Below are 144,179 nucleotides of genomic sequence, written 5' to 3'. Positions count from 1 at the left end.
TGGAGGTGAAAGCGAATACTGATTAGCTCCTGCCTTAGTGTAAATCATCTTCTAAGTTTAAATAAACTCTGGAAGGCACTCAGATACTATAGCGGGGGTTAAGAACTTATGCAGAATAGAACAGAATTTAAATTAGATATAATCCAAACCAAGAGATGGCAATGAACAATGGGTGACAGAGTGAGTAAAGAGAACAGTGACTGCACAGGAAAAACTCAGGAGATATGCTTAGTTAAATCCATCTCTCGTCAATTTCTCATTTTAAAATAAATGTATATTAATAGTGAAGATGGAAGCAGATCCTCCTTTAGTTCCAGTGGGAAGGGCCTATAATTTTGGAGCACAAACTCCTGAATTCTCTCTCTCTCTCTGCTTATGACCCTAAAGTCTACACATTATCTTGTGATGATGCCAGTGGAATGAGGCAGTATCTTTAAAAAAAATAAAACCATGTTTGTTTTCAAACAACCCAGTTACAGTTGGCAAAGTTCTGGGAATTCTAGAAGCAATGTCAGATGGCTGAGTGTGGTTTAACTGCACACCAATGCTCTTGTATTTCCAAGAAGCTGCCAATTTGGAGCTTCAGAGCCTGGGATCCACTCAGTCAGCATGTATTTATTGTTCAGGTCACGCACCTGCAAGGCAGTGCAGAACCTAACTACTTTAAGCTACCTGCCTGGCCCTTCACCCACACACATCCAGCCAAATCCTGCTCAACTCATCCATGCAAGTAGTTCCATTGTTGTCATCCGAAGATGCATCCGAAGAAGTGGGTTGTAGTCCACGAAAGCTTATGCTCTAATAAATTTGTTAGTCTCTAAGGTGCCACAAGTACTCCTGTTCTTTCATTTGTACAATATGTATGCTATAGCCCCCTCTAGTGGCTGACGTTTATGAGTCTGCTACAACATCGATCGGAAGGGGTTAGTTCCTTTGCTCAAGTGATAGAGGCTCAGGCTTTTAATGCTGAAAGTTCTGGGCTCAAAACCCTGGTGTTGGCCAAGTTGGGGCCAGCTACATAAACACAGAGTAAAAGATTGGCATTGTATTTCCCCCAAATCTTTTTGGTCTGCAAATATTTTCCCCTTATAGCCCTGAACCAACGCACTGCCACTCCCATGTAACTCTTGCTCTTACTCTTTAGATTGAGCCACTACCTTCTGGCAAATCTAACAGCAATGTGTTGTTCAATAAATTAGTCAAAAGATAGTGCTCATCCCCCAAAACTTTCCATAATGCACCTCATCTTCCCTGGGTAAGAGTAAGTGTCAAGTGTCTGTGTTTCCTGGGTGGGGTACAGTTGCAAGATTGAACCCAGCCCTCATGATGCATATTCACAGCAAGCGCTGGCAGTTTTAGGCAACAGAACAATGTTGTGCCTTGATGTCTAAGTTACTGCCCTTCCAGCAATCCCACTCAGTGCATTAGTGGAGCTAAGGTACAGAGTGTTGCATGTAACTCCATGGAGCCAAAGTTTGTCAGGTGATAGTGAGATCCCTGGCATGTAACTCTAAAGTGTAAAACAGAATTCATTTCATGGCCCAAATCATATAGCTATGCATATATTTGTTGAAGCTATACTGGGTAAAATAGTGCATAGTATGTATGCACTGTGCACAATGTACAGACAGTAAATATTTATTTCTTAGCTCATCATACCATGGATGTCTCTATAAAATGCTATACTTCTGTAAAAATACATTTCACTAATAAAGCCCAGTGCAAAAATTAACTAATTCATCAGTGCAACACTCCAAGTAAATATTATCTCCATTTCACTGATAGCAAAACAGAAGTGGAGTTTAAGAAATGTTCACAATGCCACATAAGAAGTCGGTGACAGAACTTGGGAGCTCCTGGCTTCCGACTCCAAGATGAAATCCACGAGACACTGCTCTCTCTATGCACAATCCCTATATGTATCCACCTTGGAAATACAAAACAGCCATTACAAAAAATACTAGTTAGGTAGTCAGTTTCCCACCCCAAAAAAACATCAATAAGGTTCTGTTAAATTGAGCATTAATAAATATATATTGTAGTGGATCCTAAAGATGACCAAACTTTGATTTTAGGAAACAGAAGACAGGGACTAGCTCCAGAGATCAGGAGACTTGAGCAAAGTATGACTTGTCCAATTCTGCAGACAGACAGCTGATCATAACTGTCACTCTGGGACATGGGAGGATGATGGTCTCCAAGGCTCCTAGGTTGCAGGCCATTTTGGGGCTATAGAGATAACAAATGTTGCTTGACTTGGGACATCATCAACCTCTTGAGTTGTCTTTAAAAATAGCCCCAAGTAAAGAATATTGTATCTAATCCAATCTATCTAGTATCAATATCATGCGCACCATGTTATTAGATCAGTCTACTCTTTAGGTGACAGTTACAGATGACTGGGATGAGCATATCTTGGCCTGTCTTTAAATTGTGTGTTTGTATTACAGATGGGCTTGAGCTGCAACCTTCAGTTTCAAACTTTCCCAAGGTTCAGGGGTGTTTGGATCCAGCCTTGCTTCAAATGTTCAGGTGGAACTTGATGTGCTTTACTGGGAAGCACATACATCACTTTTATATATTGTCGTAATGGTGGTAGAATGAGAAAGTATAGGTTCTGACACTGGGGCCATTTGGCAGTTACCTCCTGCTCTTTAACCTCCTTTAAAACGCTAGTGGCTATATTTGGTCCTAGCAGCATAAAACTTCCCATGCTTCTATCCCTAGGTAACTGGTGCAAATACAGTATACTACACTGGCATATACTCGTACTACTAGGGCTGACCTTAAGAGCTCTCAAAATATTCAACTAGGTGGATGACATGCTCAAAGAAGTGAATGTCCCTGGGTTTAACTCCATATAGGACCCTAGTAGCCTTTCTTGACTTGGGCACCAGAAGCTTTGAATGTCAGCCCTGAAGACATTTTCGGTGAGTTCAGTGCCATTGACAGGAACTGGATTGACAGCCTGGGAGACTCAAGTCTCCTTATCCAGGTACAGAACTGGAAGCAGTAAGTAAATTTCTTCCACATTGCCCTGCTGATGTGTCTCAACCCCATTCAGGGGTCCCTCTCTAGTGGTGAGAGGGGGGAGTTCAGACTCCGTGATTTATTCAGTCTCTGACAGGTTTCAGAGTAACAGCCGTGTTAGTCTGTATCCGCAAAAAGAAGAACAGGAGTACTTGTGGCACCTTAGAGACTAAAAAATTTATTAGAGCATAAGCTTTCGTGGACTACAGCCCACTTCTTCGGATGCATATGTTCCATTCTATATGCATCCGAAGAAGTGGGCTGTAGTCCATGAAAGCTTATGCTCTAATACATTTGTTAGTCTCTAAGGTGCCACAAGTACTCCTGTTCTTCTTTTTTCAGTCTCTGACGTGTCTGGTAATCACCATTAATTACATGCATTCTCTCCAAGCCCTGCCATGTCCTGTCCGTAGCCTAACCCTTCCCTACACACAGATCCCTGGGCCTGCGAAGAGATGGGGAGAGTGCCTACGGAGCAGGCAGACCCTTTGCCTCTCCAGAGTGAAATCTAGGTCCCATCTGACATATATCCTTTTAAAGTACCTGTATACCAAAGCCAGCTAAGCCTGTCCCTGTCTGGGGAGTTCTGCTTCTTAGCTGAAGAGCTTTTCTTCCCATCTCATCAGCATATGGAGGTTCAGCCCTATGCCAAAGTCTCTCAGGGCTTCTCTACACTACTGCTTAAGTTAATATAAGTTACGTTGCTCAGGGGTGTGAAAAAGCCCTCACAGTCTGAAAGCCTTTCAAATCCCAACCCAGTCCCTAGCTTGGAGTGCACGGTTATTATGCGAATCACTCGCTGTCACAGCCAGTGATAATTTACTTAATGGTGCCAAAATCTGTGAACTTGCCTAAAGGCTTTTGACATCATTTGCCATGAACATTAGTCAATAAATTCTGGGATGGAGGCAATTTGCATGTCACCCAAATGACTAGATATCAAATTAGTCTTCTGACAGGCTCCAGAATGGCGCTCTCCTTTCATCATTAATCTTGACAAAGGGGGGGCCCAAGTCCCTGGATAGGGACCTGAGCTGTTTCCTTACATGTGATTGATTGATGTGGCAATCTAAGGTTGGCCAGTTATCATCCATTTTGAAGAAGGCACCAACTTTCTATTTCCACCTTCAGCTCCAAAGCTACAGTGTGATTTGAGGGGACTGGGGGGCTGATCACGCATAACAGCAAATGTAATTTGTTTTCCTGTGAAATGTTAATGCTAAAAATCCCATGTGCCCTATTCCCCTCCTACAGGACTGGCAACTTCCACAGAAGTCAATGAGGGTTACTGGCACCCTTGTGTGGCAGTTTAGGACTTTTATACTGCTCTGTCTTACTGTCTTTCATATTAGAGAGACAAGGTGGGTGAGATAATAGCTTTTATTGGACCAGCTCCTGTTGGTGAGAGAGACAAGCTTTCAAGCATACAGAGAGCTTTTCCTCAGGACTGGAAAACTTACTCAGAGTGCCAATAAAAGATATTACCTCACCCACCTTGTCTCTCTAATATCCCAGGATCAACACAGCTACAAAAACCCTTTCTTATTCAGTGTCTTTGGGGAAACTCTCTGTTCTGCCCCGGCCTTGTTACACCACTCTGATAGCATGAAGGGAGCAGAAATTATCATTTTTATTACCATAGCACCTAGGAGCCCTAATCATGGAGCAGGACCCCATTGTGCGAGGTGCTATACAAACTCAGAACAAAATGTTGTCTTCAGGAATATCCCTGGCTGTCAGGAGCTGTGGGCCTGAGTTCCCTCAGCTGAACCTGGGGCTAGCTAGCCTCAGGGCAATTAATGAGCCCAGGCCCAGCTGAGCTGTGGCAGAATCACCTAATCGGCCAGCCTGCCCAATTGGCTGCAAGGTGCCTACAAGTCTGCATTTAAGCTCAACAGCAGAGGGCTGCTGGTTACTCAGTACTTATAGCCTGTATCTGCCTTGTTCCAGACTGCTCCAGCCCTGTACCCTTGTTTGGTCTAAGGCTCCAGCTCTGACCCTTGGCTTGTCTCCTCACTCCAGCTCTGACCCCTGGCTTGAACTCCCTATTCCCATCTGCTGGGCCAGGCAATCTAGTAACAATCTCTGCTAGTAAAATCAGGTTACATTAGTCTCTTTTAGAGGGAGCGGGGAGGAAAAAAACTTAGAGAGGAACCAAACAGGCAATTCTGGATAGCTGTGAAGAAGGGTATGGTGGATAGTTTTAGTACCTGCACCTTGTACCAAAAACCCACAGCTTTCAGGGACTCTATCTGTCTGTGTTCATAGCTAACTTGAAATGGAGGCTCCATGAGAGTCAGCAAAACTTAAACCAAGGGATATTTTTTTCTTTGTGATGTGGCTAGAAACATTCTCAATCTAGGACTCTTCCATTATTAAGACTAAAATAAAAGTAATAGTAGACAAATCCCATTTTTCAAGGCTCCTGGAACAGCAATGATATATACTTATGGTCAAAGAGAAATAAAATCACTCTTGTCGGATGTCTCCCATTAGGTCCATTTTCATCACTGGTGGGATTACTGCTCTTGTGATTATTTTTTAACATTCTTAAATAAGAGTCATGATGGTCTTGAGCTTAAAGCATGGGACTGACAGCTGGGCTGTATTATCAACTATGCTACAAACTTCCTGGGAGGCCTTGGGCAAGTCACTTCACCCCGCTCCGTGCCTCAGTTTCCCCATCTGCAAAATGGGGATAATATCTATCACACAGGGATGTTACGAGGCTTGATGCATTAACAGCTGCAAAGTGTTATCAATATTTATATAAAACTGTCAACATACACAATGGTGGGCAGTTGGTGAATGTGCTGAGCAAATAATAGTAACTGCCCCAAAGAGCTTATAGCTTAAAAGCACAAGTGGGCACAATAAAGAAAAATGCAGAAGGCCCAATCCTGCTTCAAATTAAGACAACGGCTAAACTACTTGTGGGAGCAAAATCAGACTGACAGTGTATTTCCTAAGATCCCTGAGCTCTATACCTTTGGTGCTTCAAGGAACAGGAGGGACGGCACTTAGCAGACACTACTTGGGGACTGTTCTAAGTGTAAGGGTAGAATGAATGATGCTCAGAGGCATGTGTGGGTAAAAGGAAGAGTCAGAAGACAATCCTGGATGGAAAATAAGGATCAGAAGAGATATTGGAAATAGAAGAAGCCCTCTAGGGTCTAGAAGAATCTTTTTTCTAGGATCCAAGAAAAATAACTGAGAATTATTGGCAACCTCTCCACATACAAACAAGATTCAAGCAAGAGATGCCAATGCAGTTTTGGGCTGAGCATGCGAAGGCATCAGATCAGTCTGGAGGGAGGAAACAGCTCCTACTTTTTCATCTTGGCCAAGTGATGTGTCCTCCATTACTCCAGAAGAGACTGCAGATAGGGGTGTAAGCAGTTTGGAAGGAGACGTATTATTTAAGGTGGTGGGATGAAGACAGTGGTGAGGCTTGCTCCTTCTCATTTTCCAACTTTGACTTCGAGTTAAATTGTCATTCTCTTTAAACATGAATGAGAACCAAGAGAGTCATCAAGAAAGAAATCCAGGTCATGGGGATCTCCCCACCAAAACACAAGTCACCTTTCCATTTCCTGAACTCTTTGCCTGTCTGTGGGTTCTTGGGATTATATTGGGCCATTGCCACTTATCAGAAAACTATCCACCAAAGGGAAGGAAATAACCAGACCCTGCATTGGGTGCGTCCTGCTGTTCTAGGGTCATCAGCTTTTATTCATAGCAACCAGGGCCGGCTCCAGGCACCAGCTTAACAAGCAGGTGCTTGGGGCGGCCAAGGGAGAGGGGCGGCACCTGTGGCAATTCGGGGGTGGCAGGCTTTTTTTTTTTTCTTTTTTTGGCTTGGAGCGGCAGAAATGCTGGAGCTGGCCCTGATAACAACACAGGAATTGCTATGATTCTTGAACAGACCAATAGTCAATTTAGTTGAGTCTGGGATCCTGTGCCCAACAGTGGCCAAGGCTAGATGCTTCAGGGTAAGATGTAACTACTCTGCCTCTTTGTGCACCTAATTATGCAATACTATCCATGAAAGAGAAGGGGAATTTCTTCTTGAGTCCAGCTGGAAATCAATTTATGCCCTGAATAATGAATATTGATAGCACTGGTAATTATATTCTAGCTTACTCATATATCTGCAAATTGCTATTCTTATTCAGAGCAACATTTAATCCCTTCAGGAGGGATAGCTCAGTGGTTTGAGCATTGGCCTGCTAAACCCAGGGTTGTGAATTGAGGGGGCCACTTAGAGGAATCTGGGGCAAAATCAGTACTTTGTCCTGCTAGTGAAGGCAGGGAGCTGGACTTGATGACTTTCCACGGACCAACACAGCCATAACAAAACTGTTTTTTTACTTTATCAAGAATGTCATAAGAACGGCCGTACCGGGTCAGACCAAAGGTCCATCTAGCCCAGTATCCTATCTACCGACAGTGGCCAATGCCAGGTGCCCCAGAGGGAGTGGACCAATCAGGCAATGATCAAGTGATCTCTCTCCTGCCATCCATCTCCATCCTCTGACAAACAGAGGCTAGGGACACCATTCCTTACCCAATAGCCATTAATGGACTTAACCACCATGAATTTATCCAGTTCTCTTTTAAACGCTGTTATAGTGCTAGCCTTCACAACCTCCTCAGGTAAGGAGTTCCACAAGTTGACTGTGCGCTGCGTGAAGAAGAACTTACTCGTATTTGTTTTAAACCTGCTGCCTATTAATTTCATTTGGTGACCCCTAGTTCTTGTATTATGGGAATAAGTAAATAACTTTTCCTTATACACTTTCTCCACATCACTCATGATTTTATATACCTCTATCATATCCCCCCTTAGTCTCCTCTTTTCCAAGCTGAAGAGTCCTAGCCTCTTTAATCTCTCCTCATATGGGACCCTCTCCAAACCCCTAATCATTTTAGTTGCCCTTTTCTGAACCTTTTCTAGTGCCAGTATATCTTTTTTTAGATGAGGAGACCACATCAGTACGCAGTATTCGAGATGTGGGCATACCATCGATTTATATAAGGGCAATAATATATTCCCAGTCTTATTCTCTATCCCCTTTTTAATGATCCCTAACATCCTGTTTGCTTTTTTGACCGCCTCTGCACACTGCACGGACATCTTCAGAGAACTATCCACAATGACTCCAAGATCTTTTTCCTGACTTGTTGTAGCTAAATTAGCCCCCATTATATTGTATGTAGAGTTGGGGTTATTTTTTTCCAATGTGCATTACTTTACATTTATCCACATTAAATTTCATTTGCCATTTTGTTGCCCAATCACTTAGTTTTGTGAGATCTTTTTGAAGTTCATCACAGTCTGTTTTGGTCTTAACTATCTTGAGCAGTTTAGTATCATCTGCAAACTTTGCCACCTCACCGTTTACCCCTTTCTCCAGATCATTTATAAATAAGTTGAATAGGATCGGTCCGAGGACTGACCCTTGGGGAACACCACTAGTTATCCCTCTCCATTCTGAGAATTTACCATTAATTCCTATCCTTTGTTCCCGGCCTTTTAACCAGTTCTCAATCCATGAAAGGACCTTCCCTTTTATCCCTTGACAACTTAATTTACGTAAGAGCCTTTGGTTAGGGACCTTGTCAAAGGCTTTCTGGAAAGCTAAGTACACTATGTCCACTGGATCCCCCTTGTCCACATGTTTGTTGACCCCTTCAAAGAATTCTAATAGATTAGTAAGACACGATTTCCCTTTACAGAAACCATGTTGACTATTGCTCAACAGTTTGTTTTTCTATGTGTCAGACAATTTTATTCTTAACTATTGTTTCGACTAATTTGCCCGGTACCGACGTTAGACTTACCGGTCTGCAATTGCTGGGATCACCTCTAGAGCCCTTTTTAAATATCGGTGTTATATTAGCTAACTTCCAGTCATTGGGTACAGAAGCCGATTTAAAGGACAGGTTACAAACCTTAGTTAATAGTTCTGCAACTTCACATTTGAGTTCTTTCAGAACTCTTGGGTGAATGCCATCTGGTCCCGGTGACTTGTTAATGTTAAGTTTATCAACTAATTCCAAAACCTCCTCTAGTGACACTTCAAACTGTGACAGTTCCTCAGATTTGTCACCTACAAAAGCCAGCTCAGGTTTGGGAATCTCCCTCACATCCTCAGCCGTGAAGACTGAAACAAAGAATCCATTTAGTTTCTCCGCAATGACTTTATCGTCTTTAAGCGCTCCTTTTGTATCTCCATTATCAAAGGGCCCCACTGGTTGTTTAGCAGGCTCCCTGCTTCTGGTATATTTAAAAAACATTTTGTTATTACCTTTGGAGTTTTTGGCTAGCCGTTCTTCATACTCCTCTTTGGCTTTTCTTATTACATTCTTGCACTTAATCTGGCAGCATTTATGCTCCTTTCTATTTGCCTCACTAGGTGTCAAGTCTGGTCTTTACTGCATTTGCTGGAGGACTTCTTAGAAGTCTCAGATGTATGTTGTGAGCTCTCACATCTTAATTGCAGAGACATGTGGAGGTATATGTCTTTAACAATGATGTCTTTTATCCCAAGTATTCATTAGGCATTAGAGTCAAATGAGTGCTAACAAATACTATAAATGTTTAAACAGTGTTGGCAAATACCTTCCTCTCTCAATGTTCAGTTATCACTTGCTTGATTCATGTTACTAGCTTTCATTAGTTTTCCAGTTTACAACAAAGCCTTCCAGGGTAGGTAAGACCTGAATTCCTTATACAGAAAACAAGCGGGGAAGGGGGAGACCAAAAACTTGTTTTCCCCAAAAACCTTTCAGGCCTTTTTTACACATCCTAAGTAAACCCATTTTTCCCCTCCATGGGTCATCTTTAAGCAACTTCACTAATACCACAGAGTAACAGAGTTCCTGGCTCCACGCCTCCTACTCCTTCTATCAGACTCCCTATCCATTATGTACCAACTTAAAAAATGATTTCACAAGTTTTGCCTGACCACAGGAGTGTTTTTTACAGGACTTGGCTGTTTTAATATGTGTTTTTATATAAGGGGCTTTGACTGTAAAGAGGTCAAACACACGTCTTGTATACAAGCTACTTTCTTCAATCCATATGCAGGATTTGTCCATTTCGCCTTACTTTCACTCTCCCTCAGGCCCAATCTTTTTAATGAATCACAGCGACCACACACAAAGACTGCGGTGTTAGAATCTGTCCTGTAGATGGCAGCTTCTCCCAATTTTCTCACTCTATGGGATTCATAAACGAGATATCTTTACAGCTCACTATTTACAGGATCTTTTAGATATCATCTGCATCTAGATATCTAGGGGTAAAGTTGCAGCTTGGCAATCTGTCGCAGCAATGAGATAATTTTGCAGTTGGTTCCTAAAAAAAAAAAAGAAAAGAAGCAGAAATGGTGTGGGTGTTAAATGTGTAGCCACTTCCCTGGGTGGAAAGTAGGCAGCTACAGATGGTGCCTAAAAACCAAAGGCCCAATCACCTGAACATTTACCCCTTATTGTTCTTTATTCTTTTTTATGTATCTCCTTTTTTTTAACCAAAGCCCCATTATTCCTATTTTACAGATGGGAAGCTAGAGGAACACAGAAGAGCAGTGATGAGTTTGCACAAGGAATAAGTGTCACAGACAGGAAAAGCGCCCAGGGGTCCATCCTCTCTGGTTCAAACCACTAGAGCCCATTCCCTTCGCAGAGCTGGGACTAGAGAATTCACAAGCCCTAAGGATGGAAGCTACGATATTTTCAGGTGAAGGCACTACCCAAACTAGAGAAGCTTTCTGCGCATGTTCTCCCTTCTTGGGCTGTCCCAAGTGTTTCTAGCGGGAGAGGCGGGGCTGATGTTGGATTCTCCCTCCTAGGCTCAGTCTATTGGTCAGTATATGGAAGGCGTCGGTTAACGCACACCCCGGCCTCATCCCGAGTAGACTCGTCCAGCCTCCTTTTTCCTCCTCCCCTCCCCCCGCCCTCTCCGGAAGGAAAGAGGCGGGGCTAAGGGGCAATTAAGCACCGGCTTCTGCGCGGGTCGCCTGGTGCGAGTAGAGCGCGCGCTCAGTCCCCCTCCTGCTGCCATGCCGCCCCCGGGCCAGGTCCGGCTGCCGGACTGGGATGCGCTGCGGCTCCGCGTCCGGACTCTGATCGGCTCCCACCGGGTCGCGATCTTCAGCAAGAGCTACTGCCCCTACTGCAACAAGGTATGGCCCGGGGGGGGGGGGCCGGGGGGGGGGCGCCCGGGGTGGGCCTTGCCGCCCAGCCCGCGCACACGAGCCGCGGCAGGCGGCCTCCCGCCGCCTGCGCCCTGAGGGGGAGTCGCTCTCTGCCGCTCAGCCTCGGGCCCGGGGGGGCCCTAACCGCCAGTTCTGGGGCGGGCAGCGCCGGCCGCGGGGGGCGGGCGGGTCCCTCCGTGCGACCTGAGGCGGGTTCTAGGCCCGGTGCAGCGGGCTGGGGTGAGGGTTTGCGCTGAGCTCCCCACGCCTTTCCCGGAGTGTGGCCGGGAGATTGGCGGCAAATGTCTATCTCTGAGGGCAGGTATTCGTCACAGGCTGCCAGTCACACGGCGCCCGCTGTCCGGAGCGCCAGCCAGCGCTGCGAACCGGCGCCGCGCCAGCTCCAGACGGGAGTTCGCGCGTCTTGCGTTAGCTGAGCCCACATGGGCGGAAGTGAGCAAATCCCACCCCGTGCACTAGTTCGTGTGTTACGCCGATCTTAAAGCCACTGTTCAAGGCCATCAGGTTGGGGGGGGGGGGGGGGGGTTGGTTGTGTTCCTCAGATTTTCAAGCAGAGGGCATCTCTTTAGTAACCAATCTGGGTGAAGCTAAACTCTCACCTCTGGCACCGAGCTTGAATTTCCCATCACCTTTGAGCTGTTGGAAAGGCTGACTTATCACTGACTTGCTTTTATGTTGTTGAATGGTAATTCTGTATTATGTCGATACTGTCATCAGTGTTATAATAATCAAAAAAAGTTGCTGAGCATTGCAGTGGTCAGAAAAGGATTTTTATTATGGTAATACTTATCTCTGTCTTTCTAGGTCTAGTCTGCTTAGCTAGCTGACAAAGCTAAGCTTGAACTGGATAACCAAAGTAGCTTAAACAACAAACCTGCAAGGCCTTCCCTATGCATCGTAAACTGTCAAATTCTAACTGCAGAAACTTGGTGCAGATTTATGCACATCTTGATTGATTCTCAAATACTTATTGAATTGACACTTAAGTTTTAAAAATGTTTCACTTTTATGTGGTGATGGAGCTATGGAGGAAAAGCAAAGTTGGAATATTAGGCTGTAACTTCTAGTGGCATTTTTCTAACTGTGTTTTACATTGAAATTGGTTCCTTGGTAGTCGTTCCTGTGGTTTCATACTCTGAACTCTGATCCATGCGTGTAAATTGGGTGATACAATGGAGTCTTGTAATATTACTGTAGAAAGAATCCCAATTATCATGTTTTCATTCCAGTTGACATAAAATTACGTTTAGACCATAATTCAGGTCCAAGGAAAAATGTCAGAAATGTAATAGGTACTTCAGATAAAAATATCATCTTGGGTCCTGAAAATATCATCATCTGTTGCTAAGCCTTATTTAGACTTTACAAAATATTTCTAATCGTCTATTTACAGAATTTTGAGAAAGTGAAGTGATAATAGGGTGGTAGATGAAATATCTCTCTCTCTCCCTCTATCTAAGTTGTTCTAGAGAGGATTCTTTTTCTTGGTGAGTCTGTATTGGAAATACCCACTAAGGCCTGCTCTACACTGGGGGGGATTGACCTAAGATACGTTGACTTCAGCTATGCTATTCTCATAGCTGAAATTGCGTATCTTCGCTCGACTTGCCTCACGGGGCAGGGTCGACTACCGCTGCTCCCCTGTCAACTCCACTTCCGCCTCTCCACGTGGTGGAGACAGGAGTCGACGGCAGAGCGATCGGGGATTGATTTATCGTGTCTACACTAGACACAATAAATCGATCCCCGATAGTTCGATCGCTACTTGCCAATCGGGCGGGTAGTGTAGATGTACCCTAAGAGAGGAATCCAACAATTGATGCTCATCTGCTTCGCTTCGTACTACTTAGTAGTTCTGTTTGGTCTATCAACAGTTGCAATACTAGTTGTACAGTATTGGCAGCCTTTTTTAGCAATGTATTGGAGTCCAGTTAGATGGTGGTGTCATCTTTTCTTTTTTTTTTTTTTTTTTTTAAGACTCTTTTCTATCTTAGCACTTCACCTGTTGCTTGTGCTGCAAGAGCTATTTCAGTTGAGGGGAAATGGTTACAAATCAGGGCTGAGATTAATCACATTTAATTCATGTGATTAATATTTTTAATCACAATTAACTTTTTTGAGTTAATCGTGATTAATCAGTTTTAATCGCACTGTTAAACAATAGAATACCAATTGAAATTTATTACATATTTTTGGGAGTTCTACATTTTCCAATATATCGATTTCAATTACGACACAGGATACAAAGTGTAGAGTGCTCACTTTATATTATTTTGATTACAAATATTTGCACTGTAAAAATAAGCAAAAGAAATAGTATTTTTCAATTCACCTCATACAAGTTCTGTAGCGCAATCTCTTTATCGTGAAAATGCAATTTACAAATGTAGGTGGTGGTGGTTGTTGTTGTTGTTACATAACTGCACTCAAAAACAAAACGTAAAACTTCAGCGCCTACATGTCCACTCAGTCCTACTTCTTGCTCAGACAAACAAGTTTGTTTACATTTGCAAGAGATAATGCTGACCACTTCTCATTTACAATGCCTGTTCTCACTTTCAGGTGACATTCGTATGCCCCTTCATGTTTTGGCCAACATTCCAGAGGACATGCTTCCATGCTGATGCTTTTTAAAAAAAAAAAAAAAAAAAAGCATTAATTAAATTTGTGACTGTCTCCTGCTCTGTTTTACCCATGTTCTGTCATATATTTCATGTTATAGCCATCTCAGATGATGACCCAGCACACATTGTTAAGAACATTTCTACTGCAGATTTGACAAAACAGAAAGAAGATTCCAATGTGAGATTTCTAAAGATGGCTACAGCACTCGACCCAAGGTTTAAGAACCTGAACCGCCTTCCAAAATCTGAGTGGAACAAGGTGTGGAGCATGCTTTCAGAAGTCTTAAAAGAGCAACACTCTGATGCAAAAAACTACAGAGCCCAAACCACCAAAAAAAGAAAATCAAGCTTCTGCTGGTGGCATACAACTCAAATGATGAAAATGAACATGCATCGGTCTGCACTGCTTTGAATTGTTCTCAAGCAGAACCTGCCATCAGCATGGATGCATGTCCTCTGGAAACAAAACTTGATTGGCTAAACAAGAAGTAAGACTTAGTGGACTTGTTGGCTCTAAAGTTTTGCATTGTTGTTTTTGAGTGCAGTTTACTTTTTTTTTTATATAATTCAACTTTCATTATAAAGGGATTGCACTACAGTACTTGTGTGAGGTGAATTGAAAAAAATGCTATCTCGTGTTTTACAGTGCAAATATTGTTGTAACTGAAATCAATATATTTGAAAATGTAGAAGACATCCAAACATATTTAAATAAATGGTATTCTCTTATTGTTTAACAGCACAACTAAGCACATGACTAATTGCGATTAAATTTTTTTAATTGCTTGACAGCCCTACTACAAATCTGTGTGGAGTCCATCTAGAACTCTGTTGCTGATTAGTGTTCGTTCCTGCTGCTGCTGAGGCAGAGCTTCTCTTGTAAGTAGGGCTTTTGGCTCCATGGAAACAGCCAGCTCTTGGGAGCGCTATATTTACTGTCCCAGAGAGAGGAAGGGCAAGTATTGCTGCAGGTAGGCTGGGGAGCAATGTTGACTCTGAGCTTAGTGGGGGAAGAGAAGGAACTGGATGGAGCTGGATTAAGGGACAGGTGGTAAATCTGGAGCAAGGAAAGATGCTTGAGGAAATTATTTAGTGAAATAAGGGTCCCTAGTGTGTCTGTCTCTCTCTTCCCCTTCTTCCCCTGCCCAAGAGGAAGCGGGTGGAGAGAGTATGTCAAAAGAGAACAAATGAGGTCAAGAAAAGGCATCTTCTAAAAGCCAAAGGGAAAACAGGAGATTAGATAGGAGCAGGAATAAGAAACCATGACCCTTTGCAGGGGAAAATCCTTAATGGTAAGATGAGAAGGAAGGTGGTAGACCAGGGGTAGGCAACCTATGGCACACGTGCCAAAGGCGGCACGCGAGCTGATTTTCAGTGGCACTCACACTGCCCAGGTCAAGGCCACCAGTCCAGGGGGCTCTGCATTTTAATTTAATTTTAAATGAAGCTTCTTAAACATTTAAAAAACCTTATTTACTTTACATACGACAATAGTTTAGTTATATATTTTAGACTTTTATAGAAAGAGACCTTCTAAAAACGTTAATGTATTACTGGCCACACAAAACCTTAAATCAGAGTGAATAAATGAAGACTCGGCGCACCACTTCTGAAAGGTTGCTGACCCCTCTGGTAGACAGTGCATGAATGGAGTTGTTAGAATTTGACTTTCTTGCAGGTACTGCCAGTCAGGAATAACTTGCATGTATTTTAAATTCTTGCCCCCATGGAGAAATTGATTCTGGATGAGATGGAAAAACTTATAAATGCTAGCAGTCTCTACACTGAAATGTAGAAGCAACTTGATACACAGAATAACCACAAATTCACATGACTGCTGATTATACTAGTCTTATGATATGCCCTCAGATAGTATATTATGCATCCATAAAAATGCATAATGACCTGTCAGGTCAGCTCAATTTAGATTGTTACAGAATGCTAATTGACTTATGAAACAGCAGACCTGGGACGCTGCTTAGTAGCTAACCTAACTCCACCTTGTGGGGTTTAAAGTAGCTAAACAGGTTGAAGTAATGAGAGCAAATGCTGCCAGGAAAAGTTTTTAAAAGTGCATTGTCATACCATAGTGCCTTTGTACCAAGTTACTTTCCATAGGAAACTTAGTGTTAGGTAACTCACTAGTAATGTTTGTCCCCTAGCTGTTTGCTTCCTTTGTAAGAACTGTAAGGGATTTCTTGTCTGTGTACAAATGCACCAGTTGAATTCAAGTGTGATGCATATTTGTATGCTACAAATCAATATACAGACTGCAAATGTCGTCTTTCTATACAGTTTAGTTAGATCTTGAAGGAAAAGTACCCTATGGCTGAGAATAAAGATGGCAGAGTTAGAAAGTCTTAAAATCTAAAATGTTAAAGGACAAATATATACCCTCCCTTCTCCAGTGTAACTATTCTAAAACTCTTATGTTCTTGCCTCTCTCCTAAAGAACTGTTTTTGCTATGCTTTAGATGTAGAGCAGTTCAAGTGTGGCAGCAGCACAAGGCACCACTGAAGTGTTTGTTCTACAGTAGAACCTCAGAGTTATGAACTGACCAGTCAACCACATACCTCATTTGGAACTGGTAGTACTCAATCAGGCAGCAGCAGAGACCAAAAAAAAGCAAGTACAGTACTGTGTTAAATGTAAACTACTTTACTTTAAAAAAAAAAAAAAGCAGCATTTTTCTTCTGCATAGTAAAGTTTCAAGGCTGTATTGACTCAGTGTTCACTTGTAAACTTTTGAAAGAACAACCATAACATTTTGTTCAAAGTTACGAACATTTCAGAGTTACAAACAACCTCCATTCCTGAGGTGATCGTAACGCTGAGGTTCTACTGTGTTTATTTCATGAAAAAGGTGTCTGTCTAACTCACTGGCTTCCCCCAAAAGTCCTCTACCCCATAAATATTAGTCCCATCAAGCTCCACTTTTCCAAAAGTATATATAAACAACCCTTTCAGGGTGCCCAAATACTCATGCTCTTTTGGAACCAATGTAACAAAATTGAGAGCTCCTCATAGAGAAATCTGCCCTCACACTCTTTCTTAAATCAAGGGTATCTGCTCCCTAATTGCCTCTCCCCATCTTCCCTTCCTGGCAGTCAGAAGTTTAGGGTTGCAACGGGCATGGGATTGCATTCTTGACCATCTTGGCTAATAGCCATTTATTCACTGAACCCAGTTATACTTTTGGCCATCAACATCCATGGCAATGAGTTCCACAGTTTAACTTCCCATTGTGTGGCAAAAGTACTTCCCCTTGTTTGTATTAAACCTGATGCCTATTTTTTTTTTAATTGCCTCTCCTTTGTTCCCTACTGTCATTGTTATGGTCTCTCAATAAGGTAGCTTCCTAGCCATGTAGGAGTTTATAGGCCAAAAACAGGAATCTTCCGTTCTTCTTTTAAAAGAAAAATAATTAAAAAGTGCAGCCAGAGATCATAGCCAAGTGAGAGATTACTTACAAAGGAGGCTGCGGTGTTTTGCACTATCTTGTGTTTTCTGGGTAGACTTAAGTTGGAGACCATGTAGAGCACACTGCAGTTATTGTATCTGGAGATGATAAAGGTCTGGATCATAGTAGCAAGAGCCTCATCCTAAAACTGGTTGCTTCCTTATCTAAAAGACAGGTTTGTTACTTTCTAACCACATGCAAAAAATGTCCCTCATCCCTGAATCTGTTGTCATCCCATAATAGCTGGGGATCCAGCAGTACATCTCAGCTTGGAAATTCTAGTATAAATGACTGAATAGGTCCTCAAGGTCAGTAGGAGTGATCTTTGCAATCCCCAACCCATCAGCATCATATTAATCTTATCTGGATTTGAGCTTCAGTCAGATAGCTGTCAACCATGCTCCAATCTGTCCCAAAGACCAGATCAAGCATTCAGTAGCACTGGCAGGATTAGGTGAGATCATGTTGTCATCAGCCTTCTGAAAGAACTGTAGTCCATGCCTCCTCACTAACCTTCCTAACAATCCCATGTGCAAGTTGGAACAAGAGGAAAGAGCTAAAACCCCAATAACAGTGCCTTCAGGAAGGAAGAGCAACCACTCTGTAACACCTTCCAGGAATGCACAGTGAAGAAAGGACTAAGCCACCCAAGAACCGCACTATGCTGTCCTGCTGCAGGCAAAGCAATTGTATATAAAATAGCTGATAGAGCTTACAGTATTGGTATGGGTACCTCGTCTTTATCTCTGAAAGATGATCAGTCAGTGACATTAAGAATGCTCTTTGGAGAGTTGTTGTAGTTGTGTTGGTTCCAGGATATTAGAGAGTCAAGGAAGGTGAGGTAATAACTTTTACTGGACAGACTTCTGTTGGTGAAAGGAGCAAGTTTTGAGCTTAACAACTGCAATATAATTGCATAAAAGAGAGCCTCAAATCTTATGAGGAAATTCAGAGGGAGTCATGCATCTTTTGCAAGAACTTACATTTTTCATGAGATCTCAATCACCTTGTGTGTAATATCTCTTTTATTGGACAAACTTCTGTTGGTGGAAGAGACAAGCTGTGAACAGCCTTGTTCTATAAAAATCTCTGGTGCTGACCTAATTTGATCTTTGGTCTTTTATTTTTTTATAATCCTGTTGATTGCTTTATTGAAATTATTGTACACAGAATTCTCTAAAAGGCAAACTTTTGTTTAGTATGAGTAAGTGACAAGCATCAGCTTTTAAATAGCTTATTTTGTATTTTAAATGACTCAATAGGCGCTATGTTGTATCCATACTTGATCTAGTAACTTGGTAAACTTAAGTATCTAATTTTGTTTGCACTAGTTGTCCCTTCAAAGTCTAACATCTTGCTTTGTAGCATTAATGTTATGTAAGTACCTTGCATTAGTAACACTATTTTAACCTTGCAAACTACCACTATTCTCAATTATAAAACTGAAGAAACAGTCTGTTATCTTAACTGATCATTAGGAATGCTGATTATTTCCTCAAACTATTTTAATTTCTCTATAATAATTTTTGGTGTCAGGTTAATTGGCAAATATTCCTTGACCAGAGGAGTGGGGAGACTAGTAGGGTAAATACCTCTCAAGTGTCCTGCATTGTGCAGGACATGCTGCATCTGGCCCCGATTTTTAAAGTTGTCCCGCTTTGCCGTTGCAAAGTCCCTGTTCAGTGCTCAGCAAGTCTTCCTGGTTGCGAGCTGCACATCTTAGTGCTTGACATCATGTCTCCCACTTGCAAGCAAGTTTAGCAGCACTGGCCACTTATGAAAGTAAACAGCTATAGCTTTCTACATAAAGTATGATTTTTAGTATACAATCACTGGTTAGTTTCATTATAAGAAGTTCCTGGCTAATTGCATGCTATTTTTAAAAAAATATTTTAAAAATAAAACTGTTCAGTAAAGAAAATTTGATCTCTCATTTTGAGGGTCACTATTGTTCATTTCCAAGTCTGAAGATTGAGAGAGATGGTAAACTTGTGTTCCTAATCCTGGTGTGGGTTGTCACCCATGGATCTAGTAATTTTCTATGCGGCTAAATGGTGGAAGTACAACTTCTTTAGATTTCAACCTAATTTCACTATTTAATAGCTTCCTCAATAAACTATCCCATCTCCAAAGACTCTTTGGCCTTATGTGTAGATCTGTTTACTAAATAAATGGCCATTGGGTTTTCTATCCTTGACCTCTACATCTACTTCTTGAGGTAGCCGCTTTGATGTCTTGGTCTGGTTACTTCTGACACAATATAAGTGGGTAAAAAGACAATCTGCTACTAAGCTTTTTTGTAGATGAAGTTCTCCCATCTCCTTCAGGAGAAGCATGGGGTTGGATACCAAAGTCTGAATCCTGTTGATTACCTAAACATACTTCTACACCGAAAATGAAGATGGGATTGTAGCGCAGGTATTGCTTTAATCTAGTAGTGCAGCCATAACTTCATTGTAGGCGAACCATCTCAGGAAGCTTGCCAGGGACCCTGAGTGTGAAGTGCAGGCTGCCATGGCTTTGCTGCTATTGTTAATCACAATAGCTAGATTAAAGCTAGGACAGGCATGCCAACTTGCACTAGTCACACCATCGTTTGTAGTGTGAATATACCCCCCTGTGATGAATCACATGCAACTGCAAAGGGGCTGCTTCTGAAAATTAACTTGGAAGTAATGACTTAGTATCTGCATCACTCACAACTGTTTTAAGACATTATCTCTGTAATCATGTTCAATAGCAGATCTTGGTCCTAAACTACATCTAAATATCAAACCTTTGACTTGTGAAAATGCAGTGCCCTTGTGTTCACAATAGCAGATATCAAATGAAACTACTCTGTTTTGTTACAGGTGAAAGAACTTTTTCATTCTATGGGAGTAGACTACTATGCTTTGGAACTTGATTTAACTGGTAAGTAAAAATGACAGCTTGTGTTGATACATGATATATATTTCATCCAACTTAATCCACTCTTTTTCCTATAAACTGTCTTGTACTGATCAGAGACACTAATTCTGTCTTGAATGATGCCTTGTGTGGTGCAAAGTTACAACAGCATTTAAAATAGATGCTAAACTCTTATCACAAGGCACTTTTTATTTAAAAAAAAAAACTGATTTATTTAATCAGAAGTTTGATGGAGGTGTCAGGAAATTACCCACTGTTCTGTCTTGCAGGAAAAGTCAGTCTTTCCCCTAAGTTACTTTCTTTTTTGTGTGTGTGTTCCCAGATGAATTGTTAATGTTCTACTTGAGTTAGAAGTGACCTTTATGAAGAAGTTTGCTGAGTCATTGGTGGGGGAAAAAAGACTAAACTCCATTGCTCAGGCTGTAGCCAGTGCCAACTTTTATTAAAGCCAGGAGTTCTGAGGTTACATTACAGTCTTATGTTAAAATTACTTTTAAATTCTTGAGAAAACAGTTAAGGGGTTTTACTGGGCATTAATTAGTTGTAAAGATGACGACTCGTCTGGAATATATTTAGAAACTTCAGTGGTCCTATATTTTGATCTTAAAATTTTGCTACTTATACTTTTTACCAATTTAATACTTCATAACCTTCCAAAAATAACATTGAGTTTGAAAGTATGTACTAACTGACTTTCATTGAAGTTTCCCTTTTTGGCTTAGCATTCTTTCCATACTAGAGAGATTCCTGCACAGTAAAGGGATCCTAATCTGACATAGGGAACTGTAACATGCATATGGATTTGCTGAGTCCATCTTACGTTTTGGGATGGTGATTGTGTGTTAAGGCTCTTTAATAATTAAGACTGTGCTTAATTTGCACCTTCTGAGAGTATTGGCACTGTCTCTGAGTGGGGTTAAATAAAACTAAAGTGCATTTGAATATTCCCACAGTTAATGCCACACATCTTCTGTACTGACTGGACTATATTTAGATTTCATAAAACCACCAATGGGGTGAACAAGTTCCAAAGCCCAGGGGGCCTAATGAAGAACACCCTGCCAGCAGTGGGGCGGGGGGATGTTTGTGTATTTTTTTTTTAAATTGAGTTAGCTCAAATGCATCCACTGATATTGACTGTGGCAATATACATAGGCAGGGAGGTAGTCTCTCTCAGATAGGCAGGTCCAAGCAATGTATGGCTTTACCTTCTAAACTCTGACTTAAACACCACTTGCAAACCATCTCACATTTAGGTTTGTGAAGCTTCAATTCATTCCAGCTATCTAGACACATACTCTTGTGGGGAGGTACAACTTTTGAAAACTCTTCTTTTGTTTCAAAGCTTGTGCGTTTGAAGAATGTCTACAAACGTGCCATGTCTAAAACAAATACGTTGATTTTATGGAGGGCTTGTGATGTGCAGTGGTTTGGGTTTTTTTTATCCTTAGATGATGGACCCAATATTCAGCAAGTATTAGTAGAAGTGACTAGCCAGAGGACTGTGCCCAATGTGTTTGTGAATGGAGCACACATAGGTGGATATGATAAAACTTTTCAGGTAATCTTGTTTTTCTTGCGTTTGAAATGAACTGTGGCTAGAAATGAACTGATTAGGTAACTTCTCAGTTTTTAAATACAGTCTAATCACTTGATACCTCTGTTGCAATCACTGCTTGCAACCTGTAACCAGTTTCTTGGAAGTAGCCCTTTAATATGCCATTGGTTGTAAAATATGCTAGTGAACTAACTTAATGCATACTTATTCCAGTCCCATAATGTCAAGAAGGAAACAAAATAAAAAAAAATCAGTATTAAAAGGAGAGACAGTTGTTCCATCCTGCTACAAACTTTTTTTAATTCCTGCCTTCTTGATGTTGTATACAATGGGTAGAATTACGAATGGAGTGAGCAACGGGTCATCAGTGATTTCTTGACTTGGCTTTTTTGCTACGTAGCTTTTGCCGTGTGACTTAAACATAATGTTAGAAGCAGAAAATAAGAATATAGTCCTGTGAAAGGTTCTATAATTGTGAACTTTTAAGTATCCTGTGAGGATTCCCTTTCTAGCCCCCAGATTTGAAAAACTGTATGCTAGTGATCCTCTTTAATAAGGAATCCAAAATTAGGGTAGCAGCATCAGACATGATGACCTAGGTCATGAAAAAGCTGTGTAATTCACACTTAAACATACAGCTATGTGAGTAACCCATATGTTCGTTACAGGCTTACCAAAGTGGCTCACTGCAGAAAGTGCTAGGGAATTGCATAGATGATGCAGAAGTTTATGATTTCGATCTTATTGTTGTTGGTGGTGGCTCTGGCGGACTTGCATGTTCCAAGGTATGCACTCGGGTTTGCACTTGTACACTGAATTTTGCTTCTATATCAACTATATATGTAAGATTTCTCCTGAAACTCTCTTGTTCTGTGCACCTGTCATTCTAATGCAATATATTTTACATTTCAATGAGTCTTCCCATTCATTTGAAATTTAATGGGCTGAACACTGATGTAATTGTAGTGTAACATGCACTCCTTCATGAGCTCATAGTTCAGAACTTGGGGCCAGAATCTTTCCCATAGTATAGTCACTTTTTGCATTAGTCTTTTTCAGCTTTGTCAACTTGCTCCTGGACCAGCAAGAGTAAGGAACCTAGGGAAAAAGCAGCCTTTGTTTTTGGTAGCTTGTTCAGAAGGGTTGAAGGTTCAAAATATTGATACCTCTTTTGGCCGGGCAGTGGAGGACGGGGGGATGACAAATGTGCATAATATTCCCTTTAGATAATTACTGTTGACAGTGCAGGCTGTTGTATAGGGTTGATATTTCTTCTCCAGGTGTGATGCATATCTTCAGATGGTTGGAAGTGAAAATCAGGCTGCTCTGCTCCTCTGCAGCTTTTGATCGAGTTAGGTGCTGTCATAGATTTTCAGGGTCTGGTCTATGCCCTAGCCTGTAACCAGTCTCTTGGAAGTAGCCCTTTAGTGTGCCAGACCCAAAGGATCCACATAGTTCCATAGGGAAAGGCCCACAGCCTCCATGATTCCGAAGCTGGTACCTGTAGGCCTAGTTACCTGTGGCTCCCTGCAGGAAGTCCAGCCAAGCCAGACTCCTATGGGAGACTTGTTCCTACCCCTTCAGAGCATAAAGTATCTGCAGAAACAGTAAGAAGCCTTTTAAAAATAAGATACCAATTTTAATAACCTGGAATACAGAATCTAAAAGACTTTAGATTAGCGTGAGAGGCAGGCTTAGGATATGATTCCTGTTGGTGGGAGCTAGGGCTCTGCCAGGTCCTGCTCCCCTGAGCTTATCCTGACCTTCTGTCCCCTTTTGTTCTTGGAGCATGTCTACATGTACAGCGGTGCAGCTGTGCCAATGCAGCCGCGTTGCTGCAGTGCAGTGAAGACACTCTATGCTGACAGGAGAGAGCTTTCCCATCCACATAATAAAACCACCTCCATGAACAGCAGAAGCTATGGCTCTCCCATCAACATAGTGGTGTGCATATGAGCGCTTATGTCGCTGTAACTTATGTTGCTCAGAGGGGTGGTTTATTTGCACCCCTAAGCGACGTAAATTATGCTGACAAACTGTAGTGTAGACCTGTTGTTAGTCTCTAGGTACTTCTGTGTCTGTGTATCCTGCTCTATCAAACATCTGATACCTTCACACTTTATTCTTCAGCTCAGGGCCTTTGCTGTGCTTACCTGCAGAGAGGTGGGAGAGGGGGGCGGGGGGAAATCTCCTCCTCTTGGCTGTAGGTTGCTAGGTGTGATTGTCCCAGCCATTGAGATTTTCACTGTTTCTTCCAAATCTTTCGTTCACATGCATAGGCTGTATTCAGTTCATTAATTATTCTCGTCTCCTACCAGGCAGCCGCATGAGTCTAACAGAGTTTCTTCCCTTTGCATAGTAGTACAAAGCACAGGGAAACTGAGGTGCACATGAACATCATAAAAGTATTACCAAAATTCCCAAACTTATCACAAGCACTGATGGCATTACTGAGAGACGGGTAAGTGGTACTGAGACTGTCATCAGAAATGCCTTCCGTCTGACAAGCACATTAGAGGACATGCTTAAATGAACAGGGAAAGCTTTTAGCATCAAAAAGTAATGAGAAGTTCAGCAGTTCTTATCTGACTTCCTTTTTTTAATACAGGAAGCTGCTGCCTTAGGAAAAAAGGTCATGGTGCTGGACTATGTTGTACCAACACCTTCGGGTACTTCATGGGGTAAGGTTCTTTTAATGGTCCTAGCCTCAAATCACAATATATATGCATAGATTAAAATGCTGGTGTCAAGCATTGCTTGAATTATTTAGTTTCAAGGTTTTGCCTTCTTATAGTATGCTGGTTGTATGGACATGAGGCTGTGATTCTACAACATAAATGATGGAGGAAATAAACCTCGCTCAACCTGCCTGTTCTTCTAGATGGATTTTTCTACCAATTCTGCATTTCACTATTTACTTCAATTTCTTAACAACTCTTGGATTTCACATTCCCACTAAATCTCTTTGCTACATAACCATCCCTATTTAAATCTTAAATATTTTAATCCCTTATAGGGAAGCTGATCTTTATAAAGCACATTTTGAGCTCCTGAGATGAAAATGTTAGTTTGAATTGGCTTCACACGTGAGAGAGTAGCTGAATTACAGTAACATCTCTTATTATTTTAGCTGAAGTACTTAGCACTGTGATACATTCAGTATTTCATAGGCCCAAAGGGACCATATTTCTACAGTTACAAGCACCTCAAAAATGGATGCTTTTTCCTGTGGACTCAGGAATTATTCACTTTCCCTTGACCCTGCTTTTTGCTGTTTTGACACTTTTGATCCTGGCTCCTATAGAAGAGATCAGTGCTCATCCTTTCCATAAGTAAACTATGTTGTGTGGAGAATCTTTGTTCAGATAGCTGGGACAACCTGCCAACACCATCCCTCGTTTTTGTCCTCCAGGAGCTCCAATACTATTACTCAGAAGTGTTATTTTCTCTTTCTGAAGAAAGCGCGTGTTGAATTTCTTACAATCACTCGTAAGAGGAATGTTTGCCTTCATTTCTTTTTCGAAATTTAGCTCTGTCTCTAACTCCATAGAATAGGCGTGGTTAACACTGCAGATTGTGGTCTCTTGCATTTCTTAGGTATCCTGAAAGTGTCATTCTGTTCTATCTGACTACAGAATAAGTGGTGATGAATTAGTCCAAAACTACTTTATCTATGTGAATGTGTTGGGCCTATGCTTAAAGCTTTACTTATGTAGCCTTCTTGGTTTCGGAGTTAGTTAAAATGTTATTGCTTAAGTAAAAATTGTTACTTTGTCAACCATGTCCAATTACATACTGCATCGTAAGGTATGTAGTTGTAATGGAAGTTCTCCATCCATTGCTTGCATATGTACAGAAATTAATACTAATGGATGGATAGACCGTGGAATACATAAAGCATGTCATAAAAGGCAGAAGTGCACATATTAAGTTAATGCTGGTGGTAACATTTAAATAATCTTTCTTTCTTTCCATCACAGGACTTGGTGGCACTTGTGTAAATGTAGGTTGTATTCCTAAGAAACTGATGCATCAAGCTGCGCTTCTGGGACAGGCACTTCAAGATTCAAGGAAGTTTGGCTGGGAGTATGATGAGCAAGGTCAAGAACACTGAACACTGGTGTGGGGGAGGATGCAGATCAGAACTTTTGTTTGAGCTTACATAAGAATGCTTTTAGTATAGAAGTGACTAAATAGAATTCAGTTTGCCACTTGTACAACTTTTTCCCTCCCTCTCCCCCAAAATCTATTTTATGAAGGCACTTAAACCTGTTTGATGCTTCATTCCACCATAACTAGCATAAGCTAGCTTGTTTGGTTACTTGCAGATGGGTTTCATAAACCCAGATAACTTTGCAAATAGTGCTAAGAGAGGCAAGCCATTTTTATGTCTGATAGATTTGAAGTATCCCTGGAAAAACTTTTAATACAAGACTTATTACATGAAATGTGTATTTGTATTGTACTTGGGCTTGTTGATTTAATGAGGCATTGCTTAACTTGTAGTATTGCCATTTGTTTCAGAGTAGCAGTCGTGTTAGTCTGTATCCGCAAAAAGAACAGGAGTACTTGTGGCACCTTAGAGACTAACAAATTTATTTGAGCATAAGCTTTCGTGGGCTACAGCCCACTTATTTGAGTTATCACTAATTAGCAATTATTTACAATTTACTGTAAGCTTCTATAGATGTTCATGAAGTTAGTGTGTTTATACTTCAGTTTCTTTTTAACTGTAAAGCTTCTTGTTTCTCTTTTAGTTAAACACAACTGGGAGACCATGGTAGAAGCAATTCAGAACTACATTGGCTCTTTAAATTGGGGTTACAGGGTGTCCTTGAGAGAGAAGACTGTGACATATGTCAATGCCTATGCAGAATTTATCGAACCACACAAAATAAAGGTACCTGCTGCGTGTTTAGCTTTGGCTTATTTTCTCTGACCTGTTAAGAATTACTTACTATATATATATATATATATATATATATATATAATGTCCTAAAACTGCTCTTTAGTTGAAACCTAGTATGTAAAAGGTTTCAGCTTAATATGATACTTTACTTATCTCACTTAAAGAATTAAATTTACAGGAATAATTTACTGATTTAAGTAGACTTATACTCCAGTAACCACTATCATAATACTTGCATACTAATACCAGTTATGTAGAAATAATGTGGGGATCTGCAAATAGAGAATCTTGCATAAGTAGAGAGGTAGAGCTTGAGTGTGTAACAAACTGTGACTTGATTCCAAAATTTTAAAGGAGAAGCTGTGAAACAAAACTATTAACTTGTCTTAATGTTTGTATATAATTGGTGTTAACGTAAATCTATAGCAATCAGGAGTTTACTTTGTCTTGCATTCAAAATTCCTGGATAGTGTTGATTCAAGTTAAACTTACTTTCTACTTGTAACTTGCCTCATGCCTCATAACGTCACTGAAAATTGGATCATAATCTCAGTGAGTAACTATAAATAATACTGCATACTGAGCCAAGAAAGCATTTAAAATTAGTTTGGAAGAGGAGTGTTAATTTTAGAAAAACACATAAATAATAGCCTACCAATCAGAAGCTTTTTTTGTTAAAGCATGGAGGAGGATAGGGGAATTCTCTACATAAAGAGCCATATCCAAAACCTTGCTTGTTCCTCAAGTTCAGATCCCAGCACTCTCATGATATAATGGAGTTGGAATAGTATTCTATGTATTGCCATAGGAATGAAGCCACAAGACAAGTATACACTTAATTTGTACTGCACAGCGTGTATTATAGCTGACCATCAGATTGGACCAGGGTTTACCCAGGTCAGGGATGCAGCACTGAACAAAATTTTATATCATGTAAGTTCACTGGGTACAGCTGCCTGACCCTGATGTAGGTAGTTTGTGTGTAGGCTGGACTAAATCAATTTAAATCCCAGAAGGTTACACTGAACGAGGAGTAAAACTACTTGGCTTATTTTTACCAGTGTTATATTATAGAAGAAATTCAGTTTCCAGCTGTTCATTTAATATAAATTTGGTACTGAGCTGGGCCATCAATACAGGAAAGTAGAGCAGACTTTTTTTAAGCTGCTACATGCAAGAGGACAAATCTGACATTCCTTCTCCCTCAGGTTTGACTCATAGCTTCTCAAACCCCTTTCAGAAAGAGGCATTTTGCAATATGAAGTCCCAAAGACTGACTGCCTTTGAAGTTGAGGGAAACTTTAAAATAAACCATCCTTTTTCTTCCCACCTGAGGTAGCAGCCTGTCTTAAAGCACTTTTCTAGTCTACTCCTACACAAGCCTCAAAATTACTAACAGATTGTTATCCAATCTGTTTTGCTGCTAGCATCAACATTGAACTCTTATTTCAAGTTCTTTAAGAAGCTTTTTCTCCTTATTAAATAACTAATGTAAAACTTAGTTGTAAAATCTAAGTTATTAGCTTGAACCTTCTGAGCCCTGCCCAAGTCAGCTAATCACTTTGTTATTCAATGCAACTAGTGTGGGGAGAGTAGTCTCTAGTGTATTTTCCCCATGTAAACCCATTAACAATGGATGTTAAGAAATCCTTTTACTGATATACGTGGTACCTCTACAATATAATGGCTTTTCGCTTAGATCCATCTGTAATTAACTCATTTCTAAATCCTATTACATTTATCAGCTCCTTGATAAAGTTGAGGGTTTTATTGTGTCATAAGGCCTACTGCCAACAAGTTATTCCTGGCATCTATGAATATAGTAGTTCTGTAATTCTATTTTTTTTTTCCTTCCCCCCCCACCCCTGTATCTCAGGCAACCAACAGGAAAGGACAGGAAACCTTTCACACAGCACAGACATTTGTCCTAGCAACAGGGGAAAGGCCCCGATATTTGGGTATCCCTGGAGATAAGGAATACTGCATTACTAGGTGAGATGAGATGTTAGTCTCCGTTAAGACTTATCTTCTGTCTGCTTTTGCACATGCAAATTAAAACAGAGCTGAATTGTAAAACAATTAGTGTTTTCTGTGATTCTTCTCAGCGATGATCTCTTCTCCCTGCCTTACTGCCCTGGCAAAACTCTAATTGTGGGTGCCTCCTATGTGGCTCTGGAGTGTGCAGGATTTCTTGCAGGCATTGGTTTGGATGTCACAGTTATGGTGCGCTCCATCCTTCTTCGAGGCTTTGACCAAGAAATGGCAGAGAGAGCAGGTGCCTACATGGAAACTCATGGTGTTAAATTCATCAGGAAATTTGTACCTACTCAGGCAAGTATTTTCGCTTGTTTCTCTTCTTTCTTGCTAAATAACCAGCCTGTAAGGAAAGGATTATGCAGAATACAAGTGTCTTGTGATAAAATGTCTTCCGGGAAAAGAGTTCAGCTCTATAGCAGATAAGCTGAAAATTCTGTATGGCCAAGCTTTTATGTTAAAAGCATTTTATTGCTGAACATTCCGCGAGAGTGGGGTGTGTGTGTGTGGTGTGACAATGCAATAAGGCTCTGCTGGTTAAGGAAACTTGACTAAGATTATCAATTCTTTCCTACAGATTGAAAGGTTGGAGGAAGGCATGCCTGGAAGACTAAAAGTGGTAGCACAGTCTACTGAGGGACCAGAAATGGTTGAAGGAGAATATAATACTGTAAGCAATTTTGTACTAAAAATATCCCTGTTATCTGGCACTAAATGATGCCCACAAATATGTATTTGTATCAAAGTACAGTGTTGTTTGTTAATGATCATTAAAGCTCTTAAACCATTTATACTATTTGGAAAGAAAGAGAAGGAAGTATAATAAGAAATTGAATAATTTTGGCAACCTGACAGACTTGTCAACATTCCATAGAAAAATAAGACTTCAATATTCTGTCTTGTTGCGATCCCATCCACAAAATTGCTGAAACTTTAACTGTGCTAGTAGGGGGTTGACTGTTTTGTAGATGGTGTCATATGTGATCAATTCCGTTCTCACTATTATTCTAGTGTCAAAGTAATCTTTTTGCTGTTATCACCTTTTTAGAACTAATTAGGCTTACTACTGACACCTTCACATTTAAGCAACTTTAGGAAATGTGGCTTCAATTGTTCACTTTCAATTTTTCAATGAAAACTAAGCAACAGAATACTCAGAATAACATTGATAGCTTTTTTTGTTGTTGGTTTTTTTTTTTTTTTTTTGTAGGTTTTGATAGCTATTGGTCGTGATGCCTGTACCAGAAACATTGGTTTAGATAAGATTGGTGTCAAAATCAATGAAAAGTGAGTATCTTTGTCTGGCATGTTCACTTCAGGACTGCTCTCAGCTTCTTAACCCTACCAGTAACTTATACTGATTTTTGAAATTCCTGCTTATGATACTTGTCAGTTGAGCATGGAGACGTTCAATAGCTTTTTGTCCCAAGAAAGGGAGCATGAGTGGTACCTTTAATGTGATATCCTTCTAAGAAACTACTATTTGTGTGTGTGTGTGTGTGTGTGTGTGTGTGTGTGTGGACACACCTACCTACCTACCCACAAAACTGGACTTTGAAGCACATATTATGAGGTGGTTGTGTGGTGGGGTCTTTTTTGTTGTTGTTGTTGTTGTTGTTGTTGTTGGTTTTTTTTTTTTTTTTTTTTTAAATGGTGGTAGTACTACAGGCAACTACTTTCAGTTCAGTTACTCTGATGTAGTCAGTAATGTTTCTGCTTCACTGATCTATAAGTAGGCTTGCCAAGCTTGAGATATATATATCTCAATTATATATATAATTTTGTCAGATAGTATCAATGTTTGGTTTCTGAGCATTTTTTAATGTTTGGGTTTTCGAGTTTTTGTTTTGATTTTCAGCTGTGGGGAAATTACCAGGGGTCAGACTGTGGGGAGGTTTAATGACAGTAGAAGTTGAGATTCAAAAATTTAGACTTCTGACCGTTAAAAGATGTCAACATCACATGTTAAAATATACAGAATAAATATCCATAAATCAGACTAAGTTCTCAGGCAGCTTTTCTTACTTTGCCTATCTGTAAACTTTGATCATTGTCAATAGAAGTATATTTTTCATCCATTTGTGTGTGTACAGTTGATTGCTGTTTACTGACATTTACTGATTTAAAAAAAAATCTTAGCCTGCATATGAGTTATTTTAGAAGGAATACCCATTAAACTGAGGCTTTACACTTGCATTTCTTAGAGAGGGCCCTTACAATGCTAAAATGGTTTAATAATCTGCTTGTATAAGGCTGACTTGTGTTTCATTTTTCTGATTGATGAACCTCCTTGAGTTCAGTCTTCTGGTTTAACCAGATTAAGTTAGCATTCTGAACAAAAGCAACAGTGCCCATTGACTAAATAGCTCTTAATACTTCGCTTTTCATCTGTGCTGATAGATTAGACTTTTTTGCTTAGGAGGGAGATGTGTTATTTCAGCAAGCTATATAATAGTCAAATAGTAGGACAGAGCCTGATTTCTCTCAAATGTCGGTGTTATTCAGATTTACACTTATGTGCAGAGGTGAAAATCTGGCCAATTAAGTACTGACTGGCATTGTATGGGAGGAAAAGGCAGTAGTCTGTGGCCCAAGGAGTTTACATTCTAAGTAGAATGGGCATAATACTTTTTTTTTTTTTTTTTTTTTTTTTCCTTCTTCTCTCCTTATGAGCAATGCCTGAAAGTATTCTAGTGTCTCTGTGTAGCAGAATAGGTCTTTAACCTTACTTTCTCAATTCAGTTAGACTACTGATCTACACTTTGTTTGTTTTGTTTTGTTTTTTGTTTTTGTTTGTTTGTTTGTTTTTCAAAAGGAATGGAAAAATACCTGTAACTGACGAGGAACAAACCAATGTGCCTCATGTTTATGCTATTGGAGATATCTTGGATGGAAAACTTGAACTTACCCCAGTTGCAATTCAGGCAGGCAGGCTTCTAGCTCGCAGGCTTTTTGGGGGTAGCTTTATAAAGGTAAGATCATATTCTATGAAAATATGAACTTTAGTTTCACCATGGTATTTACCTCCGGAGATTAGCAGGTGCTGGCTGAGAGTCTTGGGTCTTGTGCTACTATGACAATGAGTGTTTGTAACCAATAGGACTTGGTGGTGCAGCTTGCTTTTTTTTTTTTAAGGGAAGCTTTTTGTGTCTACGCAGGTCATATGAACATGTAAATATAAAGAAAACTGAATTCTTTTAATTTTAGTGTGACTATGTCAATGTACCAACTACAGTGTTTACTCCTTTGGAGTATGGATGTTGTGGATTACCTGAAGAGAGAGCCATTGAAGAACATGGAAAGGAAAACATAGAGGTGAGAAGCTGAAGTCTTCATTTCAAAGCTGCCTGTTTAAATGTGCTATTGTATCTTCTCAAGAGGCTACTGGTCTAAATGAACATTACAAGTATTGAGGAGATCCCTATTTAAACACTTCAGTGTAATCTTACAGCATTATTCAAGGATTTTCTCTGACAGCTGATTATTTCCAAAGCTTGTCTCTCACCAACAGAAGTTGGGCCAATTCAAAGATTTTTCTCTCACACCTGGTGTGTCAAAAATCCAGAAGCATTTGTCTTTAGGTATATAGTTCCATGTGGCTCTTGGAGTGCTGGGAAATCCAGACTGGATGAGGGAAGTAATTCCAGTGAAGTGAAACAGTGACTGTACAGTTCTTTAAACCAATGCTCCAAAAAGTTGTTCTTCCCGTTTTGTACCACAATCCTTTGCATGCTCACTTTAGGTGATGAGGTCCTGAGACTTCCCCTGTTTTCTGTTTTTGTTCACTCGTATTTGCCCTGTTCCTTTGTGAACTGTTTCACTTCTCCCTGACCAATTCTTTTGCTACTGGCATGGGCTGACACACCTGCTTTAGACTCTGATTTAATCTTTATTCCAGTTCCTTATGTCTCCCTCCTTCTGGCAAGGTTTTCACAAATGTATTTGCAATAGAATTGTTTTTGTAGACTCAACTCTGGAATTTATGCTTGTAATGCCAAATGTTTCTCTTTTATCTTGAATCTTAAAACAGGAAGGGACCTCAAGAGGTCATCTAGTCCAGTCCCCTGCACTCACGGCAGGGCTAATTATCTAGACCATTCCTGACAGGTGTTTGTCTAACCTGCTCTTAAAAATCTCCAATGATAGAGATTCTACTGCCTCCCTAGACAATTTTATTCCAGTGCTTAACCACCCTGATAGGAACTTTTTCCTAATGTCCAACCTAAACCTCCCTTGCTGCAATTTAAGCCCATTGCTTCTTGTCCTATCCTCAGAGGTTGAGAGACCATTTTTCTTCCTCCTCCTTGTAGCAACCTTTTACAGAAGTTTTCAAGTATGTCCCCTCTGTCTTCTCTTTTCCAGACTAACCAAACCCAATTTTTTCAATCTTCCCTCATAGGTCATGCTTTCTAGACCTTTAATCACTTTTTGTTGCTCTTCCCTGGATTCTCTCCAATTTATCCACATCTTTCCTGAAATATGGTACCCAGAATTGGACATAATACTCCAGTTGAGGCCTGAGTAGAGCAGAAGAATTACTACTTGTCTTGCTTACAACACTCCTGCTAATACATCCCAGAATGATGTTTGCTTTTTTTGCAACAGCATTACACTGACTCATTTAGCTTGTGGTCCACTATTATTCCCCAGATCCCTTTCTACAGTACTCCTTCCTAAGCAGTCATTTCCAATTTTGTATGTGTGCAACTGATTGTTTCTTCCTAAATGGAGTACTTTGCATTTGTCCTTATTGAATTTCATCCTATTTACTTCAGACCATTTCTCCAGTTTGTCAATATCCTTTTGAATTTTAATCCTATCCTCCAAAGCACTTGCAACCCCTCCCAGCTTGGTATCATCCACAAACGTTATAAGTGTACTCAGTATGCCATTATCTAAATCATTGATGAAGATATTGAACAGAACCAGACCCAGAACTGATCCCTGCCAGATCCCACTCATTATGCCCTTCCAGCATGACCGAACCACTATAACTACTCTCTGGTAACAGTTTTCCAGCCAGCTTTGCACCCACCTTATAGTAACTCCAAACAGAGGGTATGTGGTACTCTCTATTTTCACTAGTTTGTTTACAATTCAGCACTGACTTGGAAGTTACTATAATTTTAGTGCCAGCGGCCTAAAATTCTCTGGATGCTGCGTATGCAATTCAAGTTAGAGGTCGGGGGTGTGTGTGTGTGTGCGCGCGCACACACACCCCAAGCCTAGGATCTACTTGATGGAGGCTGTAAGGGCATACATGGCAATAAGACCAGGCAGGGATGGGCCCCTCTTTATTCACAGTGATGGAAGTGCCCTCACAACATACCAGTTTGTTACAGTTTTAAGATTGGGACCGATGAGGTTGCAGCTCCTAGCACATGAATTTGGTTCCCACTCACTCAGGATTGGGGCAGCAACAGCAGCAGCCCAGTTGGGGCTGGGGGCTAGCACAATTCAGGCAATGGTACTTCGGCATTCTGAAGCATACAAAATATATCTGAGACCCCAGGTAGGGAATCAGTGTTAATTTTCCATTATCGTTTCCACACGCACACACCCCAAAAAAGATACAAAGCTACTCAAGATAGTTCAGTCCGAGGCAGTCTGCAAAGAGCTACAAAATAATCTCTCAAAACTGGGTGACTGGGCAACAAAATGGCAGATGAAATTCAGTGTTGATAAATGCAAAGTAATGTACATTGGAAAATATAATCCCAACTATACATAGAAAATGATGCGGTCTAAATTAGCTATTACCACTCAGGAAAGAGATCTTGGAGTCATTGGGGATAGTTCTCTGAAAACATCCACTCCATCTGCAGCGGCAGTCAAAAAAGCTAACAATGTTGGGAATCCTTAAGAAAGGGGTAGATAATAAGACAGAAAATATGATATTGCCTCTATATAAATCCATCTTACGCCCACATCTTGAATACTGCATGCCGATGTGGTCGCCCCATCTCAAAAAAGATATATTGGAAAAAGTTCAGAAAAGGACAACAAACATTATTAGGGGCATGGAACAGCTTCCATATTAGGAGAGATAAGACTGGGACTCTTCCGCTTGGAAAAGAGACGATTAAGGGGGGATATGATTGAGGTCTATAAAATCATGATTGGTGTGGAGAAAGTAAATAAGGAAGTGCTATTTACTCACTCATAACACAAGAATTGGGGATCACCAAATGAAATTAAAACAAACAAAAGGAAGTATTTCTTCACACAACGCACAGTCAACCTGTGGAACTCTTTGCCGGAGGATGTTGTGAAGGCCAAGAATATAACAGGGTTCAAAAAAGAACTAGATAAATTCATGGAGGATAGGTCCATCAATGGCTATAAGCCAGGATGGACAGGGACACCATCCCTGGCCTCTGTTTGCCAGAAGCTGGAAATGATTGACAGGGAATGGATCACTTGATTACCTGTTCTGTTCATTTCTTCTGGGGCACCTGGCATTGGCCACTGTCAGAAGACCGGATACTGGGCTAGATGGACTATTGGTCTGACCCAGTATGGCCGTTCTTAAGTTAACTATAGTATTTTAATTGCATATGCAGCAACCAGAGCATCTTAGGCAGCTGGCACCAAACAGAAACTAGTGAAGATAAACTTACAAAACACCATAAAGGAAACTTATAACTGTTTTTAATACAAATGCTAAATAAAGCATAGCGATGGCCAAGCTTATATTTTTATATTACTCATAACCTATGTTAAGAATATTAAGGTTTCACAGTCAAGTGTTCAAAAGTTAGGAAATGCCAGAATTGGTTACCTGTGCAACCGTAATTCAGATCTTTATCATGCATATGCAATCTTGAAGTACATGATCATGTACTTTTTCCATACAATCCCAGTCTCATTTAGTGCATAGTGTGGACAGTTATGTGGAACTGAATAAGGGTTATGTAGTGAAAGACAAGTCTGTAGGATCCCTACCCTCATTGGTGGCAACAGTTGGAATGTATATAGTGAGTGAGACGGGACTGCTGAAAGAAAGGATCATACCACTGATCTCACAGGCATGTTGTGAAAATAAACTCAATGTGTGAGAAGCAGTCACTGTAGTGATGAGCACCACAGAAAAATCTGAGGAAATTTAATAATCCTTCAGAATAAGGTTTGAATAGTGTGTCATGAATGAGACATGGGGATATGCATTGAACAATGAAGATCCATATTAGATGGCTGCTCATTAAGTGAGCAGTAGCCATAAGTGCACAGAATAAACAGGAGTTCTGTAGAAAAATAATCAAGACTATCATAATGCATATGCATAAGGGTAGTGAATTTAAGGATACACAGGCAGCCTTAATCTGTTTCCTATATTTTTGAGAGCTTGACTTTGCATCTTTACTGTTCTTCTGAAGTAGTTCTTTTGTATAATTTCCTATCCTTTTTAAAAGGAGAAACGAAAAAACTGAAATCCCATCATGTGGCACGCAACCCACATGGTTCAGAAGCAGGGTTAGAACCTATAGATCTCTGCCATTTGAGCTAACTGAGTAACTGATAGAGGATTACAACTTAATACTGCTGTGGACCAGCACTACAGAGGGGTGGGACACTTTGCCAGTGGGTTTCACAGATATATACTGCTGATAGAGAAATAGCATGACTCTGGGATATTGGGTTCCATTTGAGGCTGTGGAGGACAGTGTGCTCTAGCAGTCACAGTCCTCTGCCTTGTCCCTTCCAACCTGTTCTAGTCTTCTCTTCCCCACCACTGGCTTCTGTTGTTAGTCTCCTTGCCCAGTAAGTCCTAATCCCGCTGCTCCAGATTGCCTGTCCCAGTTCTCCCACACTCCCTGATCTGTCATTGTGTCTTGCTCCCCCAGAGCCTCTGGTTGCCCATTTGTGTTTTCAGTCTCCACCACTCCCAGTTGTAGTTTCCCTACACACCCATTGGTTTCCTGTTCTGCCCATCTTTCCTCCCCAGCTCCCAGACCTTCCCTCCTTGTCCAGCCAGTTAGTCTCTGCCTCAGTCCTTCCCTCATAATGTCATAGGTCCAGTATTTGTGCTATGTGACTCCGAGACAGAGGGGACTTCCACACTGCCAGGGTGTCAGCCAGAGAGGGTCATTGAGAGCACAGAAGAGACAGACTCCCTGCATCCCTGACACACAGGCCATACTTACTCTAAAGCATGGGGAACCACTGGTGCTTTCCTTGTTTTCAGAAATGGCTGAACTTGTTTAACTGAAATTGTCTAAAAAAAATTCAGCCTGAGGCTAACACCCAGCATGGAAAACTCCTGCCCAAATGGTTATAAGCAACTGGGAAAACAGGATGTTTTGGGAAAGGTCAGGCAAACTCAATAGGGTAATGCTACCAGCCCTGCATATAAACTCTTTGATTTGGAAGATGGGGAGTGGGTGGAGCAGATCACTAAATCCAGTTAGAAATTGGGGAGTAATGCCATCAAATATTAAAGAGAAATGGGTAGCTAGTAGGTTAGAGGTTTGGCTACAAACTAGGAAGCTTATAAATAGAGTAAATTTAAAATATTTTAATTAAGTCTTAACACTACTTCCTCTTGCTTCCTGCAGGTGTATCACACTTTGTTTTGGCCTCTTGAATGGACAGTACCCAGCAGAGACAACAATACTTGCTATGCAAAGATAATCTGCAATAAGCATGACAATGTATGTATTATAAATTGGAATTTGTCTCCACTGTGAGCATGTTAACCTCAGAAATAAAATTTCTAGGCTACAGACTCAAGAACATATTTAGGGATTGACTTGAGGCCAGGGTCTCCGTTTATGGCCAATTCCAGACACTTGTTCTCTTAATGCAGTATCCAAGTACATTTTATTAAAAACTTAAACTTTGTTCTTTTGATCCACCAGGTAACACTTGGTTGTGTCTAGCAGATTGAGCAATTGGTAGTTGGTACCAGATTAATGCCTTATGAAGCTTTGTGTGTCAATTTCATAACATTCATTTGGGGGTGGATTGTTATAGTTGTGTTCGGATTTTTCTCTACAGTGAGTTTTGGCAGGTGGTTGTGCCTTATTTCTGGTACTTCAGAAATTCAAATGTTTCGTTGGGTTCCAGTTAAGTGACCTTGTGTTGCATGCCTTTTTCATAGAGTTTAAACTTGCATATTCTTAAGTCTCTAACTTTCTTAAGGAAGTATACCCCTTTCTGTTCAGTTTCGATCTCTCTTTGAGGATAGAAAACTTGCTGCTGGTTATAAAACTCTGCGCTGTACATTTTTAATAGGAAAAACAGGATTTTGTTGTATGCCCAATATGCTTTTAGCTGCAACAATTCTTGGTACCTTCTAATACATAACAGACCCAACCCTGAAGAAGACCTAATTTGAGAAATATAAAATACAGTGAAGATCGGGTCTGTTTATAAGACCGATGTATCACTGAGCATTAGAACTTCACTGCAGAAACTATATAAAAACACCTGAGGAAGGGGAGTACCTAGTGTGAATTTCAGACCCCTCTATTGAACAAGAAAAGCTGAAACAAACACGGTGTAAATGGATGTTTGCGTATAAGTAATTAATACTGTATTCAGAGTAACAGCCGTGTTAGTCTGTATCCGCAAAAAGAAGAACAGGAGTACTTGTGGCACCTTAGAGACTAACAAATTTATTAGAGCATAAGCTTTCGTGGACTACAGCCCACTTCTTCGGATGCATATAGAATGGAACATATAATGAGGAGATATATATACACACACATACAGAGAGCATAAACAGGTGGGAGTTGTCTTACCAACTCTGAGAGGCCAATTAATTAAGAGAAAAAAAACTTTTGAAGTGATAATCAAGCTAGCCGAGTACAGACAGTGTGATAAGAAGTGTGAGAGTACTTACAAGGGGAGATAGAGTCAAGGTTTGTAATGGCTCAGCCATTCCCAGTCCTTATTCAAACCGGAGTTGATTGTGTCTAGTTTGCATATCAATTCTAGCTCTGCAGTCTCTCTTTGGAGTCTGTTTTTGAAGTTTTTCTGTTGTAATATAGCCACCCGCAGGTCTGTCACTGAATGACCAGACAGGTTAAAGTGTTCTCCCACTGGTTTTTGAGTATTTTGATTCCTGATGTCAGATTTGTGTCCATTAATTCTTTTGCGTAGAGACTGTCCGGTTTGGCCAATGTGCCAGCAATGCCCCTCTGCCATGTACATGATGGCATATATCACATTGGTAGATGTGTCAGTCAGCGGCACTGCTATGGGTACCCGCATGGCCCCACAATATGCCAACATTTTTATGGCTGACTTAGAACAACGCTTCCTTAGCTCTCGTCCCCTAACGCCCCTACTCTACTTGCGCTACATTGATGACATCTTCATCATCTGGACCCATGGAAAAGAAGCCCTTGAGGAATTTCACCATGATTTCAATAATTTCCATCCCACCATCAACCTCAGCCTAGATCAATCCACACAAGCGGTCCATTTCCTGGACACTACTGTGCTAATAAGCGATGGTCACATCAATACCACCCTATACCGGAAACCTACTGACCGCTACACTTACCTACATGCCTCCAGCTTCCATCCAGGACACACCACACGATCCATTGTCTACAGCCAAGCTCTAAGATATAACCGCATTTGCTCCAATCCCTCGGATAGAGACAAGCACCTACAAGATCTCTATCAAGCATTCTTAAAACTACAATACCCACCTGCTGAAGTGAAAAAACAGATTGACAGAGCCAGACGAGTACACAGAAGTCACCTCCTACAAGACAGGCCCAACAAAGAAAATAATAGAACACCACTAGCTGTCACCTTCAGCCCCCAACTAAAACCTCTCCAGCGCATCATCAGAGATCTACAACCTATCCTGAAAGATGATCCTTTACTTTCACAGATCTTGGGAGACAGACCTGTCCTCGCTTACAGACAACCCCCCAACCTAAAGCAAATACTCACCAGCAACCACACATCACTGAACAAAACCACTAACCCAGGAACCTATCCTTGTAACAAACCCCGATGCCAACTCTGTCCACATATCTATTCAAGTGACATCATCATAGGACCTAATCACATCAGCCATACCATCAGGGGCTCGTTCACCTGCACATCTACCAATGTGATATATGCCATCATGTGCCAGCAATGCCCCTCTGCCATGTACATTGGCCAAACCGGACAGTCTCTACGCAAAAGAATTAATGGACACAAATCTGACATCAGGAATCAAAATACTCAAAAACCAGTGGGAGAACACTTTAACCTGTCTGGTCATTCAGTGACAGACCTGCGGGTGGCTATATTACAACAGAAAAACTTCAAAAACAGACTCCAAAGAGAGACTGCAGAGCTAGAATTGATATGCAAACTAGACACAATCAACTCCGGTTTGAATAAGGACTGGGAATGGCTGAGCCATTACAGACATCGACTCTATCTCCCCTTGTAAGTACTCTCACACTTCTTATCACACTGTCTGTACTCGGCTAGCTTGATTATCACTTCAAAAGTTTTTTTTCTCTTAATTAATTGGCCTCTCAGAGTTGGTAAGACAACTCCCACCTGTTTATGCTCTCTGTATGTGTGTATATATATCTCCTCATTATATGTTCCATTCTATATGCATCCGAAGAAGTGGGCTATAGTCCACGAAAGCTTATGCTCTAATAAATTTGTTAGTCTCTAAGGTGCCACAAGTACTCCTGTTCCTCTTAATACTGTATTGTGAGGCATATTACTCATCAGTAATGAGAGGGGAAGAGAAATAGCCAACTAGGTAAAGTTCTCTAAATAGAACTTTTTGCAGGCATCATGAGTAGGTATTTAAATTCTGCCTTCATATAAAGAAACATAGTAATACTTCACAGATCAGCAACAATCTGAATGTACTGTGTGTCTCTAAAATAATGAAAGCCAGCTGGCATAGAATTAGGTTTTGTCTATACTGGCAAGTGAAAGACACAATTTTTGTCATTCAGAGGTGTTAGTAAAACACCCTCCCGAAAGACACAAGTTTTATCGACGACAAGTGCCAGTGTGAACAACACTAACACCACTCGTTGAGGGTAGAAGTTTTTTGTAGGCAGGAGAGCTCTCCTGTCTACAAATAGCAGCTACACTGTGCACCTTTTAACGGCACAGCTATAGCAACATGGCCATGGTGCTAAAAGCTGCCTCCGAGCATCTGTGCCAAGTGTACTATTGACTCCATTCATTTCAAGACAAATCTTAAGTGAACTGGAAGTCGCTCTTCAAATGTGAATATGAAACTTTACCAATACAAAACCTATTTTGCTCTGACCTAATTTTTTTCTTTAAAGAACCGTGTGATAGGATTTCATGTTCTTGGACCCAATGCTGGAGAAATTACCCAAGGTTTTGGTGCAGCAATAAAATGTGGTCTCACGAAAGAATTACTTGATGAAACAATAGGTATACATCCAACATGTGCAGAGGTAAGGGGGAAACTTCAACATTTTCAAACCAAGAGTTCAATAATACGTAATATTGAGGGAAGTTACACATGTGCAGGAAGAGAATAGACTCAGGGTGACTTAAATCTAAAATGTCATCACATTAAACATTTTATTTTGTATTTTGATGGCAGTCCAATGTTACTTTGGCTTTTTAATATACGAAGTGTGACATTTCGTGTAAATAACTAATTATGCCGTCTGCATCTTGTCTTCCTATTTCTACATTTGTAGAAGCCTAGCTTGTGGTATACTATAAGGGGCAACCAACAGCCATTTAGACTACTGCACAAAGCATTAATAAATCCCCAAAGTCATTGTTTTGTTTTTGTTTTTACAGGTGTTCACTACAATGGAAATTACAAAATCTTCCGGAAAAGATATCACTCAGGCAGGCTGCTGAGGTTAAACCCTGCTGTTTTTATCTGTTTCTTGTCATGTACTCTTATCTCTTTGGAAGGCTTAAGAAGTGTGAAATACACTTGAGTAAAATAAATGAAAACAGCAGTAGCATCAAATCTATTACAACTAGAAACGATGCATTTCTTAAGCTTCCTCAGTAGATAATGTTGGCAATGGAAAGAATACAACAGCAGGGGAAATGCTAACTATAAATCCTGACTTGCTTGGAAGTGGCACGTAAGTGCTTTTTTGAAGTTTTGGCTCAGAACCCCATTCTGAGGTGAGCTACGACTGATGACTTATCTTGCAAACTTAGGAAACCTCTTTGTCCGGTCAGAAAACTGAGCTTCCTTCTGAAGGAGCTTTTGAGTTGCATAAATAATTTAAAGTTAACTCATTAGGTTCCTGTGTGTGTGTGTGTGTGTGTGTGTGTGTGTGTGTGTGTTTTGGACATAAGGATGAATGTCTAATTGTATTACTCTTGCCAGCAGCTCATTTTACAATTCATGTTGGGTCACTTGTGTGTTTGCAGTGACTAACATGGATTTTAATGCTGTTCTTGACTTAATTTCAAAAAATGGTCATAAATCAAATACAGATGCTAGGCAGTGCAGCTAATGCACTTGCATTTAACCTCTAAAGACCTGGCTCAAGTACCAAATAAGTTACAGGTGAGAGAATTTGTGATCTTGTCTTACTTAATAGTTGCTTTGCCACCGTAACTAGTAATATCTTCCTGAGTCACAGGATTTTAATAGTAGGAATCTTGTGGCTCAGAGCTGAAGTACATTGAAAAAGCTCCTAAAACTTGTTGATATTTGTCCTTGCAATCCATGAGCCTAATCAGTGCTGACAGTGTCAAGTTTTGTTTCCACACCATGTAAAATACATCATCATGTAAAAGTAATCTAATCTACAGTTCTGGACTATCTAATAAAACTGGAGTCTATATTACCATCTTCTCTCCCCATGTTATCTGTTCCGTTAATACAGTAGCTAGAGAAATGGCTACACCACTAGGCACTAGAATCCACTTTATGGACTTTAATGAACAACTTACTACTATTTTTTAAATTGTATGTTGCAGCAGTGAACAGTGACTTGTGCCCTGTGTAGTTCCTGTATAGTCAGCAGCTCGAAACTGTTCTTCCTTGTTCTCATGTTATTTTGGGGAAGGCGTCCTTGAATTTGGTGCTTCAGTTTTGTCCAAAGAGATGTTTTGAAAGACTATTTTGAACACTGTCTTATATAGTTTTTAACTATTCAATCTCTGGTGTATCATGACATTTAAAGTTCAATAAATGAACAATTGCATATGATGTGTCAAATACTTTGATCAAGATACGTTACATTTATATAGCACCTGCTGTGGGCAGAAGGGGCTGTGTATCTTTGACTTATTTTAGGAGCCAGTGAACTAGATCTCTTGACACTTCTGGAAGATTTTTCTCGAGCAGTTACAATCATACTTATTACTCAGTCTGTGTACATGGAAGGACCACTCTCTGCATACTAGATTTTAGTGGAGAAGAACAGGACATCAATTTGGTACCAGGAACTGTATGCACTTCAGGAGGAAGAACTAAGCATAACTCTAGCAATTGAAAACTGCAGAAATGTTAGAAATATATGCCTAAGGAATTTGACTAGATTGTTAGCATCATCGTTTTGTTGCAAAAGGTGCTAGAATACGAACAGTTCTTGGTTTTCATATCACTTGGGATTGACTGTGGGGGTGGGAAGCACACTACAGTGCCCACAAATGCCATAAAGTACTAGCCATTATTAATTCAAAAATAGGATGGTCTGCTGAATTTGACAGTACCCTCTTCCTGTGGAACTCTCTGGCCTTTCTTTTTCATTTCTTCCATATCAATATTGCCCAAGTCCAATCCTACTTGAGAGTTTAGATCATTGCAATCATCACTTCAGCAAAGTATGTACTAGAAACATACTGAGCATGAGTCTTGTCCGGGCAGCCTTACATGGATACCACAGGTGCAGGGGTTATCTGTGCTTTGGATCACTCCATTGTAATCGCTTAAAAGGAGACCAATGAAATTATGTATTGCTTTTGTGTGGAGCTTGTGCTTAGATGAATTGAGTGGCAATATAAATTGTAATTTACAACCATGCAGAAGATCTAAGAATGGAGGAGAAAGCAGAAAAAAAACATTCCAGAAGTTACTACTCTTGCATCTCATGATTTGATGAGCAGTAACTGACATAGCACAAATTGCTCAGGTCACATGTTACATGATGATTTTATTTATAATTTATAAAAGGTTAATAAATTATTAATAGATGATGCATTGTCCTGTTGGACTCTAGTCATAAGCAACCTATTAAGATTTAACAAACAAGCACACTGTTTATAAACTCTTACCCATGTCTGTAACATGCTTATATCAATCCATTATAAACTATTTAATTGGAGCCTTAAACTATGGCCAATACTTGTCAAGTATTAGCCTCTACATATTAACTGAAGAGGTTGAAGTGTACAGTAAATAGTTTGTACAAAGAGGAATGTTAAAAATGGTATCAGTCTGCTCACAAGGAACATTCTGCTTGTAGCAGCAATTCATCAGTGGCACTTATCTTTAAAGCCGAGATCAGAATGGCAGCAAGGTTTCATTGTAAGCAAGAGATCAGGTTTGCATCAAATGTGATAATGTAAAAGAACTCAGTCATTCTGTTGAGTGTGGTGTTAATGGGCCTGTTGGTCTGCAACCTAATTATCACCAGGACTGATGTGCAATTCTCTGCAACAGCATTTTCCTCTAACCAGCTTTGCATTTTACTTTCCTGGAGTTTGGCTGTTGCATGGCAGCTCCTGAGCCTCACAAGAGAGGAGCTATCAGACCTGCAGCAGCATAATATCCTCAGCAGGTCCTTCTTTCCAGCATCAAGATCCTCATCCCTCATAACCAGGATCTCTCAGTCATGCTGTATGTCAGGAAGCATCATGAAAGACATGGCAAGTGGGGATTGTCAAAATACTCTAGTGGCAGGTTTGGGAGCTTCACTTGTGCTCTGCTAGATTAACTCATTCCTGGGGCAGTTGTGTAAAGGCTTTGATGAAGCCTGATTCCCTCAGTTAATTGAATCCTCCCCTTTTGTTGACATGGCTGTAGCTCTTATTCCTCTCAAATACTAGGTATCCTACAGCAGCATGCTGCACTTCATTGCTGAAGCAGATTACAGACATGACTGCATTAAATGTGAGCAAGCAAAGATTTCAGCATAGTCCGGGAATGTGGGTCAGATAGGCCTGTCCCTTCTCATGCCAGGTAAACAGAGGATTCTAAGTACTAGGTACTTTCTCATCATATTCTCTGTAAGTACAGGAGCTAAAAAGACTGTTTAAAGCCAGGGGCAAGTCGTCTTTCTTTGTTTTGATGGCAGAAAAGCCTGTCCCCATGCACCTCTATTCATGTTTGTCTTGAGTTTCCTTTGGTAAGTTGATGGAGTCTGCTTTTTAAAAAATGTATGTGATAGTCTCAGTGTAATGGCAAAAAAGTGAAATATTTTAATTGATGAATGTACTAGGCACCTCAGTCTGAACCTTACCTGAGAAAGCATACTTATGTTCTAGCTCAGTTGCAGTGTCAGCATTCATCCAACATATAAGGCCATACTGTGTCAAACCAATGGTCCATCTAGCCCAGTATCCTGTGTTCTGATCAGGGCCCATACAATGTCCTTCAGAGGACATGAAACACTATTCTCTCTGGTACTAAGCCCTGCTAAACATCCTCTGAAACATTTCAGTGACAGTCTGAAAACTTAGTTCCTGTAATGTGGATTTAAGCTTCCCTCTGAGCTTGTGCTTGTTTCTATCCTGGTCACTGCAACTACTATCGCTATACCTGCATTTCTAAGAGGCTATAGCAAAATATAGTATTTTTATATGGTAAATGGCTGAATGAACCTTGGTCTAGATTGTGATCTCACCATTATCAAAATAGAAATGACATTTTTAGGCCCATTCTGCAAAATGGATGGAGTGAGATGAATTCTTCCCATTCCCTATTTGTAAAGAAAATACTAGTATTTAGCATCTTATGCTGCTTAGTTTCTACAGTTAATATCTAGTGGGACAAAACTCTTAACAGAGCAGTCTACTAATTGAGGGATAAAAACCCTTAACAAGAAAAGTGAAATTTACAATCTTTACTTTTATTCCATTAGAAAATGTTCTGTAGTTGAAGTATAGCATAGAAGTCCAAGCCTGTTTTGGTAAACTAATCTAAACAAAAAATAAGTCCAGGGCACTTAGTTTCAGACTTAAGTGGCCATTCTTCAATGAACGAACTTCAAGGAGAAACTGCAGAACTGGAATTCATTTGCAGACTTGACACTGACACCCATCAAATTAGGCCTGAATAAAGACTGGGAATGGCTGGGTCACTACAAGAAGTAATCTCCCATCAACTGTTGAGTATAGGCCATCCACCCTGATGGAACTGGCATGGTTAGCACTACAAAAAGTAATTTTTACTCTGACATTCACACCTTTGTGTCAACTGTTGGGAATGGGACACATCCACCCTGATTCAATCAGGGCTCCCCCCCCCCCCCCCCACCAACTTGGTAAGGCAACTCCTATCTTTTCTTGTTCTGTATATTTATGCCTCCCTACTGTAATTTTCACTCCATACATCTGAAGAAGTGGGTCATAGCCTAGACAACCTTATGCTTAACGAAATTTGTTAGTCTTTAAAGTGCCACAAGACTCCTCCTTGTTTTTGCTGAAACAGACTAAGATGGCTACCCCTCTGAAACTCATAATTAAGGTTGAGTCTGTATGTGCATCATATCTCTTGAAGCAGTGAATAAACACCAAAGCTGCACATTTTACTAATAACTGAAAGAAATGTCTCCAAATGTAGGAATGGTAGTAATTATAGCTAATGTAAATATGAAAATATTAAATTAGTTTGTGCTACATAGTGTTTGACTGACTGTAATTACAGCTTGAGTATTGTAATTTGTCATTAGTAACACCTGAACAGGTAGTTACCTCTGTCATAGTTTCACAAGCTAAGGTGTATTTGAGTCATGAGGAAAAGGCCAACGTTTTTCAAACAGATGAAATTTGAAGTATCTTACTGTTCCTTTAAAAGGACAACTGTTTAAAACAAATATTGTCTGATAGTTAAGTGGGGCTGGCTGAAAAATTTCAGTCAGTTTTTTAAATGGAAAACCTTTTGTTCTGACAAGTTGCAAGATCATGGAAAGTTTACTTTCCTTGACCACTTGATTTTTATTTTTGTTTGTTTAAAAAAAAAAAAAACTTGGCAACTGGAAAGGAAATGTTTTTCATTCAAAATTTTGTGTTTTTTTTTTTTTTCTGCAAAACGCAAAAAAATTCCAACAGAAGATTGATAAAAACTGGATTTTTCATTTTGTCAGTGTTCTACTTGGGGGAAGGGGGACACTTCCTCACTAGATGTACTTTTTCCTTAGTGTTGCTACACATACAAGATAATCCAACTAAGGGTAGAGAATAAAATTCTCAATCTATCTTTGAAGTGGATAACGTGGGTAGTGGGTTTTATGGTTGTGGGTCTTTTACACAGCAAGAGAGAAGATAAATGAGGTGAATTTCCAGTCACTGTTCAAAACTGCAATGCCTAATGAACACCTAAGAGAAAATATGATAATCTGTACCCCTTCAAACAAGTCATGAGCATTTATAATTTACAGATCTGAGACTAACTAGCAAGAACTCTTCCAGAAAAGCCATGGAGTCCAGACTTAAAGAAAAAAAGAAGCTCTTCTGAGAAAAAAAAATTAAGGTCACTTTTATACATGGCCAAGGACACAATTCCAGTTTCTACAGAACCTTTACATGTCATCTTTTTAAAAAGTTATTTTAAAAAGATACTTGAAAATGTCTATTGCTTATAACAACTATGATTACTCTGACAGTGGATGGGGACAATATTGTTTGGGCAGTCGATAGTCACAGTTGTGCAAAATACTGTCGCTGGTCACTTGTACTTCCTGTTTCATCAACTAGCATAACATGATATGTAAATTCCTCATCAGACTCTGCCAGATACCGTTTTCCAACAGCACTAGAGCTAAACAGGAACAGGCATGAAGCAGACTTACGTAGAGAGGGAGGAAAGGAAGTTGAGAGGTGGACCTGAGCCTTTTTATTAGTGGCCTGCCCAAAAGGTCTTTAAATGTTAGTGAAAGAGAAGAACGTCTTCTGAATCTTCTTTCATAGGCTTTAGAAAAATTAAAAACCATCCACCAAATTACCCACAATATGTTACTTAAAAGGAATTCATTAGAAAATATTTTTGTAAATTAGTCAATTAATGCTTCTATTTAAAGGAACACTTAAATAAAAGTAAATAAATCTGGCCCTACATTTAGATTTTTGTAAAGAAGACTTGTAAAAACGTTTCACAGAAAAAATAAATCACTTAAAGCTTCCAATTGAAACGGCAGATTTTTAAACAAACACTCCGCTGCAGGGTTTGCAGTCCAAACTTCATGGCCATGAGAACCTGGAAACCAGTGTCCTTGATTCTGAATGATCAGATGGGAAAAGTAAACAAGGAGCCAAGAAAAAAGGAACTAGATTTTTAAAGTTTACAGTTTTAATGAACTAAACTGCCCATAAATCAGTTTGGCAATCTGATTAGATTTTGTCCATTTAACTAGAAACAATTACTTTTTTTTTTTTCCCAAAAGTACCTAGGCAACAAAATTATTTGTCACACTGACTTTCAATAAGACTCAACCCTTTTGAAAAGTTTACTCCTACATATGTTCATTTAAGAGGATAAAATATAAGAGTCATCTGTACATATTTGCGACCTGATCCTTGGTAACTTACTTCTGATGGCTTCAGTTTAGGAATAACTTTGTATTTTGCCACAATTGTCTTAGTCTGCAATATTTTCTTATTTGGCATAATTTCCCTATGTTAAAAATATTATAAAACTAATGGACACTGTGTCTTGGCAGGACTGAGCTCTTAAAATACAAAGTTGGTGAGATGAAGAAGGATCCTGTACTTGCTTTTAGGGTCCCCTGTTAACAAATAAAATATGTTTAAAATAAATTGAAAACCCTCCTTAAAAAAAAGTTTAAATAGGATTCTGAAAGTGGCATGTTGCCCTAGGGTCCTCAGGAGGAGAGGGGTAGCAGGGATGTTATCTGGGTTGGGTGGAAATAGCTTACAGCAGGGGTTTTCGCCCCCCCCCCTTTTAAATTTGCAGACCCCTAAACATTTTCAAATGGAGGTGCAGGCCCTTTTGGAAATCTTAGACAGTCTGCAGACCCCCAGGGGTCTGTGGACCACAGGTTGAAAACCACTGGCTTACAATGAGCATCCAGCAACTCATTGGCTGGAGAGTCCTCCTCACTGCATTAGAAATAGCCTAATCAATCTATTTGTTGCCTTGTGGCTCTTAAATTCATACCTAACCTTTACATAAATCTGGTGTGTCAGTATCACTCCCTGTGTAGGCCAGTGGGGTCTCTGAGGAGAGGAGGGATGAGGGAGTCTCATGATGGTGAGGGATTCTGATGGGGAAGGTTTCCGGGGGGGATCTGCTGGAGAGAGTGAGGGGAGGTTTTGGGCGGGATCTGGGATGGAGGGGGTGGGAGTAAATTTGGGGAATCTGTGCTGGAGGAGGTGGGGGAGATCTGTGCTGCGGGAATGGGGGGAAGTTTGGGGCATCTGGGGGGGGAGGGATGGGAGATTTGGTGGATCTGTGCTGGAGGAGGTGGGAGAGGTTGGGGGGATCTGTGCTGAAGGGGAGTGGAGTATCTGAGCTGGAATCTGTGCTGAGAGAATGGGGGGAAGTTTGGGGGATTTGTGGGGGGATGGGAGGATTGGGGGATCTGTGCTGGAGGAGGTGGGAGAGGTTGGGGGGATCTGTGCTGGAGGAGGTGAGGGAGATCAGGGCTGGGGAATGCGGGGAAGTTTGGGGGATTTGTGGGGGGATGGGAGGTTTGGGGGATCTGTGCTGGAGGAGGTGAGAGAGATCTGTGCTGGAGGAGGTGGGAGAGGTTGGGGGATCTGCGCTGAAGGGGAGTGGAGTATCTGAGCTGGTATCTGTGCTGAGAGAATGGGGGGAAGTTTGGTGGATTTGTGGGGGGATGGGAGGTTTGGGGGATCTGTGCTGGAGGAATGGGGGGGCGTTTGAGGGATCTGTGAGGGGGGATCTGTGCTGGTGGGGGAGACTTGACCGTTGGTCTGTGGGAGGAAGAGGGATCTTGAGGGTCGCTGGGGAATGTCTCCCCCCATCAGCCCCTCCGGGCCCCCCTGCTGTGGAGTGGGGAAGCGCCCAGGGCCGCAGGCCGGCGTGGGCTCGTTGCCAGGTAACGCAGCTGCCCCTCCGGGGCCAGGCTGCCGCGGGGAGACCCCGTTCTTGGCACGGACGCGGAGAGCGGGGGCGCCGCTCGCACCCTGCTGCAGCAGCGTCCGCGGGCGAGAGGGACGGGGCGCAACCGCTGGCTCCCTCCAGGAGCAGGACCCAGCCCCCCAAATACAGCGCGTCTCCCACCACCCGCTCCGGACCAAAATTAGCGCCCCCCTCCCCCGTAAGAGATCCCCAGCCTGAGCCACCCACCTGTCTAATCCCTCCACCCTAGTTCCCTCCCCACCCTAACCCCTCCCACCTCCCTACCCCCATCCCCCTCCAGAGCCCATTGCCCTCCGGCCTCCCACCTACCTGCCCCCATCCCCCTCCAGAGCCCATTGCCCTCCGGCCTCCCACCTACCTACCCCCATCCACCTCCAGCCTCCCACCTACCTACCCCCATCCCCCTCCAGAGCTTATTGCCTCTCCAGACTTCCTCCTACCTATCCCCATCCTCCTCTGGAGCCTATGGCCCCTCCTGCCTCCCATCTACTCATCCTCATCCCCCTCCAGCTGCCCCAGCGATCCTCACTCCCTCCAGAGCTAGAATGTCCCTGCCCTTCCAGTTCCAGCATCCCATCTACCTTCCCCCATTCCTCCAGAGCAATAGCCCCCAGCTTCTTTTCTCCCCCTGAAGAGCCTTCCTTTTTCTCCAATTTTCTGTCCATTTTAGCAGAGTCCCCCAGGAAGGACAGCCCTTCCTCCCATCTACCTAATCCCCACTGCCAATACCAGAGCAAGCACCTCCATCTTCTTCAAACACATCTCTGTTTCCTTCCCACGTTTCCACTGCCACTTCCAGGCCTCTCATTACAGCCACTATTGCTCTATTATATTTTTATCACTCTTTTCAAGTTTAATTTAATTGATGGTTGATGATCCCCCTCCCAGTTGGAAGGAGAAGGATTGTCACTCCTTGATTGCTTAGAGTGGCAGCTTCTTTTCATTCCAGATCCCTGCTGGCCTGGGGAGCAGGAGACTGGAAAATGAAAGTTGGATTACAGTCTATCCTCTCTCTCCCCCATCCCACCCACAATCTTTAGCAGCGGAGTAAAATGCTCAAGACCAATAAGCCTGGGATTGCTCTGTGCCTGAATTTGCCACTGATTGGGTGACTTTACAGAAGTCATTTCACCTCTCTGGAGATAATGATACTTTCCTAACTCAGACGAGTGTTGAGATGATTATTTAATGTGTGCACAGGACTCCTAAGATATAAAATGGTGTATAAGTGTTAAGAGCCCTATGTAATTGAAAACAATTGCTTGGTGATAGCCAGAAACTAATCTACATTAGCATTATGTGAGATCCTGTTTAAAGGCTGTCGAGACATTAGAGTACCTTTTTCCTGGATTTTTCTTTTAAGATGACAAAGAGAATTTAAAAGGAGTGAAAGAATCTTAAACAGGGATGACTAAAGCTCTAGGCCCGCTAGCTGATCTTTGCAGCGTGTCCATTGAGGTCAAGAGAGTTCCACCTGGGCAGAGAGGTTGGCCCATGTGGTCAGACTGCAGGATGAGGAGTTGGGGAGAGTAGAATGGTCTGGTTAAGGCACAGGACTCAGGTCAGGATACCTTGTTTTTGTGTTTAGCTCTGGCACAGACTTCTTATGTGACATTGGGCAAGACTTGCAGCCTCACTTTTTAAATAGGCCATTGAGTTTGAGTGCCTGAGACACCTTGGGCCTGATTTTTCAAAGGTGCTGAGCACCTCTAGCTGTCATGCACTTGCTACTGCAATACAAATAATAACATAACTTCTGAAAATTGGACTCAGGTTAAGTACCCACAACTATTTCATTCAGCAGAAAATCCTGTTTTCTCTATGTAAGCTAACATTTTTACTTTTAAATTTCAGATTAACCTTCTGTGGGTTAATGATAGAGAGAAAACTACCAGAAATCAGACAGAAACTTCCCAATGATCTGATTAGTTCCACATTTACTGGCTAACAACTTTCCCAGATGGAACTAGACAAATCAATCAATAGTGCTGTTACTAAAAAGCCTAATGAAGATGCTGCAGAGAGTTGCAGGAAAAGGTGAATTTGATCGCTAGAATCAACATGCAAATTAAGAACATGGTAACATATTCCCATTGTCCTTTTTGGATTGCTTTGAATTTACCTTGAATGAGTATGATTTAACAATGAATCTAACATATTTCTGAGATCCGTATAAAACTGCTAACTTTGTGTAACAGTGAGTGAACATATTTTATCCTGATGATGATCTTTTAAATACTGTATTTAAATACAGTAATCACTTAGATATGCAAACTGGCTGAAACAGTAACAGCTTAGATTGTTGTCTTCATGCAACCTCAGTTTGGTTCCTTTTTCTGGCCTTGGATTCTGCAGGGAAGCGGTGGTTGAGAGCACTGTAGAAGCTATTAAACCACTGAAAGGAAGGAAGCTTATTTCTCTGCAATGACCCTTTTGGCTGCTTAAAAAGTAGCTTCAGCTCCTACTGATCTCCATCCAGCTCTCCTGGGTCAGAAGGGTTAGAGGATTGGGGTGATATAATAAATGTGGGCTTCTTATGGGAATCATTAACAGTTAATAGAGCTGAAAAATTAATGACAAAAACCTAAGGCAAAAAATCCATTGACAGGGGGGAATTGTCTGAAGTTCCTGGAGGGACTTCGGGTGTAAATAAATTGAAATGTATTATTTAAATTACCCATTGTTATATCCTAATTCTACTTTGTTGTTGTGAAGATTATCTTTTCTAGATGATATAAATGTATCAGAAGATGACCAGAAATTAAAAGAGACAGTGAAAGTGTACGTATGTATAGAGATGAGGGATGGGCTGGTCCAGTTCCCTGATGAGATATAAGGCCTTTTTAGAGGACTTGAACATCCACTGAAATGAATTATGAGCTACAAAGTCCAGTCTCATCCTGCTCTGTTTAGAAGGATTGTGGGTTCCAGGATAGGAAGACTAAAGGGAGGGAAAACAGAAGGCTTTTCAGGGCTCTAACTAAGAGCCAGAGACCAGCTCCACCCAAAGAGAAATGAGAATGGATATTTGAAGATTTAAGGCCAGAAGGGACCACTGTGGTCCTCTAAGGTGACATCCTGCATAACACAGACCATAGAACTTTCCTAAATTAATTATTATTTGAACTAGAGCACATCTTTTAGAAAAACATCCAATCTTGGTTTTAAAATGGTCAGTGATGGAGAATCTACCACAACCCTTGGTTAAAATGTACTCCATTACTGACTGCCACATTTTGTTGCCATCTTTTCAGTTACCCTTTGATATCCTGTACAATTCTAAATAATGAAATAATAATCATTCTCCCTATTGCAGAATTGCAGGAAAAGAAGTAACTGCAAAGGCCATTTGCTTTCTTACCTTTGGCCTCTACTTGGTTAAAAGCTTTACCCAGCAACGCTTAGATATAGTAGGAGGTAAGAGGCAGCAAATTCTAGTCAAATAAAAGGGGATAGAGGAACATTTAAATAAAAAGGAAAACCAAAGTCTGACAATATGGTGATGGAAAAATATACTGAAGCATTTGGTGTGGGGGGGAGTGAATCCGACAGGAGGGAGAGGCCACAGAAATATGGAAAAGGGAGAATTTTACTCCTGTATTAACAAAGTGTTTTGCTGGGGTGTTTAGCCATGCAACTCCCTATAAATGCAGCATTGCTAGCACTTGGCATAACCTCTTGAAAATAGACCTAAAGATATAATCCAAGTTTAAATTAAATCTCTATAAGGTGCCCGTGCAAGATAAAAACAAGCTACCCACTGTTATCTAGTTTGAGGCCTTGGTTCAATACGTGCCAATGAGAGCATTTCTCTTTATAAGCATTATATATAGTAGTGATGACAAAAATGCCATATATTCAAAAGACTTTTTGGTTTTGCTTACTTTTAATTGCTGGTTTAAAGTAAATGCCAAGTTTAGTGAAACATTTTAAGGTATAAAACTGAGGTGTATTAGTCCAACAGTTCTGAACGTCTTAAAGATAAATTTGCTTTTCTATCTTACCTCAAATGCTGCAGCTGTTCATAAATAATGTTAGGGAAAAGTTGTTAGTTCAGTAACACAATGGGTATGTTTTGCTCCAACATTCCTAGGACATTTAGCCACAATCAAGCAGTGAAACTGTCCTCTTCACAATTCTGTTTAGTGACCTACAACAGCAGGACTAGAAGACTGATCCTCGTGGATGGCAAAGGGTGGTTCAGCTTGGATTTACTTGCTTCTAAGACTGTAGGTGAGAGAGATCTTTATCTGTCAGGCTCAAAAGGTCAGTCTACCTTGAACTCCACAAAAGATTAAAGATGTAGCAAATGTCCAAACTCTGTTTTGTAGTTAGGACATATTTTCCTGGTGTGATCATCTTCCTGTTCAATTCATTTTGATTTACATGCACTTGCCTCCATGAAAAAACCCTTGGGTTGCAGTATACTATTGTACATTCATGATCTACAAGTAGCATATATGAGTAGGCTTTGGTTCCTCTTGGTTTTGTTTGCACATCAGAATATCATAACTGTTTTTTGTTTTTTTTTAAACATTTATTGAGGGGACTGGATGGGATCAGGAAATTAGAAATAGGATAACAGAATATTTTACTTATTAAATTAACAGTTCAGCCCAGGTTGATAGCAAATGGCCTGAAATTGTTACCATATGATGACTCTTCATTGAAATGAATTGGGAGACTCAGTTAAGTTTGCAGGGGACAGGTGTCCATCTGTCACCAGTTACTTCAGTTGTCATTAATTGGCTCTTTTGACAGTAATTTCAATAGACGCACCACAGATTGAATGGGCCACGGACACTGAATTCTTCTGTCGCCCATAGACGTTGTCCCTTTGTTGTTGAGGTGCATTCTTGGGGCAGTGTGTAGAAAGCTTCCATTGCTGTGTTGTTCATGTTGCACCTATTTTGTAGAAAGAAGACTTCAGTCTCTAGGTTTTTTTAATCTATCACCTTCCATCAGCACTAAAAAAAATTACAATGTAAAAAGCTTATTAAAAATGATTTTCAAAATAAATGTCATTAAAATTTCAATATAATTTCCACTGAAAAACAATTAAGTGTCGTTTGTGGCTCATACAGTTATTCATCCTTTATTATGATTATAGTAATAACTCTTAAAATATATCAATATTAATATTATAACATAAAACACATTATTATAACCCTGAATTTGAAGAGTTTCTTGCCTATTGGGGAAGTGTTCAGTGATAGTCTACTATTATTTATTTATTTATTTATTTATTTGTATTGCAGTAGTTTTTGTATTGCCTAGAGGGCCCCAGTTAGGATCAGGATGCTATTATGCTTGATACTTTACAGACACAGAGTAATTTACGGTTTCTGCCCCAAACCTAAGTCATGCTTTTCATTTTCTGTTCTTTTTTTGGATGTGACTTCTTTCCTCCCAAGCTATGTCCTCTTCCCCATGGATCCAACAATAAACTGACAGGGCAGAATTCTTCTATGCAGTCTACAACTCAGACCTCAGAATTACAATGTGAATCTTGACTGCATATTCTTTATTCATTCAGTGCATGGAACTTTCATGGTGTTTATGGGAGCTTTGCCAATGTAATTAGTGCAGAATAAGCAATCAAAACTACAGCATGGCTCAGAAAGAAATCAAGCCTTCATAAGAATTTGTGTGACAACAGTGGTTATCAGACTGTCCTGTTACAAGAGATTGTTACTTCACTGCAAGAACTTGCCACGGGATACCATTTGGGAGGAATAATCTTATTCAAAACAAAAGATCCATGTTTTTAAATGTCCATGCTAACTGTGCCTGCAAAATGTATATATTTTTTAGAAACACACATTTGCATGCACAGAAATGGAGATTGTATGTGCGAAGACTGACATGCATGAGCAAACTTGTATTTTGCATGTGTTTTTTCAGTGGTCACCTTTAAACATCCTCAGTTCCAGGTTACCATATAATGGTATCTTAGACACCATAGTTCCAATCAGATAGGGAGAAGGTAGGGAGGTAGTTTTTTTTAAAGTGTAGTCCAGTGTCTGAAAAACAGTAGGAGAAGCCTTGAAAAATACTGATGAAATGTAAATTACTTTTTTTTTTTTTTGCTATTTTAAGTAAATTTGCTAAGATAAATAGGATTTATATAAATTATATATTAGCAAATATATATATATACACAATTTTTAAAAAATAGGCAATTTTTCACCTGCACCAAAACGTTATACTTTATAAGATATTCTGTGCTGAAAAAGAACATGAGTGATTTATTAGACATTGTTTCAGTTTGTGTTTTGATTTTGTATTTTTGGGTTTTGTTTTGTTTTTCTAGTTAAAAGGGAAATGGATTTTCACAAGTACCAATTCAACATAGTGAGAAGCATCACTTATTGTGAAAAATTCAATGTTTACTTTGTACTGAGAAGAGACTATGCACTTAAGGTAAAAGCACCTACTATCTGCTGTGTTTATTGTTTTCAGCTACACCTCTACCCCGATATAGCGCTGTCCTCGGGAGCCAAAAAATCTTACTGCGTTATATCGAACTTGCTTTGATCCGCCAGAGTGCGCAGCCCCGCCCCCCCGGAGCACTGCTTTACCGTGTTATATCCGAATTTGTGTTATATCGGGTCGCGTTATATCGGGGTAGAGGTGTATTTTGATTTTGAGTTTATTTGTGAGCTCTGTTGGCAGTTTAAACTTATTCATACATGAAGGAGGAGGTCTCAAATCCCTTATTTGGGACCATAGTATCCAGGATTCAGGCAGCAAGGGGATAGGGCAGAGTAATTACAGACCATTCAGGATACCCTCCTCTGACTGTCCAATAGTTACTGTTTGGAGTAATACAAATTCATTCTGCCCCCACTTTCTCCATCTCTTGAGCTGTTTATTTCTGCTCTGCAGTATTTGCACCTCTGCCATTTTAAAATCAAGAGCCTGTGTTCAAGGTACAAACTCAGTTCATCTGTGTAGCAAAGCTCAGCATTATCACTGTGCCAACAGATTGACCCAGTTGTTTCTCTCATCATAGTTTATTAAACTAGTTCCATTGACGTTTAGTCTGACGTTTAGTCTGACGTTACACATTGCAAGAAAACAACAACTCTTGAAGGAGAAAGAGTGGCTGAATTTTGCATCCACTATTGGCATGGAAAGCAGTACAAGTTTAGTAGAACTACGGTGAGAGAAATATGTTTTTTTATCACTTTGTGTGATGAATCTGTTTAGCTTAGATTAATCTGTCTCTCTAATCTATTTTAGGTATTTTAGGATTCATGTCATCATAGTAGCTGAAAACCAATGGAGGAGCCATATATTGATAGAAATACAGCCCAAATTACCCCATAAGTGCCTATCTCCATTAATTGTATGTCTCTAATTGTCTCCATCGCTACAGTAAAGTTTACAAAGAGTTAAAAATTATAATCCCTACCATTTGTGAATTTATAATTTAATTTTAAAAATTCAAATAAATAGTTCTGTCAATGAGGACAAAGTTTCTGAAAAGTTTTGTACCATATCTTTTGGGGAATTATATCCTTGCTCTCAAAGGCCTAAGTCTAGAAAGAGACGACTTCAATGCTTTGCTGGATCAGGGCCTTAATTACCCACAGCCTTTTTGGCATGCTTTGTGAACATTACTTTTCTTTTCATAAGGTGTATAATAAGGATTATGAAGAGATCTGCTCAGTAGAGAATGTGGAGACACGTCTGTTGACACTTATGGTATTCAATCCTGTGAGTGATGAACTCATTACAGGAGGAATCAAAGGCGTAAAGGTAAGGGAATACCTCAGATGAGGTTTGAGTTGTCTTTTGCAACATTCTGGAAGCACAGGCATGAATTTAATGTAGGGCAAAGGGAGACTGTATGCCTTGGTGGATTGATCAGGGGAACTTTCACACTTAATTCACTGGTTTGAGCCCAACATTGGTCAATAGTGACTGAAGGATGTTACCATCTGATGACTGCTTGGTTGTGCCAATTAATTCTCTAGAGGTCAGATAACCAGATCACAAAAACACTATCATAACTTCGTAGCAGTCTCAGCAGAGAGATCAAGGGTCTGATTGCACTATGGTAACTAAACCTTTCTCACTCCACTAGAGTTGATTTCTTCCAGGATAGAGATCAATTAGATTACTGGGGCTGAAACTTGCATCGCCACCGCCCTTGTTATGTATATATAAGTACAGGCCTATAGACTTGTCAATTCAGCACCTTTCACCAACACTCTTATTTACTTTGAAAATAAAATGAGGAGAAAATATTGTCGATTGGCTGGTTTATTTAGTTTCACTAATAGCTGGGTTGGCGTGATGAACAAAGAGAATAGTCAGTGCAGCTAAGAAGCATTTCTTAGCTGATGAAATTATCTCGTGATCATCATTTAATTTTTTTCTGTCAAAACAAATTAAACGTTTCATAAATGTTTTCTCATTAAAGCTGCTCTTACTTTAGGCTTATGTCTTTTGAAGCATTCAGGTCTGTCAGTATGGAAGTAATGGGAGAGCTTAATGGCTTCTTGAAAAGGTTTTGATAGTTGACATTCAGATTTCCAGTTCTAGACTCAAGTACCAAATCAAGCTTGCAAAATTGTCTTTGTATTCTTTTTTTCTTTTAGTTCTGGAAGTTTAAAGAAACAGAGAATACAGATTACTCTGATGCAGTTCACATGTCCAATTACAAGCTTTTCCCCAGGTAAATAGATGTTAATTATTTGAGTTTAGAAAGTGACTATGTACATGGGTTCTCACAACAAATTTTTTGGTGGCCTCAGACTGCAGCCACCAATTTTTGCTGGTGGCCACACTGACACTTTTTCCTAAAATACTTAAGTTCCTAAAATACTTAGTTAACTTTAGGAAAAGCAAATAAATATGCACATCCAGATCATTATAATTAATTTATGTAGGATTTTTTTGTATATTTGTTTTTTTTTTGCTGACTCAATAATAAAAATAATGCTGTGAAAAGTGATATTTGTATGTTTGTTAATATCATTTTTCACAGAAGACTTACTAGCGAGCTGGAAGGCTGTGAAAAGTGATATTAACAAACATACAAGAATCACTTTTCGCAGCCTCCCAGCTAACTAGTAAGTCTGCTGTGAAAAACTTGCATGTTTGTTAATATCACTTTTCTCAGCAAGCCCCAGGACAAACTACTGTATATCTTTGTTGTGAAAGCTTTTATAATGTTAATGTAACTTATTATGAATGATTGTACATTGTGAATATTCATAGACACATACACTGCATATTTGGAAGTAATAACTATGTGATTTCTATTCAAAACCTTGTGCTAAGTGAGTTTATAATGCACCTTTGAATGCCTCACCTGCATTCTGCCCACTAATCCATCTCCCCTGTATTTATTCCAACATTCTGAAACTCTAAGTAGCTTCAACCAGCAGATTTTTTTTTTTTAATCAAATCACCTTGCCAGAAAAATATTTCCCCTTCTCCTCCCAAGTGTGAAATTCCTCACCCCTCTCTGTGTGCTTCCAAAAATTATAATGGTCTGAGGCCCAGGAGAAGTAAATTCTGTCCTGGGCCAGTGTCAGCTTTTCTATATATATATAAACATCTAATTTTACAATCCATTTACACATAGCACTGAGAACTAGAAACAGTAGCTTTATATCTTTTGAAAGTAGATATTCACAGGTTCTCAATGGGATCAAGGACTAGCTTCTAGTCCTGGGAAACCGAGATCTTGCGCTTTCAATTTGTGTAATTTTTATGTAGAAGAAGGTATTTAGGATGGTTTCATGGCTCTTTCTGAACCCAGTAGACTTGGACTTATAATAAGTAAGGCTCTTGGCTTTACAGCAGTGGGCAACATGCGTCCCGCGGGCCATACGCAGCCCGTCAGGACAAGCCGCTGGTGGGCCGCCAAATCATTTATTTACATTTTCATGGCTGCCCACAGCTCCTAATGGCCGCAGCCAGGACCGTGCAACTTCCCGCAGCTCCCATTGGTCGGGAACGGCGAACCACGGCCACTGGGAGCTGCGGGCAGCTGTGCAAATGTAAACAAACGGTCTGGCGGCCCACCAGTGGCTTGCCCTGACGGGCCGCAGGTTGCCCACCACTGCTTTACATGCAGAGTAATACAAAAATAACCCCTGTGACCTTTTTAAAAACTCCAAACATTCCTAAAATAGTTTTTATGTAAACATATTTAGCCTGGGGTGGTATCCTATAAAAGTTTTGTTGGCATTTGTTTGGGATAATCAGATTTGCTTACCAGTAGTAAATCCATGAGTTAGTTATGTGCCATGCCAAACGTGTCAATAAAACCTTTAAAACACACCATTATATATTTCAAACATAGTGTGTGTGATGATTAGAAAATTGTTTAAACACTATAATCAATTGAAACGTGCTCATTACCAACTTCTAGGAAACCATGATTTTTAAAAAAATAAAATATATCCAGCAGCTTTCATAAAATGAACTGTGTAGTCTTACAGTATGCAAAAAAATTCACAAACCAAATGACTCTATCATTTTATTTAAATGTGTACAGTAGTGTTGCCGTAATCTTAATCATGTTTTTTTTTAAATATAGTGCAGAATTCCCACACATGAGGCAAATCTGGTGTACAAATATGGAGTTTGATGTCAATATGCAAAGACTTTATTGCTTTTCTAATTGCGATCTCTTCTGCTATGATACCAAAGGGAATATACTGTTTCAGCTAACCAGTGCCCACCAAAGTACCATTCTCTCCTGCGTCTATTCATCATACTCCAATGCTTTGCTTACCTCCTCCAGGGACTCTGAAAGTAAGGTGGCACACAGGAACAAAGCATCTGAGCCTATGATCACACTTCTTTGTTTCTTCATACTTTACCGTATGTTTTTAATGAGACCGCAATGCTAGTATTTTAAAACAGCAGTAGTGCTTCAGTGTATAAATGACATTCTAATTCTAAACTTAACTACAGCAATTCTTGCTCCCACATTTGAAGTCATGAAGGAAATTTTCCGTAGGCCATATTGGCAGAGAGTCTAGTAGTTATTGCCTCTCTGGGGAACAGAAAGTCTGGGTCACGTATTGTGTCACATAATCGATTTCTTGCAGTAACCGGTGGGCCTAGAAATTAATGGACCTCAGTCTTACCTATCATCATCTTCTGTGTTTCTCTGAATTTTCATAAATAGAAATGTTATCTGTTAACATTTGAACCCAACCATAAATCTTAACATATAAAGTGTGACTTCTTTATGAATGTAGATCTGCTAGACATTTCAAAAAAGTTCAGCAGATGAATGTCTTATCCATTATTTATTAATATTTAATCTCCCAAAAATATCTTCCCATTATCCTCCACTGAATCCAGGAATCACTTTCTGGGATAATAGCAAGGTGCTGAGCACATCCTAAAAGATGCAAAATGCCTTCAGCTTCATGGTATGGAAGGACGTGGTCCTTTGAAGGATTGGGCCCAACTGTACGTCCTGTCAACCTAAATTTTGAAGTAGCAATTCCTCTAAGCAGTAGTGGTTTTCATTCATCATCTTACCAACTCTATATGATACAGTTTTTGATTTGACTATTTTCTATCAGGAATCATTCTTTCTTTTGAAACATATGTCGGAGAATATGTTATTCCCTCAAGGGAATAAGCAGGCACATTCTGAATGGTAATTGATAACGTTACTTTCCAGACTTTATAGTCTTTTCCAAGTAAAGAAGCATCTGGCCTCCTTTTCAGTACCCTGGCTAAAGCATGAGAAAATGCCCAACCACTCTGTTTTGATTTTTTCATGATAATTATTAGGAAAATCAGGGATGCTCATGATGAAAAGGACTAAAGTAATGGATGTTTTTTTCAAAAACACTGAAATCATAGTGTTCATGACTCCCATGAATTGACTTCCTTTGTTAACTAAGTGCATTTCTTCACAGTACAGTATATCATTAGCGCTTGGGAGAGAAAATACAGTATTAGATCAAAAGCAAAGTTGCAGTTTTAGTGTTTGGTGGTTTTTTTTTTTTTTTTAAGAATAATCAGGTTTTTGGTGTTGTCCTCAGTAAAATAACCAGAGACAAAGAAGTGTAGTTTATTTTGGCTTCTTCATAATTTAATTCTCATTTATTTACTGATTGATGGTTATTGTTTTATTTTAACCAGTAAAATCTTGGAATGACCAGGGCTGTTTGTTGCATGTGTTTCATGGCCATACCAGGTCTGTCACACACATCCTCCTCCACCCAAACACTTTGTCTTTATTTATCTCTGGATCTTTGGATGGGACAGTGAAACTCTGGTCCCTGGATACAATGGAGCTGTTTTACAGGTACTTAAAAAGGCCATACCATTTATGTAAGTTTCACTGCTTACAAATAATGAAATATAATCAAGTTAAAATGCATTTCTAGCATTAGAATTTGCAGCATTTTATGGTATTTTGGATGAATTTCAAAGGATAAATACAGGTTTCAGAGTAGCAGCCGTGTTAGTCTGTATCCGCAAAAAGAACAGGAGTACTTGTGGCACCTTAGAGACTAACAAATTATGCTCTAATAAATTTGTTAGTCTCTAAGGTGCCACAAGTACTCCTCTTCTTTTTAAAGGATAAATAGTGAATCTTTAAGGAGTAAGATAAATATCTTTGTAGATTATATGCCTCTAAGGATATTGCCGTAGTTTGTCTCTATTCTCCAATTCTTTTCGGGCTGAACCTGTGAGGAGTTGAGGGTACTCAACAACTTGCAGGAGGTGCTCATCATCTCATAGCATCAAGGCCCAGATCCTCAAAGGTATTTAAGCAGTTAACTCTAATGGATTTGATTTCAGTGGGAGTTAAGCACCTTAAAGATCTTTGAGGATCTAAGACCAGGTGCTCCGACCATAAGCCAAGAAACCCTGCTAAATAGAAAGTTATGTATCTCAGCTATTCTCATCTCATTAGATTGTGAAGATTTCTTCAGCACAGCTTCTGTTTAGAGCTGTGCAAATAATGGATTTTTCAGTTCACTAGCAATTTGGGTGAAACCAAACCAAAATGTTTTGTTTAGATTTCGAGCGTTTAATACCTTTGAATTTTTTAAAATACAATTGACGGAAAATTCAAAACAAAAAGTCATTTGGTGAGTAAAGTTAAACACATGCATAAGAATTTGCAGCGCAGGGCCTTATTCATTAAAGGGACAGTTCCCCTTTAATAGTGAGTTCTACTAAAATTCTATGAGTATTTATACAAGAGCTACGGTGTGCAAGAAGTGTTTAATTTATAAAGAAAAAATACGGTGTACAGTTCATGGGCTTCTATTTTGTTGTACGGTTATGAATAAATAAATCTTTACCTCTTAAAAAATGTTAGAAGTGTGGCTTTTCCCAAGGCATAAATAATTTATACAGCTCTGAATCTGCTTTGAGGTACTGGCCCTGTAGTTGCATGGCCCCATACCATATAACTGATTTTTAAGGAGACCGTCACATCAATGACTTGAAGTCAGGGATCGGCAACCTTTGGCACGCGGCCCATCAGGGAAATCCGCTGGTGGGCCGGGACAGTTTGTTTACCTGCAGCATCCACAAGTTTGGCTGATCGCAGCTCCCACTGGCCGCAGTTTGCCATTCCAGGCCAATGGGGGCTGTGGGAAGCGATGGCCAGCACATCCCTCGGCCCGCGCCACTTCCCGCAGCTCCCATTGGCCTGGAACGGTGAACCGCAGCCAGTGGGAGCTGAGATTTGCCGAACCTGCGGACACAGCAGGTAAACAAACTGTCCCGGCCTGTCAGTGGATTTCCCTGATGTGCCATGTGCCAAAGGTTGCCGATCCCTGTGGTAAGTGATTCAATAAGATACATCATTTTTACTAACTTCTAAAGGGCTATCATAAGATCTAGAAATGGAGGTTGTGTCCTCTTGAGTATTACAATTTCCAGTAACATTTTTATGTAACCTGCAGAAATTAGCACAGTATTTACTTATCATACAAGTACATGGTCGTTCCATATCTTTGTGGCATGCAAAACAGATTCACCAAGGTCACTAATCCAGTCAGTGTTGATTGGAACTGGTTACAGGGTTTTTTTTCCCCTGAGTTCCCCAGGGAATTGTCAGAATTTGAGTGAATAGCGTGAAGAATTCTTTTTAGCTGAACATGGTCAACATTGAAAAATGTCCGATATAATTTAACTTGGACTCTAATGTAATTGATGTAACTTGCTGCTGATTTACTTTAATTCATGATTTTCTTTGGCTTGTGGGGATTTTATCTTTTGTTTAGTTTATCATTGTTCACTGAAGGAATTGTTTGGATGGGCCTGACTGAGGATAAGTTGCTGTACTGCTCTTCTGCCCGCAATCTTCATGTGTATGACTTGAACAATTTTACCAAATTCTGGACTCGTGTCAGCAGTCAGATTAAGGCTCTGTCCCTCTGTGGTGCCAATGGGAAATCCAGCAGGGTGGTAGCTATGGGCTCTGATAACAGGTATGTGTGACTACATGTGCTAATGAAAGTTTGAGGTGGTTCGGGTCCGGGTTTTTGGTTGGATTGCATCTCTACTGGTAGTAATAAACTTGCAATAGAAAAATGGTAAGGTGTGTGTATTAATAAACACCACATTCAACCATATGAAAGGGTTTTAGCTGCCATCTGTTAAAACTGTAAAGTAACAAACTAATCAAATAGAGAAGATATCTGCTTGCTTGACTCAATATGAGTTACAAATTTTCAGTATTTCTGAGATTTAGGTTATATTAGTCAAAATAAATACCTGTGCGACATTCTTAATGAAAATTGCGCACACAGGAAAAAAAGTATCAGCGTCCTGTTTAGACCTCCAGATTGTGCAAACTGAGCAGAACAGCATACCTGCCCATATTTTTAACGTTCAAATGTTGGCATTACTGGAAAAAATAGCACCACAACTTTTAACTCCATTGAAGTGCATTACCTTATGAGAGCTTTTAACATAGAGTGAGTGGAAAAATCATTGTATTTTTCACTTTAAAATAACAGGACCCATCCATTTAAAAGGGGATGTTTGCATGGAACATTAAAGTTACTGTGGGAGGGTGAATTGAAGTGTCATCCCTGTGTCTTGATTAAACAACAACGCTGCATTAACCTTCTCCCTTTACTACTTTCTTCTGTTTTTCTTTCCTAAGTTTACGAATTTTCTCTCTGCATAATGGGACAAAGTTATGTACCGTGCTGCCGCCTCCCTATCCCTCTCCACTCCAGTCAGTTCTCAGCTTTGCCTATAATCGAACCAGTGGAACAATTTACTTCCTCCTGACTTCTTGGGATATATGGGTCTACACAGCAAGGTACTACATCCATTTTGCTAAGCATTTACTGCTTTCTAGCCTGTCTTCATTGCCTACTTTTCTCACTCTGTTGTATTTGGTTTTTTTGTTTGTTTTCTTTTCATTACAATGGATGGGTAGGATGTTTTGGTATTAGGTGAAGACAGAGAGCGTATTCTGGAAAATGTTCAAAGTGTTTTACAAATCTTAATATTAATGAATATTGGGTAGGTAGATCAGTATTATTACTGTCCGTTTTCCAGATGGCAAAAGTGAGGCCCAAAGAGGCGAAGTGACTAGACGGGTCACACAAAGTCTGGCAGAGCTGCTTATAGAACCCAGATTTCCCAACTCCCCATCCATTAATCATAAAAATAGCCTTTCTTAATATTTGAAGCACTGTACTTACAACAACTACTTAATCCTGACAGTCCCCTGTGAGACAGGTAACTAGAAACACCCCCACAGAGGGAGACACTGAGGCTACACCTACAGTTGGACCTGGGGATGAGATTCCCAGCCTGTGTAGATGTACTTACTCTAGCACTGCTCAAGCTAGTGCACTAAAAATAGCAGTCTAGCTGGGGAAGCACATGTAGCAGCAAGTGGCAGCATGGTCTAGATGTAGCCTGCAACGGGGCATAATTGTCAGTGTTGGGATTGTAATATGGGAGTTCCTGGTTTCAAGTCTTGTCCACACTGCTGCTTCATCTCTGAAAAAGTTTGCAAGAATTTTTTTTCTCCCACAGACCCATTTCCTTATCAGCAAAACCTGTTTCTGGTGAATTAGTATGAAAGCCTCAACTTCTTTAAATGTGTTGTAATTCCTGTTAGTGTGAACCTCATTTTACAGAGAAATTATTCTGTAAAAGCCATGATTTCACTATAAAGGGGATGTAGTGCACTATCCCTGTGTTTCCCTTCCTACCACTGCTTGAAAACTAAGGCATTTATATGTAATATACGTTTTCCTCCTTTCTAATGATGCTGCTTCCCCTGCCTGCCTTGATTATAACTTAGGCTATGACCACACTAGCACTTTTGTCAGCAAACTTTTTGTCGGTCAGGGGATGAAAAAGCACACCCTTGATTGACATAAGTTTCACCGACAAAACTCGTGTGAACAGCTCTGTGTCAGTGGGAGACACTCTCCTGACGATATAGCTACCGCTGCTCGTTAGGGGTGGTTTAATTATGCCATAAGGAGAGCTCTCTCCCGCCAGCATAGAACAGGTGGAAAGAAGATATTTATACCTACAGAAGTCCACTTCCACCTTTTCATGTTCTCTGTATGTATAAATATCTTCTTTCTGTGTGTTCCATTCTATGCATCCAAAGAAGTGGGCTGTAGCCCATGAAAGCTTATGCTCAAATAAATTTGTTAGTCTCTAAGGTACCACAAGTACTCCTGTTCTTCTTATAATCAAGGATTGTGTCAAGATGCCATAGGCAAATAAACAGCAAAACAGTGTTGGAGCCGTGTGAGGGAGAAGGGAACAGTAAAGAGAGATTCATTTGCATAACCAGCCTGACCAGGTGCAAAGACTTGTGTGAGCGTTTTTAAATATAAATTGTTTCAATTCATGTCTTGCAAAACCTGAAGCTGGCTTGAGGCAAGCTAAAAAGTTGGCTTGTTTGCTTTTGCCTCCCCATTTACCCCATTCTTATCTCCCTCAAAATTTGGTCTTTTAGTTACTAGTGACTGTACTCCATTTTCGTCATTTGAAGGGACAAAACAGGCAGCATTACCAGATAGCCTATGGATTTCAATTAATAAACTTCTTCATAAATTTGTTTCCTATGTAATTTTAATTAATAAAGTGATTTTTCTGCTACTTTTCACTTTGTATTTGGAGCTGACTAAATAGCAGACCATAATAATCTGAGGCCAGGCAAACCCTGGAGACAGAGACAGACAAATCCATCATCTACTTTAAATCTCCAATGAGCAAAACGTGGAAGAGACCACACTTAAGGCAGAAACTGTAGGCCTGACTTATTATCACAATATAGAATGGAGCTGTTGTTTGTGCTTTCTTTCCCCACCACATTAAGCCCTCGCTCCCCTTTCAACTCTGAGGCCTATTGTTGTGGCATCTTAACTCTGGCCAGGAAATCATTGCTTCCAACAATGTGCTCAGCCAGTTGCAAAATTTCAATTAAAATATCAGCCAAGCGATTTATAGGTTTATCCGCCCTTAATGCCCAATGATCAGTTTGGATTAATACTTTGGAAATGTTTATCCCTGCCAATTGGGTGAGTTGAACAACTGGCATGCAGGCATTTTGAAGCATACAGGAGACCAGGTCTCTGATTTTGTGATGAAGTGGGGGGTTTTAGGGAATGGACACTCTCAACTGAAAACAAATTTGCCAGTCTCCTACAAGATAAATTATAACAGTCTGACATTTCTATTGGGATCTTTGGGCATGAAATAGGCAAAGGGTTTTATAAGCTTAAAAACACGCAGACATCATTTCATCCACCATTTAAGGCAGTGGTTCTCAAACTTTTGTACTGGTGACCCCTTTCACATAGCAAGCCTCTGAGTGCGACCGCCTCTTATAAATTAAAAACACTTTTAAATATATTTAATACCATTATAAATGCTGGAGGCAAAGTGGGGTTTGGGGTGGAGCCTAACAGTTTGCAACCCCCCCATGTAATAACCTTGTGACCCCCTGAGGGGTCCCGACCCCCAGTTTGAGAACCCCTGATCTAACATGAAGAGCAGAACCCTATAACCTCAAAAACAACATTGTGTGGTAATTTAGGGCAGGAAATGAAAAGGGATAATATATTCAGCTGAAACTCTGAAGGGAATTTAGGTCAGTAGAACCTTAGCCAGAATGTGGTTAGGACACCAAGGTTAACAATCCTATTCTTGAGAATAGTGCAATGTGATCTTTAATAACAACAGGACCAAAAGAAGCCTATGATGCTAAGTTTATTGTTGGTATCTTGTAATTACAATTTATATATAGTCTGGAGGTTTTTAACTATAAACATTGGGTGCATTATAAAAGGAGACGAATTAAACTTTTTTTTAAAAAACAGTCACCAAGGTAATTTCCCTGCTAGCTAGAACCAGTTTAAGGAATTTGTCACAGTTTTAATTGGTGATTGAGGATACCCAGGTAGCTATCCTAAATACTTGTTAAGTAGGCTGCCCTTGACAGAGGGCATGGCTACATTTGCAGATGTAGAGCGCTTTGAGTTAAACCAGCCTTCGTAGAGCGCAGTAAGGAAAGCACTGCAATCTGTCCAAACTGACAGCTTCAAGTGCACTGGCGTGGTCACATTTGCGGCACTTGCAGCAGCATTGGGAGTGGTGCATTATGGGCGGGCAGCTATCCCAGCATGCAAATGACTGCAAAGTGCTTTTAAAATGGGAGGGGTGGGTGGAGTGTGACAGGAAGTGTGTTGTGTTTGGGGGGGGAGAGAGAGTGGGTTTTGGGGGGGCTGAGAGCATGTCAGCATGCTGTCTTGTAAGTTCAGACAGCAGCAGACCTCCCCCTCCCCCCGCCTCTCTTTTTCACACACAGCATTCCCATGCTTGCATGCCGGCTGTCAGAAACGAAGCTTTGAAAGGGCATTTCCGCATGCCTACAGGAGTTCAAAACAATGACAAGAGTGGCCATTTGACTTAAGGGGATTATGGGACGTTTCCAGAGGCCAATCAGAGCACAGTAACGCAACACCTTGTTCACACTGACGCCCGGGCGTTGTAGCCAAGGTGCAACAAACGTTATTCCACTCGCCGAGGTGGAGGACCAGCCGCGCTGTAGCCAATCCTTTAGTGTCTAAAACTAAAGGTTTATTATCAAGGAAAAGAAATAACAAGAAGAGAAATGTTATGTGGTAACACAGTCACATACATACAAAAACTTCAAAGTCCATATATCAGGTTCCTAGCTGTACTGGTGGTTTGCTGGCTTGAAAGTCCCTCTGGAATACATCCACAGTTTGGATGGGTCATTCAGTCCTTTATTCAGAGCTTTAGTTTGTAGCAAAGTTCTCCAGAGGTAAGAAGCAGGATTGAAGACAAAATGGAGAAGATGCAGCTGCCTTATATAGTCTTTTGCCACGCGACCTGTGCTTCCTTTGTTTCCAACACAAGCTACCCAGCACATGGCTTGGAAGCCTTTTCTGTCCATAGGCATGCCCAGGCATGCCTTGCTGAGTCTGTATCCTTTGCCTTCTCTCAATGGGTCAATTGAATAGCTGATGGTCCTTAATGGGCCGTCAAGCAGGCGAGGCAGAGGTGATGCCAAACTGTTTGCGGGTGTCACCCAGAAGCTTAGCACAAGTTTTGTAATATGTACATAGATACATATCTATAACCCAATATACAAATGTGCTACAAACACATAAATGAGATTATCATATTTGGCAAACTATAACATTTTTGCAGATATCTTACATGGCATATCTGCCACAACTCATTGCAATTTTACAATATTAATATTCATAATATCTTCAAGCGTTCCCTGGAATCCATACAGCATCACAATGGTGGGACAGTACTCCATGTGGGCAATAGATGAATTAGAGTTATTCTCCCTCCCTGCATTTCCAGCATCAGTGGGAGGGCTTTTATAATAATCCCTTTGCTGCTGAAGGTTATGAAATCCAGACCCAATAAAGGAGTCCCATCATAGATTTATGTGACTAAATGACATGTTAATTTTGCGATTCATAGCACTGTATGTTCGGTAAGAACCGGCACATTATCCTGATTTAATAGATGAGCAGGGACAGAGATACGGACATTAATCATTGTTCCTTCATTGCAGACATTAATTTGCTTATGCCTGAGATTCTAGCACACTTGGCCAAACCTGACTATTCTGCTCCTTTCTCTATCTTTGTGATTAGATGAGTGGGAGATAGCTTGTTATTTTGCAGCTCTCCCCACAGCTCAGTGACTAGGTGTTGCATACTAGTGATTATAGAGATACAGGGTGTCTCATTGTGCAATCATCAGTCTCTTTGCATTTTAAAAGCTGCATTTCCATAATATTTAAAACCAAGAACTACATACACAGAATAGGTCTGATACTTCCGGGCATCATGACATTTCCCCTTCAGTAGTATTTAGTACAAGATACTTTTTCTTATGTATTGTTTGTATTACAGTAGCAGCTAGAGGCCCCAGTGGAGCTTAGCACCTTATTGTGCTAGGTTCTGTACATATGTAGTTTGCCATTCCAAGCCCTGAAGAGTTTACAATCCAAATAGAGAAAACAGACAAAGGAGGTGGGTGGGAAGGAAGTTTAATATTGCCATTTTATAGATGGGGGAACTGCGGCACAGAGAAATTAACTTGGCTGAGTCACTCAGGAAGACTTCGGTTTCTAGAATGATTCCAGTAGAATGAAAACTCCTATAAGAGAATTTGGGTTTTATTTTTGAATCAACGGGATTGCACACAAAACGGTGCAGATCTAGCCTTGCGTCCTGTTACGTAGCAGGTCGATGACTTTGTGCATCCATATATAATTTGTGTCCTTTTTCTTTTTTGTGCTGGAATAAGTGTTCAAGGCATAGGGTATGGATTCCATGTCGGCCAGGGATGGCAAGAGGCCATCGCCTCCCTGAGAGTGGAGCTCAGGACAACACATCAGCCCAAATAGGGTTTGTGAGGTTTTACCCAACCTTTTATTTTTTTCTGTGCTTTTTTTTTTTACCGTCTTGGTGTGCTGTTTTAAAACTGTGAGAATGCTGTGACCTGCAGCTCTCCTTACCCTGTTCCTATCCCCAACACACAAACAGCTCTGCTTAGTCCTCTGTCTGTCCATTTCAGTTGTGACCTATAGTACTGCCACTCCATTCCTGAACCTATCTGGAGTGATACTTAAACTAGACTTGTGGTGGAAGGGGATTGTGCTGTGGGAAAACATTCACCTAATACAAGTACTATAATGCAATCTCTTTATCATGAAAGTGCAATTTACAAATGTAGAATTATGTACAAAAACCCCCTGCATTCAAAAATAAAACAATGTAAAACTTTAGAGCCTATAAGTCTAATCAGGCCTACTTCTGGTTCAGCCAATCGCTCAGGCAAGCAAGTTTGTTTACATTTGCAGAAGATAATGCTGCCTGCTTCTTGTTTATAATGTCACCTGAAAGTGAGAACCAGCACTTGCATGGCATTGTTGTAGCCAACATCACAAGCTATTTACATGCCAGATGTGCTAAAGATTCATATGTCCCTTGATGCTTCAACCACCATTCCAGAGGACATGCATCCATGCCGATGATGGGTTCTGCTTGATAACGATCTAAAGCAGTGCAAACTGACGCATGTTCATTTTAATCATCTGAGTCAGATGTCACCAGCAGAAGGTTGATTTTCTTTTTTGTTGGTTTGGGTTCTGTAGTTTCCTCATCAGAGTGTTGCTCTTTTAAGACTTCTGAAAGCAAGCTCCATACCTCATCCCTCTCAGATTTTGGAAGGAACTTCAGATTCTTAAGTCTTGGGTTGAGTGCTGTAGCTATCTTTAGAAATTTCACATTGGTACCTTCTTTGCATTTTGTCAAATTTGCAGTGAAAATGTTCTTTAAATGAACAACATCAACTGGGTCATCATCCGAGACTGCTATAATATGAAATATATGGCAGAATGTGGGTAAAACAGAGCAGGAGACATACAATTCTCCCCCAATGAGTTCAGTCACAAATTTAATTAACACATTATTTTTTTAACGAGCGTGAGTTAACTATGATTAATCAACAACCCTATTAAATACTAATACTCAGAGATTGTTCTGGTGCAGCAATAGTTAATTTGCTTCCTGGGCTCTGAAAACATTACCTAATAATCTTCCCATTTGCAGATTACTTGAGACGCCAGGGACGGTTCTGGGATGGCTGACAAACCCAGGTGTAGCGCTTTGAAAATATAAAGAGCGATGTATGGGTTAGGTATTCTCATCATCCATGTTGTACTAGCCAAATCACATGATTTCCCAAACCATTAACAGTGATAAATGTTGACAATTGTAGTATACAAACACCAAGGAAGAAGAGGAATTATTTAGGGTGGCATAAGGGAGGGGTCACTAGGAGTAATAAAAGGAAATTAAGGAGGAGAAACTTCCTTGTAGCAGGATCTTTTAAATCTTGATATATTTGGGCAGAGTACTAAAGAATGTACCACAGGGGTGTAGACAACTTTTATTATGGGGTGAAGGGGGGAGGGAAGAAGATGTAGTTTCTGTTCCAGACTAAGTGTTTCCTTTATTAATGCAGTCCCTACATTTTGGGGGGTGGGGTAAAGCCTCCAATTGTATACACCCACATATAAGGAACAATCCTGCATTGACAGGAGGTGGATTAGATTAACTCTAGTACCAGTTCAGGAAAGAATTTAAGATCCCATTTATGCATTGGAGTCATAGTCTCTAACTTCTGGGGACCAGATCCTCAGATCTTCCTCAGTAGAAATGGTGGGAAAATGGGAAATACCAATTTTTCATTGAAATTTCAACCTGTGTGATATTTTCTGACCAGATGTATTACTAACACAAAACTTCCTTTGGCTCGAAAGAGAGTTTTACCTCCTTACAAACTAAGAGAGGACTTCAATATTTATAACTAGGTCTGCTTTGGATCTCAGCCCAACTTTTTGGCACAAAAGGCATATTCAAAGATTTATGGGAAACAAGTACATTACGCTGGTTTCTCTCACTCTCTCTCATCTTCTTCATTGCTCATTTACAATTCCGGAATATTGGCTTTTCAATCATTTCCCTGGAATAAAGATATGTTACTGTTGCAATTAACTCATAAGAACATTCACACCCCAGATGTATTCTCCCATTAAAATTTTCACACCGGGGTATTTTTTATTTCAGAACTGATCCTGCATGTAGGGCAGCAGTGTGGACTATTGAAGAAATACACCAGCACTTAAACAGAAAACACCCCTTAGCCTCGTGAGTTTCCTTAATTTGCTGATGGGTTTTTGTTGCTTTAGCAGCAGAAAAGGTTATTTTCTGATTAATTCTTTATTTTCTGAACTAGTTGTGTATTAATGAATTTTTAAAAATTAGATAGCATCACTAATTTATAAAGGTAGATAATACATGCTTCCTGCCCCATACAGCTTACAGTCAAAATAAAATGACACACAGTTCAGAAGAAAATCAATAAGGTGACAAGAGGTGTTGTCTGGTGGATAAGAACAAGGAAAGAGAATGGAGTAGTCTGTAAGACAGTACGAAAACAAGAATGGGAAAAAGAGAGCATCTGAGGAATAAAGTGAAAAGATTGGGATGAGTATAGGGAGTGGGATGGAACTAGAGAAAATGAGAGCAGTAATAAAGGAGAGAGCAAGATGATAAGTGGGGCCTTCAAGGTAAGGCCAAGGAATTTGAATTTGTAGTGGTAAGAGATGGGAAGTCAGTGGAAGAATTGAGGGAGGGAGATGAAATGGTCACAATGGCAGGAGCGGAAGGTTGGTTTAACAGTGACATTTTGGACAGATTGGAGCCAATGAGAGACAGTGAAACCAGAGAAGAGAAAGTTACAACAGTTAAGGCAGGAAATGATCAGGACACTGACAAAGGTATTAGCCTTGGTTCAGTAAGGAAACTGCACATCTTGGGATTATTAAAGAGAAAGAAGAGCCCAAATTTAACTTCAGCTGGCTTTGTTCATGTTAGTAGTTACATTAAAGGTTGCCTTGCATGGGAGTCACCTAAACTAATGGTGGATATGTGCCATTAAGTAGCATTGACTATTATTATTCCTATTTTCTTTTCCTCAGTAAGCACACTGCTACTTTGGTTAGAAATACTCTCAAGAGAGTCAGGTTGCTAATGCTGAATTTTTAAATCATTGTTTTCAAAGGCTTTTTGCAGTATGAGATAACAGTCATCACTAGAACTGGTTGAAAATTTTTCAGTGGAACAGTTTTCCATCTGAAAATGGAGTTTTGTTGAAATGGAAACTTTTTGTGGGAATGTTGATTTTGCCACATTTTTGATGGAAAAGTGTTTAAATGAATTGTTTTGACTTAACATTTTTACCATATTTAAATGAATTGATTCAATTTTATTATTGATTTATATGTATATTTATATATATTTAATTTATATATTATATTTAATGTTTAATATTATTTTATACATTGTCAGAATGAAATCTTTCAATGTTTCCAAATACATTTTGGGGGGAATTTCAAATTTTTGTTCCAATTTGGAATGCAAACAAATTTCAAAAGATTAGAATTTCCCACAGGACAGAAATTCCACTTTTTGACCAGCTTTCATTGTAACACTGAAAGTAATAAAATATAATGTTGTCAAATGAGTCTGTCTTGAGTACATCCCAGATCTAGAATGATAGTGAATCTAATAAATGGATCAGTGTCATATAATACAGTTTCTGAATGACTTGACCAAATGTTCTGTAAATTATTTGTTTGCCGGTACTAGGCAATGGCATTTTATTGTACATTAATGTACTTTCCTCATATTTCTAGATACAACATCTGACATAAAGCACAAATGGTGTCAGTTTAAAAAAAACAGTGATCCCACATTTCAGCTGTTATTGTCTGAATTAGGCATCAGTGATAGAAAGCAAGAGTTTGTAAAAGATGTTCACAGGTGGTCAGATCCACACTAATTGTTTATATTCATCACAGTGTTAGGAATATTAATTTCTAATAGTCTTCAATTTAGCATCAGATCACACCAACCCTAAATTTGTTTTTAACACAGAGACATGTAATCCATGAAATTCAGCAGCAGGAATCTCTTTTAATAATTAAATGTACGTCCAGTATCTGTTTAAACTGGGAAGGAAATGGGACTTTGACACAGGCCAATATAAAAGAGTTTTTATGTTTAGAACTGAAAGTTAACTTAATCAAATGGGCTATCGAATAGGAAAAAATAATAGTGTTATTGTCACACTAGTGATATCACCCCACAATGGTGTGTTGGCTGGCTAGAACTTTCATCTCTCCTTCAAAGGATAGAAGAGCATTTCTAAAGAGAATACATACTACTATGATATATGCCACAGAAATAACTTGACATTTATGACTAAATAAAGGGCTTCTGCTTTGTATACATACACTCCTGCAACACTGACCTGAGAGCACCCCAGAGTTGTGGAATAGCTAAAATACTTTTTCTGCCTTGCCATAGCTAATATTGCCATATATTGTAACTTCAGCTTAATGACCACTTAGCAATGTCTGTCTAAGGTGTGGCTGAACTTAACTACTAGCTAACTTTTACTAAATTGTTTTCTTGTGTTTTAATAATATGCTAATAAAATTTTTAAAAATATGTGAACTTAAAAAATAAAATTTGCCTTTTATAATATGGCCTGGAATGGATGTAGCAGGGATTGTTAAATTGGGGCTAATTGCTGTCAGCCCACCTCAGAGGGTAATGGATTCTGATTGCTGAGGAGGTTGGTCAGGAGTGAATTAGCAGTTTCTGCACCAAGTCAAGAACAAAGGGAATTGAGACTCCTCGTACTGAATATTGCCACGAGGAAGCTGACAATGTCCATTGTGGACCTAGGAATGCCAAATGACCTAAAGGGTGCTCGTCCTTGTTACATCGTGCATAAACAGCAAATTAGATGCCCAGAATGCAGTAGCTGAGCATGCAGTCTCTAGAGCAGGGGTGAGCAACCTATGACACGCGTGCCGAAGGCGGCACACGAGCTGATTTTCAGTGGCACTCGCACTGCCTGGGTCCTGGCCACCGGTCTGGGGGGCTCTGCATTTTAATTTAATGTTAAATGAAGCTTCTTAAACATTTTAAAAACCTTATTTACTTTACATACAACAATAGTTTAGTTATATATTATAGACTTATAGAAAGAGACCTTCTAAAAATGTTAAACTGTATTGCTGGCATGCGAAACCTTAAATTAGAGTGAATAAATGAAGACTCAGCACACCACTTCTGAAAGGTTGCCGTCCCCTGCTCTAGAGCATGTGTATATATAAAGATTTCTAAAAATACTGCATGTCTCTATATTTAAAAAAAAAATTGGGTTGGTGTGATCCGCTGCTAAGTTAAAGGTCATTAAATAATTCATTAGTTACCCTCTAATGTGTGGGTCTGCCCACCTGCAAACATCTTTTACAAACTCTCTTTGTGCTAATACATTGTTTTCCTAGTTGTGTAGAGAAGAATGAATATTTTCAGCATACTCGAAAGGAGAGTGTAAGAGATCCAGTGAGATGCAAATGTCTCTGCAGCCTGTCCTCCCCAATATGCTACTGGATAGATGAAGGGCTGGTGTATGCAGATACCCAGGAATTTCTGGTTCTTGGTATGCAGGTAAAAAGCACAACAAGTATTTCTGATTAATCAGAGATATGCAGATATTAAAATTAACTGACTTGACAATTACCTGAAGATACAGTGAGGTGTGCAAGCTATTCCATCAGGGAGAGGCGCTCATTATGTAAAACCCACTAGAAACCTTTAGAGGTGATGTAAACATTGTGATTAAATTTGAGTGCCTAAAGGGAGGTACCTAAATTTGGGTCAGGTCAGTCCACGGCTTTACATGTGGATTATGGGCTTAATAAACTAACTACCTTGAAAATGTGTATGAGAATACTCTGTTCCGACTGTTTCCGTGCTTGAGGAATTTTCCTGAAGCTGGATGGCATATGAAAAAGTGGGTGTGAGTGTATAAATTAGAGGTTGTAATAAAGGCCCTCAGGAAACACTATGTCATGCCATCCAAACCCACAGTAATATGCAGAATAAAAGACCTTGCAATCAGTAGAATCTGCAGGTGATCTGAAAAACAGGTTCTTTGGCATTAAATATTTAAATTTGGATTTAGAAGTCTATCATTAGGTACCCAAGTTTGAACATTTGGTCAGTGAGTGCTGAATACGCTTCCTACAAACTGATGGTCACCAAGGGCCAGATTTTCAAAGGTATTTAGACATCTAAAGATGCAGATAGGCACCTACTGAAGTTTTCAAAACATCTGGGCACCTAACTCCATTGAAATAATGTGTTCAGCTTGTATTCATGGCAACCCCCCAAAGATTAACATTAATAATCTTATATGAAATCTTGTTACTGTCTCCTGGTCATAAGCTGTAAAAACAATCAACTTGATCGTAAGGAAAAAACGGCAAAAAGAATGAATTTATAGTAAAATGTCGAAGCCATGAGGCTTGTTACTTTTATCGCTGTAGCCTTCATTTTTCAACAAAAATTGTTCTAACCCATTTAATAAAATATAATTAGTAGTTTTAAGGCATTTAAAATTACTATCCTTGTGCCTGTCAGGTCAACTCCATAGTAAGTGTGCAGGCAAAGGCCAATACTGCCTTTTTTTCAGCTTGCAGCCTTGCCAAAGGCAACAGCAGCAGCAGCACTGACTTAAATAAGCTTTATTACTGTTTCTAAGGACTTGTCTACATCAGGAATTTGCTTCAATTCCAGCCACCGATGGCTTGAATTGAGGCAGATTCCCAACGTGGGCAAAGACTAACAACCCAGGGAAATTACAGAATCTGTGTGCCCCATCAAATGACTTTGTGACAAACTCTTTCTAATTGAGAGTTCCTGTTCTCTTTTAGCCTCCAATGATGATTGTAACTTGGCAGCTTTCAAGGTTCCCAGTGAATGTGCTTTAATTTTTCAGTATCTCATCCACCTACCGGCATGCAAAATCCCCTATATCTCAGAAGCCAGAGATACCATCTTTTTAAAAAACAGTTAAAATCATGGAATCAGTATCTCCCGACCAGAGGCATTCTTATATAGATGAGCAATCTTCTATATCTTCCTCTAGATCTCTTTTCCTAAGTAGGGAAAAGTAACCTTGTGAAATGTACTTCCAAAAATGTTAATTGTTTATAAATGGCATTGTGTTCTTCCAAATACACCTCTACCCCTATATAACGCGGTCCTCAGGAGCCAAAAATCCTTACCGCATTATAGGTGAAACCTCGTTATATCGGGGTAGCGGGGGCAGGGCTCCAGCGGTGATTTAAAGAGCCGCAGGCTCCAGCCACTGCTGGGAGCCCGGGCCCTTTAAATCGCCGGCCAAGCCCCACTGCTGCAGCTCCAGGGTAGCGGCGGCAGGGCTCCAGCGGTGATTTAAAGGGCCCGGGGCTCCCCGCAGCAGCCGGAGCCGTGGGCCCTTTAAAGCGCCACCCAAGTCCCGCTGCTGGAGCCCCAGGGTTACTGCACTATATGCGAACCCGCGTTATATCAGGTCGCGTTATATCGGGGTAAAGGTGTATATTAAGCAAGGTAGCCAGTGGAAGGGGAATAGGTGGAATGTCTGCAACTGCTGATGTGTGATACAATTTAGATTCCGTGGCCTGTTTTTTAGTAATGGAAGATCATTACATGCAGGTGTTACATCACTGATTGACAAGATGTGACCCATTGAAAAGCTGCATTGTAAAAGATTGGTTATATTATATTAACAGTCATTAGGAAATGAGCATGCAGAATGAAGTGTTTTCTGTTCACTGTTTTTTCCAGTTGTGTTAGTTTTGCCAACATGGCCTTGGTCTAGTTTTTCAGATTTACATGTGCAATGTGTTACTTTGATAGTATGATCTGTTTTTTCATCTGTGCAAGTATAATGCAATTCTCTTTGAATAGGATGGAAGAATCCTGTTTCTGCACACCTCAATACAAAATCTAGTATATTATGAGATGAAGGCCTATAAAGATCCTGTAAGTGTACTTTGGATTTACAGCCTTTCTTTTATTAAAAGAGTTTCATAACAAAACATACATAGCTGGATAAGGCTAGATATCAAAGTAAGAAACTATCTCTTCTCTTGTACGATGGCTGTCCTTAGTACCGAATGTACAGACCAATCGGTTGTCTTGCTTCAGAAATGTAACCTACCACACACACAGCCTTATAGAATAATTCTGGCTATTCTTGCACAGGTAATTCACCAGATTCTGACTCAGAAATATTGGTGTAAATGCAAAGTAGCTCCATTAACTTCAGTGAAGTAAGTGTGCTGAATTTGGTCCACTATTTCCAAAGGCAGAGCAACTTCACTGTCAAATACAAAGGAGTTCAAGAGCTTTTCACAGTTTGGAATCTTCTCAAGGGAGCTACGTTACTTACATACATTTCAATATATCACTCACAAATTGAACAAGGAGTCTGGTGGCACCTTAAAGACTAACAGATTTATTTGGGCATAAGCTTTCTTGGGTAAAAACCTCACTTCACAAGTTGAGTCATTATTACAAATTGTTGTAGTTTCAGCTAGGATTTCTAGATGCGTCATTGAGTCCTGTACACAAATTCTATACTAATTCTTCCATCCCTCTGTTTTTCCCTTGTCAAGAAGGGTTTAAGCAGATACCCAGTCCCCTGCTGGCATACTTAACTGGTAATTATAGCAGAGTAATGCTGTAGATGTGTCACCCCAATCTGGCCAACAGTGCCAGCATATGAAATGACAAACACTGTATAAGGCACAGAAGAAAGGTTCCTGGCCTTAGGAACTTACAGTGTAAGTAGATATGTATTGAATATATAGTGGGTAGGAGGAATTAGTGTTTGTAGCCTTTGTGGAAAAAGCAAATTTTGAGGAGCAATTTAATAAAAAGAGAGGGAGGCTGAGCCTTTTGCATTAGGATAGGAAGAGAATTCCAGGAATAGGGGACTCTGAGGCAGAAATGAAGATGAGAGGGAGGATAGAAAGGAAGTAGTGAGGCAGGGTTCATTGGCAGAGCAAAGGGATGAGATGGGAAGTAGTAACAAATGCAAATTAACATTGCTTTACTTTATATGGTAATATGGTCCAGACTAGAGCCCTGCGCGGGACTATTTTTTTTTTAATCCTACTCTGGTCCAACCCCCATTCCCACACTCCCACCCTCTCCCGCATTGTTTCTTGCATTTTTATTCCTCTCCCACCCGCAAAAACCTTAGATCCGCAAATCCCGCAAGAGATACCGATTTCCCCCGTGCTACTGAAAAAACAAATGGTTAGTTGATATATATAAATGGAATTCAGACATAATTTATATCACTAAAAGAATAAAACAAATCTTGCTTACACCATGTAAAAATACTTTAACGCCTGTTATAATAGACATCAAATCTCTTTCTATCTCTTGCTTACACGTACATATTAAAACCTTTATTAAAAAAGATTTAGTATTTTCCTGCAAATTACCAGTCTGTTCCCCCTTCTACCCGCCCCCCACTTGCAACAAAGTAAATTTTACCCGCTCCAGCTATTATGGCAGCCGGTCCTGAGGGACCCATGGGATCCCAGTCCCACTGCAGGGCTCTGGTCCAGACTTGTGTATTGATTGGTTTATCTATCAAGTATGTGTCTTCCGAGGAATAGCCCCTATTAAAGACCAGCAATCACTGTTTTAGGTAATTGAATTAAAACATGATATAGATCACCATCAACTGATAAATATGTGCCAGGAATTGGAATACAAATTGGTGCAGATCTGGAGTTTACCTGCCCTGCAGTTGCTTCACCAGATCAATATCTCGAATGAAACCATGGTTTTCACCAGGATTGTGAGTATCAAGAATAACTGTGGATTATCAGCGGGTATAAATATATAATACATCGTTGAGGGGATTGCTGTTGTTACTTTATTATTTATTATTTAACTGCTTATTGCTAGGTTTCTGGCACCTCCTTCGAGGCTTCTGGTACTGGCCACTGTTGATGATAGGCTATTGCACTAGAGAGACTGTTGCTCTGATTCGGTATAACAAATCCCATGTTCCCTGTTTATTTCTACAAGGCCCGAAAGTGTGCCTAAGTGCTTTTCAAAAGTACAGGGGAGACCCCTGCCCCAATTAGGGAAGGATCTAACTGTAGATGTGATGTGATCAGTGGGGTTAATGAACAGTAGGAAGGGAAGTAGGATGAGGAAATGCATATATTATAACAATAAGATCCTGTGATATTTCAGCTTTGGTATGTGCATGTCTTGATGGTACATTAAAAGGTTTCTCTGGTAATAATTATCACTGTTATGAACAATACTTTGGGGCATCATAGAAGAGGTGAGTCATAAAGAGAGTCTTGAAGGGTGGTATTTTGGTAGATCAGAATTGGTAGGGCATTGTATGTATCATGAGTAGCAGTCTTTTTAGGCCTGCAGAGTGGAAGATGACACAAAAGTGGACCTGTACCATCTCAATTCCTGGAACAGCACGTGTCTTCAATCGCCCATCTGGAAGAGTTAAAAACAAGCCCATTAGTAAATGAGGGCAGGAAACCTGTAAATGCCAACAATTAAAATAATTTTAGATTTTTGGAGTTTCAGAACAGTTCACTGTTCCTTGGCCTGCATTCTGGAGCTGTAAATGTCTTTGATGTTCAGATTGAAGGAGGCCCAGTGGAGCTGTTGGAGAAAAATGAGAAAAAGCCAGGTAAGATTCATTAAAAAACAAAGGAATAATAGTTCTCTGTCATTACAGATTGGAAGTCGTGGGTGATGGTTTCATTGCTGATGAAAAGATATAAACATGAGATGGTATCTGGTATACATAATGGGACTCATACTATGTCTATTATTAAGTGACTCACTATAAGTGAAGGGTCGTATCCTAAAATACTTGCTTAACTTTAACTCAGTAGTTTTTTGCTGTATTTATTCCTTAATAATGTTTTCCTATTTATTTGGAGTATTTTTCCACCTGACAGAGGGAGTGGAATTAGGATTTTGCTATTCTCTTCTTTTAGAATTTGAGCCAAATTCTGAAGATCTTACTCAGACTTTAATAATCATAATCATACCTAGCTATTAAATAGTGAGGTTAGTGGAAAATCTCCAGCAGTAGAACAAAGAAACCAGGTTTTGTTAGGGGAAGCTTTGGGCAGAAGAAAGGAGCTTGTTTTTGTTACAGGGATGTCCCTTTTAAGTGGGGGAATCAGCCAAGGTCAGAGAAAACTAGCTGACCAAGACAGAGAGAGAGGCTCCATGGTTCTAAAGAGAAACCACGAGCTGCAAGAGAAGGATCCTGGACACCCCAGAGAACCCTGTCCAAGCCCAAAGAACTCTCCAGAGAGGGATGCGGATCCTGAGGTGGGGAAATGTGTATGGTTGTGTTTTATTATTTTGTCAATCTGTGCTAAGAAGTAATTTTGTTTAGAATTCTGTGCAAACTCAGTGTGTCTGTTGGCTTCGCTATCACATCCCCCTGAAGAGTTAAATTGTAAACCCAGATTGCCCACAAGGCTGCAATTCTGAGAGGGGATGTGTTTAAGCTATGGGAAGTCTGAGGAGTCACATTAGTCCCAGCATCTAGGCAGTTGGACTGTGGGGTCTCAGCTCTCAGGAGTGGGTGCTAGACAGAGGATCTGCCTAGAAACACAGGCAGCTGCCTAGGGTGGCAGATTTCTGGGAAGCTGCCTAGGATTTGTCCCAGACAGCCCTCCATCATGACAGAAGGGTGGCTGGACTCAATTTAAGTGAGGTTATAACCTAGTTTGCCAGGTCACAATGCCATTCACTCCAATTTGGCTTGGCCACCCCCTTTCATGATGGAGGGATAGACGAGCCAAATTTGAGTTGTGTTGTGACCCCATATGCCAGGTTGCAATGCCACTCAACTTTGGCCTGGCTGCCCCACCACCACTCATGACTGAGGTGGGGCCAGGCCAAATCTGCCTCCCTAGTTTATGAAGAGGGTGTCAGCAAACTGAAGTTTTGCCTGTGGTAGCAGCAGGGAAGCAGCGGCTTCGGCGTACCCGCTGCCAAATTGTTGCCGAATCCGTGGGACCGGCGGACCTCCCACAGACATGCCGCCGAAGGCTGCCTGACTGCTACCCTCACAGGGACTGGCAGGGCGCCCCCTGCGGCTTGCTGCCTCTCGCACACACTTGGAGCGCTGGTGCCTGGAGCCGCCGCTGGGTAGCAGATTCTCTTGAGCAGCCTCTTCCTAGAAACCTCAGCCATGCCTTGACTCTGTTCAGACTCAAGGGGCTTAAAGAGCACACTGGCCCACTGAGGTGGGCCCCAAACACAAAAGCCTGGTGAATGTCCAGCTAGCAGGGCTTTCTGTGTGTAATCAGAACCTTGTACACTCTGTGGTGTTTGTGCTTCAGGCAGGTCCAGTACTGCAAAAATTATCCTTGAACAGTCACTGAAATAAAAGCCTCCAATTCACTTCAGCATCTTGGGCCCTTTTAAAGTTGCTTTCTGCAGCATTTGTAGTGGTGATTTTTTTGTTATTCACAGGAATATTTGAAGAAGGCAAAAAATTATCTGATAAGTTTGTGAAAGTTTTCACAATAAAGGTTCATCCCAAAAATGTTTATGGGTAGTTATTTTGACATTAATTGAACAGCCTGAGTGATTTATTTGAACCCTATTCTTGTTTTTAAAAGTTCAGTCATCCAGGAAGGGAGCAGAAAAAATAATACATGAGATAGGTGACCAGTCACACAGCTTGAATTACAAATACTCAAAGCAAAAGCCTCAGTGAAGAGTTGTGAGGAGAATCCTGAGGTGGAAATATATTTGCATAAAACATTCATTAGCTAATTTTGAATAACAAATTCTTAGAAATTGAAGTGCGTTCATGAATTATTCAAAAGTAGAAAAAAGGTCTTATGTAATCAAATAAGATTTTTTTTTTTTTTTTTTGCTACAAATGCTTCACCTAGTTTTATTCATGCTCTTGTACCAAAGAGCATATACATGTTCTACAGAGGGGGAAAAGTTTTGCTGAAACCTATATTGGTCCATGTTTTTGGTTTTGGGGTTATGTTCTATGCTCCCCACCTCTCTGGATAGTACCCATTAGCACCCTTCTCTCTTGCTCATATAAGTCATGTGACACCGAATATTCTAAACTATACTACAATAGGCCAAATTCAGGATATTGAGCTGTGGATAATGATTCCCCAGAAAGACAATCAGGGGCTCAGCTGTGGCACCCGGATCCTGGACCCACTCAAAACAACCAGGTTTGGCTGAGGGGACTAAGGGTGTGGTTGGCATATGCTGGTGCAGACCCCACCACCTCCATATCTCATTTGCCTGCAGTCACTAACTCACCCTTCCCTGCTTGAATTACTCACGATCCTGGCACAATTAATCTGTGCAGGTGTGTAAGGGCATGCAGCCAGCCTGAATAGAGATGCAAAATAACACTAGTGTTCAGGCAAAACCAAAAAGCTAGAATTTAGCACCTGCAGTCTTATTATGTTGTATAGATAGGACCCTACCAAATTTATGGCCATGAAAAATGCATCACGGACCATGAAATCTGGTCTTTTGTGTGCTTTTACCTATACTATACAGATTTCACAGGGGAGACCAGTGTTTCTCAAATTGGGGGTCCTGACCCAAAAGGGCGTTACAGGACAGTTGCAAGGTTATTTTAGGGGGGTTGCGGTATTGCCACCCTTACTTCTTGTGCTGCCTTCAGAGCTGTGTGGCTGGAGAGCGGCAGCTATTGGCTGGGTGCCCAGCTCTGAAGGCAGCACCCCACCAGCAGCAGCACAGAAGTAAGGGTGGCAATACCATACCATGCCATCCTTACTTCTGCACTGTTGCTAGTGGCAGCTCTGCCTTCAGAACGGGCTCCTGGCCAGCAGCTGTCTCTCTCCAGCTGTGCAGCTCTGAAGACAGCACCACCACCAGCAGCAGCGCAGAAGTAAGGGTAGCAGTACCGCAACTCCCCCTATAATAGCCTTGTGACCCCCCCCCCCCCAACTCCTTTTTGGGTCAGGACCCCTACAATTACAATGCCATGAAATTTCAGATTTAAATAGCAGAAATCATTACATGTATGAGTTTAAAAATCCTATGACGGTGAAATTGACCAAAATGGACCGTGAATTTGGTTAGGGCCCTAGACAAAAGTAAAACCCCACATCGGTTCAGCCAACCAGCAGTGAGAAGACCACATGCTTAATTAGCCATTTAATATTCTAATTTAATATGCTACAAACACTGAGATGTTTTTCCTTCTCAAAACAACTTGATACTTAGATCCTGATACTTAGATCCTGTACCTAGTCCTACACAGTATTGAAATATCTTGTAAAGAACTAGAACACCATGTCTGAATCCCCTCAGACTTTGGAGAACTTCATTCCTGATTCAACTTCCCAACTTGGGTCAAGCTCTGTAAGATGGATATGAACCCTTTTCAACTTTGAGGAAGTCAGTATTTGATTTTCACAGCTCAGAGCTATCTCTGTTTGTAATATCTTTTGTTTCCACAAAAGTATTTTGCCACTATTCCATCACTTTCTGGAGTAATGTTTACAACAAAATATCCAAATTGTATGTGATTTAGAAATTTAATGTAGAAAGCAAACTTCTTAGAGCTATTTAGTCTACACGGCAGGCTTAACAACAAGATCATTACTGAGACATAGACCTAGGGAGTATTGTTTAGTAAAGAAAAGTGAAGTGCTGATGCTTATCTTGTCAAAAGAAGAAACAGAACAACAACACTGAAACCTTCTTTAAGAAAGATGTAGATAAGTGGTTCTCAGATCTGCCTCGAGCCCCCACTTCCATTGTATCCCTACCCGATGAGACAATCTGAAGAACTAGCTTGCTAAGAGATTTTAATTCAAGTATTAGTTGCTGTGGTAACAGCACGAAGAGAAGATCAAATGGAGGCCAAAACCAGACAGGTCTCTATGAGAACTCCTGATATGTAAATAATCGATAGCAACGCTAATCCAAAAGGTTAACAACACAGATTTTCATGGCAGCTGAGATACGGCTTGTCTATACAGCGATTTAGTGAGAGGCAAACTAGGGTGTAAATCTAGCTCTAGCCTACCCAGCACTAAGGCTATGTCCGCACTACAGAGTTTTGTTGACAAAGGTAATGCCGCTTTAATTAAAGTGCGTTAATTAAATGGCTGTTGCATGTCCACACTGTTCTCCTTGTATCAGCAGAGTGCAGCCAGGCTGGCAGCTCTTGCATCGACACAGAGCAGTGCACTGTGGGTAGCTATGCCATTGTGCAACTGGCTGCAGGGTGCTTTGGGAAGGGTTTGCAATGCCTCATGGAGTAGGTACCGCATCACATGATGCAAGTTTCTCATGTGGACCCGGCTACTGCAGTGGTGTAGTGGTACCAAAAAAAGTGGATAAACTAACTGTACTAACCTCTATATTCCCCAGACGAGAAGTGGGTAAACTCATTTTATACCAGCGTTTATCCCCAACTACACTACTGTGCTACCACACACTAGGAGTTCCATAGTGAGATTTGATCTACTGCTGCTTGAAACAGTATGTAGTAGTAAGGTCCACATGGCCAGTTAGTGTATGGCAGGCAAGAGTGCCATAGATTGACACCCTAGCTTGAGGTGCACTAACTCTCTGTATAGACTAGCCCCTAATTTCACCTTCTCCAGGGGACCTGGACCTTGTTTACAATTCTCATGATGTCCTGTGAACTGACAGTCCTGTGGTTTCATCAGAACTGAGCGCATGCACTTTTCATAAAGTAAACATTGATAGTTTAATAAAAGAAGTTTCACATTCACATTTATATTGCCTTCTCATCATCAAGGGCTGGGCTGAGCCTGGGGCTCTCTCGAAACGTTGAGTAACAGCCACATGATTGGCAAAATGGAGTTTCTTCTGGGTCTAACCTGATTTCTGCACATAAATGGCCTGCTGCCTACGTAAATGCCATTCCCACACACTTTGATTAGTAGAAGTCTTCGTTTTTTCTTACTGAATTGCATCTGTATTATACATGAGTTACAAAGGTAAATTTTATCTCATCTGTTTTTTTAATTGGCTCTAAAATTGGTTGACCCTACCCATGCTGTAGTTAAAATCATGCAAGCAAAAAACACATGTAAACAGTATATTGCTTACTAAGGTACTAATAGTTTCCCTCACTGGTTTGTACCAGGATTCTTTTTCTGAAAACTGTGTTCTTTACTCCTATTCAATACCATGACATAGACTTTGTAGGTGGGTAGGGCCTTTCATCATTCCACTTACACCTGAGTTGCGGGACCTGGTTAGAACCCTGCTCTCCCCTATCCTAGTACAGCATAGATATATTTTTAGTGTAGATGAGATTTAACTCTGTCCCTGAACCAAGCTTGGACATCTCCAAGGGCATCATTATATTGATGTGTCCAAGGCTTTAGCATGTAACTGCTCCTCCGGACCGACTGTCATTGTAGTATTGGTGGTCTAGTAGTCTGTGGATCTACTGTTATTTGTATAACAGCATGCTAAATGCTTTATAGACATATAAGAAGGTAAAGGCCTTGCCTCAAAGAGCTTATCTAAATAAGCAACATAGAAATGAAAGGCTGGGACATGGGAATAAGATATAAGAAAAAGCAATGAGGTTGTATTGTGCACACTGTTGGTCCACCCACACCCATCACACTGCCTGGAATCATAATTTTAACAGTGCGTTCTGGGAAGGCTGAGTAGCTCTTCCATACTGTTTCAGCTGCAGGTGCCAGGGGCAAAGGATTGTTTATTTTGAAGGTGTTATGAATAATACTATGCAAATTGAAGGGTGTGGGAGTAGAGTTGGCAACAGCCTCTGCATGTAATGGGATTATCTCTATTCAGTCTTCTTTTTATATTAATAATTTTACAAATATAATTTAGAGAATGTTATGATGGTGAAAGGTGCCAGATTGACATCCCTGTAATGACTGTTTTGATGTCCTCCTGTAGAAGGAAGTTGGAGTTACGTTAGGAGGATTGACAAACCTGGTTAGACTGACGTAATTAGACAGTGCTCTTCACATAGCAGCAATACCATATTATAACTTGGCTACAGGTCGACAATTATGCTACAGCTCTGCTCATGAGTGAGGTCAAAACACAATTTACCTGCTCATTTTAGGAATCATGAATTATATTCTGGACCTGTTGAAGTCATTGGGAGTTTTGCCATTGACTTTGATGGGGTCAGGATCTCACTCTATGTGTCAACCATCTGATAGTATGGAGTCAACCGTGTTACAACCTTGTTAAAATCTCAGTAAAAGTCTGTAATGTAAGTGGGCTTAATAGCACAAATTTGCTAACATGGTTCTTGGATTGAAAAAAAACTCCATGATCACAATGGTCAGGAAAATTGCTAGAGCTGTACTAACAACATCCATGTCTAAACAAGGTTGCATCTAGCCCGGGAATATTGGCAGAACTCCCGATCTAAGGAGCAGGTCTGTACAGTGGAAATAACTTGGATTTTAAAAATTGAATTCTACTAATTAAGTTTAGCCATGTACATTAATGCAATCTTAGCAAATGTGTTTGCCTATACATTACCAGTATAGACAGCATTAACGCCTCATGATGACATGGTTATAAGTGAAATCCGAGTCTCCATTGCAAATCTAGGGAAAACTACTTATCCAATGACATATGAAGTGACCATCAATACAGTCAAGGGAGAGGAATTCAAAGTCAGGTATTCAGAATGTCCAAATTATGCCTGTGCTTTTTCTGTCTCTAAGGGGGAAATGAAGAACCAGATATCACTCATGATTCTGAAAATGCTCACAAGGGCCCTGTGGTAGCAGTGGATGCCTGCAAGACCCTCTCTCTCTTTCTAAGCTGTGGGTAGGTGAAGCATTGAACATCGTCTCCTTATTTATACGGTAATCAGAAGGGTTTGTGCAGGATGGAAGCTCAAGTACATTCATGTGAAACATATAAAACCTATCATTTGGCTGATAACATGTTTCATACTCTTACAGCTGGTGCAATAGGTTTTCCACACAATAAACTGAAGCTTGGTAACATCATTTTGGTATTGGTACCAGTGTAAAATTATGCATTATTAGAACCCTCCCAGGAGAGATGCTGGGAATACCACTTATGGACATAATGGATCAAATTCATTCCCACTTTCAATCTAGCAAGTATCTAGGAAATATCAGTGTAAGCAGAACAGGAGGATGGGAACAATGTGGGGGTGGGATTTCAGAGATAATCAAAGCAGTCCAGGGAAGTATCCGAATAATTACATATACATTGTCAATGGAAATTCCATTTGCAAGCCAAGCTATTGTTTAAAGGAAATAAAATATAAAGAAATTGCACCAGTATTGATGGGTTTCAGTCAATTCCTATTGGCCAACATAAAACCTGCCTTCACAATTAGCAATTAATTGGAATCTTTGTTGGCAATTTTAGAAGAGACATCAAAGGCTGACAATGAATGCAGAGACTGAACACTCCTCTTTCTCTTAGAGGCTAATTCTTCAGAACAGGAATGAGGTTTACTAGATGGGGCATAGTTGGAGGAGTTTGCCTGGCAGCTGCCTGTGACACAGTAATTGTATGATTATACAGATGCCTTCAGTCTTCTGGAATAAATTTTTCCTTTAAAAAAATCTGTTGGAATTAAACCCATTCTCAGAAATGGAGGAAGGGCTTATTTCCTCAGTAATTTATTACATTGTCTTTGATGTTGTAGGTGCTATATTAGGTAAACTCTTTCACTGTGTGAAAGTCCCTATGATAAAATGCTGCTCCTTCCTGAACTCTAATGTCTTTGCTTTTGTAGTGTTAATTTGGTTATTATTGGTTAAAGAAAGCCACTTGTTTGTGACTGGAATAAAATGACGAGGTAACCCAGATTAATCCCTCTCCTTATGGGTTCTCACTGATCCTACAGGGTAAAATTCTCCCTGGGCAGAAATCCACATGTAATCTGTGCACCACTTATGTCCCATTTAAACCCTATTTTCATGATTTAGTGGGATTAAGTGGTACATAGAACTCATACTGGCCCTCTGTACAAGGGAAAATTTCACCCACAGAGAATTACTAAAATCAATGTTAAGACTATTTCACAAGATAATTCTGATTCCTTTATTTTCCAGTGTGGACTACATGGTGAAACTCTGGGATATTCACAAGAATTTGCTGGCCGAAATTTGTCTTGATAACACTCTCAGCTCTGCTTGTTTCCTGAATGGTTCTGGAGATATTTTAGTGGCTTTTAAAAATGATCTTTACATCTTGCCTCACAGTAAGGCACTGGGTATCTCAGCGACAGATACAGATGTCTCTGGAATCTCAGCAACAGGTATAACATCAGACAGTCTTATGTGGATACCTTTACTCTCTTGTTAGGAATCAGATTTTTTTTAACCGTTTGCTATGATTTTCAGTGTCTGCAAAATATATTGCACCATATTAGCTGTGAACAGTGCTTTCTCAAAAGGGATAGTCATAAATTGATGGTAATTTGGGTCACAGATTCAAATCGAACTTTGGTCACTTTACTGGGTGTTGTTTTCCTACATGAGCCCTTATTTCACAATGACATATAATATCTGCAAGTCAGAGTTGAATGCCTGACTTCTTTTAAAAATAAAATTATAAAGAGCTCATTCTTCTAAAAGGCAAACAATCTTGGGTCATTTAGACCTAGATTTGACTTTTGCAAAACCAATAATTTTACAAATCTTAATATTATTTGAAATGTTTTCATGATTTTTTTCCACATTTAAAAGAAAACACCTTTTTTTCCCTTTAAACTTTTTCCTGCAAAATTTGCTTTTCAAAATATAACAGCATTGTTCTAGTTGTGCACAGAATCCAGAAATGAATCCAGAAACAGTTCAGTCTATGTTCACTATTTGAGCTGAATGAACTCAAAGGATGAGTGAATGCAAAAGTAAAAAAAAAAACCCAAAACACACGTACCATCAATTGTAAAAAATACATCAAATTTGTAATTTTTTTCATTTTTAAGTTATCTAAGTGTAGTAACACAGATAAGGATATTATATTATATATATAACTTTTTGTCTTGGCAATGTCCCTTTTAAGTATATTTATACAAATACCACTCTTGTGATATTGTGATATCTTCATCAGAGTCCTTCATTTATGAAAACCAAGCTTTAAATTACCAAAAGGAAGGAAAAACTGATGTCTCCAAAGTCACTGACATGGACTCTTATCTGGTATGTTCTAGTTGCTTGAACCCATACTGCTATCAACTATACAGGGGAAAACAATTCTAAATGAGCCATAGCACTCACAGACACAGCATAAACCAGCTCCACTGAAGAACATCTGATACTATCAGCTAAGTCTGCCACAAGGTGCTAGATACACTGAAGAACAATAATTCCTGCCCCAGTTCCAGGATTAAGGCAGATTCTTCAGTTAGCAGATTGATTGTCCCACTTTATTTTACTAATAAGCATTACCTCAAAAAGTAGAGATTGTTGCATACTCTGGAAAAGTGAACTATTCCTATTACATGGGAAAGAAAATGTGTGTAAGTTGGTCTGGGTGAATGAGTTAGCCCTTGACTGTGATCTTCCTCCATTTGATGGAGTTTGTATTTCTGAACAGAACTCCCTTTACATGTACCAGATTTAGTATCACTCAATAACTTGTTCACCTATCTGCATTTATAATTATTTAATGCAGCTGTTATTTACAGCTAACCTGCAAGTACTCCAAACTGACGTGCTCTACCTATTAAATATAGAATACAAAATTTCAATATTAAATGAAATGTTTGCCAAGATTTTTCATGTCTTTTTTCAACTTGCTACAAAACTGATTTTAAAAAAATCCAGTTATGAAATGTTTATCATTTTTTCATTGACATTTGGAATTTTGAGGAAAAATAAAAGTGAAATTTTCATGAAAATTTTAGGGGAAAAAAGTGTTGTTGTTTTTTACCAGATCTAAAACAGAGTTATAAACTTATAACAGTTTCTTTATTCATCTGCTAAGATTTTATTCTGAAAACTGTGGAGGAAAATTCTTATAAGTACATTTTCACAGCACTATATACTGGTGACTAGGACCTTACACATTGTAAATTTAAAAACACTTGTCCAAAAAAACATTCTGGATCATAGTGGTATGGAAGATAAAATAGCCACATTTCCTGCAGTTGAATCAGGTAGCAAGCATTGAGTTTTTCCTCTACATTCTTAGTTAATATGGCATAGTTGGTGCCTCTTCCTAATACAAATGGCATAGAGTACTCCTGGGGGAATTCTGCACCAAAAAATTAAAACTTCTGCACAGAATATTTTCAAATTCTGCTAAATTCTGCATATGTTATTTGTCAAAATAACACAATATAATCACACCAGTTTCAGGTTTTTTTGTTCATTTATTTTAAAATACCTGTCAGTAAGTATGTCTTAAGAATACAGACAACAAAAAAGATTCAGGAAATGTTTTTTTGACAAATAAATTCCTTACTAGGCATGTTAATATAGAACTCTGAGTAATAATTCATTTAAACTACAATACAGAACCGTATTTTCCGCATGCCTCAGAAGCAACCAAAAGGCTTGGGGGAGTCAGGGGTTACAGAGGAGAGGAGGGAGAGGGAAGGAAATTGCTGGGAAGGAGCCTGGGTGTGAACTTGGAGGGTTGTAGGGTATGAGTGGGAAGAGAATGGAACAGGGTTTTTGGGGGGGGCATGGAGGGATTGTTAGGGAACTTCCCCCATACAGATCCTGGCTGACCCCTAGCCTCTGCCATTCAGTCAGGCACATCTGCCCCTGTCCCTATGTATTCCTGAACCCCATATGTCCTTGCACCCCCCGTCAACCTGTCCCTTCATCCTCACTTAGACACCCACTCCTCCCATCCCCATGTGTCCCTGTACCTCCTCCACCTATCCCTATGTGGCTCTGTTCCGCCTCCCCTTATCCCCATGTGTGTCTATGCCCCCACCCACCACCCCTGTCCTTATGTAGCTCTGCACCCCCTCTCCCCTGTGGCCCTGTGCCTCCACTCCCATTCAGCCCCTACCCCAGTCTGTCCTCCCCCACAAGCCCTTATGAGCCCCTGTCTGACTGCCCCCGCCCAGCACCCCACACTGTCTGTTCCCCCATAGCCCCTGTCTCCTGACCTGGCCCACTGCGAAGAAGGCAGCTCTTTCTCTTCCCTCGCTAGCGGGGAGTTGCTGCTTGTTCTAGTGCCACAGTGCCCTCTGGTGGACAAAAGGCAGAACTGCAGAAATTATTTTCTGCCTGGAGCTGCTGCTGTTCTTGTGTCACAGTGCTCTCTGGTGGGCAAAAGGCAGAAGTGCAGCAATATTTCAACAAGCTTTTTTTCTGTGCAAAAAAAAATGTGGGGCTCATTAATTATACGCATGTGCAGTAATGCAGAATTCCCTCAGGAGTAATAGAGAGACAAACATCACTTTCCTGAGGGCATTTAGGTCTATGCCCCACTTGAGCTTCACTTAAACTCATGAGTGGCATATAGGTCTTGTGCCAATATTCGTCTCTGATTAGGGGTAAATTTCACCCACTGAGAATAAATTCTTCTTCCAATGAGACTTTGCATATATGGACCATATACAGTGTTTTTATGTGACATGGCTGATGACTTGATGGCTAGAAACACATGCATATGAGTGGCACCAAAAAGAACGCCTCACCAAGCTGTGTGTATGTGTGTAAGGGAAACATTTTCCTCACAGATTTATGATTACTCAACCTTTTCTCATTTCTCTAGGTGCCTTACATGGGATTTAATTTCACCAGTGACTTCACAACAGAATTGCTGGTTTCACCAATGGACGGAGAAAAGGTTAGACTCAGTTGAATAGTTACGTTTCTTTGAAATCTGAGAATGGTGTTGGAAGTAAAGACGTGTTGGGCCATTTTGATCCCCTTAGGAAATGTAAGCATCTCTAAGGGCTTGTACACACTATTATGTTGGTATAACTTATGTTGCTCAGGGGTGTGAATAAGCCATCTCCACGAGTGAGGTAAGTTACACCAACCTGAGTGCCACCGCACTATGTGGACTACACTATGTCTCCCACCGACATAGCTACTGCTTCCTACGGAGGTGGTTTTATTATGCTGACGGGAGAGCTCTCTCCTGTCAGCATAGAGCATCTACATCAGATGTGCTAAAGCAGCACCACTGTAGTGCTTCTAGTGTAGACTAGCCCTAAAAGCAGAGCATCTGTCATCCCAAAAGGGACATGATCAACGTAGGTAGGACCAAGGAGCGTGTTCTACTGAGTTGGTTGGGAAATTCATTAGTACAATGTGAACCTGCAAGTATTGTGTTCATTTAACATTTTATTACCTGTACATCAAAGAAATATCGCTATATGTGTATACTCCTCTATCATCCACCAGCTGTCCTGGAAGTTGCCGCTGGCCCCTTCCCGGATATATTGTTCTCCCAGTATCTCAGCGACTTCATTGAAGATATTTGACTTCCTGTTTCAACCTGGACCTCTCAGCATAGATGAGCGAGAGAAGGCGGAACGTAAAGGATTCTTTCTACAATTCTACCTTTTGTTTACTTCTGTTTATTCAATAACTAAAGTAAATCTGGTAGCATCCTAAACTTTGAACCAGATCCTCGGCTGGTATAAATTGATGTAGCTCTGTTGACTTCAGTGGAGCTAAACTGATTTATACCAGTTGAGGATCTGGCCCTATAGGTCAGATTTTCACAATTCCCTGCACACAAGGGGTCTGCTGTACACCCAAAACTCCAGTTGAAGTCAAAGGGAGCTGCAAATGCTCATCACCTCTGAAAATGGTCCAGGGGGAAATAAAATCCCACTGTCATCACCTCCTGAACATCTGCCTGTTATTAGACCCATGGTAAATTTTTCAAAAGACTCATTTTCAACAGTGATTTAGGCACTTAAGAGCCCAAGTCCCATTGACTTTCACATGCCCACAAATGGCAGTTCATGGGGGAGTGGGCTTTCTGACTGCCCTCTCCTCCTGTAAAGCACCAGAATGGAGGGGAGTGGGCAGCAAGTCATCCCTTAAATAGGAATGTAGATGTTTGGAGAAGGTTAGCTGGCTAAGAGCCTCCTCTCCTCTCCCCTCCTCTCCCTCCCCCCATATAGCTGCCACTGAGCTGGGGTGTGTGTGTGAAGTCCTTTAAAAGGAAAAAATGTTTGTGTGTGGGCTAGGGAGGGAATATGTGGGGATCACCAGATGCTCTCAGGTGCATTTATTAAGCATCCTGTCTTTTGAAATACTGATTCTCAACATCCTGAGATCCCTTCTTACTCTAATAAGGCCTGTTTTCCTGCCTGTCAGAAAGCTTCCCTATAACATTATCTTAACATGTATAGGATGTAGTAACAAAAGGTATAACTAAAGCAGTCTTTGCTCTTTTCTCCCAGTCTCTGAAAGAATGATCCTGACTGATGATATGAAATACTTGCCTGGCCCCAGACCTGCAAGGGCTGTGGATTTGGAAATCCCTGAGTTTGGAATCTCCCCATGTTCTTCTCCACTCAGTGTATGTTCAGAGGCCCAGCCTGAGGAAGAGGTTTGTATGAAACCATTTCACACTGCTGTACAGAGTCGAACAGTATGTCATGTGTGACTTCCTTCAACACAACACCTGCCTTTATCAAGGTGGAAAGCAGAAATGCTGATGACTCAAGTTATTTTGGCAACATCATTTTGAGGTCTGTTCTCAAATGCACTGATTAAACTCAGGCCTTCTGACACGCAGCTAGCATACTTAGAGTTCATAATAAATTCATCATAATTCTGTCTTGTTATGGGGATACCTGCTGGAAGAACTCAGAGCACAAGTAAATTCTAAGCCTGGGAATTTAGCCTGACTTGCCTCTCATCAAGAATGCCTGTTACTGCCTTGTACATTTACTATCACAGAAAGTATTTTGGAATGATTCTATTTTAATCCCTGGGATTACATTTCAAATGCAGGGTAGAGTTTAATAATATAAATGTTTTTTAGGGTTTTTTTCTTCACAGCACTGGAATAAAACCACAAATACTAACCCTTTCACTGAATAAAAGTCAATGCAGTTAATACTGTTCAAAATTTGAACAAAAATTGGAACAAATTTTGAAAGAGGAAAGTAGTTAAGGACATAGAGGTGAATGGTAATTGGTATAAAATACAACGTGGTTTTACAAAAGGTAGATCATGCCAGACAAACCTGATCTCCTTCTTTGAGAAGATAATTGAATTTTTAGACAAGAAAATGCAGTAGATAGATCTAATGTACCTGGATTTCAGTAAGGCATTTGATACAGTTCCACATGGGGAATTATTAGTTAAATTGGAGAAGATGGGGGTTAATATGAGAATTGAATGGTGGATAAGAAACTGGTTAAAGGGGAGACTACAACAGGCCATACTGAAAGGTGAACTGTCAGGCTGGAGGGAGGTTATGGGTGTAGTTCCTCAGGGATCGGTCTTGGGACCAATCTTATTATATTTCTGACCTTGGCACAAAAAGTGGAAGTGTGCTAATAAAATTTGCAGATGACACAAAATTGGGAAGTATTGCCAATGCGGAGGAGGACCAGAATATCACACAATAAGATCTAGATGATCTTGTAAACTGGAGTAATAGAAATGGGATGAAATTAAATAGAGCAAAGTGCAAGGTCATGCATTTAGGGACTAACAAGAATTTTTGCTATAAGCTGGAGACTTACCAGTTGGAAGTGACAGAGGAGGAGAAAGACCTGGGTGTATTGGTTGATCGCAGGATGGCTATGAGCCATCAATGTGATGTGGCCATGAAAAAGGCTAATGTAGAGCTAGGATGCATCAGGTGAGGTATTTCCAGTAGAGACAGGGAAGTGTTTGTACCATTATAGAAGGCACTGGTGACACCTCATCCAGAATACTGTGTGCAGTTTTGGTCTCCCATGTTTAGGAAAGATGAATTCAAACTGCAACAGGTGCAAAAAAGGGCTATTAGGATGATCCGAGGAATGGAAAACCTACCTTTTGAGAGGAGACTCAAAGAGCTTGGCTTTTTAACCTAATGAAAAGAAGGCTGAGGGGAGATATGATTGCTCTTTATAAACACATCAGAGGGATAAATGCCAGGGAGGGAGAGGAGTTATTTAAGTTAAGTGCCAATGTGGACACAAGAACAAATGGCTGTAAACTGTCCATCAACAAGTTTAGGCTAAAAATTAAATGAAGGTTTCTAATCATCAGAGGAGAAGTTCTGGAACAGCTTTCCAAGGGGAGCAGTGGGGGCAAAAAACCTAACTGGCTTTAAGACTGAGCTTGATAAGTTTATGGAGGAGATGGTATGACGGGACTGCCTATGATGGCATGTGGCCTATCAGCGACTGCCAGTAGCAAAAATCCATGATGGCTGGAGATAGGAAGCTATATGGGGAGGGTTCTGAGTTATCCAGAGAATTCTTTCCCAGGTATCTGCCTGGTGGGTCTTGCCCACATGCTCACGGTCTAACTGATCGCCATATTTGGGGTCAGGAAGGAATTTTTCCCCAGGTCAGATTGGCAGAGACCCGGGGGATGGGGGTGGGCTGCCTTCCTCTGCAGCATGGGGCACGGGTCACTTGCAGGTTTAAACTAATGTAAATGGTGAATAACCTGTAATTAGAAGTATTTAAACTACGTTTTGAGGATGTCAGTAATTCAGCCAGAGGTTCGTGGTCTATTACAGGAGTGGGTGGGTGAGGTTCTGTGGCCTGCAATGTGCACGAGGTCAGACTAGATCATCACAATGGTCCCTTCTGACCTTAAAGGGCATGAGTCTATGACAAGCAGTGGGTTTTACAAGCAGCATTGCAGAGAGTTATTGAAAGGCAGCCAAAGGCTGTTTTAATGGAATATTGTTCTAATTGCCTGGATTTAGGGCAAATGTTTTTATTTCATCTCCATATAACAGATCTCAGTTTGCTTATTGGGCTTTCCTTATGCATAGGAACTCCTGACAGTGAGATCTACAGTGGTAGAGACCACATAATACTGAAGGCAAGATCCACAATGTGGTTCTGAGAGGAAGATTTTGCCCTTAATCAGTACTGACTGGATTTGCCATGTTGCAAGCTGATAGTTTCAAAAATAAGGGATAAGAGAGGGGGTTTTTTTAATTGGGCATTTTCCTCCCCCTAACAACCAACACTTGCCTGCTTTATTTTTGTTCAGGTTGCTGAAACTGAGAGTGAATCCCCCGATACAGAATCGCTACAGCAAATCCCAAGCACTGAACCGCAGCAAGTCAATGAAGAAGCAGACAAGGAGAGAACAAATCTTCTAACAGAAAGAGATTTCTGTTTAGACAAAACTCAGACTTTACAGATGAAGAAAAAAACAGGTATTAAAAGTCTTCTTTTACTATTGGCTTTTATTGTATATCATAGTTCTACAGATATTCTCCCCAGGCATGAGCCTACGCTCGTTGAAATCAGTGGCAAAACTTACATTGACTTTAATAGTGCAGAACCAGGGTCTTGAGCTGTCCTGGGTCTGCCACTGACTTCCCTGATAGCCATGGCCAAGTCATTTAAACTGTCTGTGCCTCAACTTTTCTGTCTGTAAAATGGATACATAATGCTTACATGAAGTGTTATGAGGATTAATTAATTCATGTTGGTAGTGTTTTGAGATTTGATGGAAGATGCACCAAAAGGGAAAATTATTATTACACTAACATGTAATTACTTGATTAGAGATGGAGCATGATCATTGTTCAAATTCTGCTTGCTTTACTCATGCAAGACCTGATTTCAGTGGGAGGACGTACATGAGTAAGGAGCAGGATTTGCCCCATATTTGAAAAATGCCTTCTAGATCTGTTATTCACTCAGCAGTGTTGTTGTAGCCTTGTTGGTGCCAGGATATGAGAGAGATAGGAGGGTGAGGTGAAGTAATATCTTTTTTATTGGACCAACTTCTGTTGGTGAGAGAGAAACTTTCGAGCTTACACAGAGCGCTTCTTCAGCTCTCAGTGCACAGTTCAGCTCTGCTTTCTCTTTCCTGATCCACGCACTCATGCCCACACAGACAGTCCTCACAGAAATGAGTCACATTACAGGTTCTTGTTGTCCCTGTTCTGAAGGTTCTGAAAAAAGGAAGAAAAAAGCTTCAAAGAGCGACAGATTTCCGTCTGGCAAAGAAAAGGTATTCTCCATCACCATAAGTGCTACAGTTGGTATTAGTGGGGCATTCACAATGACTCATGTCATAAACATTGATTACTATTTCTGAAGGGTTTTTATTAAGTTCATACAACAATCCTAAAATTGGTAGCTAAGATACATTAATGATAAGTGCCATAGAAAAGTCCAAGAGGAAATTAATAATTCTGTACTCAAAATAGGGTATGAACAGTGTGCAATAAATAAGTCCTAGTGTCACACCTTAAACATTATGGAGAACATAAAATATTAAATAACTGCTCATCTTCATGAGCACCATGAATTCTGTGCACTGAATGAGGCAGGGGCCCTGTGGAAAAAATACCATAGTATGTGATCATGCAATTAAAGACTATATTATAATGCAAATGTACAAGGAAGCCAGATTGGGTCATACAGACAACCTTAATTTCGGTATATTCTAACTTTGAGTGCTTGCCTTTGCAACCTTAATGATCTTTTAACATAGTTGTTGTGTAATAGACTACAGATGGGCTCAACTCACAAAAATCCAAATGCAGATCTGGATTTTGAGCATCCCCAAAACGGAGGGGTTCAGATCTCAGGTACTGATTGGGCCCATCTCTAATAAAAACCCATAGCAATTTAATATGATTTTTTAAATATATTCCTTGCTACTACTTGTGGAGTTTGCTCTTATATAGTATGTTCTTAAACTTGCCTTATTTTATTTATGATTCAGAAGCTTGTGCCCGGGAAATTATCCAGTTCAGACAGTGCAGGTCTGAGAAAGACACACACACCAAAACATAAAAGATTTTCCTCAGAGATGCAGGTACCTGTTGTTGCAAACATAGGAGCTCTCCCGAAAATGTTATCGATTTACCTCAACTGCTGTTGGATGGCAGGAGAGAGAGCTCAGTGACACATTTAGATTCCAGTTTCACAGCGGAAGATTTTTATTCATTCAGAAAACTAATGAATATTAATAATACACAGAAGGCTCCTTTAAATCAGTGATTCTATAAGATGATAACTCAGACGAGAATCAAGTTTTGCTTCTGAAGGACCTAAATACAAATCTTAACTCAGATTCATTAAACAAATGATTAATGTTTTCATGTGAATCAGGCTATCTCGCAGATTTTTCCAGAATTGCCCATGCCAACAGAATTGGGGGAGAGAGAGAAATTCTGGAGCTAGTATTAACAAACTTGGCAGATTAACAGTGCAGTGTCCCTATATTCAAGATGGAGTATTACATGCTTGAACCTGTAGTCTCCACAGATCTCATCTCCTCTGTATTAATTGTCAGACAGCTATAATCTGCCCCATTTAATACACATTAATTACTGTGCTGAGGCTCTTGTGACCTGCGCTGAGTAAAGTTTGGCCAACCTACTGTATTGTATCTCCCTGCTTGTTTATAAAAAAATGAAAAATGTTGATTTTTTTTTTTTAAATCAGAATGCCATGATGGCTAGAGACCTCAAGACTGCCTCCCAGGCCCATTCGGCTATTCCGATAGGTGAGGTCAGATATTCCAACTCTATTATAAGTTTGCACTTGAAATGGTAGGCATTAACATTCTCTTTTTCACAATGTCATCCCAATAGACATTTTGCAGTAACGATTCAAATAACTCATGATAAACCTTATAGGAACTAGAATTCTTTTATAATTAAATAAATAGTATAAATGGTTGAATATCATCATACCTGATAAGACTGCAGGCCCAGAAATCTGGAGCCTTATACATCATGCAGTGATGTAATTTGGATGTTTGAACATACAGTGACTTATTTGCACACTTTCTTTTTTTCCCCCCTACCAAATATCTACCCTCCTCCTGCTTTTCTTTGGCTCCCCAGGGTTTCCTCACTAACCTTTTCCCCTCCTTGATTTTCCTCATCTCCCGCACAATGTACTTCCTGACAATAGCAAACATGCCTAAAGCATGGCCCTCAAATTCCGACAGTCATAGACATATGGCTAGAGTGAATGCCTACATAGCTCCACTCTATATATCAAATTGCCTAGCCACATATCTATAGTTTTGGATGAGCTGGAAAATATGCTGTAGGCAGTTAGACTCTTAGGGGGACTCCTTGGAGTCTCTCTGATTAAGTGTTTATCTACACATGAAAATTAATCTGGAATAAATAGGGTGTGGATTAACTATTCTTGATTTCCTACATGTGTGAATGCTCTTATTGCAGAATAAGAGTGCCTTATTCTGAATTGGTTTCATCCATTTATGAATAAGGCACTCTTAATCCACTTTGGAATCTAATCTCATTCAGAATAAAACACTCTTATTCCAGAATAAGAATGTCCAGACAGGGAGTTAACCTAGAATTCTTATTACAGAATAAGTCCCCATATAGACAAGCCTTTCGAGTCCTAGGGCAATCCTTCAAGAACTCTAACCAGAGTGATGCAGCCAGAGCACCTTCTCCACATAGTTCTCCTGCTCTCCCAGTGAAAGCAAGAGATAGGAGCAGGTGCCCAATATCAGCAGTTTCCTGAAAAATCTAGACGAGTTAATGGCTCCCTATCCCAAGTCATTGCCACAATGGAAATAGGATCGTTCAGTGTTACAGTCAGACCCTATAGTGCTAACAGCTAAAGAAGGGTCTCTACGAGCTCAGGCAGCAGGAGCCTGTGCTTTGGAGCAGGAAAATCTGTATTTTCTCCACTGTTGCTGGGATGTTCTGAATGACCACAGTGTAATCTAGTGACAGCCATGAAGTGGACATGTGGCAACTATGAAATTCTAAAGGACCTCAGACTTGTTGAAATATGATGTATTCTTTCTAAAATTCTCTTGGTTTACAATCTGTTGTCTCCAATGCGATTGCCTGGTACATAAATGGGGCAGAATTTAACGACTAGTGTTTAGTAAATTTGCCACTCTATTTTTGAACCAGGAATGGTCTGTTCCATTGACCAAGAATGATTAGTGTTTTAGAAGTTTCTAACAAATGCCTTTTCCCTCCCAAGCACTGTATTAATTCTTCAGCCAAACATTTGTTGAAACATTGTTACCATGAAATGTCCTTCACTGACCTGAAGGTGGAGCACAGGCCCTGCTTCTTTTTAAACTTTGTTCTAAAGCACAAACCTTTCTATATTAACTGACCCCAGAGGCTCACTGATGTTGAACACTGACCATGAGGTCCATTAGATTCAGTGGGGATACAGCAGAGACAGACTGGAGATTACATTTACAAATATTTGTATTACAGAAAAATTCAGTTATTTGGCAACAGCCTATTGCCCATTCAGAAATGAAGCTTGGAGCAGGGGATCCTTCACTCTTTGTGACCACCCCTATTGGCTAAGGCCCATGCATGAATTGATTGTACCTTCTCTTTCAAAAAAACAGGCCATTGTATTCCACAAGGGTTTGAATTAGAGGGGAAATAGAAGGTTAAAGGGGAATATAATTGAACAGAGGCAAAGCAACCCATTCAGCTCTGTTTGCCTTTGTTCCTGAGATTGGGGTGGGGGAAAGTAATCAGGTCATGAAAGTCAAACCTCCCAGCTGAATAGGCCCCATCATAAAAGATCTTATTTTTCTCTGTTATCAGTAGAGACTGGCAGCAGCAAACAAAAGAACTGGGTTTGATGTGGGGCAAAATAAAGAGCTTATTAACAGGGTAAATTCAGAGTAGCTCCATGGATTTGAGCTTAATAGAGTTACTCTGGATTTACTCAGCTCTACCTGAGATCAGAGTCTGGCCATTAGTCTCTTCTTAGGGTGTGCTGCAAAAGTAGCAGTCTAATCTTCCAGAGCTCAGCAACTGCTGGCCAAGCTGGAGTGAAATGAATGGAGCTGCAAAGAAAGCCCTGATTCTGCTAGGTCTGTATACTGAGAGTTATGATATTATAGAGAAAAATAAGGCCTTTATGAAGGGGACCTGTGTCTCTATGCCCCAATGGATTTGGTGCTTCCTAAAGTTAGTTTTCTAGCTTCAAAGTAGATGGTATACATTTCTGGTGATCTGTTATCTAGAAGTATGGGATAACGGTGGCATTCAGATTTTCAGAAAGTTCCATGACAGCACAGAAATTTCTTTTCATAGAATCATAGGACTGGAAGGGACCTCTAGAGGTCATCTAGTCCAGTCCCCTGCACTCATGGTGGGGCTAAGTATTATCTAGACCATTTCTCACAGGTGTTTGTTTAACCTGCTCTTAAAAATCTCCAATGATGGAGATTCCACAACCTCTCTAGGCAATTTATTCCAGCGCTTAACCACCCTGACAGTTAGGAAGTTTTTCCTAATGTCCAACCTAAACTTCTCTTGCTGCAATTTAAGCCCATTGCTTCTTGTCCTGTCCTCAGAGGGTAAGAAGAACAATTTTTCTCCCTCCTCCTTGTAACAACCTTTTATGTACTTGAAAACTGTTATCATGTCCCCTCTCAGTCTTTTCTTTTCCAGACTAAACAAAACTCAATTTTTTCAATCTTCTTTCACAGGCCATGTTTTCTAGACCTTTAATCATTTTTGTCACTCTTCTCTGTACTTTCTCCAATTTGTCCACATCTTTCCTGAAATGTGGCACCCAGAACTGAACACAATACTGCAGTTGAGGCCTAATCAGCACGGAGTAGAGCAGAAGAATTACTTCTCGTGTCTTGCTTACAACACTTCTGCTAATACATCCCAGAATGATGTTCCTTTTTTTTGCACTGTCAAAGTTCAGCGCAAATGCTGTTGGAACTAACAGCCTTTATCCACCCCAAATAACTAGTTATTATTTTACAGTTTATAAAACACACCTCTTGGTGTATGCACAAAAGTATCACATCACATACATCAGGATCTAAAATGACATAAGGAAGCCAGTCCTAGTCCCACTAAAGTCACTGGGAAAGTTACCAATGGCTTCCATGGGGGGCCAGGATTGGACACAAAATGAAAACTGAAAAGAAAATTATCCCCCCAAATACTACAGAGACTCAGCCCTTCCCATCTCACCCCTTCTGACAAAGGTTTGATAACAGACTTAACAGCATGCCCTTGATATCAGCCAGCTCAGGCTCTGTCAGGCCAAGGAGGAAAACAAACTCCAGAGTCAAAAGCCCGTTACTGAGAACCCTGTTGCACCAGCTCCCAGACCTTTTAACCTAGGGTTTGCTAGCTGATGCACCGTTGCTGATCTCAACCATTGGGATAAAACATGATGAAAAAGACAGTGGCTAAGGAGCCAGGATCCAAATTGCATAGTGCTTTGTAGATCGGAGATATTGTGCAAAGGCATTGCCTTTTGTATTTTAAACATGGGATGTGAAATACTTAGTCTTATTCTGATAATTTACACCTCCATGTAAACTCTGACATATGTCATGGACTGTCTACTTCTCAGAGTTAGGCAGTACTCTGTTCCTTTGTATTGCTGACATTCTATAAAGCAGCACAAACATCTCCCCAAAATTAGCACTTTGAGAAGAGAAATAACATCTTGGCATCAGTCACTGATAGTATGTTGCCAATTCTGACATTTTTGCCAACGATGTAAAAGCAGGTCAGTTCCCCAGGTTTGACAGCCTAGCCTTTAGGTACAGTAAGTAAAGTACTCATCAGGAAAGGTCCTTCATTCTCCAGCCTACTTTTAATTATAATTGCTGTCATCTTCATTTCTTTTGTGAAAGCTGCAAATCCAGTTGGGGTTCTGGCAAGTTGATCTCTGACAATATCAAATGTTCTAAGAACTCTTAATCGAAGGCAGCTCATGAAAGCACCCCAGGGAACACTTTATACTCTGTGTTTAAAAGGACATGAAAGTACAATAGCTCTCTTTATACTGGTATAAAGCAGCCAATTGATCTTGTCAGTTTATTAATAATACAATTGCTTCCATCAGACACTGTTAATAGACTCCTGCCTGGACTAATGTTGTATTGAGTTGTTCAAGTGCTTAAACATTGTCTACCTGTGTTTTCCCTGGGTTAATCCCCTTTTATCTCCTGAAGGTAGAGCTTCCAGTAATAGCCCCCAAAGGGCATGAGGTCCCCCACACTTCATGCCCCGCCCCATTTATGTGTGTTCTGTTGCAAGCAGCAAACTACTTATTTTCCTGGTTAGGCCAGTTGGCTGGCTAGCATCTCATGTTTGGAGAGATTCAAATGCACTTGTACATGTAGAATCACTGACATTTTGTATTAGAGGGGGTCAGAGTAGAGGTGGTCCCAAGATGAAAAATTTGGATCAGGATTTTCAAGCACACCAAAGTTCAGGGGTGTTTCATTCCGGGTGTTTATTTCAGTCCATTATAAAAATAAGGACCAGCTGCAAAGTTCATCTCTATGTCTGGATTTCAATCCTAAATTGAGGTTTTTTGGGCCCATCCCTATTTTTGTGTTAACATGAGCAAAAATGCCATTTGTTTTATATGGAGAGTAACACACTCAGTGCTTTATGTTTCTAAAAAGTCAGGCCAGTGTTTATGCACTATTGTGAGTGATATGCTGGGGAACATGAGACAGGGCACAAATGCTAAGGCAGAAGAAACGTGCAAGTAACATTAGTAGCTGGAGATTATAAAATCTTTTGTCATGTTGGCTCCTACTTATTTTTCTATTTTTTCCCCTCTCAGTGCCAGGAGAGAAAATGATTCCTACTCCTCCACCTGAGGTATGTGATAAACAAGGTGGGGGGGGGGGAGTTGCATTTATCACTGGGAATATGTTCCAAGGGCTTTCATGACCAGAATTTCATGCTTTGGAAATATGACTCATGGTATTGCTGATATGCATGTTCAGATTTTTTAAGAACCCCAGAGTGTTTCCTGTCTGACTCCCTGAAAATTGTGTTTCTCCGAATTAAAACACAGTTCCCTTAGACAAGGATCCATGCAATCCGAGCCTGGTCCCTGCTGACATAGATTGGACAGATTCACTTTGGAGTCCACCAGAGCTCCAGCTTCACTGGTTATAGGGGTTGCTGTTGAGGTGGTATGAATTGGCTTGGCACCCATTTGCAGGATCATTCTGATTGTAGTGGATGTTTACTGGTGCTGGAGTCAGTAATTCATTTGATTAATAGCACTCTTGCTGTTTATCTGTAATAATCTGTCTGGGCATGTTTACTGGAAACATGCAAGAACTGGGGAGCCAATATCAATCAAAGAGAAACTGATTCAACCTCAACATGAGTTGTTAAAAATAATAAATGTAGTTATGTGGGAGTGATGGAGCGGTGGTTAGGGTTCTAACCTAGCACTCAAAAGAACAGGGTTTAATTCTTTGCTGTGCCACAAACTACCTGTGTCAGAGTGGTAGCCATGTTAGTCTGTATCAGCAAAAACAATGAGGAGTCCTTGTGGCACCTTAGAGACTAACAAATTTATTTGGGCATAAGCTTTTGTGGGCTAGAACCCACTTCATCAGATGCATGGAGTGGAAAATACAGGAGCAGTGTAATCCTTGGCAAGTTACTTAGTACTTAATATGTCTGTGCTTCCTTTCCTCACCTATAAAACAGGGATAATATAGACCTGCCCTACCTCACAAGGTTGTTGTGAGAAGAAATACATTAAAGAGATGAGGTGTTTAGATACTGCAGTAATGGGTACCATGTAACTACTTTAGAGAGATAGTCTGCTCAAATAAAGGGGATTTACATTGTGTGGAGAGGATCAACAGATTTGGGTTCTTTCAGACTGGGCCGGCTCCAGGCACCAGCCCACCAAGCATGTGCTTGGGGCGGCGCCTGGAGGGAGGCGGCACGGTGGGGCGCTCCAGCCCGAAAGCAGGGCCACGACTGGGCTCGCCGCCCTCCCCGCGGCGCTGTGGCCGCTGGGGAGAGCGGAGAGCCCCAGCCGGGCTCTCCGCCCTCCCCCCGGCGCTCTGGCAGCCGGGGAGAGTGGAGAGCCCCGGCTGGGCTCGCCGCCCTCCCCCCGGCGCTCTGGCCGCCAGGGGCTGTCCGCCCTCCCCTCGGCGCTCTGGCCGCTGGGGGCTCTCTGCCCTCCCCCCGGTGCTGTGGCCGCCGGGGAGAGCAGAGAGCCCTGGCCGGGCTGTCTGCCCTCCTCCCGGCGCTCTGGCCGCCGGGGGCTCTCTGCCCTCCCCCCGGCGCTGTGGCCGCCGAGGAGAGCGGAGAGCCCCGGCCGGGCTCTCCGCCCTGCTCCCGGCGCTCCGTCCGGTTGGGGATTGTGGGCCTGAGGCCGAGCTCGGCGCCCTCCCCTGCCCTGCTGGGGGGCGGGAGGGGCGGCGTGTGGCTTTTTTGCCTAGGGCAGCAAAAAAGCCAGAGCCAGCCCTGCTTTCAGACCAAGAGGAGAAAGAGTTCCAGAACTAAAGCTCCTTTCCCCAGACTCCTATGTGTTCAAGTCCAGCGGCTGTGGCCTGTTAGCAAGAGGACCTGTTCTGGTTTCAGCAGTGCTTGCAGAGAGAGGCTTTTCTGCAGCCCTTCCACACTGTAATTTAAAGTTGAACTGAAATGCTTTTCATTTTAAATATCAAAATGATTTGAGATCCAAAATTCTGGGCTGGAGGCATGTGTGGGCTTCAAAGTGATACATACATTCATTTAAAAAACAAAATACTCTTGTTGAAAACTGCCAGCTCTGAGTTCAGGATTCTGCATGTGCGGAGTTAAAACTGGTAATGTTACCAAAACCTAAATGAGTGTCAGAAAGGCAGCTGGTTGCTCTGCATTGAGTGCTGTTGATTCCTTCATGAAAGACACAGAACTCTGATCTCAGGTCTAGTTAAGTCATTCAATTCATTTTCACAACCATGCTGCTGTGAAGCTTTGCTTTTTTTTTTTTTTTTATTTTGGAAAGGGAGCGATTATTTCTGTTCTCTGCAGCTTCTGAGCAATTGCTGCTTCTGTCAGTAAATGGACAGGTTTCTTCCTGTGCCCAGTGTGCAAGGACTGTTAATGATATCTGCAATAAACACCTGAGTACTAGGCATACTCTGCACGTTTTACATCTGGCTGACATGTCAGGAAACTAAGCCCTCCTTGATATTCTGTTGCCTTTAGACACCATCTGAGGGTTGAATGTAGGAGCTTGGGAATGAGATACAGAGCCTTTCCCTTTTAGATCGCCAGATTGCTGGTTGAGGCACATTAGCTAGGGGTATTGTATGAGAAGTTTGTCCTGCTGCTTCTTATGTTGTACTTACCCTTTGCAGAGATTATAAGGTTTCCAGTGTTGTCAAACAGACATCTTTCATGAGCTCATGCTCATGTGGATATTCCCAACTGGATTTTAAAAAGTGATTATTCTTCTTCGAGTGCTTGCTCATATCCATTCCATTAGGTGTGCGCGCGCCGCGTGCACGATCGTCGGAGAATTTTCTACCCTAGCAACACCGGCGGGTCGGCTGTGGAGCCCCCTAGAGTGGCGCCTTCATGGCGCTGAATATATACCCCAGCCGACCCGGCGCCCCCTCAGTTCCTTCTTACCGCCGCTGACGGTCGTTGGAACTGTGGAGCGCGGCGTAGCTGTTCTCCACTCTCCCTAGCTTATCCAGTTATTCACAGTTATAGTTATAGTTCTAGTTGTTTATAGTTAAATAGTTGGTTATTCACTTTGTTAATACTTGTTATATAGTTAAAGGGGATTAAGGGGGTTGTCTCCCCCTTTTTCCCCCGGCCGCGTGGCCGGGCTCATGCCCAAGGCTCCCGGCTTCAAACAGTGCGCCTCCTGCGCTAAGCCTATGCCAACGAGTGACCCGCACGACTCGTGTCTGAAGTGCCTGGGAGAGTCCCATCAAACAGATAAGTGCAAGATCTGTAAGGCCTTCAGACCGAGGACCAAGAAGGAGCGGGACTTTCGGCTCCAGCAACTCCTTATGGAGGCGGCACTTAGCCCGGACGCTCCATCAGCGCGTCAGGCCCCGGCACCTAGCACCTCGGTGCGCAGTGCCCCGGCGGCACCGACCATGCCGACCACGTCGGACAAGCCTCCACGGCACCGGACCTCATCGGCACCGCACTCACAGCAAGTGCCTCGGCGCCGTTCATTATCCCCGGGACATAAAAAATCCCATAAGACGGGGACCTCAGTGCCGAAGACGCCGGCTCCCCCGGTGCCGGGGGTAGAGCCGCGTCCACCTGTGGAGCACCGAAAACAGGTGCCTCCAGCACCGTCGACTCCGGCTCCGAAGCCGTTGAGTCCGGTGCAGACAGAGTCACCACCGCGACCGGCGGTGATACAGTGCCTCCCGTCGACACCAGAGACCTTCGCGACGGCGAGAGACTTGATCGCCCTCACGGAGCCGGCACCGCCCCAACCACCGGCACCGTCGGCACCGTTGACTCGTCCGGTCCAATCTAGGGGGAAACCTGCCTTGATGCGCCCTCCATCGCAGGGGCTGGAACCACGGCACCGGTCCAGGTCCCGAAGCAGGTCCCCACGCCGCTCGCAGTCCCGGCGCCGGATATCACCTCGGCACCGGTTGTACTCGCGGCCAAGATCATCGCGGCACCGCTCTACGTCTCGGCACCGCTATGATCGTCGGCACCGATCAACGTCGAGACGTAGTTCTCGGCACCGGTACGATCGACGCTCGACGAGGGCCTACTCCAGGTCATCGTCTCGATCCAGATCCGACTCCCGGCACTGCCGAGGTCATCGGCACCGATCACGATCTCGGCACCGCGTAGAGATAGAACATCTCCAGACCGGCACCGTACGGCACCGTATCCCACGGGATTCGTCTCGGCGCAGTCGGCACCACCATGGCCATCGAGATCGGTGTCTCGCTCCTCTGAGGACTTATCAAGATCGGCATACCCCCCTCAGGGGCAAGCCGGGGAGCAAGATATAGGCCATTGGCAAGAGGTGGCAGAGGACCCTGCTCATGGCCCATCTCACTGGTCGTTCTGGACCCCGTGGGCGTACCATCAGGCGCAAGGGGCTCCAATAACTTCAACCTCTCGCTCGGGTCACTCTGATACAAGGGCCCCAGAGTCCACCATCTCTCGCCCTCCTCCAGGGGGCATGGAGGCCTCCGTGTCTGCACCACCTGACGTCCCGGACCCAAGGGCAGGTGATGCTCCGACCCAGGAACAGGGAGACCAGGATCCTCCCTTGGATCCCTTACCACCAGAGGCATCTTCCTCTTCCTCTCCGGATGAGGCAGTGGCGGGCACGTCGTGCACAGGTCCACCCCCAATAGATCTTCGGGCTCATCAGGACCTGTTACGTAGGATGGCCCGTAATATGGACCTACAGACGGAGGAGATAGTGGAGGTGCAGGACCCCATTGTAAATATCCTCGCGGCGGATGTCCCATCAAGAGTGGCGTTGCCCCTGATCCGCACGATCCAGGCGAACGCAACTACGATATGGCAAACTCCTGCCTCTATCCCACCCACAGCGAGAGGGGTGGAAAGAAAGTACTTTGTCCCTTCCAAAGACTACAAGTACTTGTATACCCATCCCCAGCCGTGTTCACTGGTGGTGTCATCAGTGAATGCAAGGGAGCGCCACGGTCAACAAGCCGCAGCGCCCAAATCGAAGGAGGCTAAGCGCCTCGATTTGTTTGGCCGTAAAGTTTATTCAGCTGGAGGGCTGCAACTTAGAGCGGCTAACCAGCAGGCGCTCCTGAGCCGCTACAACTTTAATTCCTGGAACTCTATGGGGAAGTTCAAGGAATTGGTTCCCCAAGAGTCCAGGGAAGAGTTTGGGGCCTTGGTAGAGGAGGGTAAGAAGGTGGCTCGGACCTCCTTACAGGCCTCCCTGGACATAGCGGACTCGGCTGCGAGAACCCTGGCCGCAGGTATCGCTATGCGAAGGACCTCCTGGCTCCAAGTCTCGGGTTTGCCCCCCGAGTTACAGCAAACCCTGCAGGATTTGCCCTTTGAAGGACAGGGGTTGTTCTCGGAGAAGACGGACTCTCGATTACAGAGCCTCAAGGACTCCAGGACAATCATGCGCTCCCTGGGGATGCATGTTGCGGGTCCCCAGCGCAGACCATTCAGGCCCCAGCCTCAACGTTTCTACCCCCCTCCACCTCGTCAGAGACAGGACTCTGCTAGAAGGCGAGGGCGAGGTGGTAGGAGAAGGTGGGCTGGCCCTCAACCCGGTCAGAACCAGGGGCCACCAAGGCCACCTTCAGGTCCTAGACAGAACTTTTGAAGGTGCGGTCGAGGACGGCGCCCCAGTCATCCCCCAGGATCCAGCCCCCTCCTTTCGAGATCGCCTCTCCCACTTCCACCGTGTTTGGTCCCTTATAACTTCGGACCGTTGGGTCCTTCACACGGTAGAGAGGGGATACGCTATCCAGTTTTCTTCAATCCCTCCCTCCCACCCCCCTTCCCCGTCCCTCTTCAGGGACCCTTCTCACGAGCAACTTCTTATACAGGAGGTTTCCACGCTCCTTGCTATTGGGGCCATAGAGGAGGTTCCAGTAGAGTTAAGGGGCAGGGGATTTTATTCCCGTTACTTCCTGATCCCCAAGTCCAAAGGAGGTCTGCGGCCCATCTTGGACTTGCGCGGACTCAACAAATTCGTAGTAAAGTTGAAGTTCCGCATGGTCTCTTTGGGGGCCATTATCCCTTCCCTCGATCCTGGAGACTGGTTCGCCGCCCTCGACATGAAAGACGCATACTTTCATATCGCAATTTACCCGCCTCACAGACGCTTCCTGCGATTCGTGGTAAGCAGAGTGCACTATCAATTTGCAGTCCTTCCCTTCGGCCTATCCTCGGCCCCAAGAGTGTTCACGAAATGTATGGCTGTCGTGGCAGCGTACCTTCGTCGGCAAGGGATACAGGTGTTCCCGTACCTAGACGACTGGCTGGTACGCGGTCGCACCAAAGAGCAAGTTCGAGCTCACGTCCACATAATAGTGCACACATTCAACGAGTTGGGCATCCTTCTCAACAAGGACAAATCCACTCTAGAACCTACCCAGAGAATAGAATTCATCGGCGCAGTCCTAGACTCCAGATGTGCACAAGCCATCCTGCCAGACAACCGCTTTTGTACCATCACGAGCCTCATTCAAGGGCTCAGGGCCTTCCCAACTACCACGGTGAGGTCGTGCCTCACCCTACTGGGTCACATGGCTTCCTGCACGTACGTAACCAGGCATGCCAGACTTCGGCTTCGCCCACTCCAGACCTGGGTGTCATCGATATACCGCCCACATCGGGACAGCCTGAACATGGTGGTCACGATCCCGAACTCGGTCCTGACCTCCCTCACCTGGTGGCTAGATCACAATGTGGTTTGCGAGGGGATGCCATTTCACGCACCACAACCCTCTCTGCACCTGGTTACAGACGCTTCATCTCTGGGTTGGGTCGCCCACCTCAACGAACACCATACTCAGGGCCTGTGGACTGCATCCCAGTTAGCCCTGCACATCAATGTTCGGGAACTGATGGCGGTGCGCCTGGCGTGCCAGGCATTTCTCAATCTCCTACGTGGCCGCTGTGTGTTAGTTCTCATCGACAACACCACGGCCATGTTTTACATCAACAAGCAGGGAGGAGCATGTTCGTCAATTCTATGCCAAGAGGCCATTCGCCTGTGGGACTTCTGCATCGCCCACTCAATCCATCTCACGGCATCGTTCCTCCCTGGAGTCCAGAACACTTTAGCGGACCGACTCAGCAGGTCTTTTCAGACGCACGAGTGGGCCATCCGTCCGGACATCATACATTCCATCTTCCAGAAGTGGGGGTTTCCCCAGATAGACCTGTTTGCATCTCGAGACAACAGGAAGTGCCACGTGTTCTGCTCCCTACAAGGTCGAGCTCCGGGCTCCCTCTCGGATGCGTTTCTCCTTCCCTGGAAAGACCACCTGTTTTATGCCTTCCCTCCGTTTCCTCTGGTCCACAAGGTACTGCTCAAATTGCGCAGAGACCAGGCACAGGTAATTCTGATCGCTCCAGCGTGGCCGAGACAACATTGGTACACCACACTGTTGGAACTCTCGATTCAGACACCGATCCCGCTTCCATTATGTCCGGATCTCATCTCTCAGGACCACGGCCGACTGCGTCACCCCGACCTGCATTCTCTTCACCTCACGGCGTGGCTGCTCCATGGTTCTCCCAGGCAGAGCAAGAATGCTCACTATCGGTCCAACAGATTCTGTTGAGCAGTAGGAAGCCCTCAACACGAGCCACGTACTTGGCTAAGTGGAAGCGGTTCTCCTGTTGGTGCGAACAACGAGCCACGTCCCCGTTACAGGCACCTATTCCTCTCATATTGGAATATCTCCTCTCCCTAAAACAGCAGGGGTTGGCGATATCTTCAATTAGAGTTCACCTGGCCGCTATATCAGCCTTTCACCCAGGGGAACTCGCGTCCTCGGTATTCTCTAACCCGATGGTCGTTAGATTCCTCAAAGGCTTAGACCGGATGTACCCACAACAACGTCAGCCCGTCCCGACGTGGGACCTCAACCTGGTTCTCTCCAAGCTCACAGGTCCTCCATTCGAGCCACTGGCCACCTGTTCACTTTTGTACCTATCCTGGAAGACAGCCTTCCTCGTAGCCATCACCTCAGCAAGGCGTGTTTCTGAACTCAGGGCGCTTACATCCGAGCCCCCTTATACAGTTTTCCATAAGGATAAAGTGCAGCTTCGTCCACATCCTGCCTTTCTCCCTAAGGTGGTTTCCCCATTTCACATCAACCAGGATATATTCCTCCCGGTCTTTCATCCTAAACCACATGCTACTCGCCAGGATCAACGTTTACATTCTCTGGACGTACGCAGGGCCCTGGCTTTCTATGTTGACCGCACAAGGCACTTTAGAAAGACGACGCAACTCTTCGTTGCAGTGGCCGACCGAATGAAAGGCTCACCGGTCTCCTCGCAACGCCTATCCTCCTGGATTACGTCTTGCATCCGGACTTGCTATGACCTGGCAGGTGTCTCAGCACCGCACCTCACCGCTCACTCCACGAGGGCCCAAGCTTCCTCGACGGCTTTCCTGGCGCAAGTTCCGATCCAGGACATTTGTAGAGCTGCGGTTTGGTCATCAGTCCACACGTTTACAGCTCACTATGCACTAGTGCAGCAGTCTAGGGACGATGCTGCATTCGGATCAGCGGTTTTGCACACAGCAATGTCTCACTCCGACCCCGCCACCTAAGTTGGGCTTGGGAGTCACCTAATGGAATGGATATGAGCAAGCACTCGAAGAAGAAAAGACGGTTACTCACCGTTGTAACTGTTGTTCTTCGAGAGGTGTTGCTCATATCCATTCCAAACCCGCCCTCCTTCCCCACTGTCGGAGTAGCCGGCAAGAAGGAACTGAGGGGGCGCCGGGTCGGCTGGGGTATATATTCAGCGCCATGAAGGCGCCACTCTAGGGGGCTCCACAGCCGACCCGCCGGTGTTGCTAGGGTAGAAAATTCTCCGACGATCGTGCACGCGGCGCGCGCACACCTAATGGAATGGATATGAGCAACACATCTCGAAGAACAACAGTTACGACGGTGAGTAACCGTCTTTTTCTTTTCATTAGCAATTAAGGTCATTTGGTTAAAATGGCTGCCAAAACATAATGGCATAGAGCAGAAGAATTAGGAAGCGGGGATTTGTAGCCACGTGTTCCAGTTGCTAGTTCCCCATTCATGCAATAACATAGCATTATAAACATGGATGTGTCATGTGTGCTAAAGAGCATATTGCCACAGAGACCAGGAAGCTCAAGTGTTCTTAGCAGCAATGAGGTTAAAGGATATAACAAACTTTTTCTCTTGGTATAAGCCTACCTGTGCCCTGGTTGTGTCTCAGCTGTGCTCTACCACTAAAGTTAGCAAGGGAAAGGATCTGGCATTGCAGATGGGAGCATACCAGGTATTCCAAGCAGGAAAAATTGTAGCTCTGTGAGTTAACCGCATCTGATGAACTGCCTGCTGTTAATCAAAGCACCGTGTTGTGGGTTGTCACTGTCTAGCAGGCTGTGAGTCGAGAAAGGGGAGTTATTCTTTAATTTATTTATGATTTGTATGGCGGAAACAGTGCACTCGGTGTTTTACAGAAGGGTTTGAAGACCAGGTCCCTTCCCGGAAGATCTCATAAATTCAGGGGGATGGGCTGCAGCCAAGGCAAAGTGAGTGAACAGTAACCTGTTAGCACCAGTCATTTTGCCCATGGGTCTTTTTGCATGTTGTGGATCTTTGTTTGGGGGAGGGAAGTTACTTTAAAAGATAAAGATTTTTAGTCATCTAGCCTGGTATCAGTTCAGAGGAGAGGGCTCCCTTTAGGCCCAATGTTGCTAAGTACTGCGCACCTCCCAGAGAAGTCAATGGCATTGAGGATGCTCGGCTCCATGCAGCGTTGGACCCTTTGACTCCAATCTCCTTAGCTAGACATCATGTTGTTTTATCTAATGCTTGTCTCTGTCTGTTTCAGGCTCTGGCCCCAGCTGAGAAAAGGTATGCATAATGGAATGATTAAATCATGCGTTTCCAAATCATCAAAGGCACGCTGTTTCTGCTAGGCAAGAATGTAGTTTCTTTTATAAGACATCTAGCCAGATTCAGGATTTCTTTGGGATTTTAAATTTCTTAGAAGGACACTGAAGGAAAACTGAATCTGGTTAAGGCTGTTTCTGCTTTCTTAGCCAGATGTAATCTCATTCATATTCTTTTCATGTTTCAGCAGACAGAAAATAACTTTGCAATCTGATTTCATTCCCTAGAGAAAATTGTTCCTATTGTGACAGTGTTTCAAAGCATTTCAACCAACATCCCTATTCTGTGTATGTTTCTGGCTATGACTGCAGCGCAGGAAAGACACTTCAGTGAAACAGGCGGGGAGGGAGACAGATTATTCATTGTTACTATTTTTCTATTATCATAGTGCCCAGGAGGCTCTGTCAAGGCCCAGGGCCCCAGTGCACCAGGCACTGTACGAACACAGAAGAAAAAGACAGTCTTGCCCCAAAGAGTGTATTCATTTTTTTTTGTTCAAAACCATTCTCTTCCCTCTTCACCGTGTAATGAATTCCTAACTCAGTAAGTGCCTCCAGCTTGGGGTGTCTCCCCTTCACTTCCCTGTACTCTTACAAACATTGAAGCCAATGGGACTACTCATGTGCTTAAAGTTAGGCCAGTGCTTAAATACCTTGCTGAATTAGGGCCAAATGGTGCCATTTAGGGACTGGCCCATGTTTGGATCGAGCAGAGCTACAGCATCTGGGGGGAACCCCAGGAGATCACATGCCTCCAATATTTGCACTCCCAGTAGTGTAGGAAGGGCTGTGATTGGGCCTGGGTCTTACACTGCCCTGTTGGGCTAGACACAGCCTGGTCCTTATGGGTCATGTTCTCCCCTCTTTCTGTGAACATACTAGTTTTGTCTTGGTTCATGGGCACGCATGTGCTGGTTGCGATCCCTGCTTTTAGGCTTTGTTCTTATGAGCCAGCATTGTATTGAAATGCACAGGAATCCTATTCTTGAGGATGTCTACTTTTCCTTGTCAGGTCATTTAAATGACACAGAGATAGTGAGTTAATTGAGGCTAATGTGCTCCTTGTGACAAAAAGGATGTATTTGTAGAAAGGGGACGGAATAGCAAATTTGGGCAGCAGCACCACAGCATGACCTGATTTTGCAGCTCCAAGATACAGCCTCGGGAGAAAGAATGATGAAGAACAACAGCCTTCCCTTAGAGCATCATACTTATAAAACTGGGGAACAATGTTGCTCTTAGTAGCCAACCTAAGGGCGCAGAGAATTTCTTGTGAGGATTGAAAGGTCAAATACTGTCTTTCAAACAGAGGGATTGTACTTTTAACCATAGCATGGTGCTTAACTTTGGTCAAAAGAGTCATAGGGGCACACCTGATTTGCTGTAAAGGAACCAGTCACAACCAGCCTCATTTTTCATATGGAGGGGTAGCTCAGAGACTGCCATGGTCATAGGCCATAGAGTGAAATTGACTCTCTGGCCTGGTGACTAGGGAACTCACTTAGAAAGTAGGAGACCCAACTTTGAAACCCTGTGCCACAGACACCGACTTCTAGTTTTCCCTGGGGGTGCTCTGCCCCGAGGCTTCCGCCCCTCCTCCCGAGACCCCGCCCCTCTGCCGCCGCTCTCTGCCCTCCTCCAAGCACCTCCCTGAGCTGTTTGGCAGCAGCTGCCGATTAGCTGTTTTGGGCACGGTCAAACAGCTGTTTGGCGGGGTGATCACCTATGATTTTTTTCCAGAGTCAGCATCTATGCCCTGTGCCAGTGACTAAGAACATAAGAAAGGCCGTACCGGGTCAGACCAAAGGTCCATCTAGCCCAGTATCCGGTCTAGCGACAGTGGCCAATCCCAGGTGCCCCAGAGGGAGTGAACCTAACAGGCAATGATCAAGTGATCTCTCTCCTGCCATCCATCTCCACCCTCTGACAGACAGAGGCTAGGGACACCATTCCTTACCCGTCCTGGCTAATAGCCATTAATGGACTTAACCACCATGAATTTATCCAGTTCTCTTTTAAACTCTGTTATAGTCCTAGCCTTCACAACCTCCTCAGGTAAGGAGTTCCACAAGTTGACTGTGCGCTGCGTGAAGAAGAACTTCCTTTTATTTGTTTTAAACCTGCTGCCTATTAATTTCATTTGATGACCCCTAGTTCTTGTATTATGGGAATAAGTAAATAACTTTTCCTTTTCCACTTTCTCCACATCACTCATGATTTTATATACCTCTATCATATCCCCCCTTAATCTCCTCTTTTCCAAGCTGAAGAGTCCTAGCCTCTTTACTCTCTCCTCATATGGGACCCATTCCAAACCCCTAATCATTTTAATTGCCCTTTTCTGAATCTTTTCTAGTGCCAGTATATCTTTTTTGAGATGAGGAGACCACATCTGTACGCAGTATTCGAGATGAGGGCGTACCATTGATTTATATAAGGGCAATAATATATTCTCAGTCTTATTCTCTATCCCCTTTTTAATGATTCCTAACATCCTGTTTGCTTTTTTGACCGCCTCTGCACACTGCGTGGACATTTTCAGAGAACTATCCACGATGACTCCAAGATCTTTTTCCTGACTTGTTGTAGCTAAATTAGCCCCCATCATATTGTATGTATAGTTGGGGTTATTTTTTCCAATGTGCATTACTTTACATTTATCCACATTAAATTTCATTTGCCATTTTGTTGCCCAATCACTTAGTTTTGTGAGATCTTTTTGAAGTTCTTCACAGTCTGCTTTGGTCATAACTATCTTTAGCAGTTTAGGTCCTGTGGCACCTTTAAGACTAACAGAAGTCTTGGGAGCATAAGCTTTCGTGGGTAAGAACTTCACTTCATCAGATGCAAGTGAAGTGAGGTTCTTACCCACGAAAGCTTATGCTCCCAATACTTCTGTTAGTCTTAAAGGTGCCACAGGACCCTCTGTTGCTTTTTACAGATTCAGACTAACACGGCTACCCCTCTGATATTTAGCAGTTTAGTATCATCTGCAAACTTTGCCACCTCACTGTTTACCCCTTTCTCTAGATCATTTATGAATAAGTTGAATAGGATCGGTCCGAGGACTGACCCTAGGGGAACACCACTAGTTACCCCTCTCCATTCTGAGAATTTACCATTAATTCCTACCCTTTGTTCCCTGTCTTTTAACCAGTTCTCAATCCATGAAAGGACCTTCCCTTTTATCCCATGGCAGCTTAATTTACATAAGAGCCTTTGGTGAGGGACCTTGTCAAAGGCTTTCTGGAAATCTAAGTACACTGTCCACTGGATCCCCCTTGTCCACATGTTTGTTGACCCCTTCAAAGAATTCTAATAGATTAGTAAGACACGATTTCCCTTTACAGAAACCATGTTGACTATTGCTCAACAGTTTATGTTTTTCTATGTGTCTGACAATTTTATTCTTAACTATTGTTTCGACTAATTTGCCCAGTACAGACGTTAGACTTACCGGTCTGTAATTGCCAGGATCACCTCTAGAGCCCTTTTTAAATATTGGCGTTACATTAGCTAACTTCCAGTCATTGGGTACAAAAGCTGATTTAAGGGACAGGTTACAAACCTTAGTTAACAGTTCTGCAACTTCACATTTGAGTTCTTTCAGAATTCTTGAGTGAATGCCATCTGGTCCCGGTGACTTGTTAATGTTAAGTTTATCAATTAATTCCAAAACCTCTTCTCATGACACTTCAGTCCATGACAGTTCCTCAGATTTGTCACCTACAAAAGCCAGCTCAGGTTTGGGAATCTCCCAAACATCCTCAGCCGTGAAGACTGAAGCAAAGAATCCATTTAGTTTCTCTGCAATGACTTCATCGTCTTTAAGCGCTCCTTTTGTATCTCGATCATCAAGGGACCCCACTGGTTGTTTAGCAGGCTTCCTGCTTCTGATGTACTTAAAAAACATTTTGATATTACCTTTGGAGTTTTGGGCTAGCCGTTCTTCATACTCCTCTTTGGCTTTTCTTATTACATTCTTGCACTTAATTTGGCAGTGTTTATGCTCCTTTCTAACCATTTATGTGCAGAGCTCTTACTAATTGGCCTCTCAGAGTTGGTAAGACAACTCCCACCTTTTCATGCTCTCTGTATGTATATATATATATATCCTCAATATATGTCCCATTCTATGCATCTGAAGAAGTGGGCGGTAGCCCACGAAAGCTTATGCTCAAATAAATTTGTTAGTCTCTAAGGTGCCACAAGTACTCCTGTTCTTTTTGCGGATACAGACTAACGCAGCTGCTACTCTGAAACCTTTCTAACAGCCATTAAAACTCTGAGGATCTGAAAACCAAGCTTTTATCTGCCTCTTATATCATCTCTTGGTATAAAAATCTTGCCATCAACATATAGCTGATCATTTAGCAGATAATCTGTAAAGCAAGATAAAAACTAGCTTCCCTAGCTCCATAGGCTCTGCACCGCTAAAAGGAGCACTCACACTTTGAAGAACCAGTTCTGTTTAGTGCCATTTACTCTGTTACCTTCAGTTCCAAAATGCTCTTACTGAGCATGCTTATCTCCTCACAAACCTGAACAGTTTCCTGAGAGACAAGGTCTTCACACTTCGTTCCCTCTGCTTGAATCAAATGGTAACAGTGGTGACTGTGTGTATATAAAGTTGACAGATAATACAGGGCAGCTCTATCCTGCCTTTGAGTGCAGGGGAGTTGGAGATGAAAACGGCTTTTGTTGAACCTTTGTAAAGGTTTGATCTGCCAGCTCGGCCATTGAATTGCTGCTTGCACAAGCTACTGTGCCACCTTTCAACAAGACCTTGTTAGATGATCAGATTTTATTTTAATCACTTGAACACCCAATTTTCATTCTCAAAACCTGTCAGGCGCACACTGTCTCTGCTGAGCTATTAATAGTTTGAGAGCCCCTGGTAAGGTAAAACATTAATGATGATTCTGGTCAGATTGGGGGAGCAGGGTTGTAAAGAGACCTAGAATGGCCTGTCCACGTCATGAGCTTATAGTAGTACTGCCTCAAGTGACATTGTGCAACCAGGAAGAAGAAGCAACTTTGGAAATTAACAAAGTAAAAAGGTGAGTGAGTGGCTATGGGTTTTTTTATAAAATATCATATGCTGTCTTTTTCACTAACTTAATAAGGCTGCCATTCCAAAATGAACATAAATAAGGAGAGAGGGATCCTTATGAGAGAGAGAAAATTAGGTTTGTTTTATTTGAGAAGTAAAAAATAAAAACTTTTTTAAAAGAACATTTCTCTTAGTGCATCCTGATTCTGTCAATTGCTTAAACAAACAAAATGACTCAAATATACTCTCTACGTTTCTATATTAAAAATAATTGTCGGTGTCTTGATTATAACTCTCAGTTGAGTCATGCTGAATTTTTCTCCCTAGGACCTTTCTGAGGAAGAAAATGTATCAACAGAAAGACAGTAACAACGTGAGCTGGAGTGATAAAGCCCTAGTGAGGTGCAGTATTTTGAACCTTAAGCCATGTTACAGTATCTAATGCTGCTTCTGTTTTTTGTTGTAATACCCAGAATGTGCTAGGTGCTGTACAAACACATAACAAAACATATAGTCCCTACCTCAGAGAACTTCTGCCCAAAGTTAATGCTAAGGGGAACAGGTTTTTGCTGAATACTGCAAAACTCTGAGGCCAGTAGTGATGTTTAGTAAAATAATTTGTCCCTTTGTGACCAAATTTATTTTCATAGCTACCAAAATTCATCCTTTTCAGGATACTGGGCCAGTCATTAAACAGAATCCTCCAGGGGTGAAAATACCTTGTTTTACTCTAGCATCTGAGGATCTCAAACCATACCATTGACATTGCAGCACCCCTGTGAGATAGGCCAGCATTATTTTCGCTGTTTGGGGACCTGAGGTAGTACGGATGAGTTAGGTCTCAAATTTTCAAACGTGACCTTTAATCTTGGATGCCCAATTTTAGCCAACTGGGGCCGGACTTTCAGAGATGCTGAGCACCCACAAGTTCAGCTGAAGTCACAAATTGGAACAAATTAGGGCGCAATTTTCAAAAGTAGAGTCTATGTGATTTGCCCAAGATCGCATAGAGAGTCGGTGGCAGAGATGGAAATAGACCCCAGCTCTTCTAACTTCTAGTCCTGTACTCGAACAACAAGACCCATCCTTCCTGATCATAGCCTGTAGACAGAGGAACATCCAGATTCTAACACCTCATTTTTGTGATGTAGGTGTAGCAGAAGCAGAAAAGGCAATGGCTCTCTCAGCGCATGGTCCTGTCATAGTGTCTGTAAGGAGACTGAAATTCACTAATCTAATCCTAGCCCCTTGTTATTATGAACAGGCTGGGAGAATTGAGAAGATAAAATCAGGTGTACAAGCATCCTAGCTGAAAACACCATGTGTCTCTGTCTTATCTCCAGATTGGAGACTTGGAGAAGAAAAGAAAATGAAAGGACTGAGCATGCAAAGAAGAAGCGAGCAATACTGGAGCTCCAGAAATTGCAGCATCTCCACTTTCCAACAAGCCACTGGTTCTGTGCTCAACCAGCCACTTCCCAGCAATGTAAGCCTCTTTATTCCCAATAACATGTAATATTTACACATGGGACAAGCGTAGATAGGGAAAGAACTTGTGAATAAGGAGAAATCAGCACCCAAAATATGCCTCTTTTCATAGGTATGTCTCTAATTGAAACAGATAGTGTTAGGCATCATATTTATGGCTTGATTCAAATGATGGGTGACATTTTTCTAAGCCTGCACTAACTTTTTGAAAATCTTAATTTCAAGTGTGGAGCAAAGCAACCCCCTGGAATTTGTAAAACGACTGCCTGGAACTAGCACCAAGTTCTCCATAAGGGTGAAGTCCTCAGAGTTACTGTATACAGCCAGCCCTACATTCACTTTTCTGACAGTCATTTGGATGAGTGGGAAGGTTTGAAATGTAGGAGGGGTGTCCATTCTGGGACACTTGTTGCTAGGGAGCATATAAAGGGGGCTTGACAGGAAAAGATAGTGTTGGGGTGCTTTATTGTGGTGGTAGATACTCAGATGTAACCTCCCACTGTGCTTCTCCAGATCTCGTTTTTTTCTAGTCTACCAGCTTTTCCCTTTCTCCACCATTGACCTTCTCCTTTCCACTCTGAAAATTCTCAGAATCCACTTCCTACTTTAAAGAAGAACTTGAAACCCAACGGCCTCTGTGCTAGGCCCAAGCACAGCTCTTCTCTAGTGTACAGCCCATGCACTGGTGTGCAGTGGAGTCTGGGAACCGTATATTTGATTCATGGGTGATTTGAAGGAACCCAACAATCTCCACAGAAGATCTAAGAATGCAAATTTTAACAGGGAAAGCTATCATGTAGGCCACATACAGAGGCAAGAGGGCCCTGAGTTCCTTTTTTATGGAAGGACAACAGTGCAAGAGAAGGGAATTGCTTTGGAGACTTGGGTAGCAGACAGGCTGCATTGTGAATTCAAATGAAACAATGGTTTCAATAGGCCAGGACATCAGGACGCCCCTGTAAAAGTGGGATGTTCATTCCCCATATTATTAGAGATGGAGCAGAGTCTTCTGATCCAAATCCAAACATCCTCACAATTCAGAGAAAGCCCAAGTTGCAACATTCATCTCTGATTCCCCAACTTCCCCAAAGTTTGGGTGGTGCCTTAGATCAGAAGTTCCTGTCTGAACCCATCTCTGCTATTTACACTGTGCCCTTCTGGTTCAGAAATCATGCTGAATCTTTTCTAGAAAGACATGAAGATAAATTTCTTATACAAAAAAATGTTTCTATTTTTTTCTGTGTGCATTGTCTCATCTTACTTCTTTCATGTGGCATCTGATTCTCCCGCCGTTCTTGTGATCACCTACAAAAAATATGTATATCCCGAGGCACAGATATAAAGCTGTAGTAATTCTGAGTTGCTACTGAAATGTAGGTCCACCCAGTTAATTTCTTTTCCATTGTACTGGGTGGGGCAGTAATAGTTACACTTAGACACACACCCTTTCCTTTTTTGTAGTATTTTAGTTATTTTTACTACTGTCCAGGCGGACAACACAGCTTATTACTAAGGAAAATAAGTAGTTTCTCTCCTTTTGTGGTGAATAGTAAGTTCTAAAATAATTTTTTTTGGAGCTTCTGATTCAGACATTCTGTGCAGCAACTCCTGCCTTGTCCAGCTGATGTATTGTCTATACTGCTCTAAAACATGTCATTTAAACCAGCACTGTAGTAGCGAATAATTGGCACAAACTTCCCTACCAGAAAGATACCTTAAAAATAAAAAAATATACACTTCTGAGTCTGTAAATGATTTCAGTTGTCCTGAAACAAAGACAACAACGTACAATTGCCAGTCCAGAGTACTGGATTCCTTATCCCAGGCATTTTGCGTTTACTGGGTCCCTCGTCACAGGCACATAGCATTATCCTTCCACTCTGCTTTGTTATTAGGCTCAATCAGTGTATTGAAACATACAAAAGAATTCTGCTCTGTCAAGTGCTCCAAGGACAGGACCGTTGAGTACTGTATTTTAATAATCTACCTATCCATATGAAGACATCCAGCAGCAGGCAGAGCAGAGAGCAATGTGTTGTCCGAGCAATGTGTTGGCCAACCAAAACACAACGTGTATATCTCATTTGAAGCCTACCAGCCTTTGGGCTGCCACTTTAAAGGATTAAGCTAAATCTTCTGTATGCGAGGCTCATGTCACCTTGTTCCAGAACAGTTTCACTTATTCTCTCCCTTCTCTTCATCCCATGTGGTTTTGGCATGGAAATAGTACTAGTAGGAATGTAATAAATCTTCCCAAATGACATGCAAAACCGCATTAAACTTGCCTGGTTCTGTTGCCTGCTCAAAATTCAGGCCAGCATCATGCAAAAATAAAATAAAAAAATAAAAAGTTTAATTTAGAATTCACAAACCTTGTGAGCAAACCAGGATTGATTTATGGTTTGACATCAAAACTAGGTGAAATTTGCAATTTTGCCTGGTTTCAATATGGGAATAGGCGAAGCTGAGCTGTACTGTAAGCTTTTGGCTTTCTTTGAACCCCATACTCAGCTCTAAATCTGGGGAGTGGGAGCAATTGTTAACCCACATGGATTAAAACCCAAGAAAATGTTGAGTGAGTTTTTGCAGAATGAAACAGCCGAGTTTTACTGGCTCTACTCTTTGTGCTCCTCTTTCTTACCTAATCTGTGCTGTATAAAAGCCAAATCACGGAGTCAGAAGTAAATATCCACTACTGCCCAAAAACTCGCTGCCTTGGTTTATTTGGTAAGGGCGTCTCTTCCCAGGGTAGCCTTAAGTATGTGGGTTATGCACAAGTTCTGCTTTTAGAATGGAGCAAATCCTGGCAGAGCTGAGGATCTGTCTCTAGTTCTGTAATTACTGTACAGAGCGCGGGTTTGGATCTTTTATTGCTTGCGTGTCACAGCACTTTTCAAGTTACCACTGGTGGATGAATCAGTAGAATAAATTTCCTAGATTAACTGTTGGGGGACGGGAAAAACCTTGGTTTGTTACTTTATAGATATAATGATCTGTTATTTCTACAGTATTGCTCTTTTATAATGATGTTTTAGTTCTGCCATAGTTGTGCCTGGTGCTTTACAGTTAAATGAAGCAGTTCTCTGCTCCAACTAGTTTACAATCTAAGGGCCACATCCTGCAAACCCTTTCTTATTTGAGTAGCTCCATTGGAATGCATAGGGCTATTCGCATAGGTCCAGGTTTTTAAAGGCATTTAAAGACATGTAGGCATTGCTGTGTTCAATGCCTTACTCATTTTCAAAAAAGATTTAGACACTTCGGAGCCATTCAATTGGATTTAGGCTCTGAAGTGCCTAAAATCCCTTTTGAAAATAAGACTTAGGCTCCTAAATCAGTTAGGCATTGCAAGACTGAATGCAGCAATGCCTGAATACCTTTGAAAAATCTGGGTTATAAGGACAACTAACCGGAGTGAGGCTTTTGTAGGATCAAAGACTGTAAATTATGGATTTTAAAAATCAACAAAACATTGACTGACTCACCCTTAATAACATAATTACAGTACCTGTCTGATGCATGTCCAAAAATAATCCAAATAAGATTATATAACAATAAAAAGGTTTTATTCCCAAAGGGAAAGAACAGTCAGACTTTCAACACCACAGATATTTTGGCCCACACACACCCTTTGGCTGTGTCAGAATGTAATATAATTAAAGGGACCTGGTCAACCTAAAACTCACTTATTTGAATTCCTTACCTGTGTTAAATAGCAACATCTTAGATTATTAAAATGGAAGGAATTTTAAAACTCAAATTTGCTTTGCACCGTTTATGCTGTTTACTACTTTGCATTCAGTTCAGTTTGAAGTGTGAAACTAGGTTGGTCAGTTTCATTCTCATTTCTACTCAGTCTCATTTTCTGGTTCTCAAGCAATAGCACATTGTATTTGTTTTCTGTGTAGATGCTCAGCTTTTAAAAAAAATTCACTTCACCTTTGCTTTTACCTCTGCCCTTTTGTCTTTGCTTTCCATTAACTCTGTATTAAAAGGGGTGTCATGTGTAAGACATGGGTAATTGTCCCACTCTACTCAGGACTGGTAAGGCCTCAGATGGAGTACTGTGCCCAGTTCTGGGTGCCATATTTCAGCAAAGCTGTGGACAAACTGGATAGAGTCCAGAGAAGAGCAACAAAAATGATCAAACGTTTAGAAAACCTGACTTATGAGGAAAGGTTAAAAAAAAAACTGGGGATGCTTAGTCTTAAGAAAAGAAGACTGAAGGGAGGACCTGATAAGCCTTCAAATATTTTAAGGACTGTTATAAAGGATAGTGATCAATTGTTCTTCATGCCCAGTGAAGGTCTGACAAAAAGTTATGGGCTTAATCTGAAGCAAAGGCGATATAGGTAGATATTAGGAAACACTTTTTAACTATAAGGGTAGTTAGGATCTGGAATAGACTTCCAAAGGAGGTTGTGGAATCCCCATCATTGAAGGTTTTTAAAAACAGATTGGACAAACACCTGTCAGGGATGGTCTAGATTTACTTGGTCCTGCTGCAGGGCAAGCAGCTGGACTTGATGATTTAATAATAATAATTAATAGAGATATCCTATCTCCTAGAACTGGAAGGGACCTTGGAAGGTCATCGAGTCCAGCCCCCTGCCTTCACTAGCAGGACCAAGTACTGATTTTGCCCCAGATCCCTAAGTGGCCCCCTCAAGGATTGAACTCACAACCCTGGGTTTAGCAGGCCAATGATCCCTCCAGCCCTACAGTTCCGTGATTCTGTGAGCACACACACGATTGAGTATTATTTGCATGAATACTCAAAGAAAGTGATTTTCACACTAAAATAATTGCAGATTGTTTTAAACTGGCAAAACCCTTCACCAGAGCCCTGGTGCAGAGACAATTAAAAGATCTGACTTCACCCTTTGCATGTAGTGCAGTGCAAGCATCTGCAGTTAGTCTGGGTAAACAACTGTGGTGAAAATTACAAATCAATAAATGCAATATGCCTAGTATATTTTATTTTGGATGTCTTACTGTTTGACACAACAGTTAGTGTTCCCCAAACTCATGGCCAGATTCCTGGCACATGAGCCATACTGTCAGCGAACTGTCTCCTTCACAGCTAGAATCACAGACTCAATGGCTTTGTGTGAATGTGATAAGAAAAAAAAAATTGTCACCTCAGAAGCCATCCAATAAATTTTACAGTAGCCTGTTTTTTCTAGGAATGATGCCTTGGGCAAGGTCTGGCTGATCCGGAAGGGAAAGGTTTAATGTTTCAAAACATTCCCGGGTCCTATTTATCTACTCCAAAGCTCCAGTGGCTTCCTCACTCTTTCTTTTGCATATAGGAGTTATAACCATGGAACAGAAACAAAGCAATGGGACTTCTGTGACTATGGGACTTTTGTGACCAATCACGGCTCAGTGGAATATTGAGTAGCCAATACTTGCAGCGAACTGTTTTTGATCAGTCCATAGAGAAAAAACAAACAAACGTTGTGCGGTAAATTTAAGTTAAAAACAAATCTGAGGGAATCATGGTCTGCTTGTAAATTGTCCTCAAGCAGAAAAAGAAGTTACATGTATCAAGTAAATTATTCCCAAGGAATCATTCACTCAGCTCTAGCCACAGCACCACAGGGGATATAATTAATCAGAAAAATTAAAAGTATATTTACTGAGATTTTACAAAAATCCATCTTTAAATACATACCACTAATATTAGATTCTATAAATCCCTTCTTGGGACTAAAGCCAGCTGAGAGTAATCCTTAATAGCCAATCCGAACAGTTTTATATCGAAAGACCATTGAAAGCAGGCCAACCAATCAGCAGCCTAATGACATCAAGAGAAAAAATATACCCTGCACTGAAGATTTAATTCTGATTGTGACCTCAAGTGTATATCTTCTGATGTCATTTCTCAGGCTCTTGACTGATTGGCTGCCATGTATTGAATAGGCCCTTTAGATGGATTAGCTGTAACCATTACTTTGGCCAAACCATCAGTGCTGTGGGGGTGGCAGCTCTTTCACATGGGCAAATAAAAGGCTGAAGCAGTGTAGGTTTGTTTGGATTTTGGGGCACATTTTAGACTTGGTTTGTAGCTCTTTAGGTTGCTGGTTTTACCTCTTATATTCAATGACTATTGGCAAAGAGAAAAGCACATTCTTTCAGTGCAAAATAATATTTTCCTTACCTTAAACTAATGTAAAGTGCCCATGGCAGCATCTCTGCTAGAAATGTCCTTACTGACTATTCCCAAGGGGCAATACTTTGTGCAGGGTTACAGGACACTGTGATAAAAACAGCCTACACGAGCTCGTGTCTATTTGTGCTAGCACCTGTGGGGAAGTGCTACATTTTGGGAATAATGGGTACATAGATGCTGGTGCTGGGGGTGCTGCCACACTCCCTGGCTTGAAGTGGTGTCCATGTATATCCATTACAGTTTGGTTCAATGCCTCTCAGCACCCCCACTATAAAAATTGTTCCAGCAGCCCAGAATGGGTAACAGCATTTCTACTGCAGGCAAGACCTGTATGAGAGAGAACTCAATGTGTCTTTCACTGTAAGATCCTCCACTTTAAATTCTCTCTTAGCCCTAACAGGCAGGTAAGTGGACTTCTTTCATAGAAGACAGAATACCACTGTCCTACAATTTCTTTTAGCTCAGCCTATTGCTATTTGCAAATTTAAAGGAAATAGTTTCAATCTCCAAATAATTCAGTTTATGAACTCCAGATAAAGAAGATTTATCAAACAAGCTTCACACTCTTCCTTAATTAAGATAATATTAAAGTATGGAGAAGAGAGCCGTCGAGGCAGGTGTTTCGGTTAGGGATGTGTTTGAATAAAAGAATACACTGCCAAAATCATGTAATCCATACTCCCATAGATACTGTGTTGCTGCAGTGATTCCCGCAAAAGAATAGGCCAAATTCAGAGGTGCTGGGTAAGATTTACCCTTTACTCTGGAAGGGAGCTCAGATACCTGCTAATGTGCTTTGCCTGAGAATCTATATGGAACAGACTAGAGAGAGACTAGAATAGGTAGTTTAGGTTATATATAGGGTAAACAGACAGCAAATGAGAAAAATCGGGACAGGGGTGGGGGGTAATAGGAGCCTATATAAGAAAAAGCCCCAAAAATCGGGACTGTCCCTATAAAATTGGGACATCTGGTCACCCAAGTTACATATCAGGAAGTGAGTCCAAAGGAGTCTAAATTGGCTTAACGTAAATAGTAAGGAGCCAGAAGAGGCTGTAAGTTAAAATATAGGGTAGTTATTTTAATTCTCACCTTTATTACACCCTCGGGAAGATGCTTCTATTACACTCCTGTCTTCTGGCCCCTTGGAATGTGACACCAACCTGGGCTCCCTTAAATTCAATTACATCTTCTTCCTGACATGTAATGTATGCTCCTTTATGCATCACCTCGGAATCTGGCCCTCTATGTAAAACACTGCATGTAAGCAGTATTTTTTAATAAATACAATGAGCCTTTCTGTACATAAGGGTATAGAGTGCTAGAGAGGGGCTTAATAAACTAAATAAAAAATGTGTTAAGTGAAAAGAATGCAATAAAATGCTGAGTGATTTAAAGTTTCCCCAAATGCTTGGAGTTTAGTGTCTCTATCACTCCCAGTCATACAGACCCATGCAAGTGAGATGCAGTTGTTTAGATATCTGTCTGAGTTCATTTCTGTATATAAAAATACATTAAGAGCCTTCTAGCTTTCTCTTCCCATTCTCTAGATCAGAATTTGCAGATTTCTGAAAACCTCTTTGAAACAGAGCTTTCTGCTTGGATGCAGCCTCACAAGAAGTCCCATGTCCTTTCCCATCCATGCGCTGTGATGCAGGAGGCCCCCATCAACTTTTCCAGGGAGTTTCCTTACAGGTAAACAGAACATTCAGTACACGCCGAGAAATCCGAGTTCTGAGCCAACTCACTCTTCCTTTGCAAGTGAACTACTCAGCTGGAAACATTAAATGCTTCACAGGCCAAATGTAAAAAGTAAAGGCCTTTTCTGAGTCTCATTAGCTTTGTAGTAGATTGATTTGAACATGTGGGGAGCAGCACCACCATCCTCTCAGCATTCAGTGATTTTTTGTTTTTCGGAAGACCAATGAGATGAGTTCTGGATGCAAGCCAAGGGTTTGAATGGGACAGTGCAAGCACTGGAGGACTGTTTTTTCCCCCTCTGCATTTCCCTCTTCCAGTAAAGTCTCTGGTTTTTATGAGTGATTCCTTTAAACCCTCTCCCCACACTCAAGCCTCCAACAGGCAGCCTCCCCGCTGAGGGGAACTGGGCAGAAATCCCTTTAGAACTCAGCAACACTGCACTTTGATCAAGAAAGGAGTAACCGCGGTGCATCATGAAACTCTCTCTCTCCCAACGCTGTTCAAGAGCCGAGCTTGCTGCCTCTGCAGCACTTTTCGCCTCTTGCTGGTTGTAGGAGAGATTCCCCAGTTTGACAAGTGATCCAGGAGCTCTTGCAGAGCACTGCCTTTTATGGCACAAAAGTTTCACTGGGAGTTTTTTTTTCTATAGGAAGGGGAAGGAACATGGGCTAGCTGCTAAAGAGGGGACTGGGAATCAGGACGCCTGGGTTCTGTTCCTTGGTCTACTAGCAACTCACCATGTGGTCATGGGCAAGTCACTTCACCTCTGTGCATTAGCTGCTCCGTGTGCAAATTAGGGACAATGTTTCCGTTCCTCTCTGCCAGAGGAGGAAGATTCCGAACGTTGCGTTCCAGCCCTGGGCTGGAAGCAGAGGCTGCCTCTTCCAGTGGCACTTCCAGGGCAGAGCAGTGTCACTGCACAATATTAGGCAGCCACTGACTCTGATTTTGGGAGAAGTTTAAATCCTAAGCCAACAGTTTTCCATTTGAGATCGGTTTCTTAGGGGAGTGATGGCCTCCCCTGAACTGAGATTTCCATCTGGACCCTGTATTTTTTGGTTCTTAAGTATGCCTTCATAACTCGTGTTTTCATCTTGTTTTTTAATCTTCTTTTACTCCCATTATTTGAAATTAATCTAATGTGATGTTATAGACTAGCCTGGGGACCTGTGACCACCCATGACTTGGAGGGAAAACTGCGTTACCCAAGGACGATGCTGGACTTGTTTAAAGAAGGCAAAGCAAGCAGCCTCCTTGTAGAGAGAAATCTGCAGCCAACAAAATCAATCCCTAGCAAAGGGTAAGTAGAGAAGCCCTCTGTGTCTGCCAACCCATGATGAATAATCACTCTTGTTCCCCCAGCTTTTCCTACTCCCATCAAGCTTCACTCACTGGCTACAGTCTGATCCCATTGTTCCCTCGGTAAAGATGCGTACAGCAGTCTCACTGCTGGCAAAAACCCAGGAAAGGCAAAAATTGCATTTCATAAATGTGTAAAATAGTAAAAGGGTTCTCATGTTCACCCTGAATTTTATTTTATTTTATTTCAAAAGTAAGAGTCAGATTTCTCAGCAGAAAAAAGGAATTTGTTTGGGGCAAATTCACAATTTTATCTAAGGTATAATAACAGCAGCACAGAAAGCTGCACTTCCTAGCAGAAATGACCAGTGTTTACAAAGCAATCCAGGGAATTATCTGCCAAATTACCAGGTGTCATGAAGTGAGAATAGGTCATTTCAGCCAGCACTATACATATCATAGAATCATAGAATATCCGGGTTGGAAGGGACCCCAGGAGGTCATCTAGTCCAACTCTCTGCTCAAAGCAGGACCAATCCTGGAGCAGAGACATGCAGAGCCCAAGTTTGGAAATCCCACCCCTTTGAACAGTGACTCTCAGAGCAGAGAACAGGCCTTTATGGTAAGTAGACAGCAGCCCAAACTGTTGGACATACAGGTGGTGGCTGCCTGCACTTATGAATGTTGCAGTGGGCACAGAACAAAGGTGGCTGAGAAGTGCCCAACAAAGACAACTCTGATCAAGATATTTTCAGAATGTGTGTGTTGTATAGACACCAGGTTGGTGTCTCCTCCTGCCCAACACTTTGTTGTGGCTGTTTGTAAAGCAGTGATGCGGAAGGTTGCCTAAAAGGAGAGAGTCTGCTTTGTCTTGATCCTCCAGAGATATTTGGGAAGCTCACTCTGGTGTAGTAAAGGAAGCTGTTGTTTGATAACTATGTCAAGCTATTAGTATAATTCTGATACGACTGCCTGGCTTATTCAAGAGCCCTTGAAGAACATGCATAGTGTCATGATTACAGGGCTAGCTGTATCTCTCTGAATGCACCGCCACAAGTGATGAGCCTCAAGCTGTTACCTTTTGTGGGGTGAAACCCCGTGATTCTCCCTTTCTTACACCAGGACCTCAGCTGCAGACCTCTATGTGTTAATCATGATTACCCCCACAGGCCAGAGTTAGTTTCAGTATCTGCAGTTCTGCTTCTCGGGAGCTGTGAGCAGTGGTATCCTGTGACCAGTCAGCCTCTTCAAAATAAAATATCGTTTATTCTTAACAGTAGGAAAACCACATAGCATAGGACAGGGGTCGGCAACCTACAGCACGCGTGCCAAACACGGCACGCAAGCCGATTTTGAGTGGCACGCTGCTGCTGCTGCGGTCCCAGCCCCCAGCCCCACTCAACCCCCCCCCCGCCCACCACTCTCCCCTGCGGGGGCAGGAGGCAGAAGCTTGGTCCTGCAGCAGCCAAGCTTCCCCCCCACCCCCGCTTCTTCCCCCAGCGTGCTGCTTTCCTGCCCCTCCTCCTCTCCTTCCCTGCGCCGATCAGCTGATGGCCCTTGTGAGGGGGAGGGGGAGGAGTGGCAGTGTGCTCCCTGCTCCATAGAGGAGGCAGAGAAGAGGTAGGGTCGGGGCTTTGGGGAAGGGGGTGGAACAGGGCATATCCCTTCCAGCCCCCTGCCATGAGCCGCAGGCAGGGGGCTGGGAGCACCCCCACAAGCCGAGCACCCCAGCCCTCTGCCCTGACCCCTGAACCCCCACACACACACCCAGCCTTCTGCCCTGCACCCCCACACACCCCCAGCCCTCTGCCCTGACCTCCCCTCCCACCCAGCCTTCTGCCCTGCACCCCCACACACCCCAGCCCTCTGCCCTGACCCCTGAACCCCCCACACCCACACTTCCCTCTGCCCTGACCCCTGAACCCCCCACACACCCAGCCTTCTGCCCTGCATCCCCCACATTTTCCTCAGAGGTATCTTACCTCTAGTCATTATCTCATTTCCTGCTTGCTTTTCCTAACAGCCCCTTTTGACTTAGGTCTGGTCTATACTACCCGCCTGAATCGGCGGGTAGAAATCGACCTCTCAGGGATCGATTTATCGCGTCCCGTTGGGATGCGACAATCGATCCCCGAATCGGCGCTCTAACTCCACCAGCAGAGGTGGTAGTAAGCGCCGCTGACAAAAAGCAGCAGAAGTCGATTTTGCCGCCGTCCTCACAACGGGGTAAGTCAGCTGCAATACGTCGAATTCAGCTACGCTATTCACGTAGCTGAATTTGCGTATCTTAAATCGACTCCCCGCTGTAGTGTAGATGTACCCTTAGTTTCATATAGTTAACAACAACTGCCCTTTCCGCAACTGGACGATCATAGAGCATGAATAAATGAATACAGAGTGCCCACCTCCTCCAAGCATAGTACCTACAGTATTCGCATTTAGAAAGATTGACATGTACCTTTACCTTAATATCAATCACTTGGAGATGATTCTGTCTTCTGTTTTTCTTTTAAGGAGGTACATCTTGGTGAATGCTGAGACTCCTTCAATATCCTCTACCCTGCCTGTAAGCACCCCACTGGAAGACAGGTTACTGAGTGTCCGATTCCCCAAACAAAAAGAAAGGATGCTTCAAACTCTGCCCCACAGTGTGCACAAGCAGTCTCAGCCTCCTGCAGCAATGCGACACCCTCTCGCTTTATGAAGGCATTTCCAGGGTTGGCTAACACCATAACAAGACCACTTTTCTAGTCCTGCAGATCACATTATGTAATGTGATATTTTTTTCAAGCTATATTGTTATCTGTTTACTCTCTTTAATCTTGTATTAATACTTCATAGTTGATACTCGTTAGCACCAAAGTGAATATTCAATGTGCAATAATAGCCAAAGGGGATAGCATTTCCTAGCTGTTAATTACCAGGTAGGCTGAGAACCAGGGAGCAGGGTCATGGAAAATGTTTATGCCAAAATCCAACTTTTCTGGTTTCATTACCAGAGCAAAGCTCTCAAGGGTGTGCACTTACCTCGAGACCATTTCATGTGAACCTGGAACTGGGCTGGGCCTCCCAACAACTGCATACCACTCTCCCTTAACCTGCAGCCATCTTTCTGAGGGAGTGGGCCTTTACTCCCCCAACAAACATCTTTGAGGAGGAGCTAGATGGTCCTCTCTTCCCACCAGATGTCATCTGAGGAGCCGGCAAGCAGGCTTGCTGTGCTTCCCAATACCAAAAAGGCTTCTGAAGGATGCCAGGTAGCCCTACACTACTCACCATCTGAGACCTGAGGTGACTCAGTTGGCCCAGAACTACTTGACAGGGTTTGCCTCCATCTAAAGATCTTGGGAAGGGGAGAATGGCCCAGAACCCACCATGTGGAGATTCTAGAAGGCTGGTAACGTCTACTAGCTCTTGCCCCCTCCTTGAAGACATCTGAAGTAAAATTTTAGTGTGGAGAGCCAGGGTGAACCCAACACTGAGGGCTGCAAAACAGATGAACTGAAATTCACCCCCAACCCCAAATTGTTTTTTGTTCACTGAAGCCAACAGGTTTTATGTAGTCCTGCCCGAGAACTCAAGCCCTCAGTCCAACCACCCATTAGTTGCCAGAAACTACCCAAGTCAGAGGTCCAATCACTCCAGTAAACTGTGTAAAAGTAATAAATGAAGAGAATAGAAAATATCAAAGGCTTCACCCTGGTTTTGTATTTCATTTTCACACCCGGCTTTTATTTCTTTACAATATCAGCCTTTTCATACCAGCTAATTATGCTACAGTAGTGAACAGACAAGCAGGATTGGTTCTCATCATTAGGCTAAGATAACCATGTTATGTCTGTTACTCTCCAAGAATCCTGCTAATCCAAGGGGATTACAAGTTCAATTATTTCCACCAGTTCCCATCTATTCTACTATGTCGTGGATCCCAATTACAACACCGTAATCCCTGACAGAGTTAAAACATGGTTTGATCTTGCAGTGTAGCCAGGATCAAACTGTTTTACTTGTGTGCCCAAGTCATGCTGTAGCACTGGACATTAGCAGGACTGTAGCACAGTGCAGAAACATGTTTAAAACATGCTTTGGTACTGTATACTCTACAAGCCAGTACAGTCCCCCGTGTCAGGAAACAAACAAATGAATTGCTATAGGATAGGACCATAGATTAGTCCATGTGGTAGGTGTCGGAGATCCACAGGATCAGTGCTATGTCCCCAACTTCAGACAGTGTCTTGGAGGAACCCCTTTGATTTTCCAGACCCCCAAGGGGTCTCACTTTCCCTTCAGCATAGACCACACCGCCTCCCAAGATTGAACCTCTGGGGCTTCAGAACTCTTGCTTCACACCCTGAGCTCTGTTCAGCGAGTCCAACTGAGATAGACTAGTGGAGACTAATCAGGGATTAATGCTCTTCACGCAGTATTTGCAGGGACACTCAAACAGTGTTTCCAGAATAGTAGGTAGGGGTTGTTAGTCAACTGGAACACAGCATAGGAAGTCCTTAAGTTAACAGAGACATGAAGGGTAAAGCACAGGCCATTCTGGTCATTCCAGAGCAAGCCTCTTGCCAAGCTGTAGTGAACTCCTTTTTCTGGCACTCTGTCTCTCTCTTTGACTTCCTTCCTTAGTCGGTTCCCAGGTGAGAGAGCCCCCAGCTTCTTCCGGAAGCCAACTCTTATCCCTCCACCTCAGACCTCTGTCCTTCATTCTCGAGCTGGGGGTATCTGCTCAGCTTCCTTGCTGAGAGGCAGGGACATCCTCCGCCCTCAGCATTGTTGGTGTCAATGTCCTGGTGCTTGGGTTTGCCATTGTCTTCTTGGATTTTCCATTGATATAAGTCAGCCAAGGCTGGTCCTTTTTAATGACCCAATCAGATTACTGAGACAGCTAGGCAATGCGCACACAACTGTCTCTTAGACCTGGTCAACCTTACAAATGTACATCGGTATAACTACATTGCTCAGGGCTGTGAAAAATCCACACCTCTGAGCAATGCAGTCATACCAACCTGACCCCGAGTGCAGACCACCCTGTGTCGCTGAGAGGGCTTCTTCCTTCAACACCTTGACTGAAGCACTGCAAAGGCGCAGTTGCACCAGTGACGCTGCAGCGCTGTAAGTGTAGCCAAGCCCTCAGCCTGCCCTGAGACCAAACTTAGTCCTTTCCCCAACTGGGTAACCGTGCAAAGTATAGGGGAAACTGAGGCACTCATAGGCTTCAGAAAAATCTTACCAAAAATGCTCACTTCATCACAGTAGGTAAGGTATAATGTGATTTTCCAATATGGTTATAGGATGCTTCTCAGAAGAAAATCTATCTAGAACCCAGCTATGTTTACATACAGTTGCGTCTACAACAGATTCAGCAGTGGTATGGACAGGACCTCGGTGTTTGAAGGAGGATGATCAGAATGTGGTTTAATGAGGCTATGAGCCAAGGTTACGATAACTACCCCTGTGATAGAGGGTTTTTCAAAAAGAAACTTATTCTAAGCAAGGAACCAGGGTCAGCTCCAGGCACCAGCAATGGAAAGGGGTGGCACATCCGGGTCTTCGGCGGCAATTCAGCAGGGGGTTCCTCAGTCCCTCTTGGAGGGAGGGACCGGGCCCCGAATTGCAGCTGAAGAATGAAGCGGCGCGGTAGAGCTGCCGCCGAAGTGCCACCGATCGCAGCTTTATTTTTTATTTTTCTTCGCCACTTGGGGCGGCAAAAAAGCTGGAGCCGGCCCTGCAAGGGACTATAGTAAAAATTAATCCATGGCTACCCACAGGGCATTGAGTGGCAGGTTCTCACATCTCTCAAAATTCAATCCATACTTGGCTGCACCTGTCTTGCCATAACAAGCCATAAACTTCCAGTCTCTATGGTATTCGGTTGCCTGGCAACAATGCCTCTTCTCTGAATCCAGTCTTCTTATACCGGGTCATTAAAACCCTTTTGGTTTTTATCTATGCAGCATCAAATATTCCCTTTACTAAGCAAAAATGACAATCGCCACTGCCAGGAGCGACTCTAGCTTTTTTGCCACCCCAAGCACGGCAGGCAGGCTGCCTTTGGCGGCATGCCTGTGGGAGGTCCCAGGTCCCGCGGATTCGGCGGCATGCCAGCGGGAGGTCCGCCGGTCCCGCAGCTTTGGCGTACCCGCCGCTGAATTGCCGCCGAATCCGTGGGACCGGCGGACCTCCTGCCTGGGGCTTGCCGCCCCAGGCACGCACTTGGAGCACTGGTGCCTGGAGCCGCCACTGGCCACTGCAGACCTTTTTCTCCGTTTGGATTGCTTCATCTCTCTGCTCATGCACAGAGTTGGCTGCAGGAAGTTCTGCTGCACGTGTGATCAGAGCTCCATTTTCATGTCTGGTTTTCTTTTGCTTTCACTGACGATGAGCATAATGTGAAAATGGGACCCCGAGCCTGATAAAGGCATGTGGATTTCTGAATCGCCATTGCTTTGGTAAAGCACTTCTTCCTTTGGGGCAGTTGTTTTGCATGTGGGAGGTGCTTGGCTGGCACTTCAAGACCATGACCCTTCAGGACAGCAAAACCATTTAACCCAGAGAGCAGTGGGAAATTCTTACTGCTTAATTTATTTTAGATTTTATATTGTGAGTGTATTTATTGCTCATAAAACGGAAGGCCCGAGACCTATGGCTAAAGCCAGCTGCAGTGTGGGCAGGGTGTGTACCCCTATGCAGCTATTGTAATGCACCGTGTTCTTGACTTGCTCCACCCCCTGCTTTTCCAATTGCAAACTGCTGCACAGCTCTGCCAATGAACTGGAGATTGCAGCATACATTCATATTCATTTTTGGGCACCACCATCTCTGCTGTGTTTCCCTATCCCTATCTGTGCATTACCTTCAGTTCCAGTCCCAGGCCCTAAACAGCTCTACCAATCCACCTCAGCATCCCCTACTACTCCGTTCCTGTGCCCTCGGCCTCCACACACAGCTCTGCCAAAGCACCTCTCTTCTGACCTACCAGCCCCCTGCTATTCAGTCCTGCTGTCTTTGCTGAGACTGAGTATCAGGACACCATTCATTTAACCTTTATTAAGCATTATGAAATGCTTTACAATTATATTCTCTCTATCGGGGGGGGGGTCGCAGAATGCATCTGTATAGCTAAAAATCACAGAGTAAAAGCTATCAGAAGGGTTAAAACTTCAATTCAGAGATCTATGTTTATGCAAGAGAGGATAGATCACTAACATCTAAATCCACGTGCGGCGATGCATTTCCTGAATTTCATACGCTGCTTTGCATGTTAGTAACGTCTGTCTGGCTGCCTTTCTAACATGCCCACCAGAGTGCCTCGGCATCATGTGTATTATAGGTGGCACGGGTAGCTCTATCTACAGGTGAAGTTTTCCAATACTTCCCATTATAAGAATCCATCTTCAGTTGCTTATAACTCTGCCAAACTTTAATCATTTGGGCTGAAATTTTCCATGCTGAGTGTCTACCTCTGGCTGAAATTTTTGGAAAATTTCAGCAAAAATGGTTCAGCCATTTCTGAGAACAAGATTAGGGGGAAATATGTTGCTTTGCCCATGTTAATGAATTAGTTGTAAGAAATTGTTTTAGAAGCTCTAGTGCCTCCATGCTTTGGATCAGGGACTTGAAACGTGGCAGGGGTGGGGGTCTTCCTGGTGTTAGGGTTGCGCCTTTTGCTGTTCCCATGAAAAAGTGCCCAAATTTGGCCTCTGAAAAATCACAGTTTGCACGTGCTCAGTAGAGACTTATTAGAGTTTGGCAGCCAAATTAAATTAAGGTTCCATTTACACTGGGCAACTTCCATCCCGGAGCTGCAAAGGCTGGGCAGGACTTTCCCTGCAATTGCTGCTGTCAGCTGCTGTGATGCTGGGCAACAGAACTGAGAGTAGGGAGACTCTGTCTTCTGTGCTGTCAATGATCTCCCTTTTACAAGCTCTATCACCAGCTTCACCTATAATTCAGAATATCACTATAGCATCTCTCTCCATCCAGGGTATTTCTATGGCACCAATCACCAGAGCATCAGAATGACATCTTTTGTGTTTGGAGAAGGTTCAGACTCTCTTTCTTCCTTTGCTTGAAGCTGCTTTTCAGGGGCTGGTCACTCTGGGTGGTTTTCTTCCAGCGAAAAGTTGTTGAGCCATTTTGCAGCCAGAGGCGTTCTTGTGGGCAGGTCTGTGCAAGAGTTTCGCCCATTGAGGGGGAACCCAAAACTCCGGTGGGTAAGTAAAGGAGGAAATGATTATTTTTTTTCAAATATTTTGTTTAATGTAATTTAAAATCATCAGTGTGGCAATTCAAACCTGTTATGGGAGCCAATGGGAGCTTCCCCTGCCTGCAGTCTGCAGGCTTAGCTGCATTTTTCTTTTATTGATATGGGATCTCCAAAAGGTGTGTTGTTTTTAAAGTATTTCAGGTCTCCATCAGGATTCCCCTATCTGGTTTCTACCGTACTAATTGTCTCTGCAACTGGAGTGGACAGAAAGCTTTTCTAGCTAGGCCTGAGTGCAGGGCCGCCCAGAGGATTCAGGGGGCCTGGGGCAAAGCGGGAGAGCGGCGCTTGTACTCACCGGACGGCGCTCTGAGTCTTCGGCGGCGGTGGGTCCTTCATTCGCTACGTGTCTTCAGCGGCACTGAAGGGCCGCCTGCCGCCGAAGACCCGGAGCGACTGAAGGGCCCTCCGCCACCGAAGCGCCACTGAAGGGCCCCCCGCCACCTCTAGCCAGGAAAGGAATTCTCGGCCAGGGCTCGCTGGGTCCCTGCAGGGCCCGGGGCCTGGGACAATTTGCCCCACTTGCCCCCCACTCTGGGCAGCCCTGCCTGAGTGCAGCCAGGCCCGCTTAACTCTGCAGCAAAACGAAAACATTTTGCAAAGTGCCATGCTTCTTTTGCAGCCTGATTTGTACCCAAATATTACTGATTTTCCTATTAATTTCATTTGGTGACCCCTAGCTCTTGTGTTATGAGAAGGAGTAAATAACACTTCCTTATTTACTTTCTCCACACCAGTCATGATTTAATAGACCTCAATCATATCATAATCATATCATACCTCTTAGTCATCTCTTTTCCAAGCTGAAAAGTCCCAGTCTTATTAATCTCTCCTCATATGGCAGCCATTCCATACCCTTAATCATTTTTGTTGCCCTTCTCTGTACTTTTCCCCCCAATATATCTTTTTTTGAGATCGGGTGACCAGAACTTCACACAGTATTCAAGGTGCGGGCGTACCATGGATGTATATAGTGGCATTAAGATACTTTTTGTCTTATTTTCTATCCCTTTCCTAATGGTTCCTAACATTCTGTTCACGCTTTTGACTGCCATTGCACGCTGATCAGATGTTTTCAGAGAACTAGCCATGATGACTCCAAGATCTTTCTCTTGAGTGGTAACAGCTAATTTAAACCTCATCATTTTGTATGCATAGCTGGAATTATGTTTTCCAATGCGCATTACTTTGCATTTATCAACACTGAATTTCATCTGTCATTTTGTCACCCAGTCATCCAGTTTTGTGAGATCCCTTTGTAACTCTTTGCAGTCTACTTTGGATTTACCTAACTTGAGTAGTTTTGTATCATCTGCAACCTTTGTCACCTCACTGTTTACCCCCTTTTCCCAGCTCCTATTAATATGTTAAACAGCACTGGCCCCAGTGCAGATCCTTGGAGGACCCCCTATTTACCTCTCTTCACTGTGAAAACTGACCATTTATTCCTTCCCTTTGTTTCCGATCTTTTAACCAGTTACTGATCCATGAGGGGACCGTCCCTTTTATCCCATGACTGCTTAGTTTGCTTAAGAGTATTAGATGAGGGACCTTGTCAAAGGCTTTGTGAACGTCCAAGTACACTATATCCACTGGATCATCCTTGTCCACATGCTTGTTGACACCCTCAAAGAATTCTAATTGATTTCTGTTTACAGAAGCCATGTTGATTCTTCCCCAACATATCATGTTTATCTAGGTGGCTGATAATCCTGTTCCTTGCTATAGTTTCAACCAATTTGCCGGGTACTGTAGTTAGGCTTATCAGCCTCTACCCAGGATTGCCTCTTGGGCCTTAATCTAAACCAGCGGTTCTCAAACTTCATTGCACCACAACCTCCTTCTGGCAACAAAAATTACAACACGACCCCAGGAGTGGGACTGAAGCTTGAGCTTGCCAGTCGCCCTGAGTTGAGGGGCCCAAAGCCCAAGCCACACCTCTCCAGACGTGGGGGAGGGAGGGCAAAGCCAAAGGGCTTCAGCCCCAGGCAGGAGCATGTAACCTGAGCCCTGCTATCCAGGGCTTCAGCCCTAGGCGGTGGGACATGGGCTTCAGCTTTGGCCCCAGGCTCAGCAAATCTAATGCCAGCCCTGGCGACCCTATTAAAATCAAAGCAGTAGGTTACATACTACAGTTAGTAGTTTTGTGATTTCAGCTAGGAGTTTCTCCAGAACTCTTGAGTGAATACCATCTGGTCCTGGTGACTTATTACTGTTAAATTTATCAATTTGTTCCAAAACCTCCTCTACTGATACCTCAATCTGGGCCAGTTCACCAGATGTGTCACCAAAAAGAATGGCTCAGTTGTGGGAATCTCCCTCACATCCTCTGCACTGAAGACAGATGCAAAGAGTCCACTTAGCTTCTCTGCAATGGCCTTATCTTCCGTGAGTGCTCCTTTAGCACCTCGGTCGTTCAGTGGCTTCCTCTTGCATGTACCATTGCAATCTCCACATTTAAAGGACGGGTTTGTTACACTGCCAGTGGCTTGTAGGAGACAAGGCGCTCACAGGCTCTGAAAAGAGATGGGGCAGCACCTTGAATTGTTCTGTAGTTGACCCACAAGCAAGGGAGATATGCTGTGGAAGATGGGTCAGTCTGCTGGTAGCTTTGAGGAGTAGAATATGGAGCAATGGGGGAGGATTCACCCTCTCCCACAAAGTACTGGATTGGTTCTATGAATGTGTTTTCCATCCCCATGAAAAGCCTAACCGAAGTCTCTGTGGCTGGGGGTCAGTGACCATGACAGTGGATCTTTACCCTGATTAAGAGAGGGCTCTGGAGCTGCTGACTCACCGCTGTGCACTCATACTACCCTCAGTGGGATTTCCACAGCACTCCTCTACTTATCCACTTAATGCAGGAGAGGTGGGGGGGTGGAGATGACTTGAGTGGCCATTCTCAGGATCAGACGGTTTGGGTGGGGCTTTCATCTGTTAAATCGGTTGTTTCAGTCTCTCCCTTTTGTATCCAGAACCACTGCAGATGGATATGCACATGACAGCGAAGAGAGCTGCAGGGAATGGAGCAGTTTGGAAAACACAATACACTGGTAGACTTAGTCATGATCAACCTAATCAACTACTATCTCTTTACACCTATTTTACATATCACAAACTCCCCACACCCTCTCCACACAGAGACATGTATACATCCCGTCAAGGGGTAATTTTCCCTTGCTCATTGCTAGAATGCTGTGAGATTAAATCCCTGACAGGACCTGAGATCCAGAACCTTATACCTATTCCCAGCACTGCAGTTCTAAACAGCTGAATCCTGAGCTGTTCCAACTCCGCATCTCTGGTGGAAGTTAAAGAGCACAAGGACAATTTTTGCTAAGAGCTGGGCCAGCATGCCTTCTCTAGATAAAATGCTTTCTAATGTCCAAACCTGTATAGGAGTTAGAACTGATGGAATCTATCCAGTCAGGCTACCTGAAGCCAGGACATAATTTCATGCTATTACCAGGCTATTCCAGCGGGCGATGAGCAGTCAGTGCCAGTCCTCCATTGTGCCTGGCCACGGTGGGCCTTGAGATCAGTGTGTAATCACCCAGAATAGCCACTGAGATTCCTTTCCTGCACCCCAGGAGAGGGTCTTTGTAGTTAGCTCCTTCCCCTGACCCACATCCCAGCTAGACAAATATCTGAGGTGCGAGTTAACTCCTTCTTAGCAGTCTCAAAAGGCTTGTAGACACAATCTCCAGGTAGTGACACAAACCAGCAAAACATCAGAGACATTCAAGGTTGTCTGAATGTCTTTCTTAGCTCTCCATATTGTTCTTGAATATTACAGTTTACTCTGTGTGTGTGTGTGTGTGTGTGTGTGTGTGTGTGTGTGTGTGTGTGTGTGTGTGTGTGTGTGTAAGTGGAAAATTGTATACAAAATCTAGATTAAAAGGTTGCAAAGTCAAACACTCAGGAGTTAGGGAATGCCAGAATTAAGGTTGCTTGAGCAAGCTTAATTCATCCCCTTTGTGCATATGTATTAGAGGTCTTTAATTACATGATTGCATGCTTAAAAAAAAAAATTGGATGGTTTCTCATGGATACAGCAAAAGGTGAATACCTAACACACAGCCCACTTCCCTGCCAGTTTTCAAGACCTTGCTCCAAAGCAAGGAGACACTAGAGCTTCTAATTGAAATGGTTGTAAAAACTTTTTAATATGGGCAAAACAACTTCCTCCCTCCCACCCCCCGCTTTTGTTTTCAGAAACACGAAACATTTTAGCTGAAACTTTTCAGAAAAAAAAAAAAAAAAAAGCCTGAGGCAAACACCTGGCTTGGAAAATTTCAGCCTAGATCATTACAGTTTTGGCAAAGTTATAAACAACTGAAAACACGGTTGCAAAGGTTTGGTCAACCTTAACTATATGTGGTTCTACCAACTCCTCCTAAGAGATACTAGGCTCTTCTTTATTGCTCTATAAATGTACAAAGAAATAAAATACAGTTTAGGATAATCTGCTGCTTGTTTTCCATGAGGAGAACTCCCTTCAGACATGTTATTAACGGAGTTCCTTTTCAGCAAATGTGTGTGTATAGATAGATTTCCCTGGCCAGACTCTCAGCTGTGTAAATGGGCGTAGTCATGCAGCAACTTACACCAGCTGAGTATCTGGCTCTGAAATTGTATGTTCTAAACTAACAATTCTGAGCTTGCACATGAATGAATGAAGGAGTCCCACTTTTGGGGGCAAACGCTCTTTTAGTCA

General features: G+C 42.0%; 4 protein-coding genes across 5 annotated transcripts; all 4 read left to right on the top strand.

Moving 5' to 3' along the window:
• Positions 1 to 11,079: 11,079 nt before the first annotated feature.
• TXNRD3 (thioredoxin reductase 3) lies at positions 11,080 to 41,984 on the top strand. Of its 2 annotated transcripts, none has more exons than XM_034776320.1 (16): positions 11,080 to 11,219; positions 20,190 to 20,250; positions 21,699 to 21,808; positions 22,474 to 22,590; positions 24,414 to 24,486; positions 25,786 to 25,905; positions 26,563 to 26,705; positions 28,591 to 28,706; positions 28,820 to 29,045; positions 29,326 to 29,418; positions 29,959 to 30,035; positions 31,564 to 31,720; positions 31,956 to 32,063; positions 37,304 to 37,399; positions 41,024 to 41,158; positions 41,517 to 41,984. In XM_034776320.1, exons 1-16 carry the CDS (start codon positions 11,097 to 11,099, stop codon positions 41,577 to 41,579), a joined length of 1,818 nt encoding a protein of 605 aa, XP_034632211.1. In that variant the 5' UTR covers positions 11,080 to 11,096; the 3' UTR covers positions 41,580 to 41,984. The 2 variants fall into 2 exon arrangements, with proteins under 2 accessions (XP_034632211.1, XP_034632212.1); XM_034776321.1 differs by lacking the exon at positions 11,080 to 11,219 and adding an exon at positions 11,738 to 11,756.
• A 9,950-nt stretch (positions 41,985 to 51,934) lies between these two features.
• LOC117879992 lies at positions 51,935 to 77,887 on the top strand. Its single transcript, XM_034775607.1, has 13 exons — positions 51,935 to 52,011; positions 52,690 to 52,755; positions 53,291 to 53,391; positions 56,288 to 56,397; positions 57,616 to 57,738; positions 58,584 to 58,660; positions 60,536 to 60,753; positions 62,107 to 62,272; positions 64,212 to 64,418; positions 65,099 to 65,260; positions 73,104 to 73,184; positions 76,400 to 76,562; positions 77,831 to 77,887. Exons 1-13 carry the CDS (start codon positions 51,935 to 51,937, stop codon positions 77,885 to 77,887), a joined length of 1,608 nt encoding a protein of 535 aa, XP_034631498.1.
• A 2,744-nt stretch (positions 77,888 to 80,631) lies between these two features.
• On the top strand, positions 80,632 to 101,300 carry LOC117879989. The gene is made up of 13 exons (XM_034775602.1): positions 80,632 to 80,778; positions 81,540 to 81,645; positions 88,697 to 88,802; positions 90,071 to 90,276; positions 91,074 to 91,162; positions 93,699 to 93,773; positions 94,337 to 94,469; positions 95,350 to 95,498; positions 98,124 to 98,292; positions 99,037 to 99,098; positions 99,819 to 99,911; positions 100,544 to 100,604; positions 101,296 to 101,300. Exons 1-13 carry the CDS (start codon positions 80,671 to 80,673, stop codon positions 101,298 to 101,300), a joined length of 1,362 nt encoding a protein of 453 aa, XP_034631493.1. The 5' UTR covers positions 80,632 to 80,670.
• A 4,386-nt stretch (positions 101,301 to 105,686) lies between these two features.
• On the top strand, positions 105,687 to 134,872 carry LOC117880479. The gene is made up of 7 exons (XM_034776718.1): positions 105,687 to 105,720; positions 115,417 to 115,439; positions 120,858 to 120,932; positions 121,874 to 122,016; positions 129,744 to 129,888; positions 131,048 to 131,194; positions 133,708 to 134,872. Exons 1-7 carry the CDS (start codon positions 105,697 to 105,699, stop codon positions 133,895 to 133,897), a joined length of 747 nt encoding a protein of 248 aa, XP_034632609.1. The 5' UTR covers positions 105,687 to 105,696; the 3' UTR covers positions 133,898 to 134,872.
• Positions 134,873 to 144,179: the final 9,307 nt, after the last annotated feature.

Source organism: Trachemys scripta, chromosome 7 (genome assembly GCF_013100865.1).
Source record: "Trachemys scripta elegans isolate TJP31775 chromosome 7, CAS_Tse_1.0, whole genome shotgun sequence".
Taxonomy (NCBI): domain Eukaryota; kingdom Metazoa; phylum Chordata; order Testudines; family Emydidae; genus Trachemys; species Trachemys scripta.
The sequence above is the reverse complement of the archived record's forward strand: the minus strand, read 5'-3'. Positions and strand labels throughout refer to the sequence as shown.

Excerpts from the sequence above, each read along its gene's own strand:
- LOC117879992 (XM_034775607.1), top strand. The coding sequence starts at position 51,935 with ATGGAACTAGACAAATCAATCAATAGTGCTGTTACTAAAAAGCCTAAT. Across the intron at positions 56,398-57,615 it reads GAAGAGACTATGCACTTAAG|GTGTATAATAAGGATTATGA; the intron begins GTAAAAGCACCT and ends TCTTTTCATAAG. Across the intron at positions 60,754-62,106 it reads CTCCTCCAGGGACTCTGAAA|TAAAATCTTGGAATGACCAG; the intron begins GTAAGGTGGCAC and ends TATTTTAACCAG.
- LOC117880479 (XM_034776718.1), top strand. The coding sequence starts at position 105,697 with ATGATTCCTACTCCTCCACCTGAG. Across the intron at positions 120,933-121,873 it reads AGTGATAAAGCCCTAGTGAG|ATTGGAGACTTGGAGAAGAA; the intron begins GTGCAGTATTTT and ends TCTTATCTCCAG. Across the intron at positions 131,195-133,707 it reads AAATCAATCCCTAGCAAAGG|GAGGTACATCTTGGTGAATG; the intron begins GTAAGTAGAGAA and ends TTTTCTTTTAAG.
- TXNRD3 (XM_034776320.1), top strand. The coding sequence starts at position 11,097 with ATGCCGCCCCCGGGCCAGGTCCGGCTGCCGGACTGGGATGCGCTGCGG. Across the intron at positions 29,046-29,325 it reads GGAAATTTGTACCTACTCAG|ATTGAAAGGTTGGAGGAAGG; the intron begins GCAAGTATTTTC and ends TCTTTCCTACAG. Across the intron at positions 30,036-31,563 it reads GGTGTCAAAATCAATGAAAA|GAATGGAAAAATACCTGTAA; the intron begins GTGAGTATCTTT and ends GTTTTTCAAAAG.
- LOC117879989 (XM_034775602.1), top strand. The coding sequence starts at position 80,671 with ATGTGCCAGGAATTGGAATACAAATTGGTGCAGATCTGGAGTTTACCT. Across the intron at positions 88,803-90,070 it reads TCTCTCTTTCTAAGCTGTGG|TGTGGACTACATGGTGAAAC; the intron begins GTAGGTGAAGCA and ends TTTATTTTCCAG. Across the intron at positions 99,099-99,818 it reads TTCCGTCTGGCAAAGAAAAG|AAGCTTGTGCCCGGGAAATT; the intron begins GTATTCTCCATC and ends TTTATGATTCAG.